The 144,179-nt window shown below is 45.2% G+C and overlaps 1 protein-coding gene across 2 annotated transcripts; it reads left to right on the forward strand.

The window, feature by feature from the left end:
* Window positions 1–14,586: 14,586 nt before the first annotated feature.
* Window positions 14,587–114,832, forward strand: MAP2K6 (mitogen-activated protein kinase kinase 6). Of its 2 annotated transcripts, XM_066586232.1 has the most exons (13): window positions 14,587–14,946; window positions 47,929–47,970; window positions 53,747–53,813; window positions 72,345–72,393; window positions 74,124–74,237; window positions 75,013–75,132; window positions 92,215–92,331; window positions 92,722–92,773; window positions 97,502–97,629; window positions 103,033–103,110; window positions 105,428–105,567; window positions 110,120–110,165; window positions 112,784–114,832. In XM_066586232.1, the coding sequence occupies exons 1-13, from the start codon at window positions 14,928–14,930 to the stop codon at window positions 112,859–112,861; spliced, it is 1,050 nt and encodes a 349-aa protein (XP_066442329.1). In that variant the 5' UTR covers window positions 14,587–14,927; the 3' UTR covers window positions 112,862–114,832. The 2 variants fall into 2 exon arrangements, with proteins under 2 accessions (XP_066442329.1, XP_066442330.1); XM_066586233.1 differs by lacking the exon at window positions 47,929–47,970.
* The last annotated feature ends 29,347 nt before the right edge of the window (window positions 114,833–144,179 follow it).

The following is a 144,179-nucleotide window of genomic DNA, read 5'->3' on the forward strand; positions in this document are numbered from 1 at the left end:
TGTTCGTTACTACTTTGGTGAGAGCTGGCAGTTTCAATCATCTTAATAACTAATAACGAGACAAGGGAGCTGCCTTAGTTATTAGGAGGATCGGAACAGCTAGCTCCCTTCAATGATGTGATGGGCACATGCAGTCCCATTGTTGAGACCAGGCCAGAAGTGAAGATTTCCACACCACAAGTCAGGATGAGAATTCTGCCTCTCTGCATAACTCTTTTAACACATGCCAGAGGCAGGACTTAAAGAGGGCGTTCAAGTTGTATTCTTTCAGTAAAACAGTGTTCCCCATGCTGTAACATTACTAACCAGCCTATACTCACTTCTCCCCACTGTGTCCCACGCTGCTGCTCTGGGCCGTACCTCTGAAGTCACGGTTAAATGTTTCCCCAACCTCTTTACAGGATGTCAGAGGGCTGTGATTGGTTCATCGAGCGATGCAATGATTGGCTGAGTCATGGCGCTCGAGAACCAATCAGAGCCAGCACTTCCCGGAAGTGGGATTTATGAACCTCCTGACCAGGAAGCAGGGGCTGAAGACTACAAACAAGTACAGCGGAACTGCCAGAGGAGAAGTGCGGCGGAGCGGACTGCGCCTGTTAGCTAATGTATTGTTTTTTGTTTTTTTTTAATGCAGCTAGGACCTATTTTAGGGGAAAACAGTAAGACTTCCTACTGTAAAAGTTGCATAGCACCACACAAAAAACTGCAATTTCGTGTGATGCGATGCAACTCCATAGGGAAACATGGACTACAAAACATTGCAAATCGTGGCTGTACAGAGCATGTTGTGATTTTGTATTCTCACAATGTAGCAGCCTACAAAGCATCACTAATGTGATGGAAACCATGGGCTTCATATACATGCAATTTGTAGCGCTGTCGCATGGCGAGAAGATCGTGAGATATTGCTGCCAATGTGAATGCGGCCTTACAAATTGTTGTAAAAATAGAAGAGCGCACGCTAGGCAATGGTGGACATGGTCCTGGCCTACATGTTTAGAGATGTGTTGCAGCCAATTTGTAAATCAGTTAATTTTTTAAAACAAAATAGAAAAATGTCTCTCTTTCACCGCCTGATACGTGTTCTAAGTTGTATTCTGAAAAAAATATGGTGATTTGACATTTCAAAATTATTCCTTTTTTTTTTTCTTTACATTTTACACCGTCCCAACTTTTTTGGAATTAGGGTTGTAAATCTGTCAATTTATGCTACGCATTTAGGCCTTAGTCAGACGGGCGTTTTTTTTGCACGATTTGCGCATGCGCATGCGTCCGGCGATTTTTAAAAACCATTGCTTTGCAATGGTATCAGACACATGAGCGCTTTTTATGCGCTCGTCCGATAAATTATAGAACAGAAATCGCAGATCGCACCTATCTGCGATCTGCGATTCCTGTTCTCTTCTCTATATGCGCTCAATCGGGCCGGCGGCAGCAGCGCCGACCCCATTGAGAACATATAGAAGACAAATCATTCTTCTCTGCCACAGCTGTAACAGCTGTGGCAGAGAAGAACGATGTTTGCCCATTGAATTCAATGGAGCCAGCAATACAGCCGGCTCCATTGAAAGCAATGGGCTGCCGGCGTGCGCGGGATGAATTGTCGGGAAGGGCTTAAATATATAAGCCCTTCCCTGCAATTCATCCAGAAAAGTGTTAAAATAAAAAAAATATACATACTCACCTGCTCCCGGCAGCCAGAGTTCCGCGCGGCCGGCCTGCAGTGGGTGTGAAGGGGGTGTAAGTCAGACCTGCCCACTGATTGGCTCAGCGCTGAGCCAATCAGGGGGCAGGTCTGACTCACACCCCCTTCACTCCCACTGCAGGCCGCGGGGAACTCTGAGCAGGTGAGTATGTATATATTTTAACACTTTTCTGGATGAATTGCAGGGAAGGGCTTATATATTTAAGCCCTTCCCGACAATTCATCCCACACTCGCCCGCAGCGCATTGCTTTCAATGGAGCCGCTGTATTGCCGGCTGCATTGAATGCAATGCGCTGGACAGCTCTGGCCTGTTTCTAATGAAACGCAGCTAGGTGCAGATTTTCGGGCACCGGTCACGCGATTTGCGGATGCGCATCCGTCATGCGATCCGCAAATCGCGCGAAAAACGCCCGTCTGACTAAGGCCTTACACCACGGATTTCATGCTTGCAAATGAGTGCGAAAAATCCATAGTGAATACAACCAAACTGGATTTTGCTGTGTAAAATTTGCAGTGGATCTGACCTACAAGAACACACCCTTAGGGCTCCCACCCACTGGCGATATTTTCTCCACTGCAATGCGAGACTAAAGTTAAAGTCTCGCATTGCAGTGCGAGAAAGACGCCGGGATATCGGCATCATGCCGACATATCGCCAGTCTTTTCAATGGGGCCAGCGGCAGCAGCGCTAGCCCCATTAAAAAGAGATGGTGAATGCCGGGGACTTCTGTCACAGCTGTGGCAAAAGTCCCCGGCATTCTAGCCCATTGCTTTCTGCCAAGCCCCGTGGAATGATTATCGGGGAAGGGCTTGAAATATAAGCCCTTCCCCAATAATCTGCCAAAAGTGTTTAAAAAATTTAAAAAAATTATTACTCACCTCTCCTGCGATCAGCCGCGTCCTCCTGCTGGCTCCCCGGCACTGCTATTAAGCTCTTTCAGCAGTCGGGGATTTAAAAATCCCCGCCTCTTGAAAGGGCTGTGCAGATTGGCTGAGGGCTCAGCCAATAGCAGCTACTGCTTAGCTATTGGCTGAGCCGTCAGCCAATCACACATATCCCTTAGCTATTCATTCATGTCCCTGCGGGGATGAAGGAAACTCCTGCCACAGCTGTGGCAGAAGTCCGCAACATTCTCCCTATGCTTTCAATGGGGCTAGCGCTGCTGTCGCTGGCCCCACTGAAACCACTTGCGATATGCCGGTTCTATACCGGCCTCTTTCTTGTGCTGCGATGCGAGAGTTTTCTCGTGCTCTCGCAGTGCAAGAAAGAAAATATCGCCAGTGGGTGGGAGCCCTTAGGCTATGTCCACATGATGGCCATTACGGAATTTTTGGTGTAAATTCCACCTGTAAAACCGCGGCAGAAATCCACGACTACTCCGATGCCATTTTCGCCATGGAACTATATGCAGATTTAGCCTTATGAATGGGCAAAATCTGCATGTGGAATTCCGCCATGTTTTATCACAGATTGCCAGCAAGAAGTGACGTATTACTTCTTCACAAGGATCTGTCTAAAAAAGGCGTCAGAATTCGGCACGTGGATTTTGTACACTGACAAGGCTAAGTCCGTATGCAAATCTGCTTCAAAATATATGCTGCAGAATTACGCAGTTTAGACGCAGATTTCTGCCATGGTTTTAGAGGTGGAATCAGTGCAGAAAATCCCATGTGACATTCCGCCATGTGAGAATACCCATACAATGCCAGGCTTCTAACAGGCTTGCGTAGCTGGCATACCTGAAGGCATTTCTAAGGGCTCATTCACGCCACCGTGTTGTTGCAGCATATTCTGTGTGCGGGTTTCGCACGAGGAATATGCTGTAGCAATCTGCCATAGGCTCCCATGCTGTTAATCACACATACTGTGCGAAGTACGCGTTGTCATGTCTGCTGAGCGCACCTCGCAACAGCGCGGACTCAGGGTGATGTTTACACTGAACGCAAGTAAAAATCACCACGCAATGTGGGACAGTGAGCACCACTCCAGGTAGATGGAAAGAGCTTGTCCCTACAAAACAGGGAAGTGAGGAGTCTCTGCCTGCAAGCAGAGTTATTGTCCTGATAAGGACAGCCCCGCCCTGACTATCCTTATAGGAACCCCTGGAGAGATGGACTGACACCGCATCACAAACAATCAAGGTAACCAAACAACAGAAAGGAATAAAGCAGCACTTATCTGAATGTGAGCTATCATCCAGGCTAGAGGATCTTACCAGCTCCAACCTCTCCTCCAGTGAACTGAAATCAACTGCAAGGGGAAGAGGGTATGGTAGGAATATAAAGCTCTCCACACCAGCTGATAGGTAGAGCAGCTAGCTATCTCTGCACAACGTGCATTAACCCTTGCCCTGCATAGTATCAAGATGGCGGGTCAGGCCCTGTATCGTGGTCACCATGCCATGACGCAGTCACGACTGGCAAGCTGCACACGTGTGCAATAAAGATTGCAGCATGTACTATCTTGGTTGTATTACACACACATACATTCCAAGATAGTACATGGCAATCGGTGGCCCGCAGCAAGTACGCAATGTCATTGCGTAATTGCTACGTGCCATGCGACTGTCATATATTGGCAGCATGCACCGAATTATGCCAGTGTGCAGCCGGTCTCAGGCTATTTTCTATGGGGTGGATTTGCAGTAGCAGCAAAGTGGATGAGATTTTAAAATGTTGTCCATGCGCTGTTGACAAGAAACACACAAAATCTGTGCGGAAACTGACATGCGGTGCAGATTTTAAATCTGCAGCATATCAATTAGCTACAGGGGTTTTGCAGTGCAGATTCCTCTTCTTCAAATGAGGGGTGACTTCTGCACCAAAACCAGTTTTGAAATCTGCACCAAATGGATTTGGTGCCATGGATCTGCTGTGGAATGTCCGCTGCAGACACTTCACAGCAAATTCCACCCCATGTGGACATAGACATCAGGCTGCCAAAGCAACACACTGGAACCGCCAACGTGGTGCCTGGGGGAGGTGCTGATGGGCTGATAGAGGGAGACCCCTGCCTCTGTTAACTTCTGTTAACTTCTTAAATGCTTTGGTCACTACTGACCGTGGCAACTAAGTGGTGAAATGGCTGGGATCTGAGTTACCTGGGATATCACCCCTGGGAGACCACCATGTCATATATATCTGTCACAGAGTAGAAAGTAATGCTCAAAAAAGACATTCGAAATCCAACACTGGAGTCAAGATCGGTGGATAGACGCATTACGGAGCAGTACGAGTCTGGTCAGGAGTCTTGTTTTAGGGGGAGTCTGGACTTGGGTCTATATTAATTCAGGAGCTATGCAGGGTCTGTATACATTTATTGGGTCTGTATTCATACAACCCAACTTTTTGGATGGCCAAAAAGGGACAGCTATGATTTCCTGTGTGAGAAATCAATTTTCTTCAAGCACAGCTATACACTTTATTATTTTCAGTTACACATCACCCCCAAAATGATCAGAATATAAAAAATGTAAAGGGGTTATCCGTGGACACATTTTTTTCCAAAAACCGTCTCCGTACCAACCTAATAGAAGATATATTCACTTTCACTGGTTGCTGGTTCCTGCTGGTCTTCTCCTTCAGGTGCAGGGAGCTAGTGATGCAGTCACTGACACCAGGCCATGTGACGACAGCAGCCAATCATTGGCTCACTTCAGTCGGTGATTGCCTGCAGTTTTCACATGACCTGGTGTCGGAACATCATCATTGTGTATCTGGAAATGAAGGCTAGCGGGGACCAGGTGCCAGCAACACGCTAGAAGATGAGTAGATCCTCTTCTATGTTAGTACTGCAGGCTGAAAAAAAATGCCCCCAGGTAAGGCTGGTTTTACACGGAGCGATTTATCCTTCGCTTATGCAGCCTATTTATAAATGTTTGCTCGCAAATCGTTCAGTCATTCACATTCAATGTACCAGTGAATGAGAACGACTGAACGATTGGTATTTAAACGAATGATTTGCGAATGAGCCAACGATGATTTTCACGCCTGCATGAAAGGAATGATAAGCGAACGAATTATCGTTCATCGTGTTTACACTGAACAATTGTCTTTGAAGTTTGGCTGATCTGGCTATTACTCCTGTGAGATCTGATGGGGATCAAATCATGATATTATATGGAATTTTGAGTCTAATATATAATTTAGGCTGCTTTCACATCTGCGTCGGGGGTTCCGTTTTTTCCCTGTGATGGGGGCATGAAAGGGAAATCCCATAGCCGAACGGATTAGTCTTATGACGGAACCGAACAGCGCCAAACATTCAGCAATGACTATAATAGGGCTTCTTTTGGTTTCTGCTCAGCTGTCTGGCATTTTACCAGGCTCTTTATTGGGTTATTTTGTACCGGATCGGAGGTTCGAGCGCGGATATCAAAGCAGCCTAAAGGCTTTTACCCACTGGCGATTTTTTTTAACGCTGCAATATTGCTGCATTTTTTTCAATGGGACTTTCTAATGTTAAAATCGCATTGCACGAAAATCGGAAAAAGCACAAACTTGCGATTTTTGTGCGATGCGATTTTAACATTTGAAAGTCCCATTGAAAAAAAACGCTGCGATATTGCAGCGTTAAACAAAAACGCTAGCTGGTAAAAGCCCTTATAGAGAAATTTTTGAGTAATTTAACAGTAAATTAATTTAAACATTTTTTTTCTCAGAACCAAAAGAGAGGACATTAAGACCACCTGCACACGGGGCGGGTCAGATTCCGCATGCGGAATACCGCAGCAGAATCTGGCCCTGGCAGTAGCGGCGTCCGCACGTACCTGCTTTTTTTTCTTCATCTGTACTGCGGATGGTCCACATGGCTCGCGTCAGACATGTGCAGTACAGATTTTTCTTGGAACTCCTGCTTTTCCCACGTAATCGCCTAGCAATGTCGCGGAAAGCTGGATCAGACGGCTTCCATCGATTTCAATGGAAGCTGTCCGTGCAAAAAATACGCCCGTTCCGAATTCAGCAATGTTAATCTCCCCGTGTGCAGCCGGCCTTAGGCTGCCTGTCCATGGGCGGGTTTGAATTGCATTCCTTGCGGCGATATTCTGGCCACGGGGAACGCAGTGAAAGCTCTCCAAAGCGTTGCTATGGAAAGCGTTTCCCTCCCTGTCCACGAGCGGAGAACCATAGCGATTCTCTGCTTGCGGCCGGCCATTCGCAGAATGCTGTGATTTGCCGCGATTCTCCTCTTAAGGCCCCCATGGACAGGGGGCCTTAGGCTATCAAAAATCCACAAGATATAAATGTATGCTGCAGATTGTCACCACAGATTTCTCGCTTTCAAATGAAGTGGTGAAATCCGCAACATGTGAACATACCCTTAAAAAGACAAAGGGATTTGGATCAAAAGCAGGGGCTCTTCCTCCAAATGAGGAAGGGGACGGGATTGGTTTATTGCAATGTTTCCTAAACTTTTTCAGCTCACAGCACGTCATCCATGAAATTGTCACAGCGCCCTAGCGGAAAAACCAAACAACTCTCTCACTGTCTCCCACTGCGGCACCTCTGGTAACGGCCGCAGCACCCTGGTTGGGACTCACTGGTTTACGGAGTCTATACTATCTTTGATTCAAAGCTAGGAAAGGCGCCGCCAAGGCTGCATGTTATCCGCAGTTCAAACTGTATGCAGAGGCGATCTGGGGGCAATGCAATTTAGACCAATCCAACATCGGAGTCCAGATCGGTGGAAGAAACATCAACAATCAGATCAGCGGATGATACAACCTTGCTGGCAGAAAGTCAGGAAGATTTTGAACAACTGATGCTAAGGCCGCTCTCACACAGCTGCTTGTAAAAGCGCAGCATTTTCGTGAGCATTTGCAAGCTTCCCCTCCTGGCGGCATAGTAAGCAGCGTTTTTAATGCATTCCATTCATGTTAATAGGCGCTGCACGAAGTTAAATACGCGCTGCAACCCCGAAAACAGAACATACAGTGTCCGCTTTAGCGAGCGTTACAAACGCTCGTCTGATAAGCCCCATTGAAATGAATGGAGGCTTAGTGCAGCGCTTTTAGCGGACATTTTAAACACTCGCTAAACGCTGTACAAAAACGCTTGTGCGAGTAGCCTAAAGGTTAAAGAAGTGAATGAGGAGGCCTATACTTGAAGATTAAGCCGTTGGTGACTACCCATATGTGTTTTCACGTCATGGGTGTTGGGCTTTATTCTATAGGGATGTAAAAACACGCTGGCCCTGTAGAATAAAGCCCCAGGGTCGGGTGGTGAGTCATGGGAGGGCCGTGGTGTGCAGTCACACAGTCCAATGGATAACGGCGATTGCATAAAAGTTTAAATAAAGTTAAAGTTTCATCTCACCTCATGGATCCGACCCGTGAGGGGAGATGAAGCTACTCACCTCTGGTCTCCACGATGTCCTGCGATGATCTGTCACCGGCTTGTGCGCATCTGTGCCATAGGCAAAATGTTGGGCACTTGCGCAGAAACTGGGAGAGCAGTCACGTGATCGCCATTATCCAATGATATAAAAAGGTAGCGATCTACCTTAGGCCGGTCTCACATGACTGGATAGGAATTGCGTATTCCGCATGTATCTGATCTGCGGTAAGTTGCAGATCAATCAAATGCTTTGGATTACACAATTCCGCTCACATTAGCGGGTCGCAATTACGTAATTCACTTGCTGAAAATAGAACGCAGCAGGTTCTATTTTACTGCGGATATCCGCAACATAGAGCTAATTGTGCTCCATGGTCACGGATCTACCTGCAGTCCATACACAATTACATTGTACAGTATATGGGCTGCTGGTTCTCGTATCATTGTTAAGTGACGTCGGACATATAAACAAACAAAAAGAGATGTACTGCGCATGACCGCCTGCACGAGTATGCAGTTATGTGCAGTACATTACATGGCAATATGCACGATCCGCAAGCCGATTACACGAATGGCCGTGTGAGCCCGGCATTATTCAGACCGCTACCTGTAGTACGTGATTTACAAGAAGTCCCGGGAACGCTTGCCTTCCAGCAGTCCCAGGAGCAGCTTGTTGAGCGCCTTCTGTGTGAGACCGCCGCACCGCAGCGAGATTACAAAGCCTCACAGAGCACCACTTTTTACACCCCATCCCTGCCACTAAGGTCACGAAATACCCCCCAAAAACTGTTGAGTTTGCAACAAGCATGGGAGGAGAAGGAATATTATGTGCCCATCTCAACCAGACCTCTGTAATTACCTCTGTTTTGAGACATACCACACAGTTTTACATCATTGCTTTAATCTAAGGCCTCATGTCCACGGGGAAAATCAGGCCCACTACGAATTCTCCATGGGGAATCCGTAGCGGGTCCCTCCTGCCCCGCAGACATGAGGCATTAAATCAGAATAAACTTACCCGCAGCGGACCGTGTAGGTCTTCTCTTCTTCGCGGCCAGGTCTTCTTTCTTCGGCCAGGCGGTTGTGCTCAGCACGCCGGCAGCGTGCCGCGCGCATGCGCCGGGCACATCCGCCGGGCCGAAGAAAGAAGATCCTGCCGCGAAGGGAGGAAGATCTGCATTGCTCGGAGCAGGTGAGTTTAATTCAGGTGCGGGTCTCCTGCGGATCCGGATGGCTTCCATAGGCTTCAATAGAAGCCTGCGGGAGACCCGCACCTAAATGGAGCATGTCCATTTTTTTTCATGCTCCAGGATTTTTGTAATTCACTTTTATTGACCATCCGCGGGTATTTATCTACCCGCGGGTGGTCAATGCATCCCTATGGGGTGCGGATCCACGTGCGGGGATCCGCTGCGGATTTAAAATCTTCTTTTCCCTGTGGACATGAGGCCTAAGAGTATGGGAATGCCAAAAGTTGGGCGGGAGGGGGATTATTTTTAGGGACTCAATTATTTTTATGCACAAGTGTGCAATGGGCCCTTGAATTTATTCAGTTGTAACCTGAAAGCCAATGGCTGTTCCCTTCATTATAAGCCAAGCCATGTGTCCTGTAAGTAAATTGGGGCCACAATGGGGGTATTGCTGAACACGGAAGAGCCCGCGCTATAATATTTGGGGTGCGTTCCCCCAGTTTCCCTGCTTGAAACAAAGAAAACTGTCATGAAAGTGACATTTATGAGAAAAATTTAATTTAATTTATTTTTCACTTGCTTCATAATAATTTTTGCAAAAACTGTGGGGTCTGAACGCTCAGTACAACCTAGATAAATGGGCTAATGGGTCTAGATTTCAAAATGGGGTCACTTGTGGGGCGTTTTTGCAGCTTGATGACTCTACAAGTGAGCATTTGGGCCTGGAATTTATTCAATTGTGCCCTGAAATCCAGTGGGTGTTCCCTCCATTATAGGCTGAGCCATGTGTCCTGTTAGCTGATTGGGGCTACAACGGGTATTTGTGAACACAGGACAAACAGGGGTATCCATTTTGGGGTGAAAGTCTTCATTCATATGTGTGCTGTGCAAAAAAAACCTGTTTTAAAATGACACAATTGCCAAAAAAATGAAAATCATATTTTTGTCTATCTGCTTTGCTGAGATTTATTCAAAAACTGTGGGGTCAAAATACGCCGTACACCCCTAGGTGAATTTCTTAAGGGGTCTAGTTTTCAAAATAAGGTCACTTGTGGGAGTTTTCTGTTGTTTTGGCAGCTCAAGAGCTCTACAAGTGGGCAATGGGGCCTAAACCACCTTCAAGCAAAATATCTGTTCTGAAAGCCACCGGCTGCTCCTTTCGGTTTGGGCCCCATTGTGCATACAGACATAAGATTAGGGCCACAAGGGGTATATTTCTGAACACAGGACAAACAAAGGTGTGCATTTTGGGGTGCAAATCCTCATTTTCATGTGCACTATAGAAAAATGAACCTGTCTTTAAATACAGAATTTTATTTTCTTCCTCTAAATTGCATTAAGTCCTGAAAAAAACTGTGAGGTCAAAATACTCATGACACCCCTCAGTGAATACATTAGGGGGTGTAGTTTTTTCAAAATAGGGTCATTTGTTGGGGTATCTGTCATTCAGACACCTTTGAGCCTTTGCAATCTTGGCTTGGTGCAGAAAATCAAAATTTTCCTCAAAATGTTAATGTTAAATTTGTACGTCTCGTAATTGTTTTTTTTAAAAAAAGCTAAAGTTTTTCAAAAGTGCTTCCAGAATAAAGTAAACATCAGGATAGGTCATCCATAGTTGATCGGCTGAGGTCTGCCGCTCAGGACCCCAACTGATAAGCTGTGCAGGCACAAGCTTTGGATATGGAAAAACAAAAACATACGCATTGCAACAAAATGCTGGATAATTAAAGGGGTTGTCTCGCGAAAGCAAGTGGGGTTATACACTTCTGTATGGCCATATTAATGCACTTTGTAATATACATTGTGCATTAATTATGAGCCATACAGAAGTTATTCACTTACCTGCTCCGTTGCTAGCGTCCTCGTCTCCATGGTTCCGTCTAAATTCGCTGGCAGCTTGCTTTTTTAGACGCGCTTGCGCAGTCCGTTCTTCTCCTTTCAGCACGAGCCGCTTCAGTGTGCTCCCCGCTACAGCTCTTCTGCGCATGCGCAGACGAGCTGTCACTGCTCGGGAGCGCGCTGGAGCGGCCATTCTGTACCATCCTCTGTTAGAGGAAGGTGCAGAGCCGCCCAGCTGTCCCAAGAAGCCGCCCAGCTGTCCCGCCGTCCTGCCGCCCAGGTAAGTGATGGGCCGGGGGGGGGGCTGCCGCTGCGCCGGGGGGGGGGCTGCCGCTGTGATGGGGGGGCTGTCGCTGCGATGGGGGGGCTGTCGCTGTGCCGGGGGGGCTGTCGCTGCGATGGGGGGGCTGTCGCTGTGATGGGGGGGCTGTCGCTGTGCCGGGGGGGCTGTCGCTGTGATGGGGGGGGGCTGTCGCTGCAATGGGGGGGCTGTCGCTGTGATGGGGGGGCTGTCGCTGTGATGGGGGGGCTGTCACTGTGATGGGGGGGCTGTCGCTGCGATGGGGGGGCTGTCGCTGCGATGGGGGGGCTGTCGCTGTGCCGGGGGGGGGGGGCTGTCGCTGCGATGGGGGGACTGTCGCTGCGATGGGGGGGCTGTCGCTGCGCCGGGGGGGGGCTGTCGCTGCGATGGGGGGACTGTCGCTGCGATGGGGGGGCTGTCGCTGTGATGGGGGGGCTGTCGCTGCGATGGGGGGCTGCCGCTGCGATGGGGGGGGCTGTCGCTGCGATGGGGGGCTGCCGCTGCGATGGGGGGGCTGTTGCTGTGCCAGGGGGGCTGCCGCTGTGCCGGGGGGGGGGGGGGGGCTGCGCCGGTTACCTGCTGCCTGGCGGTGGGTGACTGTGTGCCGTGGTCGGCCGTGTTCAATCCAGGGGTCCGGTCGGCGGCTGCGGGGCGTCTGGTTGTCAGGGAGACACAGCTGGTAGCGTCTCGGGAGCGCGCACGTCGGGCTACAGCAAGCGATGGGAAAAGAGCTGGCGGCCATCTTGGGAAAATTTTTATAAGTTGCTGAAACGCTGGAACTGTAAGTACAAACCAGCTAGAAAAGTCATTTACAGGGGGGCTTAGTAATGTATGCTTAATAAGGGGGACTGGGCAAAAAAAAAATTCACTGCTTCCTCGAGACAACCCCTTTAACACAATCATCTTCACAGTCATGACTTATGGTTGCGAAAGTTGAACACTGGAGATGACAGAACGGAGGAAGATTGATGCCTTCTAAATCTGGTGCTGGAGAAAACTACTACGAATTCCTTGGACCGCCAAGATCATGAACAAAACAGTACTAGATTGCATCAAACCAAGGTTTTCATTGGAGGGAAAAATTAGGAAACAAGACTCTCATACTTCGGCCACATTATGCGAGCTAATTCATTAGAAACATTGGTAATGCTTGGAGCGGGCAGCGGCAAAAGAAGACCCGGCCGCCAAACGCTTGATTGATACAATCAAAGCCGACACCAACATGTAAATGATCAAACTGAAAGAAGCCATAGAGAACAGAACCGCGTGGTGTAGGCTGATCCATAAAGTGTCCGAGAGTCGGTCCCGACTAAAGAGATAAATATAGATAGAATCACTTTGGGGTGGGATGAAGGGGGCCATGCACTATTTGGAATTCTTAGGTTATAGTTTGAGCATGTGTCCTATATGAACATACGCACGGTTTCAGGTCAAACATTTTGCAAGACGCAGGAAGTCTTTGGATTTATACATCCCCTTTCAGAATCTCCGTGATGTCCATTATTAAAGGTTGCCAAGAAGGTATCTCCTCCAGCTGTCATTCTAGACCGGCTTCATAGTGATTCTCCGCTTGCGGCACTCAAATCGTAACATGCCGCGATTCTCCGCGGTGAGCCTATCTGGCAGATAGGCTCACCACAGAGAACTGTCAGTTCTCTCCCCTGCTCCCGGGCGGCGGAATATCGCTAGCGATATCCCGCCGCGCCCGTGGACAGGGGGCCTAAGGCCAGTCTCACCCGACCGAATTCCAGGAGCGTATAATCTGTGGTAATACGCGGATCATTAAAATCCATTGAATTACTCAGTTCTGCTCACATTAGCGGGTCGGAATTGTGTAATTCGCTCGTGGAAAATAGAATGTAGCATGCTCTAATTTACCGCAGCTATCCGCGACATAGAGCCAATTGTTCTCTATGGTCGCGGATATACCCGTAGTCCATACGCAATTGTGTTGCTTTTGAGTTGTGGGTATCCGCTTCATCGCCCAGCTGGAAATATAATCAAAACAAAAAGGCGTACTGCGCATAACCGCCGCTGCAGGCCACTGCAAGGGAATTCTTCTTTCGGCCGTGTGCCCCAGCCTAAGAAATAGTTGGGGTTTTTTACGCAAATGTATTGGTGAAACAGTTGTGAAATTTATTTAAAAAGCGGTGACAGATAACCCACCGCCAATTCAATTGGGGCATTTATTTGCCGCGTGCGAATGAATATGCCCTGCGGGCAGGAAATGTAGAGTGAAATACGCCGATACACACGTATAATTGCACAAATGTTCACGTGACGCCGGCCTTAGGCCGGGTCGGACCCCGCATCGGAGTCCCACTGCTCCCCTGCGTAACTGCCTGGAATCTTTTCTGTACTGCCAATGTGTGGCCGGCGCAGTACAGAAAATGCCGCACCGTCGCTAGGCGATGATGCAGATCCCGCAGCCCTTCTGCAATGTTGATTGCAGAGGGGCCGCAGGCCAGACAGCTTCCATTGACTTCAATGGAATCCATCTACACAGAATCTGCCTTCAGATAGAGCATGCTGCGCTCTTCCCCCGTGAACGGAAAATCGCAATTGATTTCTGCTTGTGGGCAGGAAAAAACGCTTTTCCGTAGCATGTTACGGTAGGTATTCGCCATGCAGAATCCAGAGGCAGGCGCCGGTCCGTATTCCGCAATGTAGGCGGCCTAAGTCCACAAGAGAGGAGCAAGGAAAGGTACGGCACCGTTCTGGACACCAGGAAAGCTGGGTCAGCCCTGCAGCAGCCGTTAAGAGGTATGGTCAGGATCATCCAGCTTTCCCAGACATGACTAGGGACCGCTTCCAGATCTTTATTGAGACTGTGACATTTATGGGGGGAATTTTTAAGCTCCATTAGTGTACAGACATGAGGCACAAGCAGGAGTCACTGTGACTGACGAGGCAGCCTTATTTCCAGTCAGAAATTTTCCACAACCGCTGAGGCGCGTCATTGAAAACTTTATTGCACAGCGCCACGCCTGACAAAGTGTAATCCGGGCGCCTATCTGAGGGGAAATTCTCAAATTCTGGGTGAATTCCCACAGAAACCTCCTGTACGTTCAGTAAAATAACCGTCAGTGTGAGGTGAGCGACCACCCGACTCAGGAACCAGCATGTGGCAGCGGGCTCGGAGAAAGGGCGGCGCTCCTGCGCCTCACTCTGAACTACATGTCCCGTCATGCCCTGCGAACAAGAAACCGCGCATGCGCTTTGCTTCCCCGATTCCAAGTTTGGAGCTTTTCAGCTGGCAGCCCTTGGCCCATCATGTAGGTGCAGAGCCCGGGATCTCGGCTGCAAGTGCTGGAAATATATTTTGCGGAGTGGAGAGGACGGCGATCACAGTGCATTAGCCAAAGGAAGTTTTGCTGTGCAATCCAGGAACAGCCTGCGCAAGCACCTCCTGCAACCCCAGCAGCTCTGCAGGAAGATTGGAGCCTGCAGTTTGCATCATTGTTGTAAAACTAGAGAGAGAGAGAGAGAAGAGAGGAGAGGAGAGGCAAAGTCTTTTGTGCACCCCTCCCCCTCCCATCAAAGCAAAAGGGGAGAATGTCTCAGCCTGGTAAAGGTAAGGGATCAGCATTGTGGAGTTTGCACAATGCAAATGCAAAATCTCCTGTGTGCATATGAGGCTGCATGAGTGCAGGGAGCTGGGTGCAAGTGCATTAGCAAGTTTGAGCCTTTCCTGGTGCAGTTGCATTTCCTGTTTGCTAGCTGCCCTTTTGCAGAGTTCCTGCAAGGCAGGGCTTCCATGCAACATGTCTGTAGATCACCACTCCTAGTGCAATCTGCAGCTCGGCCATCTACATGCATGCAGATTTCAGTTCTCCAAGTGGAATGTAGTGCCTGCAGCACAAATCTGCAGCGTCCATCCATGCAGGGACTGTGAACTGGTTACAACTGCATGCACTTTTTTTTGTATTTTGCATGGCTACATTGTATCACTAGCTTGTGACTTATTTTGCATGATTGTAAATGATCCCATGTATCCTTTCAAGAATGCATTTTTTTTTTTTTTTGCAGTTTATTTTGAATGAAGAGTGTCTAATTAGTTTACTTTTATGTTGCATTATAGTTACTATCCTGCAGGATTATTGCAGTGTGTGATCTATTACAGCCGTGCGTGTAGACAGCATTAAAAATGCATATTGTTTTGCATTCTTTTTTTCCATGTTTGTTATTTAAATGGGATTAATTGGTGTATTTTTTTATGTTTTAAGACTTGCATTTTAGTAGTTTTTTTTTTTTGCATTTTTTTAACATATATAGATTTTTTTTTAAGTAACCAGTTTTATTTGACGTTTCACTTTATGTATAGTTGTATTGATTTTTGAATTGCTCCAGTTTGCCTGCTGAGTTCTAGCACTTGCAGCAAGAACAAGGATTGCAGTTCAGCTGTGCCCTGACTCTAACCCCCTCCCATATACCTTCTTCAGCCTGGAATTACTGACTGCCCTCTTTTCTTTTCGCCTTTTGCAGAGTCAGGCTTGGTATTGATTGGCACAGCGCTGATTATATACACTGAGCTATTTAAAACGTCCTTTATGAAAGACTATTTTAGCAGTCCAGCCCCTTAAGGCTGAGTGGCTGTGGAGGCCAATGAAATTACACACTGGAAAAAAAAAGGGGGACTCTTTACTGCGGGTTTATAGGAGGATTAAATGTGAAATCTGTATGTGGATTCTTTAGTCTTGGCTTGCTGCTGATGGGATCCGTCAAGTGTTTTTCTAGGTTTATTTCTGGATGAATGGTTGGGGTGGGTTAGAAATAGGAGGTGTTGACTTGTATCGAAATGAATCAAGAAGGGGACGGTTAAAAATAAATATATATATATCTAGTTTGTGCTGTTGGACCGCTGAAGTCAAATTGATGTTTCCAGTATCTTACAGACTGCAGGGGCTCATATGTATAAAGACACTGAGCCTCTACGGCGCCATAGTTTGGCGCTGCAGGACTTCTGTGTGCTGCCCCAACTTCTGTGTGCTAACCCGAGCAGCAATGCCTCTAGGGGTGAATACTTTCATATCTATGGCATCTGATAAAACACGCTACATATTTTTTCAGATGTGTCTAATATTTTTCCCAATTTCTTTTTCTTCCTGTTTTTTTTTTTCTTACTTTTTTCCTGAAGTATACCAAAATATTTATTTTGCTTTCACATAAAGCACCTGTATGTGCAGCAATTCCTTACTGACTACAATAATTGTATAGGACAGTTCTAATAATAGGTACATATTAACCAATAGCTGTGTATGCATGTCACTTATGGAAAAGAGTAGGGTATGGATTTTAGTTATATAGCGCCTCCTGTCACCCTAGCCATGTATTGGGAGAACTGATGGTTCCCGTGGAAAGGATTACAGCATACCCTATTCTGTCCCTTACCACAGACAAGGACAGCGCACAGATTGCATGCATGTGCCCGCCAATGTTTTTTGTGCCGGAAGTTTCTTTTGGTGCAACACGGGCACACCTGTGTGAATAAGCCAAATTCTCAGCTGCCTTTGAGCTGGTGAGCGGAGACTATCGGCTATGATGTCTTCGTACACTGCACCCATAGGAGAGCAAGATGTATTCTGCTCTGTAGTACACCCTCATAAGTATCAGCGGCATGGATTTTGTTATACAGCAGTACTGAGCAGTGTAGTTGTGATTTCACTAGCTGTGAGATAGTAAAACACTTAAGCTGTCTGGCCATGGCCGTTACAGAATATCGCTAGCGAAATTCCGCCGAGGGGGAGGAGTGAGGGGCACTGACAAGTCTCCGCGTGAGTCTATCTAATAGGCTCACCGTGGAGAATCGTGGCAAATTGCAGCATGCCACGATTTCAATCCCGTGAGCGTAGAATCACTATGATTCTCCGCTCGTGGACGTCGGGCTGCTCTTTCCATAGTTAGTCTATGGAAAGTGTTCACTGCGTTACCCGCGGATGGATTATCGCTGCAGGTAACGCAGTGACATATTGCCCGTGGACAGGCACCCTACTGTTGGCTGCAGCAGCATCTTTTTGTGCATATGTATCTGCACATTACGTATGTAAAAGATTATGTTCAAACCTCAAAGTTATAATCCCATGAAGGATGGGGTTCCGCTTCCCCCAGTCATCACAGCCCCCATGTACTATCCACCCCCAAGTCACCATGCAGTATACAAGCCTAGCACTGATTGGCTGAGGCTCATCCAGGTAGCACTATGTTTGATTTCTGCATCACTTCCCAGGTCATAAGCGTGCGGCACGTTCTGCGCAGCTACCCATTGGCTCGATATTGGCCTTGCCTACAGGTGTAAGGCTAATGTTGATTTACCGATTCCCATAGGAAACAGAAAAGTGCTTTTGTTAAAAGGCCAAATTAATCAAACTAATTAGATTAATCCCCTGCCCTACTGTGAGGTGCTGTATGTTTTAAATATAGGGGAAAAACTTCTATATACAGTCCTATAAAGGAACAATAAGGCCTTTTGGGCCTTTTTGCTGCTCTTTACAAATTTCCAGAAGTAAAGACCTTTCCGGAAATGTTAGTGTCGCCTGACTTTTGGCCCGCAGGTACTTTTGGACGCTGCGCCAGAGCCATAGGTTCCCATGGTCAGTTTGATAAGTAGAGGTCAGATACCCTACAATGTAAAAAGAAAAAGTAGACTTAGGCCGCCTGCACATGAACGGGTCGGATTCCGCATGTGGGAGTGCGCAGCGGAATCTAACCGTGCCTGGCCAGCGTCCACACGTACCTAATATTAGAGTCTCTTCTTCTGTACTGCGGATGGTCTGGACATGTGCAGTACAGATGTTTTTCCGTGTCATCACCTAGCGATGTCAATTGTGGAAAGGCCGTGGGTTCAATGGAAGTCATCCAGGCAAAAATAGAGCATGCTGCCATTTTTTATTTATTTAATTTTTTAAAATTTTTTTGGCTCCATCAAACTCCCATCTTCCCCGTAGAAGTGATTAGCCTGTTCCTGCTAAGCAGCCGCCAGCAGAGCCCTGTGTAGGGTGTTACATACCGCCGCCTCCTATAGGCTTGCCAATATATCCTCCTGCTAGCAGAAGACGCATTGTGGGAGGTCATTAGCCCGTCACGTTTACATGGTGAAATCCCCATGACTACAACTATAAACCGAGGATGCCTTCACACGGGACGGAATATTCTGCTGTCAAAATCCGCACATCTAGATGTGGATTTTGATGCGAAATTGTTGGCAGAATTCTGCCATTTTCAATTCCGCATCAAAAACTGCATGTTGGACTCAATTTTGGCACACGTTTTTTCCCCACGGCAGAATTTTCTGCAGCGTTCCCTGGGATATTCCACCCCGGGTGAATTTCCAGGCCCATCTAGTTCCTGTCATTGTGTCAAAAGTGACCCTAATCCTCCTTTTTGACAAGCCAATTTGCGTTTTGAATGCGCAAATGACGTCACCGCTACCTCATCCGCACTCACACAATCTGCTGAGACAGTCATCTTTGACTCGTTCAAACGAGAATTGTTCAGTCCTTGTATAAGCGAATACAGGGACTAAACGAGCGCTGGTTAAATCGAACGAGAAGGGAACGAGCCAACAATGATTTTCATGCCTGCGAAATGTTAACGCTTCTCGTTCGTTACTGGCTCGCATTTAGACCGGGTGATTATCATTCACCTTCACTCGTCTGAATTACTTTTTTTGAACGATAATCGTTACATCTAAATCGCTTCTATCTCGGCTCTTCTGCACCATTATGTAGATATGATACACTTAAAGGGGTTGTCCAGTTACTGTACAACATGTGCCCTTTAGTGCCCCCTGTACTAGAATAAGAAAAGGAGACGTACTTACCTGTTCCCTGCTGCAGCCCCAATGTTGACCTGGCGTGTGTTACGACAGATGATGTCATCAGAAGTCAGGTGGCCTCTTCAGCCAATCAGAGGCTACAGCATCACATTCCTGAACTTTTGGCATCATGGCGCGCAGGATGTGAGTGCTGATGCCAGGAGAATGATTGGTGATAGGGTAACTGTCACTTGACTTCCAGTGATGTAATCTGTCACAACAAACGTCGCGACCACAGCGGGGCTGCAGCATTGGATCCGGTGGCAGGGAACAGGTAAGTACAGCTCCTCTTCTTATTTTAGCACAGGGGGCATAATATGTGGTAACTGGAAAACCCCTTTAAGGCAGTTACCTACCATGTCTTCCCAAAAATAAGACCTACCCCAAAAATAAACCCTACCCCGATTTTTGTGAGAACCTGAAATATAAGCCCCACCCCGAAAATAAGCCCTAGCTACACTACATGAAAAAAAATGTAAACAATACTTACCTAGCAGTTGCCGTTCGGGTCCCTTTCACTGGGCTGCGGCACTCTGGCAGGCTTCCGCGCAGTCCTCAATTCCAACGGAGCATGTCTTGTTGGCGACGGGACTTTAATACCCTGCCTCTAGCAAGCGATTGGCTCAGACGGCGCTCCTGAACCAATCAGAGCAATCACAGCCATTCATTGAATGACCTCAAGCATTTTTAGTATTCCTGCGTCCGTAAAAGCCTGATCTCTCAAAACAATGCATTATTTACCCCACACCGTGGACATCATCAGAAAAAAAACTGCCGAATTGCGCTTTTATTTTTTTTTGGTCTCCCCATCTCCAAGAAAAAAAATAACTAAAAAAAAAAAATCATATGTACTCTAAAATGGTACGAATAGAAACTACAGGACGTCCCACAAAAAACGAGACCTTGCGCTACCCTGTCTACCAAAAAGTAAAAAAGTTATGGCTGTCAGAAGATGACGGCAGAAAATAACTTTTTTAGTTTTTCTGAAGAGATTTTATTTTCTTAAAGGGGTTGTCCCGCGGCAGCAAGTGGGGTTCAGCACTTCTGTATGGCCATATTAATGCACTTTGTAATGTACATCGTGCATTAATTATGAGCCATACAGAAGTTATTCACTTACCTGTTCCATTGCTAGCGTCCTCGTCTCCATGGTGCCGTCTAATTTTAGCGTCTAATCGCCCGATTAGACGCGGTTGCGCAGATGGGTCTTTTCCCTTTGGCTCGGCAGCAGCGGCGTTCTGGCTCCGCCCCCTTGTACGTGTCATCGCGTAGCTCCGCCCCATGACTTGTGCCGATGCCAGCCTCCTGATTGGCTGGAATCGGCACATGTGACGGGGCGGAGCTACGAGGACCAGCTCTCCGGCACGAGCGGCCCCATTCACCAGGGAGAAGACCGGACTGCGCAAGCGCGTCTAATCGGGCGATTAGACGCTGAAATTAGACAGCATCATGGAGACGAGGACGCTAGCAATGGAACAGGTAAGTGAATAACTTCTGTATGGCTCATAATTAATGCACGATGTACATTACAAAGTGCATTAATATGGCCATACAGAAGTGTATAACCCCACTTGCTTTCGCGGGACAACCCCTTTAAGTCATACGGAAAAAAGCTATATGAGTTTGGTAATCGTACCGACACATAGAATAAAGTTGCCATTTTTGCTGCAGTGTGTAGACTGTAGAAATAAGACCCCTCCTCCCAAAGATGGCAGGATTTTTTTTTCCACTCCACTCCACTTAGAGTTCTTCAAATGTTTTTCAGTAGGTTAAATAGCACCATTTGAAAAATACAACTGGTCCCGCAAAAAACGCGCCCTCAGACATCTGCGTTGCTGGATAAATAAGAATTATAATTTTTTTAAAATGTGGCCAAAAACAACAAAAAAAGGGCTGCGTCCTTACAGGGGTTAACGGCAAAAAATAAAAGGAGTAAATAAAGTGAATTCTAGAATAACTCAGGCCTACTGAGAACCAGTAATATTCTTCGAGAGTCTCGAGCTGTATTGTTACTAAGGAGACCCAGTTCATAGCGTATGCAGACCTGATAAATGTCGCCGTGTACCAGATGCAGAGCTGCTATTATTGCTGGAGGAGATTGCAAGGTGCTGGTGACCTCCCGGTGAGGCTACATCCACTCGAATATGAAACGCGCGCCCCAGGATCGGAATTTCACAGAAGTAATGCGAGGCGTTCTTGAATGAAACGCACATTGCCAAGACTTTACCACCGCTGCTTTGTGGCCTCATGCAAGGTCCGTGAAAAATGCAGTGTTTTCACCGCTTATGTTTGTTTACATTTTTTTACGTTCGTGTTGTATCTCTATTCACTGCATTTTTCACATGTAGGCAAAAAAAAGGCAAATTGATATCACCCTCCTCCCCTTCCCCTGTCTTCTGGCAACATGCTTAAAAAATACAGTAATTACACATACAGCTGCTATAGACTTTAACCCCTTAACGACCGCCTCATCGGGAAACTACGTCCTCAGTAAGTGGGCTTTAATCCTAGAGGACGTAGTTTTATGCATTCTCTTTGGATTGATGCCCACTTGCCTGAGGACGTGACAGCTCCATGCTGTCGGTGCCCGCAGGTAGCCGACAGCATGGAGCTGTCATCCCAGGATGCGGGCAGTCCCCCCCCCCCCCCCCCCCCCCGGTATTGCGATCGGCGCTATAAAATGAATAGCGCCGATCGCAAAAAAGTTAAGAAAACAGTGTAAAATGACAGATATTCATCAGAGCAGCTGAAAATTCTTACCTGGCTTGTCGGCGGTTTCCCCCGGAGTTCGGGTCCTCCCGGACCCGACGGCGGTTTTCTGCGCATGCGCGCCAGACAATGACGTCAGGCGCATGCGCAGAAGCCCGGGAGCCGGGAACCAGGAGGTGTTACCGGGGACCGCTGTGAGCAGTCCCCGGGCCCGCGATCGCTGCTATCCATTGGATAGCAGCGATCGCGAAAAAGTAAAAAAAAAGTTAAAAAAAAAGTCAGTTTCACCTCCCCTCATGGATCGGATCCATGAGGGGAGGTGAAAATACTCACCTAAGTCCTCCCCGATGTCCCGGGACACGAATCCCCGTCTGCGCATGCGCGCCCGATGATTGACATCGGGCGCATGCACAGACGGGCTCGAGCCCCGGGAAATTTAAAATCCCTCTGCTCTTGGCTGCCATGTGTAGCCAAGAGCAGAGGGATGTCACTGGGGACATGATCACTGTCATCCAATGGATGACAGTGATCATGTAAAGTAAAAAAAAAAGTGCAAAAGGTGAAAAAAAAAGTGTAAAAGTAAAAAAAAAAAAGTTTTAAAAAAGTTAAAAAAGCTTGCGTTTCATCTCCCCCCACGGATCATATCCGTGAGGGAGGATGAAATGACGTACCTAAGGCCCGCGGATTTATCCGCGGACCTTACCCCAGCTTCTGCGCACGCGCCCGTCGCCAAAATGGCGGACGCATGCGCAAAAGCTGTGGATTGCCAGAATAATTTAAAATCTCCCTGCTCCTGGCTACAAAACTTAGCTGAGAGCCTGGAGATTTCACGGGGGGCCGCGGTGAGCGGTTCCTCGTCACGTGTTCGCCGTTATCCAATGGATAATGGTGATCACGTAAAAGTAAAAAAAAGGTGAAGCTTCATCTCCCCTCACCGATGCGATCGGTGAGAGGAGATGAAACTTTTTACCGGAGGCCTCCGTATTTGCACCCCGACGCGATCCTCATCCGTGAACTTTCCCAGATTCTGCGCATTCGACCGCCGGCAAAATACTGGACACATGCGCAGGAGTCAGGGAGCACAGGAAACTTAAAGGGGTTGTCCCGCGCCGAAACGGGTTTTTTTTTTTTTTTTTTTTAACCCCCCCCCCCCCCCCCCCCCGTTCGGCGCGAGACAACCCCGATGCAGGGGTTAAAAAAACAAAATGGGTAGTACTTACCCGAATCCCGGCGGTCCGGCGTCTTCATACTCACCTGCTGAAGATGGCCGCCGGGATCCTCTCTCTCTGTGGACCGCAGGGCTTCTGTGCGGTCCATTGCCGATTCCAGCCTCCTGATTGGCTGGAATCGGCACGTGACGGGGCGGAGCTACACGGAGCCGGCATTCTGCACGAGCGGCCCCATTGAAGACAGCAGAAGACCCGGACTGCGCAAGCGCGGCTAATTTGGCCATTAGAGGCCGAAAATTAGTCGGCACCATGGAGACGAGGACGCCAGCAACGGAGCAGGTAAGTATAAAACTTTTGATAACTTCTGTATGGCTCATAATTAATGCACAATGTACATTACAAAGTGCATTAATATGGCCATACAGAAGTGTATAGACCCACTTGCTGCCGCGGGACAACCCCTTTAATATCTCCTTGCTCCCAGCGACCAATGGTCACCGTGAGCCTGGAGCAGTGACCGGAGGCCTCGTTGAGCGGTCCCGGTCACATGAAAAAAAAGGTAGCGATCTACCTTAGGCCGGTCTCACATGACCGGATAGGAATTACAGATTCCGCATGCGTCTGATCCTTGGGAATACGCAGATCAATCGCATTGGATTACACAATTCCGCTCACATTAGTGGGTTGGAATTATGTAATCCACTCGCAGAAAAGAGAACGCAGCAGGTTCTATTTTACCGCGGCTATCCGCAGCATAGAGCCCATTGTGCTCCATGGTCGTGGATATACCCGCAGCCCATACGCAACTACGTTGTATACGGGCTGCGGGTACCCCTGTCATCGCTAAGCGACTGTGCGGGAAATACAAATTTTAAAAAAGTGTACTGCGAATGACCGCCCGTGTGAGTAGGCAGTTATACGCAGTACAATAGGCGGCCGTACGCAGGGTCGCGGCTGGGCTCACAGATGGGATCCGCTGCGGGCCTCCACAAGCGGATTCCACCTACGGCTGCGTGAGTCCGGCGTTATTCAGACCGCTACCAGTAATACGCAATTTACAAGAAGCCCCGGGAACGCTCGCCTTCATGCAGTTCCAGGAGCAGCTTGTTGAGCGTCTTCTGTGCGAGACCGCCGCACCTCAGCAAGATTACGGAGACTCACAGAGCGCCACTTTTTACACCCTATACCCACCACTGAGTTCAAGAAATGACCCCCAAAAAGCATGAGAGATGGGGGATACCGGTTTTATTGCCCCATGTACCCATCCCAACCAGCCTCTGTAATTACCCCTGTCTTCGGAAATACCACACAGTTCACATTATTACTTTTATCTAAGATTTGGGGAACGCCGAAAAGGGCGCGGAGTGTATGTGTGGGGGAGGGGCGGGGGATTTTTAGGGAGTCAATTTTTATACCGTACAAATGAACAATGGGGCCTTGAATTTATTCAGTTATGCCCTGAAATCCAACGGGTGTTCCCTCCATTATAGGCCTAGCCATGTTTCCTGTAAGTAGATTAGGGCCACAATGGGTATGTTTTTGAACACGGGACAAACGGGGGGATCCATTTTGGGGTGAAGGTCTTCATTCCTATGTAAACTGTCAAAAAAAACAGTTTTTAAATTGCCAAAAAAATGAAAAACGTATTTTTTTCCTTCTGCTTTGCTTAGATTTATTCAAAAACTGTGGGGTCAAAATACGCAGTACACCCCTAGATGACCGCTCAAGAGGTCTACAAGTGGGCAATGGGGCCTAAATCACCTTCATGCTAAATTTCTGTTCTGAAAGCCACCGACTACTTCTTTCATTTTGGGCCCCGTTGTGCATCCAGACAAAAGATTAGGGCCACAATGGGTATGTCTCTGAACACAGGACAAACAGGGGTATCCATTTTGGGGTGCAAGGCTTCATTCATGTGTGTGCTGTACCAAAAAAGCAGTTTTTAAAACGACAGAATTGCCAAAAAAACAAATCACATTTTTTTTCGTTTTGCTTTGCTTGAATTCATTCAAAAACTGTGGGGTCAAAATGGGCAGTACACCCCTAGATAAATTTGTTAAGGGGTCTAGTTTTCAAAATGGGGTCACTTGTGGGGGTTCTCTTTGGTTTTGGCCGCTCAAGAGCTCTACAAAAGTGCTATGGGTCTAAAACGCCTTCAAGGAAAATTTATGTTCTGAAAGACACCGACTACTCCTTTCATTTTGGGTCCCGTTGTGCATCCAGACATACGATTAGGGCCACAATGGGTATGTTTCTGAACACGGGAGAAACGGGGGTATCCATTTTGGGGTGTAAATCCTCATTTTCATGGACAATATAGGAAAAAAATATGTCTTTAAAATGACATATTTGCAAAACTATGAAATTTTATTTTTTCTCCTCTAAATTGAATTAATTCCTGAAAAAAACTGGTAGGGTCAAAATACTCATGACCCCCCTCAGTGGATACATTAAGGGGTGTAGTTTTTTAAATGGGGTAATTTGGGGGGGTATCTATTATTCTGACACTCATGAGCCTTTGCAAACTTGGCTTGGTGCAGGAAAACAAAGTGTTCCTCAAAATGCTGAAAAGTAATGTTAAATTTGTACGTCCTATAAATGGTTAAAAAAAACACACAAGTTTTTCAAGTGTGCATTCAGAATAAAGTAAACAGATGGAAATATATATCTTTTAAAAAATGTGTACAGTATGTTTGGACATATTTGAGATATTACAGTTGAAATTTAGAAAAAATGACAATTTTTTCAAAAATTTTCCAATATTGGTACTTTTACTAAATATACACAAATTATATCGGTCTCTTTTTACAACCAAAATGATGTACAACATGTGGCGAAAAAACAATGTCAGAATCACTTGGATATGTAAAGCCTTTACGGAGTTATGCTACGTTGAACGACGCATGTCAGATTTCCAAAATTTGGCTCCGTCACTAAGGCGCAAACAGGCTTTGTCACTAAGGGGTTACTGGTGATTTTTTTTTTTCCATGATACGGACTTAAAGGGGTTGTCCCGCGAAAGCAAGTGGGGTTATACACTTCTGTATGGCCATATTAATGCACTTTGTAATGTACATCGTGCATTAAATATGAGCCATACAGAAGTTATTCACTTACCTGCTCCGTTGCTAGCGTCCTCGTCTCCATGGTGCCGTCTAATTTCGCTGTCTGCTTGCTTTTTTAGACGCGCTTGCGCAGAAGGGTCTTCTTCTGGTTCGTCCGGGCACGAGCGGCGTTCTGGCTCCGCCCCGTTCTACGCGTCATCGCGTAGCTCCGCCCCATCACGTGTGCCGATTCCAGCCAATCAGGAGGCTGGAATCAGCAATGGAACGCACAAAGTCCATGGTGCACCATGGGAGAAGACCCGTCTAACTTCAGCGTCTAATCGCCCGGCGGCGGCGTGTGAGCGGCGGCGGCGTGTGAGCGGCGGCGGCGTGTGAGCGGCGGCGGCGTGTGAGCGGCGGCGGCGGTGTGTGAGCGGCGGCGTGTGAGCGGCGGCGTGTGAGCGGTTGAGGGGAGGCGGCGGCGTGTGAGCGGAGTGTGAACAAGTCTATCTTCACTACTTCCACAAGTAAATTGTAGATCCCCATTAGGATGAGCTCCATGTCTGGCAATGCCATCCAGTGTGCTACTTGTGCAATATATGCGGTCCTTGATCAGCCGATTACACTCGCTGGGGTAGAGGTTGGGGCGGATGGTGCTACGGAAGAGCAGGGGGAGCAGGCAAGAAGCTGGGTGACAGATAGAAGGAGGCGTAGAGGGAATAGATCCAGGGAGGCTGGTCCTGAACTGGCACAACCCAACATGAAACGTTGGCAGATGAGGGCAATGCCATTACAGAGCCAGCACCGCTGCAGCACGGCAGGCCCTCTGAACGCCAGGGGGATGACTGCTCCAGTGAGACAGGGACGGGGAGTGCAGGGCAGGCTAGACAGGTTCTAGTGGTGGGGGACTCAATTATAAGGGGGATAGATAGGGCAGAAATCTCGTCCACATGGGACAGCAAATCCACGCAGCAGCGGCGGCTTCTGCCGGCTTAGCCGCAGTGGATTTGCCGTCCCATGTGGACAAGATTTCTGAGAAATCTCGTCCACATGGCTGGCTAATCCCGGGATTAGCGGCCGCATGCAGATTTGCCGCGGCAAAATTCTGCACAGAATTTCCGCGGCAAATCCGCCCCGTGTGAACCCAGCCTTAAAAAACTGATCATATCAAGCAAACATGGAGTGGGAATAGAAGTGAAATAAGATGAGAGAGTAGGAGAAAAGGAAAGAAATTAAATGAAACCATGTGGTTAGGTCCGGAGAAAATCAAAACTGGTTCCAGATCATCCAGATAGAGGCACATTTCTCATGTCCTAGTTCGTCTCTGGCACTGAGCTCTTCCATATCTTTCAGGTGATCTAAAGCTTCCAACCACATTATTCTAGAGGGAGGTGTCATAGATTTCCATATTCTGGGGATTATCTGTCGCATGGCCAGTATAAAAAATCTGAGTAGGGAGCTTTTCAAATGTGCCACTGATCCTGGGAACATAGACAGTAATACTATTTCTGGCGTAAAGTGGATCTGAGTTCTGCATACCGTGGAGTAAAGAGTGTTGATCTCCTGCCAGAGGGGGCGCATCAGAGGACATGACCACCAGAGGTGAACAAATGACCCTCTTTCCTAGTGGCATCTCCAACAGGTATCCGGATACTGGGGGAATATCCTGGCTAGTTTCACTGGGGTCTGGTACCATCTTGTTAGTATTTTGTAGTTTAACTCCTGCATCTTGCTAGAAACCGACATTTTATGTGACAGGATGTATGATTTTTTTTTTCCAAGACTCCTCTGGGGGCGCCACCTAGTTCTCGCTTCCAATTCCTTTCTATGTCTTTCCCGCAATTGCGCGTGTCCTCCTCAACCAACATCTGATATAAAGTCGATATTGTTTGTTGTTCAAATCCCGCGATTTTATAAGCGTTCTGGGTAGCACCTCAAGAGTTCAGAGGAAATCTCTTAATGCCCGAAGCTCTAGAACCAATATTTACAATGTTCTCGCTGATTTTTAAATGCCGGATCCAAAAATTTCAGTTATTATGTGTAAATAATTTTTTGGGAAATCCCGCGATTTTATAAGAGTTCTGAGTTGCAGCACCTCAAGAGTTCTGAAGAAACCTCTTAATGCTCGAAGCTCTAGAATCAATATTTACAAAGTTCTCGCTGATTTTTAGAAGCCGTATCAAAAAATTTTAGTTATTAGGTGTAAATAATTTTTCTGGAAATCACGCGATTTTATAAGAGTTCTGGGTAGCACCTCAAGAGTTCTGAAAAACACTCTTCTTGCTCAAAGCTCTAATACCCATATTTACAAAGTTCTCGCTGATTTAGTAATATCATTTTTGGAAGTTAGCACCGCAGAGATACATTTGTTGATTTTTTTGCCTAATTCGCTAGAACTATTTTTAAAATTAATTGGGAACTCTAGAACTCTTTGGGGTGCATCCAGAACTTATAAAAAATTAACTTTTTTGAAAGATGGGGTGCCGACTTCACAGAGGTATAGATCAGCCATTAGTACGAATAGCAACAAAACAAAAAAAACGATATAAATTGTATGACCACGAATGCAAGAAGTCTGATTGGTAAAGTGGGTGAGCTTGAAGCGAGAATGACTGATGAAAATTATGATATAGTCGGAATTACGGAAACATGGCTGGATGATAAGTGCGATTGGGCGGTGAATTTGCAGGGGTACAATCTCTTCAGAAGGGACCTAAGGAACCAGAAAGGGGGAGGGGTATGTCTGTACGTCAAATCGAACTTGAAGCCGAGGCTACAGGAGGATATAGGGGTAGGAGAAGAACAGGTGGAATCTCTGTGGGTAGAAATACAGAGAGGAAAAAATAACAAAATCCTGATAGGGGTCTTCTATAGACCACCAAAAGCAACAGAAGAAACTGATAACTTACTATTAAGGCAGATAGAAGAGGTGTCAAACCGCAATGAAGTAATTATTATGGGGGACTTTAATTATCCAGATATAACATGGGAGAACGAAACCTGCAAATCTCACAGGTGTGATAAGTTCTTGAGAGTAATTAAAGATAATTACCTGAACCAACTTGTGCAGGAACTAACAAGAGGGAGGGCCATTCTGGACCTAGTACTAACCAATAAACTGGAACGTATAAAGGGGGTACAGGTTGAGGGGCACTTGGGGAACAGTGACCACAATATAATCAACTTCCAGCTGTCATTCAATAGGAAGCCTTATCAGGGAGCGACAAAGAAACTAAACTTTAGTAAAGCAAAATTTGATGAGCTTAGAACTACTATCGGTAACATTAATTGGGACAATATCCTCAAAAATGTCAGTACAGAGGAAAAATGGGAAAAGTTCAAAAGGATCCTAATCACCTCATGTGAGCAGTTCATTCCCTTTAAAAATAAAAGAATCTCAACTAAAAGGAAACCAATGTGGCTCGACAAGACGGTAAGGGGGGCAATAAATGAAAAAAAGAAAGCGTTCAAACTACTAAAGCAACAAGGCAGCGAAGAAGCTAAAATCATACAGGGAAAAAAACAAAATATGCAAAGATAAGATCAAAACTGCCAAGGAGGAAGCAGAAAGACGGATCGCCAAAGAGAGCAAAAACAACCCGAAGCTATTTTTCAACTATATTAACAGCAAAAGGATTTGCAGGGAGAGCACTGGCCCTTTAAAAAATAATGCAGGAGAGATCATTGATGATGACGGAGGGAAAGCAAATCTACTAAACAGTTTCTTCTCAAGTGTATTCACAAATGAAAAGGAAATGCCACACGAGATGCAGGGGAATAAATTGAACCCCTCACAAAATATCTCATACCTAACGCAGGAGGAGGTGCGGAAGCGACTAAAGAAAACTAAAATTGATAAATTGCCGGGCCCAGATGGATTACACCCAAGGATACTAAGGGAACTAAGTGACGAGATAGCTAGGCTGCTATATCTAATATTTCTAGACACTATCAAGACCGGTGTAGTACCATTGGATTGGCGCATTGCCAACGTGGTTCCAATTTACAAAAGAGGGAGCAAAAGTGAGCCTGGTAACTACAGGCCAGTAAGTCTCACTTCAGTAACGGGAAAAATTTACGAGGGGATTCTGAGAGACACCATCGATGAGCACCTCAAGGAGAACAAGGGAATAACTCCTCACCAGCATGGATTCATGAAGGGTCGCTCATGTCAGACAAATCTGATCAGTTTCTACAATGAAGTAAGCTCTAGGCTGTACCTGGGAGAGTCTATTGATCTCGTATATCTGGACTTCTCTAAAGCATTTGACACCGTGCCACATAATAGGCTAATATACAAAATGAGGCAGCTCGGACTGGGCGAAAACGTGTGTAAGTGGGTAAAAAATTGGCTCAATGATAGAAAGCAGAGGGTGGTAATAAATGGTTCGTACTCTGATTGGACCACAGTCGCTAGCGGGGTGCCACAGGGTTCAGTACTAGGCCCCACTCTTTTCAACATTTATCAATGACCTGATAGAGAGGCTGCACAGCAAAATATCAATATTTGCAGATGACAAAATTATACAATATAATTAATGCAACGGAGGACAATGTGCGGCTACAAACGGACCTGGATAAGCTGGGGGCTTGGGCAGGAAAATGGCAAATGAAGTTCAATGTTGAAAAATGTAAGACTATGCACATGGGCAGGAGAAACGGATGTCACTAATATTCACTTAATGGGGTACCACTAGGAAAAAGTGATATGGAAAAGGATCTGGGGGTATTAGTGGATAATAGACTAAACTGGAGTAACCAATGCCAGTCAGCTGCTGCAAAGGCAAATAAAGTCTTGGGGTGCATTAAAAGAGGTATAGGGGCGAGGGACGAGAACATTATCCTCCCAGTATATAAGGCACTTGTCAGGCCTCACATGGAATACTGCGTACAATTCTGGTCACCGGTGCTCAGGAAAGATGTCACAGTGCTTGAGGGGATTCAAAGAAGGGCAACTAAACTAATACATGGAATGACGGGACTGGAATACCCAGAGAGGCTATCCAAATTGGGATTATTTACTCTAGAAAAAAAACGGCTAAGAGGTGATCAAATAACTATGTATAAATACATGAGGGGACAATACAAGGATCTCTCCCGCGATCTGTTTACACCCAGGACCATGACGGTAACAAGAGGACATCCGCTACGCTTAGAGGAAAGTAGGTTTCATCACCAACATAGAAGGGGATTCTTTACGGTTAGAGTAGCTAAGACTGTGGAACTCTCTGCCGGAGGAAGTGGTGATGGCAAAATCCATAGAGGAGTTTAAAAGGGGACTTGATGTCTTTCTGGAGAAGATGGACATTATAGGATATAAATCTTAGGTTAATTGTCAATCCGGGTATACAGGCAGGCAGGAACTATTAGGGGTTGATCCAGGGAACAGTCTGATTGCCATTAGGGAGTCCGGAAGGATTTTTTTCCCCAAAAAGGCTATCTGGCTTCTGCCCTTGGGGTTTTTTGCCTTCCTCTGGATCAACACAGGAGGATAGACAGGCTGGACTAGATGGACAATTCTCTTCATGCAGCCTTACATACTATGTAAATAAATCTTGTTATTTGTATAGCACCAACTTATTCCGCAGTGCTTTCAGGTAATTTGTTTATTACCCCCACCCAAGCTGGGTGCTTATTTTACCGACCTCTGAAGGATGGAAGGCTGAGTCAACCTTGAGCCGGCTAGCTGAACTACATGGGGATTGAACTTGCAACCCTCAGGTCATGAGCGAGCGCTTAGGACTGCATTTCTGCTGCTTTAACACTGTGCCAAACGAAGCCACTTCTCACCACTACTAGCATGGCCCCTTATGTCTCCAGTCAGTGCCCACCCCAGAACAGGAATTGAAAGTCCTGCTCCTCTTGTCTTTTACAAACCTGCCCGCCCTCCATGCACATAACCTAGTCATGGCAAGGACTGAGCATTGCCGCTGGAACCAACCCTGTAGATGGGAGGACAGCAGCCAAAAAGGTTAGCACCGAAGAAGGACTTATAGTGGAAGTATTGTGTGCCCGAGAGTTGGTTCTTCAGGACATTTAAGATAGGCAGTTAATGTTTTTGATGAGCCTCACGTACAAAAACAGCTGCTATGCCTGTGTAAACAATAAGGAGGCTCCACATCGGAGTCCCAAAGGTCGGTTGCCACGGATGAAGCATTGATGGCTTCTCCTGACCGTCGGCCATCAAAGTTAAGATCTCGAAGAACCCGTTTATGTTTTCTAAGAGATACATCTCTTATTCTTACCAATAATTCAGACTAGGAGGTACAGAAGAGCCCCAACTGTAAGCTGCATATCCCTGAGCTTCGTATCTGCCCTATATCCTATGCTGCCCTTAGGGGTAAGGGTGGTTTCACATCTGCGTCGGGTTCCGTTTTCTTGCTGTGTTCGGGGAGAAGGAAAGTGGGGTCCCCATGGCCAAACGGCTTCGTCTTAGGATGGAAGCGAAAAGCGCCAAACGGACCCCATTGCCTATATTGGGATCCAGTCGCTTTCTTCTCAGCTGGCCAGCTTTTAGCTAGAAGAGAGAGCGCTGCATCTTTGACACACTCTAGAACTTAGTTTATAGCCTTGGCAGTGAATGGGTTAACCGTTGCATCTCTGACCATTGATTTCTCAACTGTAGATAGATGCAGTTACGGATTACAGTCTGCATGTTTAATGCCAGAGTCTGCTTGTGACGTCTTTAGAGTTCTCTCGGCATCTGAAGGACTTGTAGATGTTGGGCGACCATGACTGATGGCTGCCATTACCATATCCATGATGATTGTCGCACAGCTTCCCAGAGTCCGTGACTAGTGAATCATTGCTCCAGAATGTTACTTTTATTACTGGAGGAAGGCCCTATAGCATAACATTACTTGGTGAATCTACTTTTTTGTGTATCGTGGTTTTTTTTTTTTTTGGGACCCCTTTTTCTCTATTGAGGTACATCAAAATTCTGTTGGATGAGAAGTCTTCCTCCATGTCGCTTTATACCCCATTTATTATCACACCTCTATGTTGTGTAGCACTGTACAGCTCCTTTACATCTCTCCCTATTGCCACTGGGGCTTGCAATCTAACTAATTTTATGGATAATGAACCCCTTCCTGCCGTAGCAAGTTTGGCCTTACGACCCTATTTTTCCAGATGCGGAGATAACCTCCGCAGTGTTTTTACTTCTCCAAGTGATTGAGACTTGATTTTTAAAAACTTTTCATCATTTAATTTTTTTGGGTTTGTAAAACAGATACTTTATACAATAGTTAATAATTTATTTAACCCCTTACTGACCACCCCATTGCCTTTTTACATCCTAGCCTGCTGGGCTTTTATCCCCAGGGATGTAAAAACATGCTCCGTCTGGAGATTAAATCCCAGCAGGCTCTGGACGTAAAAGCTCCATGCTGCCGGCTCCCAGAGGTAGCCGACAACCTGGAGCTGTAATCCCTTCCCCCCGCTCCCGGTCATTGGAGTCATAAAAGTAAATAGAGTTAAAAAAGTTAGAATTTCAGCTCCCCTCACAGATCACATCCTTGAGGGGGGGCTGAAACTACTTGTCCTCATCCTCCACGATGTCCCACATCTGGTCTCACCGTCTTCTGCGCTTGCGCGCCAAAGGAAAAATGCCAACGCATGTGCAAAAGCCCAGATTGGCGCAGGACATTTAAAATCTGCTTGCGACCGGTGGCCTCATTGAGCGGTCCCCGGTCACATGATAAAAAGGTAGCGATCTACCTTAGGCCATTCTCATATGACCGGATAGGAATTGCGGATTCCTCATGCATCTGATCCGTGGTAATATGCGGATCAGTCAAATGCCCTGGATTACACAATTCCGTTCAATTAACAGATTGAAATTACGTAATCACTCGTAGAAAACAGAACGCAGAAGGTTCTGTTTTATTATGGATATCCGTGACGTAGAGCCCATTGTGCTGTATGGTTGCGGATATACCCGCAGCCCATACACAAATACATCGTATCATCGCTAAGTGACGGTGCGCGAATATCAACTAAAAAAGGTGTTCTGCGCATGAACTCATGTGTGAGTGTGCAGTTATACGCAGTACATGCCACGGCCGGGCTCCACTGCAGGCCTCCACAAGCAGATTCCACATTTGGCCGTGTGAGCCCGGCGTTATTCAGATCGCTACCTGTAATACATAATTTACAAGAAGCCCCGGGAACGCTCGCCTTCCTGCAGTTCCAGGAGCAGCTTATTGAGCGCCTTCTGTGTGAGACCGCCGCACCTCAGCAAGCTAACAAAAGATCAGAGCGCCACTTTTTAGACCCTGTCCCTTCCACTGGGGTCAAGAAATACCCCCCCAAAAAAGCATGGGAGAAGAGATTCCCGGTTTTATTTCCCCATGTGCCCATCCCAACCAGGTCCCTGTAATTACCCCTGTCTTCGGACATACCACGCAGTTTACATGACTACTTTTATCGAAGATTTCGGGAACTCCACAAAGGGCGCGGAGTTGGGGGGGGGGGGGATTATTTTTAGGGAGTCAATATTTTTTCTGCACAAGTGCGCAATGGGGCCTGGAATTTATTCAGGTGTTCCGTTCGTTATAGGCTGAGCCATGTGTGCAGTAGGTAGATTAGGGCCACAATGGATATAATACAATTGCCGAAAACATGAAAATCGTAATTTTTTTCCTTCTGCTTTGCTTAGATTCATTCAAAAACTGTGGGATCAAAATATGAAGGTATCGAACGAGTAGTGCCTTAGCGAGTATACTCGCTCATCCCTAATCGTGAACCAATCCTGCTCCACACAAGGTATCGACTGTCTTTGACAGCTGATACACGCCTAAAACAGCCGTGACCCGTGCTGAGGCAGATCACGGCTGTTAATCCTTTAAATGCCACTAGCCATTCTGACAGCGGCATTTAAATACCATGATTCGAGTCATGGCAGCCAAGAGCCTTCTGAAGGCTGCCATGTATGTCTGCCTACTAGGACAGGCCTAAGGCTCGTCCTAATAGAATGCCAGTAGAAACAGCATATATCGCAATATTGAAGCATTGCTATATGGTAGAAGTGATAATGTGATCTGTGATCGCAAGTTCAAGACTAAAAAAAAAAGAAATAAAAATAAGTGTAAAATTATTTTTTATTATTATTATAAAAAATAAAGGATACTAAAAGTAAAAAAAAAAATTATATACCCCCCTCCCCCATTTCAAACGGTTCTATCTAACTAATGTAATATTTATCCTGCACAGAGAATAAATACACAATGCCGGTTTTTTTTTTTAGTTCTGTCTCCAAGAAAAAAATTAATAAAAAGCAATCAAAAAGTCATACTTACTCTAAAATAATGCCAATATAAACCACAGATTACCCCACAAAAATCAAGCCCCCATACAGCCCTATTGACACAAACAAAAAATGTTTCGCTGTTGGTAGATGGTGACAGAAAAATATATAGCTATTTTTTCAAAGATATTTAAAACTAGTACAGCAAAACCTCTAACTTTATACATTTTTTACCTTTTTAGTACGATTTATGGTAATCATATAGCGCCATTTGAGAAATACAAATTTTCCCAAAGAACAACAGCCCTCAAACCGCTGTATAGGCTGAAAAATAACAGTTATGATTCTTTGAAAGTGAGGAAAAATAACTGAATATAGGAAATAAAAAGTGCCACGTCCTTAAGGGGTTAATAAAAACCAAAAGGTTTCCGTTCCTTTCCGGCATGTTGTGCCGGATAGAATAACATGGTGGACTGAACTATTCTTTGTGGCATAAAATGCCCAAAATGAATATAAACCTGCCAAAATGGCGATCTGTTTGTTGGTCTCCGTTTCAGCTCTTGTCATTAATGGCCAAGATGGGTCCCATTCAGGGGTGCGGTTTTCTGGTTCTTAAACGGAGACCATGGGGATCCGTAACTTTTATTTCTCCATTTGCGCAGCAGTGCGGGAGATTCCCTTTTGCAGGATATTTTCACTGTTACTCTTTTGGGTACTGACGGCTTTTTGATTGCTTTTATTGCAATTTTGGATGTAAAGATGTACAAAACGCAGCTCTAAGGTTGTGTTTTATTTATTTTTTTACCCGTATGCGGTTGAACGTATGGTATAAATGACATATTAACCTTATTCTGCAGGCCAATAAGATTACATAAATGCCTGCTTTATATAGTTTATTTTATAATTTACTGTTTTTGCACAATTTTGTGCAGTGTAAATGCATGCAGTAAAAGATGAATCGCTGATTTGGATCTTTCATGCAGACCATAACATCATTGTTGGTCTATGGAAACAGGCAGTTGTTTATCTATGAACCACCTGTTTACTGTGAATGGAGGCAGGCGGGCCGGAAAGATCCCCGGCTCCATTCACTGAGCGTTGATCGTTTTGTGTGGAAGCGTAGCAGCTATAGGACATCTGTTGGGCCCCCGTAATAGGGCTTAAGAGTCTGTGTACAATGTCAAACACAGGGCCCGTGGCCCAATTCCGACCCGCCGCCTCATTTCTACTTGCCCAGCCTGCCCGGTTCAGTCTGGTGGCAGCAGTGCATTCTGGCCGCGCCCCCCCTCCTCTTCCCCCAGGTCTGTGTGCGCCGTCCTGTACGCAGCGCAGACGCCGAGGGAGAGTTCAGCAGTCACAGACGGTTACTGTTACTAGTAGGAGCACTATGGGTGTCACTTAATGCTACTGGCGCGAATATAGGGGACAGTATTATTACTGGGGCCACGATAGGTGTCATTATTAGTACTGGGGCCACTATGGGGGGGGTCACTATTATGGCTCGTTCACACGGGCGTAAGTGCATTTCAGTCACTGAAATACGCAGCGTATTTGCGCAACGGGAAATCACTTACGCCCACGTTTTTCGGGTGCTCTGGCATATTTTTGGGTGCCCAAATACACTACGTATTTGCGCATGGAAAAGGAGAACGCAGACGGGCCCACTGAAATGGTGCACACATATGCAGTTTACGGCAGCCCATTGCAGTGCGTAACTCGCACCAAAATAGGTCATGCCGTGTACTTTTGTTATGCGCTCGTACATCACGTGAAAATATACGCTCATGTGACCTCAATGGGTTATATTCACTGCGTATTACATGTGCAAAAATTGCGCGCATAGTATACTGCGTAAATACGCTTGTGTGAAGAAGTCCTTGCTATAGAATCGGCCCTCTGAAGGCAGCCATAAGGCCAACATGGGAATGAGTTGGTCACCACTGGTCTACATAGTGTTGTGTGCGTAGGCCCGTCAGTGTGTGCTTATGTATAGATGTAAAGTTTGGGGATATGGCTGGATGATGGGATCGGGCTCCGGGGGAAGAAAACCAAGAGAGAGCCAATGCCTGCAATACATTTATTAAAGAAGACCTCCTAGGTCAGTGATGGCGAACCTTTTAGAGACCGAGTGCCCAAACTGCAACCCAAAACCCACTTATTTATAGCAAAGTGTCAACATGTCGGGGCGGGGCTTATCAAGGCATATGATTTTTACATCCGTCGTTCTAAAAAGGGCAGAGCCTCCAAAAAAGACAGCGTGCAAATTTTGACTGCTTTTTGAATGCGGAATGAGGACATTCTGCAGCATTTCCGCCACATGTAAACACACCACAGCGGTAACGGTGACCTCTTCTCCCCACGGCGGCCCCAGCAGTAACAGTGACTCCCCAAAGGTGGCCCCAGCGGTAACAGTGACTTCATTGCTCAAGTGGAGATCAATAACGGCTGCATTTGAGCAGCTTTCCGTTCATTTCCAACATTTGTGCAGGGGAGAATAATGTGGTTGAGCATGATATTTCCCTCAGTCTTCCAACAGCCTTTTGAGTTTTCTAAGATTGGGATGGTAGGGGAGTACTTGGCCATGTAGAGAGACGCATAGGAGTTTCTAAGCTTGGCCCCCCAGTAATCAAGGTGAGCTGTGACCAGGTACAAGGAGATGGACATAGAGGTAGATAAAATGCTTGGGGTTTGGATTGGTTAACAATTAAACTGGAGATTGACTTTAAATATTGACACAGCGTCCAAAGGATCTGTGAAATCCTTATCTGTGAAAAGCCATAGAGATTGCCTTAAGGTCCTTTTTACACGGGATGATGAGATGCCTGACAGTCATCCCATGTAAAAGGACCTTTAGTTTTTCAGAAACCTATCCCCTGATTAGATTGATATAACCAGGAGTTCTTTTAATGTAACAAAGAAGCAACAAGGGGATATAGAAGGAAGGGGATTAAAAAGGCCCAGTAACAGGGATGGAGGACATCATCCGCTGGGAAAAAGATCTTCTTGAAGGCTACTGACTCCTTAAAAGTAGCCAGAGAATCCAGACAGTATAAAATTTTCATCTTGACCAGTTTCATTAGTCAATAGTTCCTCCACTCTCTGTATGTTGGAAAATGTGGTAAGCCGTTCTGAGAATGAAGGAATCATCAATGACTTGCTGACTTCCATTGTCTCGGGATTAGCAATCTAGCAACCTGCAGGAAGCGGCTTACATGCCATTCTTTTGGGAAGCTATGGTACCTGGTGACAGGGAGAGAAGACCCATAACCTGAGTCCAAGAGGTCTGATCCCCGGTAACCTGGGCGTAGAACTGTTTCAGCATTCTCCAAACTGTATATATGTGGGTACTCACTATGTCTCCACATCTCTAGCAAATCCCAGAATTTTGCATATTTCTTACTCCCGAGCTGGTGCTCTATAACACTAGGATAACAGTTTTTGGAATGGAGAAACTGTAGTTAAACGGAAATAAATAGATTTGTTTTTCTTTTCCCCATTTGATTTCAATGGGTTTAAAAAAACAGAAAACTTTCAGTTTACTTTCGGTTCCATTTGGTTTCCGTTTTTAAACTTAACTAATATGTGAATGGGGCCTAAATGGGACAGGCGAAGAAGTTGTAGAATAAAGACAGATGAGAGAGGGAGCTTTGCTGGAGGCAAAGAGACTCAAATTGTGAAAGGAAGCTCCAATCCTGCAATGCGTAATCGCTAAGACATAGAGCCAAAGCCCTTTCTAATGTCTAGTAACAGCAACGTAGTCTCAATGCCTCGCAACCTGTTTACATACAACGAGAATCAGACGAGTAAATGATCTGATGACGTCATCACCAACTAGTTCGCACTCGGGCAGCCTGTTTAGACTCATGATTCTCGTTGAGAATCGCGCAGTTTTCGTTCAGCTGTTGTTCAGCAGTTTCACATCAGTGTTTAAACTGCTGACAAGTGAACGAGCCAGAACTGATTTTTTTACGCCGGCTGAAACTCAACGATGAAGTAGAAGCGCACGATTCTCGTTCCTTGTTCAGTCATTGGCTCACGTTTTAACAGAACGCTTATTGTTTAGTTTAAATGCAGCACTTTAAGGCTGCACACGGACGGATATGATTTGCGGCATGCAGGGCCGGCGACCCCCTGGATTCTGCAGCAAGTACTGCCCATAGCCTCCTATGGAGAACCGCTGCTTCCTGCACTCGAGCGGCTCCTCTCAGCCTTCTATTCTACAAGCTAAACATTCCCAGATCCTTTAACCGTTCCTCATAGAACATGGTTTGCAGATCGTTCACCATCCTGGTAACTCTTCTCTGAACTTGCTCCAGTTTGTCAATGTCTTTTTTTAAAGTGGGGTGCCCAGAACTGGACACAGTATTCCAGATGAGGTCTGACTAAGGAAGAGTAGAGGGGGATAATCACCTCACATGACCTAGTCTCTATGCTTCTCTTAATACATCCCAGAATTGTGTTTGCCTTTTTGGCTGCTGCATCACATTGTTGACTCATGTTCAGTCTATGATCTATTAATATACCCAAGTCTTTTTCACATGAGCTGCTACTTAGCCCAATTCCTCCCATACTGTATGTGCTTTTTTCATATTTCTTGCCCAGATGTAGGGGATCCGCGTCATCGCCTAGCAACGGCGCGGCATTATCTGTACTGCATGTGCACCGGCGGGCGCTTCTGCACTACAGATAAAGAAGAATCCGGACAGGTAATCGGGGTCACCGGCCGGCCGCGTGCTGGAGGCCTTATTTTTAGCCTTTGGTATTGTTGGAGGCCTCTGTCCAGTCCTGATTCAGACATAAGGCCAGTACTTTGACTAGTAATATTCAGGCAAGTGCCATCAACCATTTTAAAAATAGGGGGAAAAAAGGCAAAGATGAGGCTAAAACCGGCTGCACACAACTGAATTTCAATTGCGGAATCCACGATCGTCACCCGCACGGACTATCCGTGGTATTCCGCATCCATTGAAAAAATAGAACATTCACATGTCCGTTCAAATGAACGAATTGCAATTTCCTCGAGCGACTATAAAGTCACAGCATGTTTTGTGCGGATTCCGAACTGACGGCTTCATTGAAGTCAATAAAAGCTGTCCGACCTGCAGCCCATCCACAATTGACATTGCAGATAGACCGCGGGCACCCGTGTCATCGCATAGTGAACAGATATTAAAGAAAGTCTGTACTGCGCATGACTGACGGCAATTGTCTGCGGTCATCCACAATACGCGCGGTCGCCGGCCACGGTCAGAGCCGGATTCTGCTGCAGGCTCCCGCACGGACGCGTAATCCAACCCGGTCGCGGTCAGGCTGCCTTATATATGTTAGCAATGTTTAATAGTAAGAAATAGTAATCTCGTTTGGGCCTGGTCTGGCCTTGTTTTTGGGTATGTTTACGCGGGTTGGAAATGCTGCAAATTTTCTGCGCATACTCTTTTAAAAAAAAAAAAAAAAAATTAGGACCGAACATTCAGAAAAACTGTTTCACCTAAAAAAAATTTGGATTTATACATTACGCCATTTTCTGATGACACATAACCTTTGAAGTGATGTCACAATTAAAAAAAAAACAAAACAAAAAAAAACTAAATCTTGCCGTTTTTTAACCCCGACCACTAAACCTAATAATAATCTTAAAGGGGTTGTCCCGTGAAAGCAAGTGGGGTTATACACTTCTGTATGGCCATATTAATGCACTTTGTAATGTACATCGTGCATTAAATATGAGCCATACAAAAGTTGTATACTCACCTTCCCTGCGCTGGCGTCCCCGTCTCCATGGTGTCGTCTAATTTCACTTGCTCAGAAGGGTCTTCTCCCTTCTGGTCGGTCAGGGCACGAGCGGCGTTCTGGCCCCACCCCCTTCTACGCATCATCGCGTAGCTCCGCCCCGTCACGTGTGCCGATTCCAGCCAATCAGAAAATTTGCAGCATTTCCAACCCGTGTAAACATACCCAAAAACAAGGCCAGACCTGGCCCAAACGGGATTACTACTACTTATTATTAAACACGCCGCTCGTGCCCGGACTGACCAGAAGGGAGAAGACCCTTCTGCGCAAGTGCGTCTAATCGGGCGATTAGACGCTGAAATTAGACGGCACCATTGAGACGGGGACGGCAGCACCGGAGGGGGTAAGTGAATAACTGCTGTATGGCTCATATTTAATGCACGATGTATATTACAAAGTGCATTAATATGGCCATACAGAAGTGTATAACCCCACTTGCTGCCGCGGGACAACCCCTTTAAGGTCATATTCACACAAATGATATTTTCGCGTGAGTTTTATGATGCGCACAAATATGAAATCCATTCTCTTGCATGGATGTATTCGCAGGAGCATGTTCTACCGTTGGGTGATCCTCCGGAATGCTTTGCCCGTTGTTTTCATTGCAGCCTTGAAGGATATCACATGGCAGTTGCGTGCCGTGCGATGTGCATGTGAGTGCTGCATTTCCCATTGAAGTCAATAGCAAACACTTGCCATCCTATCGCATGCGTCAGGATCGCAGTTTCATAGAAGTGACGCGATTTTTAATAAAAACCGCTTTGCATCGCGGTGAAATTTCCCATTTCTTGGCCCAATACCATGCTCTCCCCGCAGGTGAATGTAGCTTTAACCCTTTTTGTTCTGTACAGAATATTTTTCAGCAGTCCTCTCTTTATTGGAAGCAGGGTTTTAGAATGAGAGCCGACTCTTAATTATGTGTCTTGAGAACTCCGGAACCGTGATAGGTGATGGCCACGGCTGACAGTGACACCGCCATCCTTGTAGTTACAGGCCGGGATTCTTTTGGATTAATGTGAGACTTTGGCGCTCGTGAGGCTTTTTTCTGGGACCCTCAGCGTGCTAGCATGACCCCAAGGCTCTTGTTTTCTATTGATCACGCTGGCAATTAATTTCAGTTGAAATCACTCAAAGCTTCAGAAGGAGGGCGCTGTTGCATTGGTGTTTTTGCATTTTTGGCACTGACAGTAATACAGTGTTTCTCCAAAAATAATACCCTGACTTATAGTAATTTTTGCCCCAAAAGAGGCACTAGGTCTTATTTTTGGGGAATGTCTTATTTTACTTATCTAGCAGACTCGGTCCAGGTCCCTCCCGGAGCTCCAACATGCTTCTTGCCAGCCCCCGGTCACAAACAGAAGATCACTTGCTGGTTACGGAATTCATAGGGATGGCTCTGGTTCTCGAGCGGCATTTATGAATTGGTTGAGCTGCAGCATTGATTGGCCAATTCATAAATCCCACCGCCATAACACGATGGCTGTGATTGGTTCTTCCACCTTTGCCCAGCTAATCAATACAGCGCTCGCTGCACCAATACGATGGATGTGATTAGTTCTTCAACTGCTGCATTGATTGGCTGAGCAGCAATCGAAGAACCAATCACAGCCATAACTTCCTAGAGGCAAGATGTATGAATCCTGTAACCAGGAACTGATCTTCTGTCAGCGACTGAGGACTACATGAAGCACAGCGAAGCTCCGGAACTCTGGAAAGCAGTGGGAGGGACATGGACCAAGCCTGTTGGGTAATGCATTCCTTTTTTCCTAAATGTAATGCAGCTAGGGATTATTTTCAGGTTGGGCTTATTTCAAGCCTCCTGAAAATCTGGTTAGGCCTTATTTTCAGGGTAGGTCTTATTTTTGGGGAAACTTGGTAGAAAGTAGTACAGCGTGTTGAAAATAGCTGTTTTGAAAGGAGAGATATGGGACGTCATAGCGTTACCAGCAATTCCATACTGTAGGTACAGCGTTTCAATGGCATTCATTTTGAAAGAAGTATCCTCCCGTAATGAAGTTGGACAAGTATTATTTTTAAAGGCATACTTTTAAAGCCTGCTCACTTCTTTGTGGCACTGTTGTATACTTGCGCCGCACATGAAAACTGGGCAGTCCTCCTGTTACCAATAACTCTTGGTTCTCCGTTCCTGAAATCTACCCTCACCCCAACCCCCCAGATCCTACAGGATTGGCCACATGATCTGTGACATTTCTTTTAGGGGGGAAGGAGGACTGATCACATGATATGTGACACTTCGTACTTCAGGGAGTTTAATGAGATCATTACAGAACCTCAACGATCAAGGAGGTCAACGGCAGCAGCGCCCCCTGCAACCTGTTCTCGAAGCGCTGGAGCTCTATTAGTAAATGACTTGTGTGAACCTATTGGAGTAGACTATTGAATAGTAGGTATTTTTAAAATAATATAGAACGCCTTTAATTGTGTCTAGAAGGTGATCACAGCATCATTGGAACATTTTGCTGTTGATTTATACGTGTATATCCTTAAAACCGGGCATTTTGGCAGAAAAAAAATATTCCTTTCCAATAAAAGAGAAGGCCTACCGTAACTTGTTGGACAATCATCCTCCCAATTTCATCTAAAAGGATTTAAAGGGGTTGTTAATATATTAATGTCCTGTCTGCCACCATGGACCCCCACTGATAAGCTGTTTGCCAGGTCAATGCGCTTGGGCACTGAGCTGATTTCTGCAGGAAGTGGACTGCTCCATTCTAGCTGCAGTGGCCAGACTTGGTATTACATGCAAGTCTTTCACTTCAATTGGGACTTTGCCAGGCGCATATGTTCATGCACTAAGCTTATTTTTGCAGGAAGCCGAAAGCACCGGTCTCATTGTAGTGACCCACCCATATATTACACACAAACATCTGGTCAGTGGGAATCCCAGGCGGCGGATCACTGCTTATTTGCTATTGATATCCTGTCCTAAGGGTCCGTTTACACCAAACTATTATTTTTTCGAGGAATGAAAAATAAAAGGGCCTTAAGGGTTCCCCCTCTGTGACTTACATGTGGATATGGAGCGATCTTAGGAGCCAAGCTCGCTGCAGACCTAGCGGGTGCTGGCTATTTCTGACAGCTGACAACCGCCGCAGTTACAGAGGGCTCCAGTTGCGACTGTTTAACAGTTTACATGTTCGTTCAATCCAGACCATGGTATGTAAACTGTCAGCCACAGTCGGGGTCCTCCTCCAACTCCCCATCAGCTCCCCTGTAATGTAATAGCTGGTTGCCATGGCAGCACCGGCCTGTGAAGGCTCCCAGCACTGCCACGTATTTAACCATATTAAGCCCTGCCTAAGTCAGGGCTTAGTATGTGAAAGTGAAAAATATAATATACTGTAATATTTCAATATTGCAGTACATTGTAAAAGCCATAACCCCCCCCCCCCCCTCGAAAATTATTACAATCAAATACCCCTGCCCGTTTTGCCTCATAACAATCAAAAAGATTGTCGTTGACCATGTACGAAAAAGCTTTAAGGGTGAATGCCCCTGAACAGAATTGTACAGCGGTTGCCGCAGCCTAAATCCGCACGTGAATTCCACAGCTATTCGGTTCTATTGATCTTAATAGCTTTTTGGCAGCTGATGCCGACATGCTGAATTCCGTCTTAGATTTCCGCGAGGAGTAAAATAAAGTGGCATGTTCTATTTTGCGCGGATTTACGTCGTAGGAGGTCTGCTTTTTAGTATAGCATTAATGGAGACCACAGAAAAACGCATGTTTTTCCGCGATCAAAAGCCGGCACGGTTTCTTTTGTATCGTGGTACTTCCACGCTGTAAATCATCAGGCGTAGCTCGCGATGAGCCCTAACTATCAAAATATCACAGTATTTCTCTCACACAAAGGCTTTATTCCCACGAGCATATATTGGCCGCCGTTTTCACGGCCGACCTATATACGCCATAATCTGATGCATTAGATTCCATTAAATTACTTTTTTTTTTTCTAAGTAGTAAAATATAGAATCTATACATATCTTATCGCAATGCTACTGCCGCATAGAATGCAGGTAACGTGTCCCTTTTACCGTAGCACGACCGCCACCAAAGCTTTTTGCCCACTGCACCCCACTTAAAGTTTTGTAAATGTTTTGCAATTCCGTATACGGTATAGTAAAAAAAACCTCATTTAAAAAACACCCTGCTTGAAACAACAAACAGTCATGCAGCTACGCCAATTGGAAAAGTTACAAGTCTTGGAACGTGGGGAATAAAACACGAAAACCTGGAAAATGGCTAGTTGTTAAAGGCTTAATACTTTATAAGTGGACGACTCCATTAAAGCCCCCGTTAACTTGGGGCGTGTTTGGAAATAGGATAAAAGCACTTGTGCCACATCAGGACTGTAAGGTTACTGACAGCCGGCGTCGCAGCGTGCTTGTAATGCCCGTCATCTCCTTCTGTTTTCTTGCGCTTCACGCTTTTCTTCTATCTACAAGCCCAGAACATGTTGACGGGGGGCATTAAAGGTTACGTACGCCTCAGCACTTCATTTCCAAAGACACATTGATTAAGGCCGCTTTAACACGGGCTACAAAATTGAATGATGATATGTTGCGAGAAAGAAAATTGCGTCACGCTCTATCTTTCTGCGATGTGCTATTTTCTGTAGCGCGTGTTTTCCTATGGAGCCTCCTTGTTTATCGTATCGCACGAACTTGCGAATTTCGTGCAATGCGGTTTTAACATTAGAAACTCCTATTGACTTTCACAATTTAAAAAACGGTGCGATTACATCGTAAGCGGCCCGAATTAAGATCATTCTCTCTAAAAGGCAGCAATATTGCTTGAAAACCGGGGGAACAAGGATGTGATTTGCGTGTGGTACAATGGCTGTCGCCCGTGTAAAAGAGGCCTAAAAAAAATACTTTGCTTCTCATTAAGAATGTCTGATCATTTGGTTGCTATGCTTGTAGTGCAGATTAACGCAGGCTTCACGCTGGCGAGAAAATCGTGCAATGCGAGAGTGAGTGAGAAGGCGTGATTATGGAACCAATAATTTTCAATGGTTTCATTCTTATTTGTGAACGCAGTGAACGCTTTCCATATTGTTGCTGTGGGAAGTACAACCCCCCTGTCCACAAGCAAAGAATCATAGTGATTCTCCGCTCGCGGCCGGCACATCGCAGCATGCTGCAAATTGCCGCGATTCTCTGCGGTGAGCCTATCTGTCAGATAGGCTCACTGCTGAGATCTGTCAGCTGGCTCCTCCTCCCCGGCGGGGGCGGCTCCCGCGGCAGAGGTCCAATGTGGGATATCGCGACGCCTGTGGACAGGTAGCCTAAGGCCTCCTTCCCACGAACGGATTTACGCCGCGTAAATTCGCGGCAAAAGTCCGCTGTGTGGCCCCCTGCTATTAGGTTCTATTGAACCTAATAGCACAATGCTCACGATGCGTAATTCCACTGCGGAATTACGCACCGCGATTTCTCCCGTCCTCACCCGCAGCATGCTCTATTTGCTGCGGGTGATGACGGGCTGTACGCGCTGACGGCTTCCATTGCAGTCAATGGAAGCCGTCCATTCACGCTATCTCCCGCTGTAACCAGCGGGAGATAGCGTGAAAAAACGCTTCCCCACCTACTGCCGCAGCGTCATTTGACGCGGGCGGCGCGTCACGTGACACTGCCGGCCGCGTCACGTGACGCGGTGGGCGTGTCACACGACGCGACGGCGGTGGGCGGGGAAGCGTTTTCACGCTATCTCCCGCAGGTAAGTATAGGGGCTCTGGGGGGCGCCGTGACGGGCTTCACTGCGTAATATTACGCGGCGGAGCCCGTCACGCTCGTGGGAAGGAGGCCTAACACTCTGCGTCACACGAGGCTCTCCCAGTAGTAAATAGTAAATTGAGAGATAGCTTTGTGTAGTATTGAGTAAGTGTGTGAATTCCCCTCAGCTACAAATCTCAATGGAGGACTTTTAGGCATTGCAAGTATGAGGTTGTTATAAGTGCATAAGAAGGTAGACTCAATGCGAAATAACAGATAAGTGCATCATTATGTTTCTGCAGGAACTTGGGAGAATGATTATCCAATAGGTTATGGCATATGAACAAGTAGGGAGGAGTATTTATATGTGCACTTTACACACTGATATGCTTGAGAGTCAGGATTATCTGCCAATAGGTTGTATCGGTTTAGGCCAGATTCATACGAGTGTATTTGCGCATGCTTGCAGTAGTTGCATGCGCAGAACACCGTGACTAGAACCCATTGATTTCAATGGGATCATTCACATGTGCATATTATCCTGCGTATTTCAGTTCCGCTAAAAAATGCTCTTTTTTCCTTTACATTTGCGCTCCAAAAGTCCCGTTAGAGGTCAATGGTGATGCGCGAATGCATACGCAATATGCTGGGAGATGCTTGAAACACTGAATTGCACAGAAAAAAAAACATCTTACACCGTCTTGTATGTGCAAAAAGTACTGTAAAATGCGCCGATGCACGCGTGCAGAAAAAGAAAAAGTTTGTTCCATGCTCGTGTGAATGTGGCCTTATAGCTACGCAAATCAACAAAATTTCCCCAAAATGTCCCTGTGGCGATATGAACTGCTTCCATAATTTTTTTTTAAAGGTTTTGGCACAGTGATTAGCACAGCGGGGCTGGACTACAGTGCTGGCCTCTGTTCTTTCCCTTTAATCGTGCCCTTCCCTTTAATTGGCATTAATGCTGGTTTGGTGTACAGCAATTTCTTTTCTTTAAATGGAGTTGAACGCTTTTCATTTGTAGGTGTTCCTTTAATTTGTCACGCAGCTCCTGGGTACGTGAAGAAGGCCCCCACAAGCAAAGGAGTTGGTGAGTCTGTCGGGTGCATTGTTGTGAGCATGAGCACGTTTATCATACGAAAGCCTCTCCTCATATCCATCATGGTCATCCGTAAAGTCTATCTCCACATTTTTGCTTCATATTCTTCATTAATCTACATAGGAAAGTCGCTTTGAGTAACTTTGTACATGTTTTCCTGATCTTCTACTGATCCCGAGTTACACCCTGTATTGTACTCCAGAGCTGCACTCGCTGTTCTGCTGGTGAAGTCATAAGTGTACATGATTCAGGATCAGTACAAGATAAATAATTGGGGCCTGTATAATTCCCCAGAGCTACATTCTCTATTCTGTAGGCTTCACAGTTGAAACCTCAAAGCCTTCTCTCCACATACCCTCTTTACAGACCTCGCTCGGTAATCTATAAAGCAAACTCTCCCACCGCCTTATAGGTAATCTGCTTGGCAACAAGTTTGCTGTTTCCAATGATGACCGGTAGACTTTTAGATGCAGTTTTGGACCATAATGCAGTCTCTTACTCGGGATCCGTATAAAACCATGTTCGCATCATGTTTGGAGCCTTCTGTTGGAGTTATACAGGCAGACAGTTGGGTACATTGCCATATGCCCACCCACCGGCTAGATATGAACCCGTCTGTGCAATGTCTTCCATCTTTATCCTGTTGCCTCATTGATATTGTTTGCCTGAAGACTATGGCAGGGCTTATTATGTGAACATAAAAAAATACAATATACTGTAATTGCAGTATTGCAGTACATTGTAGAAGCAATCAATCGCAGGTTCAAGTCCTCTGGACAAAGTCTAATAACGCAACTGTCCCAGTGATGCTCACTCCTGTGCTCTTACACAGGAGCGAGTCTCGCCGGCATCACTCAGAGCACTGCCAGCATGGAGGCAGAGAGGGCCGGGGTGCGTTCTCCTCCCACCTGCCTCCATTCATTGTAAGGAGACAGTCAATCATTCAGAAGCGAATGACTGTTTACATTGAACAGTGCGCCATTCAGTTTTCTGCATGCAGAAACTGAAAAACACTCTCATTCAGTCATAGCATGCATTTACATGAGACGATTCATTGAAATTCCCCCAAGAGGGGTGGGGTGAAGTAGAGAATCTGCAGGTAATGGATCTTGTAGGAGGAGAGATTAGAAGGGAGTCTCTTGGGATGGGGGAGTGTGATGTGAACAGATAAGCTGAGTAATGTGCTGCAAAATATTGTCCGTAGGTGGGCATATAATACACTGTCCATGAAGGGTTAAAGTAGTAGGTGCAGGCCGTCTGCTCCACCAGATCATCAGGTAGATGGGAGAAATAGGTGTCAGACCCGGAGCTCCGTGTTAGAAGGCTGTTTAGTATTTGCATTGATTGCCCGCTAACCTAATTTTAGTGATAAATTGGCATGATCGTCTTGCTGGTTGTATATATGGATGGGTTGAGTTTTGAGCTTCTATTCTTTGCACACCATTTTCAAGATCTCTGCTTGCTGTATACAAGTACTCTGCACAGAGCATCCAGTCTGGGCTGATACGTTTTACCTATGATTGTAGCAAACCAGCGCTGCTTATGTACCCTGAGGATTGTCTAACATTGATACAATTGTAGCAAACCCTCAGCCGTGACTAGTTTTAGGTCTGTACAGGTCTTCAGCCGGATGTAAGAGTGCCTACCTACTAGTGGGTTTTTTTCCGCTGCAAATTTGCTGCGTCCCCCCCCCCCCCCCCAATTGTCAGTGGAACTTTTTAATGTTAAAAATGCAACGCACCAAAAATGCAACGCTAGTGGGTGGGCACCCTAAACAGGAAAATTCAGTTGTTTTTCTTAAAGGCAGACATTTTGAAAATGGCTGGAAATGGAATCAATACATTGGAAAGTTGTAGAAGTGTGACTATATAGGAAGACATCGCTTTACCACATGCCCTCTTAGGACATGGACTTCAGAGTTCCTCTATTATAACAAGAGTGTAAGGGGCTACCGTTTTGCTGGGCATGGCCATATACTAAATGGCGACCTGCTCCTTTTGATATTGAAAAATTGCCTGTTACTAGTGATGAGCGAGCATACTCGCTAAGGGCAATTGCTTGAGTGAGCATTGCCCTTAGCGAGTACCTGCCCACTCGAGACAAAAGGTTTGGGTGCCGGCGGCGGGCAGGGAGCTGCGGGGGAGAGCGGGGAGGAACGGAGGGGAGATCTCTCTCTTCCCCTCCCCCCCTGCTGATTGCCACTACTCACCGCTCCCCCGCGACGACACTCGAACCTTGTCTCTCGAGCGGGTAGGTACTCGCTAATGGCAATGCTCGCTCGTGCAATTGCCCTTAGCGAGTATGCTCGCTCATCTCTACCCGTTACTATTCGCTAAGTATTCAGAGGCGAGAACTAGGTCAATCAGCCGTCACCATATAGCTTTTTTCCCCATTAACAGGGATTTGCAGCTGTCCCTATCCCGCTGGGTTCAAGCGGTGGGCGGGCTTGAGCTGCTCAGTGCGCACATGACAGCTCAGCCAATCACAGGCTACAGTGGCCATAGAAGAACACAGCTGAAGCACAATGAGCAGCACATGCCCTCCCAGCGCTCCCTCCAGGTTCCGTGTGGCTGGCAGCAGGGCAGTCCTAGACTATCGGGGGTTGGTGAATGTTCCATTTCTTTTCATTCTAAACCATTTTTTCCCCCAGAAATCCTCTTCAAGGGGTGTCCTATTAAGGGATTCTCATTATGGAAGGTTACTGGGATACAATGTGAAGCCTTTAATGCATCCCGACACGTTATCTTCTCGTAGGCCAACATCACTTCTAAAATGCGTTTTGTTTGTTTCTTTTTTTAAATAAATAGTTTCAGGTTTGCAACTTTTATTTGGTTGTTTTTGTTTTGATTTGTTCCTTTAGGGCTCATGTCCACGGGGAAAATAGGATTTAGGATCCGCAGCGGATTTCCTGCATGCGGATCCGCACCCCATAGGGATGCATTGACCACCCACGGGTACATAAATACCCGCGGATCGTCAATAAAAGTGATTTTAAAAAAAATGGAGCATGAAAAAATCTGGACCATGCTCCATTTTCATGCGGGTCTCCCGCGGGGACGGCTCCCGCGGGCTTCTATTGAAGCCTATGGAAGCCGTCCGGATCCGCGGGAGACCTAAAATAGGAATTTAAAGCATTTACTCACCCGCAGCGGACCGCGAAGCTCTTCTCTTCCTCACGGCCGCATCTCCCTTGCTTCGGCTCGGCGGATGTGCCCGGCGCATGCGCGCGGCACGTCGACGACGTGCCGGCGACGTGCCGCCGGCGTCAGGAATTCATCCGCCGGCTGAAAATGAAGATCCGGCCGTGAGGAACAGCTGACCTTCGTCGCCCGCGCTGGATAGGTAAATGCTTTTAAATTGCTATTTTCGGCGCTCATGTCCGCGGGGCAGGAGGGACCCGCTGCAGATTCTCCATGGAGAATCTGCAGCGGATCTGATTTTCCCCGTGGACATGAGGCCTTAGGCTGGGTTCACACGGGGCGTATTCCCGCCGGAAATCCCGTGGTTTGGCCGCAGCAAAAAACGCGAGATTTCCGCCGGGAGAACCGTCGCGTAAAAACCCGCGGCGGCTCTGAAACAGCCCGGCCGCTCGTTTTTCCGTTGCGGCCGGCGCTCCCATAGAGGAGAGTGCGGCCGCGATGGAAGTAAGCAATAAATAGACATGCTGCATCTATCTATATCCAGTTTCAGCCGGATTTACCGCAGCGGATTGGCCGTCCCGTGTGGACGAGATTTCTGAGAAACCTCGTCCACATGGCTGGCTAATCCCGAGATTATCAGCTACGGGCGGATTTGCCGCAGCGAAATTCCGCACGGCAAATCCGCCCTGTGTGAACCCAGGCTTGCACTTCTCACGCTCAAAATCTCATGTGGTCACACATGTCAAACACAAGCCCCGCCGGCCAAAGCCAGTCCGCAACCTGAAGCTGTAGGCTGGGTGAGTGGAATGCCTGTAAGGATGCTGCCTGGCCGAAGGCCAATAGGGGGGTCGCTGATACTACTGGGGCCAATATATGGCGCACTATTTACTGCTGTACCGATATGGGGGCATTATTATTACTGAGGCCACCAAGATAGGACACAATTACTACTGGGGCCACTATGGGGGTCACTGTTACTACTGGGGTCACTATGGGGGGGGTCAGTATTACTACTGGGGTTATTACATGGTCACTATTACTCCTGGGACCACTATGGGCGTAACTATTACTCCTGGGGCCACTATTATTATACAGTCTTACTCTTATGGTTGCCTTGAAAGGGCCGATTGTAAGGCTGATGTGGCCTTCGGTGAAAATGAGTTTGCCACCCCTGCTGTATGTTTAGTCAGTGAACTAGAAGACCCTGTTGCACCTACTAGATAAACTCTGGATGTGCCAATAGGGGAAGAAAATCTCCTTCTGCTCCGTGGGATGATCCTAATATTCACGTCTGATACTGTTCTAGGATATCTGTGATGCCGTAAATGCCTGAATGGTGTGAGATCTGGCCGTGCATGGGTGGAGTGTGCTGACCGATGAGGCATCGTAGTCGCCCCTCTGACCAGCCACACTTGTTCTCAGTAGTAGAGTGCTTCTAGCAATTGGACCATGAGATGGGATAATCCCTATTCAGTTAATCCGCTTCACGAAAATGCAGTGCCATATTACGCACTCGCCATACTTAGATTGGATTTATCATCACCAGCTTGTTGGCTGTTTCCTGCGCGGAAAAAAAACTGGTAATGGAACTTTCTAAGGGATATACTAGAGAAATTATAGGGGAGAGTCAGAATAACATGTGGCAGATGTGTTTTTTGGAATGTTAGTCGCCTCGTTCGCTCGTGCAGCCCGTTTATACAGCAGACACATCGTTGGCTCGGTCACACGAGAATCATTGAGTTTTTCACATTTGCTGTATAAGTGACGGAGGCCGACTGAACAAACGCTGGTTAACCCGAACGATTAGTGAACGAGCCAACAATAGTTTTTATGCCTGCAGAAAATGAACAAAAAGCAAACTACTCATCATTTCCTGCATTTACACTTAACGATTATCGTTTGATTTCACTGGTTTGAACGATTTTTTTTGAACTAATATAGTTCCTTGTGAAAAGGGCCTTTAGAAGAATATGATTGCTTTTTTTCCTGCTGGGGAAAAAAGTGTGCCACACCCGTTCACAGGTTGGTTGTGGTATTGCATCTCTGTTTTGTGGAGCTCAGCTGCAATACCTGACACAACCTGCGGGCAAGTGTGGTGCTTTTCCTGCAAGAAATCGGTCATGTTTTTATAATACTGCAGAACCTCTCTAAAAAGACTCGTATCATCTCCTAAAACCCCCCAAAACTACAGAGATCAGTAAATGGCTTAAAAGACATAAGAGGGAAAATCCAAGTGAGTACAAAGATGAAAAGTACTGGTTTGGAATCAGCATCTTCAGAGCCGTTTACTGATGGTGGTAGTTTAGGACATTTTCGGACGTGACCAAGTTGAACTAGGCCTTGTTCCCGGGCCGCGCCGCCTTCATCCCTCTATATGTGGAATGAGGTCGGGTCACGCCAGGAGTGTCATGTAGGTGTTGTAATGCACTCGTTGCTCATCTAGTCATCTTTTTTTAGTTGGACCTCTCCCACACATAATTACCCATTGGTATAAGGCTGCGCCCGTCCTATACCGAGTGAGGGGTGACCGTGTCCTTCCATTCTCATGTTGCTGTATGTTTACCTGCAGACACATCTATGTTTTACCTATTCACATTGTAACCTACTGCATTTTTTTCACATTTAAGGAAAGAAGAAAAACCCAAAGTTGCCCAAGCTACCGATCTTTAAGGAACCGGATCCCACGCCACCCACGTAAGGCTGAAAATCTATTGAAGATGGTGTTTTTCTCTTTACTTACTTTTCTGACGATGTTCACCGTGCAGGATAAAGAATTCGTTACGTTGCTAGAATGGACAGGCACAGCGATATCAAATATGTATTTTTTTATTATAAATATGGGGAAAGGTTTTTTTAAAAAAACTTTTATTACCTTTTTTCTAATAACGAATTAAATTTTTTTTAAACTCTTTTTTGCACTCTTCTTTTAGTCCGCATAGGGGACTTGAACTTGCAGTCGTTTGATATCTCATATAGTATAATGCAGTACCATAGTACTGCATTATATCTGACAGGCAGTCTCTCTGCATAGGCTCACACCCTGATGAATGGTAGCAGACGTGAAGTTGCATGTATGTTACCATTTGTAGTTTTGGCAGCAGGGGCTTTTACACCATGAGGATACATATTTAGGATATTAGGAGATCTAGAACCATCTGAGCAAGCAAGGATTTAGGCCTCCCTCATACAGTCGTTTTTGTTCAGCGTTTGGCGCTGCCTTTTAGCGCAGCGCTAAACACTATATGACGCTCCCATGCATTTCAATGGGGCTGCTCACACAAGCGACAAAACGCTGCACTTTGACAGCGTTGCATGTTCCATCTTTGGTGGCCGCTTTCAGCGTGTGTTGCCCATTGACATGAATGGGGAGCGGTTTCAGCACTGACGAAAATGCGGCACAGCTTGGTGGCGCGTTTTGGGCAGCGCTAAACTCCCTAGCTACACTACCCGAGGGAGGAAAAAAAAGTCCATACTCGTCTGACCGGTGCCATCGGGGACTTTCCGGAACTCCGTGCAGGCTGCCGGGCACTTGTAAAGCTGGCAGAGGATCTTTTGCTAGTGACGGAGATTAGTATCCCCGCCTCCAGCAAGAGATTGCTCTGATTGGCTGAGTACCGCTGAGTGACAGCCTGCTCAGCCAATCACAGCCAGCGCTGGATGCTCCAATCACAGGCATTCATTGGAGCATTCAGCGCTGGCTGTGATTGGCTGAGCAGGCTGTCAGCGAATTAGAGCAATCTCTTGCTGGAGATGGGGATTTCTAATCTTCGTCGTTAGCAAAAGATGCTCTGCCGGCTTGTCAAGTGCCCGGCAGCCTGCATGGAGGTCCGGAGAGTACCCGACGGCACCTGCCAGGTGAATATGGACTTTTTTCTCTTTTTTAAGCAGCCTTGGCTGCGTTTTTAGCTGTGCCTGCCGAAACCAGGCTGAATCTGCAGTAAACGCAGCATTGAGAAACTCTGCAAACCCGTGTAGACTAGTAGACACACATTTGTAGCTGGAAGAAGTTTTGGGTTTATGCATTTTTTTAGGCTGGATGGTAATGGTAATGTTCCTGTTCACTGACAACAAGTAGAGTTCCTAACTAGAGATGAGCGAGCACCAAAATGCTCGAGTGCTCGTTACTCGAGTCGAACTTTCAGTGATGCTCGAGAGTTCGTATCGAGTAACGAAGCCCATTGAAGTCAATGGGCGACTCGAGCATTTTTGTATATGACTGGTGCTCCGCTAAGGTTTTCATTTGTGAAAATCTTAGCAAATCACCAAAGTCATGTAAAAAACACAGAAATGGATAGGGCAGGCGAGGAGCAACATGCTGGGCTGCATTTCGGGCTCCAAGGTTTCACTATTAAGCCACAATAGTGGCAAGAGTGAGACATCCCCCCCCCTCACTGTCAGCATAACGATCGTTCTCCTCTGCCACAGCTGTAACAGCTGTGGCAGAGAAGAACGATGTTAGCCCATTGAATTCAATGGAGCCGGCAATACAGCCCGCTCCATTGAAAGCAATGGGCTGCCGGCGAGCGCGGGATGAATTTTCGGGAAGGGCTTAAAAATATAAGCCCTTACCTGAAAATCATCCTAAAATGTGTAAAAAAAAAAAATGTCAGCATTAAGATCGTTCTCCTCTGCCACAGCTGTAACAGCTGTGGCAGAGAAGAACGATGTTAGCTCATTGAATTCAATGGAGCCGGCAATACAGCCGGCTCCATTGAACGCAATGGCCTGCCGGCGAGCGCGGGGATGAATTGTCGGGAAGGGCTTAAAAATATAAGCCCTTACCTGAAAAAAGATTTTAGTGTAAAAAAGAATAAAAATGCAGGCATTCTCTTCAATTGAGCCGCAGCTGCTGCCGGCGACTCCATTGAAGACAATGGTCCGCTGGCACACCTGAATTCTTTTTCAGGGAAGGACTTTACATATAAGCCATTCCCTGGAAATGAATTAAAAGTGATTTAAAAAAACAAAAAAAATAGATACTCACCTCCCTTCAGCTGCCAGGGCACAGCCGCATCTTCTCCTGCTGTCCCCTGCACTGTGGTGCTGAACTGCTGTCATTCAGCTGAGAGCTGCGCTGAGCCAATCAGAGGCAGCATTCACTCACCCATTCATGAATTCATGAATGGGTGTGAGTGAGATCTGCCTCTGATTGGTCAGGCTGTGACCAATCAGAGGCGGCTCATTCAGCAGGCTGGGATTTTAAATCCCCGGCTGCTGAATACTACAGAGAGCAGTTCAGGAGAACTGCCAGCTGGCTGTAGCTGAACTCCGTCTGCTGGGAGCAGGTGAGTATATATATATTTTTTTATTTTTACACATTTCTGGATGAATTGCAGGGAAGGGCTTATATATTTGAGCCCTTCCCGAAAATTCATTGTGCGATCGCTGGCAGCCCATTGCTTTCAATGGAGCCGGCTGTATTGCCGGCTCCATTGAATTCAATGGGCTAACATCGTTCTGCTGGGATAAGGTGAGTATATATATATTTTTTTTACTTTTTGCACATTTTAGGATGATTTTCAGGTAAGGGCTTATATTTTTAAGCCCTTCCCGAAAATTCATCCCGCGCTAGCCGGCAGCCCATTGCTTTCAATGGAGCCGGCAATATTGCCGGCTCCATTGAATTCAATGGTCAGTGCTCGTTTAATCGAGACGAGTACCGCGTGGTGCTCGTCTCGAGTAACGAGCATCTCGAGCACCCTAATACTCGAACGAGCATCAAGCTCGGACGAGTATGCTCGCTCATCTCTATTCCTAACCTTTTAAGTACCAGACGTTTTTTATGGGTTTGAGCTTTTAGTTTTTGATTTTTCATAAGTTAAACTGTTTTTGTGCTATTTTTATTTTATTTTTCTGTTGGGCTTGTTTTCTATGGGATTAACTGCATTTCTTTACTTCGCTCCCAGCACATTCATGTACATCTGATGTGCGCAGCTCTAATACGGCACAAGCTCAAAAGCTGAGCCCGCTCCATACACAGCCAGTGTGGCTGCAGCCACATGTCACTCTGATCGCAACTATTAACCCTTTAAATGCTACTGTCAATTCTGCCAGCAGTGTTTAACCCCTTAGTGACAAAGCCTATTTGCGCCTTAGTGACGGAGCCAAATTTTGGAAATCTGACGCGTTCAACATAGCATAACTCCGTAAAGGCTTTACATATCCAAGTGATTCTGACATTGTTTTTTCGCCACATTTTGTACATCATATAGGTGGAAAAAATAGACTGATAGTATTTATGAATATTTATTAAAAGTGCCAATATTGGGAAAATTTTGAAAAAAATTGTCATTTTTTTCACATTTTCAACTGTAATTACGCAAATATGTGCAAACATACTGTACAAATTTTTGCTAAGGTATATATTTCCATCTGTTTACTTTATTCTGAAAGCACATTTGAAAAACTTTCGTGTTTTTTTTTGTTTTTTTTTACCCATTTAGGAGACATACAAATTTAACATTACTTTTCAGCATTTTGAGAAACACTTTGTTTTCCTGCACCAAGGCAAGATTGCAAAGGCTCATAGGTGTCAGAATGATAGCTACCCCCACAAATGACCCCATTTTAAAAACTACACCCCTTAATGTATTCACTGAGGGGGGTCATGAGTATTTTGACCCCATAGTTTTTTTTTCAGTTAATGCAATTTAGAAGAGAAAAAATAAAAATTCACAGTTTTGCAAATATGTCATTTTAAAGACATATTTTTTTTTCCTATAGTGCACATGAGAATAAGGAGTGACACCCCAAAATGGATACCCCTGTTTGTCCTGTTTTCAGAAACATACCCATTGTGGCCCTAGTCTTATGTCTCAATGCACAACGGGGCCCAAAATGAAAGGAGTAGTCGGTGCCTTTCAGAGCAGAAATTTTTCTTGAAGGCTTTTCGCCCCCATAGCACACTTGCAGAGTTCTTGAGTGGCCAAACCATTGAGGACCCCCACAAATGACCCCATTTTGAAAACTAGACCCCTTAACGAATTTATCTAGGGGTGTACTGACTATTTTGACCCCACAGTTTTTGAATGAATTCAAGCAAAGCAGAAAGAAAAAATTGGGATTTTCATTTTTTTGGCAATTCTGTCATTTTAAAAGCAGATTTTTTTCTTCAGCACACATATAAAAGAAGATTTGCACCCCAAAATAGATACCCCTGTTTGTCCCATGTTCAGAAACATACCCATTGTGGCCCTAATTTTATGTCTCGATGCACAACGGGGCTCTAAATGAAAGGAGTAGTCGGTGGCTTTCAGAACAGAAATTTAGCTTGAAGGCTCTTTAGGCCCCATATCACACTTGTAGAGCTCTTGAGCGACCAAAACCATTTTGACCCCCACAAATAACCCCATTTTGAAAACTAGACCCCTTAACGGATTTATCTAGGGGTGTACTGACCATTTTGACCCCACAATTTTTGAATGAATTCAAGCAAAGCAGAAAGAAAAAATTGGGATTTTCATTTTTTTGGCAATTCTGTCATTTTAAAAGCATATTTTTTTCTTCAGCACACATATAAAAGAAGACTTGCACCCCAAAATAGATACCCCCGTTTGTCCTGTGTTCAGAAACATACCCATTGTGGCCCTAATTTTATGTCTCGATGCACAACGGGGCCCTAAATGAAAGGAGTAGTCGGTGGCTTTCAGAACACAAATTTAGCTTGAAGGCTCTTAAAGGGGTTGTCCCGCGGCAGCAAGTGGGGGTATACACTTCTGTATGGCCATAATAATGCACTTTGTAATGTACATTGTGCATTAATTATGAGCCATACAGAAGTTATAAAAAGTTTTTCACTTACCTGCTCCGCTGCTGGCGTCCTCGTCTCCATGGTGCCGACTAATTTTCGCCGTCTAAAATGGCCTAATGGCCAAATTAGACGCGCTTGCGCAGTCCAGGTCTTCTCCTGTTCTCTATGGGGCTCCGTGTAGCTCCGCCCCGTCACGTGCCGATTCCAGCCAATCAGGAGGCTGGAATCGGCAATGGACCGCACAGAAGAGCTGCGGTCCACGGAGGAAGAGGATCCCGGCGGCCATCTTCACCGGTAAGTATAGAAGTCACCGGAGCGCGGGGATTCAGGTAAGCGCTGTGCTGTTCTTTTTTTCAGTCCCTGCATCGGGGTTGTCCCGCGCCGAACGGGGGGGGGGGGTTGAAAAAAAAAAAAACTAGTTTCGGCGCGGGACAACCCCTTTAAGGCCCCATATCACACTTGTAGAGCTCTTGAGCGACCAAAACCATTGAGGACCCCCACAAATAACCCCATTTGGAAATTAGACCCCTTAACGAATTCATCTAGGGGTGTACTGTGTATTTTGACTCCGCAATTTTTGAATGAATTTGAGTAAAGCAAAAGGAACAAAATCCCAATTTTGATTTTTTTAGCTGATTGTGTCTTTTTAATAGTAAGGTTTTTTGTGCAGTGAACGTATGAATGAAGACTTGCACCCCAAAATGGATACCCCCGTTTGTTCCGTGTTCAGAAACATAGCCTAAGTGGCCCTAAACTTATGTCTGGATGCACAACGGGACCCAAAATAAAAGGAGTAGTTGGTGACTTTCAGAACAGAAATTTAGCTTAAAGGCTTTTTAGGCTCGATAACACGCTAGTAGCACCCTGGAGCGACCAAGATCATAGAGGGACCCCACAAATGACCCCATTTTAAAAACTAGACCCCTTAACGAATTCATCTAGGGGTGTACTGTGTATTTTGACTCCACAATTTTTGAATGAATTTAAGTAAAGCAGATGGAACAAAATCCCAATTTTGATTTTTTTAGCTGATTGTGTCATTTTTTTTTCCTCATAAATTTGTCATTTTCATGACAGTTTTCTTTGTTTTAAGCAGGGAAAACTGGGGACACGTACCCCAAAGTTTATAGCGGTAATTGTTCTGTGTTCAGCAATACCCCCATTATAGGTCCAATTTGCATACAGGACACATTGCTAGGCCTATAATGGAGGGATCACCTATTGGATTTCAGGGCGCAACTAAATAAAAATGACTCCCTAAAAAGAAACCCCGCCCTCCTTTTGGCATTTCAGGACAATAAATTATAGGGTGGCATAAGTGATAAAGAAATTAAAAAAGTAAAATTAATAATGTAAAACGGTGTGATAAATTTCAAAACGGGGGTAATTACAAAGGCCAGGGTGAGATGGGCACGTGGGGCAATAAAATAGTGTATCCCTCCTCCTCCCTTGCTTGGTGCAGACGCGACACCTTTTTTGAGCGTATTTTTTACCCGCAGTCTCGGGAATGGGGTGCATAAAGTGGCGCTCTGTGAGCCTTCGCACCTCCTCAGATTCCAATGCATTTCGAGGTGCGGTGGTCTCAAATAATAGATGCTCGATGAGCTCCTCCTGGAACTGGAGGAAGCTCAGCGTGCCGCCAGATAACTTATAGACGACGTGCGCGTTATAGGTAGCGATCTGTATTAGGTGGATCGCTACCTTCTTATACCACGCACGCGTCTTTCTTTTAACCAAGTACGGTTGTAGAGCTTGGTCGGATAAATCGACCCTCCCCCATAAATTTATTATAATCAGTCACACCGACCAGTTTTCTTTTCTGCGTTGCAGCCCCCCTCTCCCTTACTGCTACGCAGGCGTCTGTGTGAATGGTGGACAACATATAAACATCCTTTTTGTCGCACCACTTTATCGCAAGTAAGGGGTCCTTTGCGAGCGGGTAAGACGCTCCTTTGTCCACGCGTCTTGAAACCAGGGGTTGTGGGAACCCTACTCTATTTCTGCGCACTGTTCCGCAGGCCCCTGTGTCTGCGTCATGTAATGCCTTAAAAGGGGGATGCTGGTATAATAATTGTCCGTGTAAATGTGGTACCCTTTATTTTAAAAAGGGCCCACACGATTTTCCCACTCACGCCGATGTCTTCTGGACAATTGGGGGGATTTAGGTGGCGGTCTCTGCCCTCATAAATAAAAAAATCGGATGTATATCCGCTCGCGCTTTCACATATTTTATATAGTTTCACACCATATCTAGCGCGTTTTGATGGTATGAACTGGCGAAAAGATAGACGGCCCTTGAAGCTCATGAGCGACTCGTCTACCGCCAAATTTTTTTCTGGGGTGTAAACGTTTTTAAAATAATCTTTTAATAAAATTATAAGGGGCCTCAACTTGGACAAGCGGTCATACACGGGGTCGTTTCTGGGGGGAATTTGTGTATTATCGGCGAGGTGGAAAAATCGCATGGTGTTTTCAAACTGCTGGCGGGGCATTACTGACGCAAACACAGGTGTTGTGTGAACGGCGCTAGCAGACCAGTAGGACCGTAAAGATGTTTTTTTATGAGTCCCATAAGGAGGACAATTCCCAGGCATTTTTTAACTCCTGGGATGTCAGTGGGGGTCCACGTCCTGGAGAATAACGACGCGGGGTGCGCGGTTATGTACTGTCCGGCATAACTGTTTGTCTGCCGGACAATGAGATCCAGGACGGCATCACTTACAAATAAATTTTAAAAATTAAGTGGAGTGAAATTAGCGACCTCCGCATTGATGCAGGGCGTGGGGGTAAATGCGGGGATGCGGGGCAAAAATTCATCTGCGTTACTCCACGAAGTCGCAGGTGCCACAATGCTTGGCCCTGCTGCCCCGACAACTACCTCAGCCTCTACAGCGCTAGAGGCTGAGTTGTCGCTTAAAAAAAAACTCCGACTCGCTGGTAGCCTCGCTACCGGAGCTTGACGCAAAGAGTATCGCATATGCTTGCTCTGCGGTATAGCGTCTACGATCCATTTTATAGATTTTTTTTTTTTTTTAAATGGACGTTAAAAAAAATAATGTAACCCACAAAAAAAGACGGACGTGGGTATAGCGGGGTAATTAGGGTATGAGGGGCGGCGAAGACAGGGTGAGGAGGTAGACAAAATAAAAAATATATATTTTACCCCCCCCCCCCCCCCCAAAATTAAAAAACAAAAAACGGACGCGAGTATAGAGGGGTAATAAAGGTACGAGGGGCGGTAAATATGGGACGGCGGGGTTTTTTCTGTGTTTTTTCACTGAATATTGCACACGATTTTTCTCAGCTATCTCTCTGCTGTCACAAATCGCTCTGAGTGACAGGGGAGAGATACACAGGACTCATCGTGTGCGATATTTACTAAACAAATGACATGGATGGCTGTGATAGGTTTATCACAGCCACCCATGTCAGCAGGGACCAATCACTTTGGTCCCTGCAAGTCACTATGCCTAAGGCAACTTTTGCCTTAGGCTCTACTGCGCATACGCCGCCATTTTGGCCGCGCATGCGCAGTTTTGCCGTTATTTTCGGCAATTTTGGGAGCTTTGGGGACTATTTTCATCTTCCCTCACGGATCCGATCCGTGAGGGGAGATGAAACTTATACACTTTTTAACTTTTTACAACTTTTCCATGATCGCCGCTATCCATGGAATAGCAGCGATCACGGAAGCGGGGACCGCCAGGAGATTTCAAATCTCCCGGACGATCCGGGCTTCTGCGCATGCGCCGCCAATTTACCTTGGCATGCATGCGCAGAGTCCCGCGGCAATGGCAGATCGCCACGGAACATCTCGGAGGACAGGGGTGAGTATTTTCACCTCCCCTCATGGATCGGATCTTTTGTTCTTTACAACTTTTTGTCACTTTTTCGCGATTAAATGGCGATCGCGGGTCCGGGGACCGGTCACCGCGGTCCCCGGCGGCATCACCTGTTTATCGGCTACCTGCAGGTAGCCAGGGGACGGGAAATTTTAAATTTCCCTGGTGACTGACGCTTCTGCGCATGCACTGCCATTTTTCTTCTGGCGCGCATGCGCAGAATACACCGGAGGGCCGCCGACATCGCCGGGGACAGCAGGGGACCGCCGGGGACCTCGGTGAGTAGATTCAGCGCCCCCCCCCATGGTTGCGATCCATGAGGGGAGCTGAAACTTCATCTTTTTTTCACTTTTTGTGTACTTTTTTGCGATCGGCGCTATCCATTGGATAGCGCCGATCGCAATGCCGGGGGGGGGGACTGCCCGCATCCTGGGATGACAGCTCCATGCTGTCGGCTACCTGCGGGCACCGACAGCATGGAGCTGTCACGTCCAGAGCCTGCAGGGCTTTAATCCAAAAAGGATGCATAAAACTACGTCCTCTAGGATTAAAGCCCACTTAGGCAGGACGTAGTTTCCCGATGGGGCAGTCGTTAAGGGGTTAAGTGGCCCGATCAGAGGTCCTGAACTACCCCAGTGATGAGATGGAGGGGTGACGTCTGGGTGTCATGGCAGACGGGCCTTCTGGAGGCGCCTCTCCCCAGTGCTGCCATGTATTTCTGCCTATGAAAACATGCTTGTAGTCTATGACAGAAATACCATATACTACAATATAAGCTATTGTTTGATTGCTTATTCCATATGTTGCAAGTTCAGGTCGTCTCGGGGACTGAAAAGGAAAGTAAAAAGAAGTAACATTTTTCCTATTATTGTAAAAAATATATATATATATTAAAAGTTAAAAAGAAATCCTCTTCTCATATTTATTAATTTAAAAAAAAGTTGTATTGCTGTGTCCGTAAGGCCTCGGGTTAATCCCCCATAGCTCCGCTCTCTGTCTTTCCCGTGGGATATCCCCATAGCGCAGAGAGAGTGGGCGAAGCTATAATATAAGGCTTCTCATAGAGAATCCCCATAGCAAATATAGAGAGGGCATGGCGAGAGGGGTGGGGCTAGGGGCAGATCCCTCTAGCCCTGCCTCCTCTCACGTTCTCGGGGAAAGCCCTGTAACTCCGTCCACCTCTCTGTCCCCCCTGCTATAGGGAAATCCCTTGGGGAGGGAGTCCCTCTACTGCTCCCCGCTGCTGGGGAATTGCCCAGCAGCGAGGTACGAGGAATACCCCGCTGCTTGCAGTAGGGCTTTTAAAAGGTGCTGCCCAGAAGCGCATTTTAAATGTCACACTGTAAACTCCTGTTAGGCCCCATGGAGATTAAGGTAACCCTCGGAGTCCCCTCATCCCCGCAGGGACTAACAGGAGTTTACAGCAGGACATTTAAAATGTGCTTCTGGGCAGCCGGGTTTAAATGTCCTGCTGTAAGCAGCGGGGAATCTATTCCCTGTGCAGGAGTTTCTGTTAATTCCTGCTCCCATAGGAGTCAATGGAAACTCCTGCACAGCGCGCATCAAAGATAGCTTTGGTGCGCAGCGAAGAGCGGCATGTGACCTGCAGCATGTCCTATATTTGTTAGGTGTGCGCAGTTTCACGCACCTAATTTTCTCATGTCAGCGCTTCTACAGGAACCCATTGCTTCTTTTAGAAGCGCTCTTTTTGCACGCACGAGTCCTCAAGGTCCAATCTATGAAAATAATCCATTATTTATCCCGCACAATGAATGTTGTCCTACAAAATTATTATTTAAAAAAAACAAAAAACCTGCAATACCAGAATTTCTCTTATTTGGTCACTTTGTCTCCAAGAAAAAAAAATGTAATAAAAAGCTATCAAAATAGTAACAATAGAAACCACCGGCCTTCGTACAGCTGTATAGACTGAAACCTAAAAAGTTATGGCGGTGAGAATCTTTTTTTTTTTTTTTTTTTTTTAAAGGAATGTTATATTTTCAAAGTAGTTCTGTAAAAAAAAAACAAAAAAAAAACTCAGTTTGTTGGTGATGCAATCATACTGAACCGTAGAGTGAAGTTATAGTCATTTTTGCTGCAATGTGTAAAAACAAGACCCCAAAAATCGCACAATTGCGTTTTTCTCTATTTCGCTTAGATTAGAAATTTTTCAAAAGTTTTCTAGTACATTATATTTACACTAAATGGTACAAAGTTTAATGTAAAATATACTGATCCCTTAAACACGTTCCCAGACAGCGACGTCAACTGAAGAGTAGACGTTTTAGTTTTGGGGAAGGAGAAACCAAAAATCTAAAAAAAAGAAAATGCACAAATAGCAAGAGCCTCCAGCGTGCAGGGAGTCAGTAAAGTTCCATCTTTATTTTTGCGGTGGTCACTAATGGGCTCTATTCTGACGCAACGCCTTTTTATGGTGCGGCATCAGAATACAGACAGAAGTCTCATTTGCCGATAAGACTGGAGACCCTGCTGTCAGACAGCCAGGCTCTAGTTGTAACGACAGGGGTCTGGAGAAACTGACAGTCCCAACTGTTTAACCCTTTACATGCTGTGGTCAAAGTGACCATGGCATGCAAAAGGTTGACAGAGGAAGGGGGCTTTCTTTGTCACTCATTGGACCCCCACAGAGTGATCAAAGGGTCCAGATTGGTGGCTATGGCAGCTGGAGGCTTGAAGATAGCCTCTAGTTCTGCCATCTACAGAGGCTTGTGAGGCTCACAGGACCATATAATACACTGCAGCACTTCATTTTTATAATACACTGCAATAATTATCAACTGGCAGTGACATTCAATCTTTTTTGCAGTGTTTGAAATGCGTCAGGTGTCACTGGTTCTCTGTTGGAAAAGGGGGTGGTGTTTTTTTTAATGGCCTAAATAAAGATTGAATTTTATAGACTTCTTGCACGCTGGGTGTTCTTGCTATTTGTGGACTAACACATTGTTCAAACAGGACACCTGCGGGCTCGTCTTAGAGATACTCCTTTCCTGGGGCTGGCTTCCTCTAGTCTTCATTAAGAAACCTATATTCTTATAACGTTTTCCTGGTGGCGCGGCAGGTCATGTGCACTTTATTCTGGGGGCCAGTAAGATCACGGCTCTGCCTAATTTTATATATATTTTCTGTTTTCTGATTTTTAAAAAATAAACCTATTTTAAAGGTTTTCTGATTTTTGTTCTGATTGTTTTTTCATTAGCTGAACTGTGTGATGGCTCCTGTGTTTCTTTTTTTTTTTTTTCTTTTTTGCAGAACAAGCTGTAGTTTCTATTGATACCATTTTGGGGTAGATACAGGGGTAAAACACGGGGCAAAACTGCCACAGAAAGTCTTGGGCCGGCTCTACAAAGATGTCTTTGCATACACAGAGACTGTAACCTGTTGATTTTAATGGGTTTGTTCATATTTGCGCATTTTGCGCATGCATTTCGGTCACGCAAAAAAATAAATAGAACTGGCATTGGGGGAGGGGGGCAAATGTGCGCGCAATACGCAAGTAGATGTGTGAAACGCTGCTAATTCCGCTGGAAAAGGAACACCTCTGGAACTAAATGGCCATTTCAATTTGTGCATTCGATGGTCGTGCGCAAATAATCATGCCCAGTGCGCAGGAAACATGCCGTACAACTACAGCTGCTCCAGAGGGCCGCGGCCGGTCATCCATCCTGGGGTTATTGAGGTTCACTACCTTTATTCATACGGCCCGCTGGTTTGTTGTACGGTTCAGTGTGCGTTTTTATGGACTTTTTGTTTAAACACTTTGTTGCAGACAGATTGGTGGCAACTGTTGCATTTTTTTTAATCCCAGCGTAACATTTTTCTAATTTTTCCATTGACCTAGTTGTATTTGGGCTTTTTTTAATATGAGTTATGTTTTAATGCCATCGCTCAATGTTCCATATAATGTATTGAAAAACTCCTGCCCCTGCGTTTTTGCCCCTGCAAAAATACGCAATCGTGCTCCCATTCATTTCAATGGGCCATTTAGTTTAATATGTGCTATTTTCGTGCGCAATACGCACAAAAATAGGAAATGCTGCTTTTTTGTTTGCGCAAACAAAATATGCGGTAAAATATAATCGTATGAACGAAAACCATTGAAATCAATGGGTTGTATTCGCTGCACGTCGCGTGCGGAACGCTTGCTTGCACACTGCACAGTACAAATGCATTTGTGGAAATAAGTGATTGATGAGGTCCATAAAAAGGCGCATCGGTGGTCACTAAGGCCTCATGTCCACGGGGAAAATCAGGCCCGCTACGGATTCTACATGGAGAATCTGCAGCGGGTCCCTCCTGCCCCGCGGACATGAGCGCTGAAAATAGGAATTTAAAAGAATTTACTCATCCGGAGCGGGCGGGGAAAGTCTTCTCTTCCTCACGGCCGGACCTTCCTTTTCGGCCGGCGGATGAACTCGTCACGCCGGCGGCACGTCGCCGACGTGCCGCGCGCATGCGCCGGGCACATCCGCCGAGCCGAAGCAAGAAAGATCCGGCCGTGAGGAAGAGAAGACCTTCACCGCCCGCTCCGGATGAGTAAATTCTTTTAAATTCCTATTTTAGGTCTCCCGCGGATCCGGACGGCTTCCATAGGCTTCAATAGAAGCCCGGGGGAGCCGTCCCCGCGGGAGACCCGCACGAAAATGGAGCATGGTCCAGATTTTTTCATGCTCCATTTTTAAAAAAATCACTTTTATTGACCATCCGCGGGTATTTATCTACCCCGCGGGTGGTCAATGCATCCCTATGGGGTGCGGATCCGCGGGCAGGAGAAGAGTTAAAATCTGCTGCGGATTTTAATTCTTCTTTTGCCCATGGACATGAGCCCTAAGGGGTTAATGTACATTGTATGCAGAGGATGTGCACAATGCAAGAACTGATATCTAGTGGGGATTTGGTGATGCCATAGTGAGGTCCTGAGCCTGTGGGGTTTGTTTGTCGCAGCAGTCAGGACTTCCTAGGGGGTTTCGGAGGGGCCACAGAGCTGACATCACAGAAAGAATTCCCAGCTGTTGCATTCCTAAGATTTCAGCTGCTGATTGAACTGCGTTGAGCGACACTGATTGAATAGGCTTCTCTCTGTATTCTCCATGTCTCACTGTTGCCCCCTGCTGGGATATGCTTGCCAGTTCTGACTAATCTCTTGTGGGGTCGCGGACATGACATCTCAGACTGCTTTTTAAGGGTGGGTACACGTGCTGCTGATCGGCAGCAGATTTCACCCCTTTAATTTGGATTCAATTGAAAAGGTGAAATAAGCTGAAGATCTGCAACAAAAATCCACAGCAAATAAGCGCCGTGTGCACGCACCCTGAGGCCTCGCGGAGTACGCAGCTCTGACACGCTAATGTGCACGCACCCTGAGGCCTCGCGGAGTACGCAATCCTGACACGCTAATGTGCACGCACCCTGAGGCCTCGCGGAGTACGCAGCTCTGACACGCTAATGTGCACGCACCCTGAGGCCTCGCGGAGTACGCAACTCTGACACGCTAATGTGCACGCACCCTGAGGCCTCGCGGAGTACGCAACTCTGACACGCTAATGTGCACGCACCCTGAGGCCTCGCGGAGTACGCAACTCTGACACGCTAATGTGCACGCACCCTGAGGCCTCGCGGAGTACGCAACTCTGACACGCTAATGTGCACGCACCCTGAGGCCTCGCGGAGTACGCAACTCTGACACGCTAATGTGCACGCACCCTGAGGCCTCGCGGAGTACGCAACTCTGACACGCTAATGTGCACGCACCCTGAGGCCTCGCGGAGTACGCAACTCTGACACGCTAATCTGCACGCACCCTGAGGCCTCGCGGAGTACGCAACTCTGACACGCTAATGTGCACGCACCCTGAGGCCTCGCGGAGTACGCAACTCTGACACGCTAATGTGCACGCACCCTGAGGCCTCGCGGAGTACGCAACTCTGACACGCTAATGTGCACGCACCCTGAGGCCTCGCGGAGTACGCAACTCTGACACGCTAATGTGCACGCACCCTGAGGCCTCGCGGAGTACGCAACTCTGACACGCTAATGTGCACGCACCCTGAGGCCTCGCGGAGTACGCAATCCTGACACGCTAATGTGCACGCACCCTGAGGCCTCGCGGAGTACGCAATCCTGACACGCTAATGTGCACGCACCCTGAGGCCTCGCGGAGTACGCAACCCTGACACGCTAATGTGCACGCACCCTGAGGCCTCGCGGAGTACGCAACCCTGACACGCTAATGTGCACGCACCCTGAGGCCTCGCGGAGTACGCAACCCTGACACGCTAATGTGCACGCACCCTGAGGCCTCGCGGAGTACGCAACTCTGACACGCTAATGTGCACGCACCCTGAGGCCCCGCAGAGTACGCAACTCTGACACGCTAATGTGCACGCACCCCGAGGCCTCGCGGAGTACGCAATCCTGACACGCTAATGTGCACGCACCCTGAGGCCTCGCGGAGTACGCAATCCTGACACGCTAATGTGAGCGGAACTGTGTAATTCGATGCATTTGAATAATTTGCAAATTACCACAGATCATGCGCTCGTGGAATCCGCAATCCAAATCCGGTCGTGTCAGACTGGCCTTTGTGAAAGTCTATTTTGGATGTGTCCAGCGGCCATCTTCCTTTTTTCTCTCTGCCCCCCCCCCCCCGCCCCAATTGAAATTTACAAATAAAATTTAAGGAAAAGTGAATCCTCTTTACAGAATATGTCCTATTATATATGTGATTGGTGGGGGTCCCACATGTTGGTTGAATGAGAACTAGAGTCCCAATATGAAGAAAAGCGGTAGCATCAAGGTTGCCAAAGTTGAAAGTCAAACTTTATTCTCCCATGACATAAAGCCATGACAGCAACGTTTCGACCGGATGGTCTTTGTCAAGCTCTTATATCTCACCGGTTTAATGGGAAGTAGTCAGTTGAGGTAGTTGCCAGGCTGCTTCTATGACTGCCATAGTGTTGGTTGCTTGGGGTTTAGAGGGTCCTTTACATGGGACAATATGTAAGGCAGCAGATGCCCAAAAGGCCATCCAAGGCTTTTACTCAGAAACGAGCATCGCCAGTGAATGGAGGCGGTGCGGCTTTGGAATCGTTCCGCCCGCCTCCATTCCCAGTAAGCAGGCAGTCGTTCATGAATGGTGCTGCCTGTTTACACGGAACAATACGTTGTTCGGTCGCTGCATGCATTTACACGGAACGATGAACGCTCAGATTCTTGGATCGCGGGAGTCCAAATGACAATCGTTCTGTGTAAAAACGCCCTAAAGGTGCGTAAACCCCGCAAAGCTGCGGCGGTGTCCAGCGCCCCTCTGAAGGAATGTAGGCATCCACGGAGAACAGTGATGCCCACTGACTGCTGTGCAGCCGGTCGTATTTCCATAGTGTGGTTCCGCCACTAATTACGGCTGTTTGCCAGGATCTTGCAGCTATAAGCCCACTTGGAGCCAAAGGTGACTACATTTTACCAGCGCTTTTGAAAATGTTGCCTGGTTTAAAAATTGCATTTCAGATTGTTGGTCTGCTCCATAGAAATGAATAAGTAGTAGTTGCGTCCCAGCGTCATCGTGAAAGAGATGGGTAGAAGGCTAATTAATAACCAACAGCCATCTCTGAGGGACCTCACCCAGTCAGAGCCAAGGAGCGCTAGACCCCCACCACACACTATCCGATAAAAAGGGGAGGTGGGCCATCCTCACCCCAACTCCCCCCCCCCCCCCCCCTCCCCTTTTCTCCTTATCCCTGTTAACCCGTACCGTCCCACTCCTCCCTGTTACGCCCGTCATGTAGGCCTTCACTCACACCCCATAGGTCTCTGTTACGGCCTTTACTTATTGCTGGTCTGGAACATGTGATTCTCCGGCAGCGGCACACTGTTAGAACATGCTAGGAGTGCTAATTTCGGGGGTTGATACAAAACTTTGTAAAGTAATTAAAACACGAGAGGACACAAGGTGGTTGCAGAAGGATCTAAATAAATTGGGGGCAAAAAAGTGGCAAATGAGGTGTAACACCTCATAAATTTAAAGTTCTGCACATGAGTGGATTCAAATTCGGGTGACTACAATACTCAAGAGTTATGAAAATTGGGGTTAATTCCAAAAGAAGTTAATGCAACCACAGCACTCACCAGAGTTGGCAGACTAAAACTCCGGATTCCACCAGAGGATCATCTGTTGTGGATATGAGGAGAAATGTGCAAGAGCCTGGTGTGGTCCGGATCCAAAAACCAAACACGACTGAATTTGTAAAGTGACCAGGCAGCAGCTGATGATTTTTTATAAAGATAGAAAAACTTTTATTCCTCCATAAAAGTCAGACTGGCGACGTTTCGGTCTCCACTGAAACCTTTCTCAAGCCCAGTCAAACATACAATGAGACACATATAAATACCCACATACCTAATTACAAACCACATAACACATGAACATACAAGGTATATCCAACTAAATCAATAATGTTATCTACATTAATGACCACATAATTTTTTTATTTTATTTCAATAAATTCTGATAAGCAAAGTGTATTCTTTAATTTATTGGGGCATAGCAGAGTAAATCAAAAGGGGCATAGCAGAGTAAATCAAAAGGGAGCCGGTCCATATGAGGTATGTATAGGGGAAGTAATGGTTAATGTTCTTTAATTACTTATGCATGTGTTATGTGGTTTGTAATTAGGTATGTGGGTATTTATATGTGTCTCATTGTATGTTTGACTGGGCTTGAGAAAGGTTTCAGTGGAGACCGAAACGTCGCCAGTCTGACTTTTATGGAGGAATAAAAGTTTTTCTATCTTTATAAAAAATCATCAGCTGCTGCCTGGTCACTTTACAAATACGAAAATTGGGGTTATTCACTTTAGAAAAAAGACGACTGAGGGGCGACCTAATAACTGTGTATAGATATATCAGGGGTCAGTACAGAGATCTCTCCCATCATCTGTTTATACCCAGGACTGTAACAAGGGGGCGCTCTAATAACTATGTACAGGTATATCAGGGGACAATACAGAGCTCTCTCCCATCATCTATTTATACCCAGGACTGTAACAAGGGGGCGCTCCGGCTGGAGAGAAGTCTTTTTTTCTTTTTTTGTCCTAACATACTATGTAATTTCACATCAGCTTGAGCCACAGGTCGCAGACCACTGAGCTATATTATTAATGGTGCATTCTCATGGGCAAGAATATCATGCGTGTTCTGTGTTGCAAGAAACATGACAATGCAGCCATTATTTATAATGGGTGTATCTTCATGGCAGATTTATTTTCCTCTTGCAGAGATGTTGTGAGATGTAAAAATCGTAGCATGATCTATTTTAGTGCCAGGCTCACACTAGAATAGAACATGCAGATGCACGGTCTCCGACACATCCCCGGCCACACGGAGGGAGTACCCATCTGCTGTGCCATGTGAGTTGTGCCTGGGAACGTCAGGTGCGATGCACTCTTGCTCGTGTGAACGCACGCTAATATCAGTCAGAGTGATAATTGGCTCAGCCATGTTGGATTTCTTACCCTATTGTTTCTTTCTTGTTTTTTCCATACAAACGAACTGTAGCGCCTGCTCTGCCGCACCGCGTACCAATATGTAATGCTGCCATCTTTTGTTTCATCCTGTTAGGCCACCACGTGACTTGGACTCAAAAGCATGCATCCTGATTGGAGAAAAGGTAGATGGTTTTTATATGTAATTTTCCCTTCTCCCAGTTTTTATAAAGGGATGAAATTTACATAAAACGTGATTCACTTTGTAGGCGCCAAAGTTGGCCGCTTTTACATCTGCGCTGGAGGCTCCGTTCTTAGGCCGGGCACAAAATGCCAGTCGAAAAACCTCTGAATGCAGCACTTTTTCGGCTAGTAAAATGCTGGAGAGCTGAGCCCAAACCAAACTGACCCCATTATATTCAATATAGGACATGCCATCACTTTATGATCGTTAGGGGTCTGTCCTCTAGTGCTGTTGCAGTCCCTTTGCTGTTTTTCTCCTGAGTGGCTGGCCATGGGGTAAAATAGTGATGGGGACGCAACTGTACAGCAACCCTGCGGTTCCTCATTCTCGGATTGGAGTGCGTCTCAGAGGTCGTAAAGTCTTGGCATATTCCAACGATATGCCTTTTAAAAGGAATAGCCTACTAGTTGATCTAGGGATTATTCTGACTGCCATTATGGAGTCGGGAAGGATTTTTTTTTCCCCCTCCCAAATGGGTTAAATTGGCTTCTGCCTCATTGGCTTTTTTTCCCTTCCGCTGGATCAACAATGTGCAGTGGGGGACAATGGCTGACCCTCTGCTGTGGTGGCCTCTTCTCACCCCATGTGAGAAGGACATTGCCGTTTGGCTTTTGGTGTCTTCACCCCCCTCGTTGCTGGTGAGGATTCAGTATGTGGCTCAGATAGGTGAAGGGAGATATTGCAGATGGCAGTCCGCTGCTGAATGCTGCAGAAGGGGCATTTTAAATTCTGGTCAGAATTGACTGCGGCATTTAAAGGGTCAACAGCTGCGTTCAGCGGGAGTGCTAATCGCAGCTGTTACCGGCGGGAGTCGGCTGTAAGAAACAGCCGGCACCCGCATTGTATGGAGTAGGATGGACCGCTGATTCTCCTCCACACGAATCTTGAACCTCCATGATGTAACTACGTCATGGAGCATTAAGGGGTTAATGTTACATGGGACCGATAACCAGGCTTGTACGCTGTTCGCTCTTAATCCCGTTCGCTCTTAATCCCGTCTGTCGACTAAAGGAAACCTGCTGAGTTTACAGGAGCTTGGCAGCGGAGCGTGGTAGAAACTTTTCAAAGTTTGTAGCGAATGAAGTGTTCTTTATTTTAAGTCTGATTCCAGGTACCGGTCACTTCAGATATGCTCATGACCTAAGAATGGAACATTGTGTTCCTGGTAGAGCAGTTATCCCAGGAGCTGCCAAAACACATGCAATCCCCCTAATGGGCAGAACTTTGTGACGGAAGAGAGTGCTCTGACGTAAAGTACAGCGTTCTCCATTGGGCCATAAGAAGCCAAAGTAGAAGTGGCTGCAGTAAAGTTTTATGGGCTGCCAGAGACAGGTGTCCGAAGAAACATTTGCCCTGGCGAGGCTGAGACATGCACAGCTCAAGTCCCCTTCCTTCTGGCTCTGCTAGAAGTAGGTAATTAAGGCCATTCCAGGAGCTGCGTGCGATGACGCCGTGTGCCAGGAGCTTTCTAATTACGCAGCACATTCTCAGCTGGCCTGAAAGGGAAGGAGGTGCCATCCGAATGGGAATGACCCTTTTGGCAACTCTCCAGGCCATATAATCACATCAGCACTGCTGTTTGTGCACATACGGCACTTTTATTATAGTCGCAGTAATTGTATAATGGCCAGTTAGTGATTGAGAATGTTTTCCTTTCTGTTCTGTGCTTAGAACTTTGAAGTAAAAGCGGATGACTTATTACCAATAGAAGAACTGGGTCGAGGAGCCTATGGAGTGGTGGAGAAGATGCGCCATGTGCCGAGTGAGCAGATAATGGCAGTGAAGGTAAGGGGCACATCTGATTTGTTTGCATTCCATTTGTGAACCCCAAGCTATTTTTACATGTAACAGGTTTCTATGTATCGTCTCCGATGGCATTATGCTCTCCGATGAATCAAGAATTTACACTCACAGGGAACTGAAATAGTCAATTTCTCATTGCCAAAAAATACCCGAGCTTCTGGATTTGGGGAAGCCCTTGATATAAATAATGACATCACAGGGATTCCCTGAAGGCCAATAAACTCACCCGGCCATGAGAGGTCTAAGCCGATTGCCTCTGCTGTACCTTCTCACTATTGGCTGCTGCCCTTCTGCACCCCTCCATGCCTCTGGCTTCATAACTAATTACATAACTTTCTGATGTGGCCCGTTCCATCCAGTGTCGTATCTCCATAGTAATGCAACATAGCTGCCGTTTCTGGCACAGGATGCCGCGTCACTGTTGTTGGACTGTCACCGAGACCTTGTGTACAGAGCACAGGGCGCTAAATGTACTACCAATTGTGCATTCATCAAGGGTGCGGTCTCATGGGACGATCTGCCGGGCATAGGTGCCCGACGGGTTGTCCTAGGTATAATTGTCCGTGTGCATCCGGCCCGCCCGCTTCCATTTACAGTAAGCAGGCAGTCATTCATAAGTGACCACTGCGGGATCCCGCATGTGGAATCCGACCCATCCGTGGACATGAGGCCTTCGCCAACTACTTTATCTCTTGCCACTTAACAGTTTTGGTGCGCCAAACTTTTTTTGACTTTAAATTTGTTCTCTTCTTTTCAGCGCATCAGGGCTACCGTGAACAGCCAGGAACAAAAGCGACTTCTGATGGACCTCGATATATCTATGCGCACTGTCGACTGTGACTTCACTGTCACGTTTTATGGAGCCTTATTTAGAGAGGTATTTCTCTGCATTTGAGCATTTAGAGGGGTTGTCCATTAGTTACAATATGCTGCCGTTCATGCAGATGAAAGGTGGAAGAGGGCGGGGCCACTGGCAGAAGGTGGAGCCTAACTGTGCACTGTTCAGAACTGTGTAGCATTATGCTACATCCCCTGCTTGTTTCCCAGCCCCCTTGCTGTATTCACCCATCATAATGGTGCTTGTAGACGGAATGGTTATCGTTCAAACAAGCGAAAGGGAACATTAATCGTTCTGCGAGTCAATGACTAAGGGTTGAACGAAAATAGTTTGCTTTTCGTCCATTTTAGGCAGGCTTAAAAATCATTGTTGGCTCGTTAGTGTATTGTTCAGTTTACAAAGTGCTCGTTCCGTCCCTCTCAGTTATACAGCGAAGGTGAACGATTCTTGTTTGAACGAGCCCACAATGTGTCTGCCTGTAGAAACAAATGAGAATCATCTTGATTCGGGTGGAATAACCCTAAGGCTGGGTTCACACTGGGCGGATTCCTGGCGGAAATCTCGCGGTTTGGCCGCAGCGAAAAACCGCGAGATTTCTGCCGGCAGAAGCGCTGCTTCAAAACCCGTGGCACTTAGCCGCGGGTTTTAAAGCGGCCTGGCCGCTCGCTCTTCCACTGCGGACGACGCTCCCATAGAGGAGAGCGCTGCCGCCGCAGAAGGAGAAAAAAAAATGAACATGCTGTGCCCGGCAAATCCGCGCCGCAGCATCGGCTTCTGCCAGCTTTGCTGCTGCGGATTCACTGTCCCGTGTGGACGAGATTTCTGGGAAATCTCGTTCACATGGCTGGCTAATCCCGGGATTAGCGTCCGCAGGCGGATTTGCCGCGGCGAAATTCCGGACGGAATTTCCGCAGCAAATCCGCCCCATGTGAACCCAGCCTAAGACTGGCCGATACATGGATGGCAAACATTTTGTGACATTCCTGGACAAGCCCTTTAAGGACCTACATTTCTCTGCGGCATTTTTTTTAACCTGAGCAGTTCTAGCCATGACTGTTAATTTAATACTGGTAATTAATTGAAAGTCATATGATAAAAAAAAAAATTTGAATTCTTTTGGGAGGAGCTTTTTCCTGCAGATATGTAATGTCCTGTATTTTACACCAGCTGCCTCCAGGAGTGGGGAAGGAAGCTGATATGTGCTCTTAACCATTTTTCTACCTAACAGCAAAATTTGCTGTCAATTTTTAAGCTATTTCTACTGTTGGTTTGAAAAAAAAAACCTGAATATCTACTATACAACTGCTCTTATGTAAAAGAGTATAACTACTGTAATACTGCCTCCTATGTACAAGAATATAACTACTATAATACTGCTCCCTATGTACAAGAATATAACTACTATAATACTGCCCCCTATGTACAAGAATATAACTACTATAATACTGCCCCCTATGTACAAGAATATAACGACTATAATACTGCCCCCTATGTACAAGAACATAACTACTATAATACTACCTCCTATGTACCAGAATATAAGTACTGTAATACCGCCCCCTATGTACAAGAATATAAGTACTATAATACTGCCCCCTATGTACAAGAATATAACGACTATAATACTGCCCCCTATGTACAAGAATATAACGACTATAATACTGCCTCCTATGTACAAGAATATAACGACTATAATACTGCCCCCTATGTACAAGAATATAACGACTATAATACTGCCCCCTATGTACAAGAATATAACTACTATAATACTGTCCCCTATGTACAAGAATATAACTACTATAATACTGCCTCCTATGTACAAGAATATAACTACTATAATACTGCCCCCTATGTACAAGTATATAACTACTATAATACTGCCCCCTATGTACAAGAATATAACTTCAATAATACTGCCTCCTATTTACTACAATACAACTACTATAATACTGCTCCCATGTACAAGAATATAACTACTATAATACTGCCCCTATGTACAAGAATATAACTACTATAATACTGCCCCCTATGTACAAGAATATAACTACTATAATACTGCCCCCTATGTACAAGAATATAACTTCAATAATACTGCCTCCTATTTACTACAATACAACTACTATAATACTGCTCCCATGTACAAGAATATAACTACTATAATACTGCCCCTATGTACAAGAATATAACTACTATAATACTGCCTCCTATGTACTAGAATATAACTACTATAATACTGCCCCCTATGTACAAGAATATAACTACTATAATACTGCCCTCTATGTACAAGAATATAACTACTATAATACTGCCCTCTATGTACAAGAATATAACTACTATAATACTGCCCTCTATGTACAAGAATATACTATAATACTGCCCTCTATGTACAAGAATATACTATAATACTGCCCCCCCTATGTACAAGAATATAACTACTATAATACTGCCCTCTATGTACAAGAATATAACTACTATAATACTGCCCTCTATGTACAAGAATATAACTACTATAATACTGCCCTCTATGTACAAGAATATACTATAATACTGCCCCCCCTATGTACAAGAATATAACTACTATAATACTGCCCTCTATGTACAAGAATATAACTACTATAATACTGCCCCCTATGTACAAGAATATAACTACTATAATACTGCCCCCTATGTACAAGAATATAACTACTATAATACTGCCCCCTATGTACAAGAATATAACTACTATAATACTGCCCTCTATGTACAAGAATATAACTACTATAATACTGCCCTCTATGTACAAGAATATACTATAATACTGCCCCCCCTATACAAGAATATACTATAATACTGCCCTCTATGTACAAGAATATAACTACTATAATACTGCCCTCTATGTACAAGAGTATAACTACTATAATACTGCCCTCTATGTACAAGAATATACTATAATACTGCCCCCCCTATGTACAAGAATATAACTACTATAATACTGCCCTCTATGTACAAGAATATAACTACTATAATACTGCCCCCTATGTACAAGAATATAACTACTATAATACTGCCCCCTATGTACAAGAATATAACTACTATAATACTGCCCCCTATGTACAAGAATATAACTACTATAATACTGCCCCCTATGTACAAGAATATAACTACTATAATACTGCCCCCTATGTACAAGAATATAACTACTATAATACTGCCCCCTATGAACAAGAATATAACTACTATAATACTGCCCCCTATGAACAAGAATATAACTACTATAATACTGCCCCCTATGTACAAGAATATAAATACTATAATACTGCCCCCTATGTACAAGAATATGTTTGCAAGAATATTAATCTGAATTAGCTTGACCATGTTTATATTTGGTTGTACCGCATGAATAACCCATGTGCGCATATTGACATGTAAAGTTGCTGGTTGGTAATTATTCTTTAAGGCCCATTTACACTTAAAGACACTCTTTCAAATGATTGAAAGATTGACAGTTTTAGTGATCGTTTTGCATAAAGTGTTAATGGACACTAATGTCCATTAGCACTTTATTCGCTTCATTTGCGCGTAAAGGGGCCTCCTGAAGCTATTTACAGAGAACAGCATGTGGTCTGAGCTCTGCACACAGCTCTATTGTTCTTGCAGGGGCAGCAGATAACAATGTAATCTCCGACTGCCGTGCAGAACACAGCGTGCGGTCCCTGTTGGCTGTCTCCGGGTGAACGATGGATTTTAAGCTCCTTAGAAGAGTGAACAATAGCAGAGTCTACACGCAACGATAATCGCTCACATGCCATCGTTTGAACAAATTTTGAGTAATAATCGTTGCGAGTAAATGGGCCTTTACCTTTGTGTAATGTGTCATCTTGGTAGTTTTTTTAATTACAAAAACGATTTCCAACATAACTTAAAAAACGGAAAATTCCACCTGAAGCCTGAACTATGCTTTTATGGGGCAAAGTGTTACAGTGCACACTACCGTACAGTCACTAACTTGGGACCTGAGAAATTGGAGAGTGACATTAACCCTTTCACAGTTCAGAATAATCTAATATATGTCCTAATAATTCTGGAATAGTGTGGACAACAGTTCTTTAAAGGGGTACTAGTAATTATTAGGAAATTACAGTACCAGTGTTTTCTGGTAGTGCAATGTGCCACGTAGCTGTGCTACATGCACGTCTCACACACACACACACACAGCTCTGCTACATGCACGTCACACACACACAGCTCTGCTACATGCACGTCACACACACACAGCTCTGCTACATGCACGTCACACACACACAGCTCTGCTACATGCACGTCACACACAGCTCTGCTACATGCACGTCACACACACACAGCTCTGCTGCATGCACGTCACACACACACACAGCTCTGCTGCATGCACGTCACACACACACAGCTCTGCTGCATGCACGTCACACACACACAGCTCTGCTGCATGCACGTCACACACACACAGCTCTGCTGCATGCACGTCACACACACACAGCTCTGCTGCATATATTTCATCTCATATAGCAAGGATCACAACCTGCACAGCAGAGTCTTGCACACACCGATCACATGAAGATGACATCATCACAGGTCCTGTAAGCACACATCTGGTGTCAGGCTCTGTAAGTTTTTAATAAAGTGAAGGACCTGTGGTGACGTTGTTGTCATGTGATCAGGGACGGAGCTCAGAGTCCCAGTGACTGATCCCATGAGGGTGGTATCATGTAACCCACACAGTTACTCACTTACAGTCAGGTGCTTGTTAGTATTCCATAGCAACTGAGGCTGTGGGAGTTTGTAGGGGATGTAGTCCGCCTTTAACCTGCACAGGGATGAAGGACTTGTGGTGATTTCAGCGACGTGATCAGGGGCAGAGCATGTAATTCACTCATGACACAGATCCCATGTGAATGATCACATGACACTGACATCACAGGTCCTTTAAGCTCTGCATGTTTTACGTTTTATGACCTTTGATGTCACTGTTATGTGATCAGGGGCGGGACATGTAACTGACTCACGGACGGACAGGTCGTCGTTAGTATTTTGATTCTTATTTTAGCTCGTTATGCCCAAGATGGGGATTCTGACCAACAGTTGAAAGCTCAGAGCGCTTTGCTCAGTGTTGTTTCTGTATCTCTTATTAAGGGGAACGGAAGTTATGGAAACTGCTTAGCACTTCTTCGCTTCAAAGAGGGCTACAGAAACAGCGCTGTGCCAAATGCTCACCTCTTTCCATGGGCATTGACTGGGTGGCCGGTAGCCATGGCTGCAGTTTCCCATCTCGGTTATGAAAAGCTAAGATACGAATACCCCTTTAACCTTGTCGAGGGTTAATTTGTTCAAACAGACTGGTCAGTTATGTTGTCGGTTCCAAATTGACCTAAGCAGGAGGAGCGCTCCTTTGAGAGTCAAAGTACTGACCATACACGGTATATGGTGAAGTAATGAACTCTAAGTCTTTATTGGCATAGTCTCAGTCTTTATAGAAGATCGCCCACGCAGGGATGCGACCTCTGGTAATACAGGGAATAACCTTGTGATTTCCATACATCTTACAAAAACCTTGTGACTTAATCATTCAATAAACTTTGACATTTAGGCTTGATATATGACTTTTAAGAAATAGCTGATTTCACATGACTTTTAGACAACATATTAATTTTAGACAGAAAGAGCCGACAACTTCTTTTGCGGTTAGGCCCTGTCTTGCTACATCCCGAGACATCTGTCCTTAGAACTTCCTGATTCCAATAGGTCAGACGTAGACCTTCAGTGTAGGCAGAAACCCACAAAAACAGTCATGACTTCTGTTACACATACAATATATTGCAATACATACATTTTGCTAAAATGGATTGATAAGCATATATTCTCATTTTTGATTAGCGACATATATTAATTTCTTTACAGCCCCTCTTGGCCCTTATCATTCCCCCATTTTGGACATCAGGAAGACACACGCAGGGTCCAGTTCTATTTTGAAAAGTCATAGTCGAGGTAGGTCCTATTGGTCGACTAGCCCATATAAGGCGTCTCTAGTATGATGTTACAATACTAGTAGCGTGCATAGGTACGCACGGCAGGGGATTCCCTAATCTTCACCCACACCAATGTCCCTCCTGGAGTTAGTTCTAGTGGTGAACACGTCCAGGTCGCGTTACCCTGACCCTACACTACCTAGTGACAAGACTGGAAGGAATCGCCGTATGTTCTGCCTTCATCCAGCAGGGGTCGGCCTACACAGGGGCTGTAAAGGCTTTTGCCGTACATTTGTTCACACAAGAGATTATGACTTTGATTACTATATATATACACAACAGCATGACAATTATCTGTAATATACTTTGTAGGATTCCCATGAACCATCCTCCCAGACCAGAAAACCCATTTGCAGGGTTAAGAAAATTAAACCATCCCTGGTCTTTATCCTGTTTTATGCTAGTAGCTATTTTACCCAAGGTATTGATCTTTTGGTGAATGGATTCTGAGTGATCAGAGAGGTTGAAATAACACATCCCCTCAAATTCCTCACATCCGTGGTTTACTGCGAGCAACAGGTAATCTATGGCGGCTCTATTTTGTAAAGCTGCTTTCCTGACTCCTTGTATGTCTAGTAGGAGGAGGTCCAAGGCCTGTGATGTAGCATTCAGGCCCTTTACCATATCGCATGCTAATCCATTGATTACTCTTGTGTTATATTGTGCCAACCCGGGAACACCCACAATACTGACTGCCAGTGCCGTATGTTCTGAGTAGCTAAGTAGAGTGGGTGGTCCTTCACAGTTGCTATCCAGTCCTTCTACCTCCCTCTTTTGTCTGTTGGTGAGTTGTGGGATGCTAGGTTTTTGGTACATTAGTATACTTAATCTAGCTAGGGAGCAGGGACCTCCGGTCAGGTTAGCTGGAATATATGTGTAAGTCAGGTTACCGCAGGACAGGACCCAGCCTAATGGTAATTTGACGTGCCTAAAATGGCTGGGGCTTCGGACTGTGTGGTTGCAAAGCATAGGAGTATGTACCTTTCTACATTGCTCGACTGTGCGATTACAGAGTCTCTGGGAATCACTAGTCACCCTGGTTCTCTGCGCACAGCCTCCCATATGTTCTTTATTACACGTGAAGTTATAGCATACCTCAGCCGGAGCGACATTTCTGACCCGGAAACGAGTCATATTAGACCAAAGTGTATGTTCGACCGCATCACAGTGGGGACAATATTCATATACATTAAGAAAGGTATTTTCCTGAATAACATTGCTTTCCTCCACATCACTATCGTTATGCACTATTGAATATATATCGCGAAGTGTCTTTATTGGAGTGGGGATAGACAGTAAGCAAGTCCGTAAAATATCTTCCCCACTCCGAAGGTTGGGCATGCACATGTGGGAAATATTCAGTACGTCTTTTGCAAAGTATTCCCACATGTTGGGGTGTCCTTCCGCCCAAACAGTCCATCTTCTTCTTACATCGACAGTTGATGAAGAATTGTCCCGAAAAGAGAGTAGTCCAAGAAAACAAAGGGTAAATAATACACCTATCCAGACTATCAATGCTGGTGTCCAGATTGCCATCCTCCTCCCCCACCCTGGGTTGGGCTTACTCTCCACCCCCCTCGTGGTGCTGAGGCGTTGGAACTTTCTTGCAGTGTGAGGCATGGATCCAAGTGGGTCTGCCTTCTAGCTTGACCGAGGTGGGAGTGGTTAACAGCACTTGGTATGGTCCGTCAAAGCGAGGTTCCAAAGTCTTTCTGACGTGTCTCTTTACCACCACCCAATCTCCGGGATTCAGAGAGTGGGATCCTTCCAAACTATCAGGGTCTGAAATAGAAGAGAAGACTAGGTCGTGCGTTATTTTTAGCTTTTGGCATAAATCCTGCACAAAGGAAGTAACTTTATCATGACCCAGGGATAGAGCTTGGGGGTGATACAGTCCTAACCTGGGCACGGAGCCAAAGAGAATCTCATAAGGAGACAGTCCTGTTTTCCTATTTGGCGTGGTTCGTACTGAGTAGAGGGCCAGAGGTAGGCACTCGGGCCAAGGTTTTCCTGTTTCAACCATGGCTTTCTGTATCTTAAGTTTGAGGGTGCCATTGAGCCTTTCTACTTTTCCGGAGCTCTGCGGATGATAGGGGGTGTGAAAGGCCTGCTCTACTCCTAAGGCGGACATGACTTCCTTCATTACCTCACCAGTGAAGTGAGTACCACGGTCGCTCTCAATGGTCTCTGGTACCCCAAATCTGCACACTAACTCTGACACAAGTTTCTTTGCAGTGGCCTGGGCAGTGGCCTTCGTGACCGGGTAGGCCTCAGCCCACCCAGAAAAGAGGTCAATGCATACCAGGACATACTCATACCTTCCTGATCTGGGCAGCTGGATGTAATCTATCTGTAGTCTCTGGAAGGGGTACAAAGGTCGCGGAGTGCACTTCCGAGGGGTCTTTACTACTTGACCGGGGTTGTGTAGTGCACAGATTTCACAAGCCTTGACGTATGCCTTTGCCATCCTGTCAAATCCCGGAGCGTACCACATTTTCTCCACCAGGGCTACCATGGCATTACGAGAAGCATGCACCTTTCCATGAGCCAAAAGGGCCATACTAGGATAGGCAGCCGCAGGTAAACACATACGGAAACCCATCATCCAACCTTCATTTCCTTTTACTGCCCCTGCACTTGCCCAGCGCTCCTGCTCTTGCCCTGAGGGGAGTAGGTCCACCTCCTTCTGTGGTGGGACAGAGAGGGTCTGGTCCTTGGCAGGGGGATCAGGATCCTCCTCCGCTGGGCAGGACCTGGTCTGAACTCTGCACACGGGTGCCCTCCAGTCCAGCAGGGCTGCAGCCTTAGCTGCTCCGTCTGCCTTCTCGTTGCCTCTGCTTTCCAAGGAGTCCCCTTGGGTGTGTGCCTTTACCTTTATTATGGCTACCTGCTTCGGGAGCATGATAGCTGACATTAAACTACTTACTGCCTCACCATTCTTTATCGGTCTGCCTTGAGCTGTTAGGAAGCTCCGCGCGCGCCAAATCGGCCCATAGTCATGCGCAACGCCAAACGCGTACCTGGAGTCCGTGTAGATATTAGCAGTGACTCCCCGGGCTAACTTGCAGGCCTCGGTCAGAGCGCACAGCTCCGCTTCCTGTGCTGACATATGTGGGGGCATGGCGCGGCCTATCAGTACTTCATTCATTGATACTACAGCAAACCCTGTCACAAATCTGCCCATCTCATTCTGGTATCGTGATCCATCCACAAACATTTCAAGGTGGGGGTTCAGGAGAGGCTTATCTGTGACATGAGCAAATCCAGCTGTCTCCTGCTCCATCAGAGCAGCACAGTCATGCTGGTGCTCGGTGTCAAAAGCTTCCTCTTCGCCTAGGGAATTGACAAAAAGTTGATCCCCTGTGCTTACTCCCCCTTTTGAATCAGTGTCACCTAATGGCAGTAAGGTGGCCGGATTCAAAGTTGTGCAACGTTGAAATGAGACATTGGATGAAGAGTGTACTGCAAGTTCCATTTTAACCTGTCTAGCAAGAGACAGATGTTTACGGCTCACCTGTGTCAGAATTCCATGTACGTCATGGGGCGTGAGGACCACAAGAGGGTAGTCTAGGACCACCTCAGAAGCTTTCTCAAGTAGTGCTTGTACAGCCAGAACTGCTCTTACACAGGAGGGTGAACCCCTGGCTACTGCATCAAGATGTGCACTGTAGTATGCTACAGGGCGCTTTTTGTCACCATGCTCTTGTGTGAGGACGGCAGTAGCATGTCCCGCCATCTCAGTCACGAACATCTGGAAGGGTTTATCATAGTCTGGCAGACCCAGTGCTGGAGCACTGGTAATCTGTATTTTCAGCTGATGGAAAGCTGACTCGGCTTCCGGAGACAAAGCAAATGGCTTGGAACTCAGGCAGTCGTACAGAGGCTGCATGGTCATGGAGGCAGAGCGAATCCATGGCCGACAATATGAAACTAACCCCAGAAATGTCCGCAACTGAGCATGGGAGGTAGGGAGTGGCATGTCCTCCACCACCTTGGTACGTTCTGGCGTGAGGTGTTTTGTACCAGGACCTAGGCAGTGACCAAGAAACACAACATGAGATTTGCAAAACTGTAATTTGTCTTTACTGGCTTTACACCCGCTGTCTGCAAGAAAACAAAGGAGGCTGAGTGAAGCCGCAACACAGGTGGGTCTGTCCGGTGCACAGAGTAGGAGATCATCAACATACTGAAGCAGGGCCACACCTGGTGGGACCGTCCATGCATCAAGTACAAGCCTCATACATCGGGTGAATTGATTTGGGCTGTTTTGTGCCCCTTGTGGTAGAACAGTCCAACAGTACTGTTTTCCTCGGAATGTGAAGGCAAACAGGTACTGGCAATCGGGGTGGATCGGGACGGACATAAATGCATTGGCTAAATCGATCAGAGTGTACCAACAGGTTCCGGATGGTATGGTGGACAACAGAGTGTAAGGGTTGGGGACCAAAGGTGTCTCTAGGATGGTCACCTTATTGATTTCTCTTAGATCGTGAACCATCCGGTAGGTATCAGGTTCGCCTTTCTTCCCTTTCTTTTTAACTGGGAAGAGTGGCGTGTTAGCGGGTGAGACGCAAGGTTTTAAAGCATTCAAGGCACATAACTCTGTAATAGTGGAGGCTATTGCGTCTTCCTGTGCTATGGCTAGGGGATACTGGCGAATCATGGGGGCTTTTTCCCCATCTTTGAGATATACCATGACTGGGGGTACGTGGAGATGGCCCAAGTCTGTCTTCCCTTTTGCCCATAGGGTCTCTGGCACTGCTGAGAGAACCTGTGTATCTTCTGGGGTCAACACATATACAGTACAAGAAGGAGGCGGAGTGACCAAGTCTGCTGCCATGAGACAGAATTCTTGGTGGTCGGCCGCAGAGGTACTGACATGAGCCTCACCGGAAGGATGGAGCTGAATACAGCACCCCAGGGGTCCCATCACATCGGTTCCCATGATGCAATCCCCAGCGGGTGACACCAGGAAGCGAGTGAGGACTCGTGACCCTTGAAAAGAGACTTCTATGGGCTCGGTCTCACGCATGGGTGTTGGTTCACCGGACACTCCAACGGCTATGGCTATGGAGTCTGAGAGGGGAATACTAAGGTCATTGACTTGTGAGGTACTGACACATGATTTAGTGGCCCCTGTGTCAATTAAAAAGGGCACCTCCTTCCCCTGGATTTTTAGAGGCTGAAAAATTTGTGGCCCACGTGCGTCAGTAACTATAAGGGACACGGGGGAAGGAGTGCCAGACCTTCATTGGTAATTGGTATACCCGTTATTTCCCTGTGGGCGGGATGATGTGGTATTGGCCGTACTTCCCTGTTGCCCCCTTTCGTCTGACGTGTTCTGTCTAGGGCGTTTAGGGGCTCTACAATTACGGGCCAAGTGTCCAGTCTTCCCGCAGTTATAACACTTACGGGTCTCCCGCCTGGGGTCGTTAAGTCGGACTGTGTCCCCCTCCATGGTGTAATGTTTAACCATAACACCCTTTGCGTGGTCTTCTGTATCCATGACAAATCCTACAGCTTTCTTATATAGATCACGCGGTCTGGCCTGTCGCCAATCGGGGGTACATGCTTTAACGCGTTCAGACAGGCGCTTATCTATTCCTTGCATAAAGGCTTCACAAAAAGCAGCATTACGTATTGCTTTTGGACAGTCATATAAACCCAGATCTCTGCCAACTTCCTCTAAACGGCCAAAGTAACATTCAATAGACTCGCCCTTGTTCTGTCTACACTGGGTTAGGGCTGTACGTCTCTCTTGGGCTTTGTCCTTAAACCAGGCTTTAACCTTGTCAACATATTGAGTACCACTAAGTAATGTCTGGGGGTCATCTGGGCGATCTTCAAGACCACAAAATTGAGCAATACTATTGTAAAGGCCCAGAGGACATTTTACATTCATAAGACATTCCATATCTGTCCAAGTGGAAGAGTAGTTTTTCTGTATGACTTCCAACTTTCTATGGAAAGCTGCTGGCTCTGTCTGGGGATCGGGCAGTTGCTGACACAGTGCCATCTGGTCTGTGGCGCTCCAGGGTCGCCATGTAGTGACTGTAGACCCGGGAGTTGGTCTATGTGCGTCCGTAGGTCTGTCATTAGAAGACGATGGTCTGTCAGTGTCCTCTTGTCTGACCGTGCCCAATGGTGGACTCGGTCTGTTTGTTTCTCTATAATGGGTAGTGGAGGTTGTAACTGGGAACAAGGGAATCGGTTGTCTATACTGATCCCTGCGACGTGGAGTCCCACATACTGTACAGAGTTCTTTAAAACAGGCATTCTGTTGACCACAACGTGGACAATCCCAAGCCGGACCTCTATTTACTTCAGGGCCCGGGGATCCTGATTGAGGGCTGTAGGGAGGTGTATCCATCTGGGCAGTAGCCTGTGGATACGTAGGAGGCAAGGGTGGCAAATTGGGATACAGAGAATTAAAGGGATTATTTGGAGACATTGGTGGAACGGCCGGGACGACAGGAGAGACTAATGGAACCGTAGGGGTTTCCATGGGAACGTCTATTGGTGGCCGGGGCATAGGACAATAAACTAAAATGCCCTCGCCTTGGGACTCGGAGTCCCAGTGTTCGTCTTTTGCTGTTTTAGAGCAGTCCAGAATAGCCTTCATGCCTTTTTCCAAACCCTTTTTTCTTATTTCCTTTCTATGCTTATCCTCATATTGTGACCAAAATTCATAATTGAATGTTCCCGCCTTCTTAAGGCCTATACGTTTGTAAACTTTATAGGCTTGTCTGCAAATGTCCTCCCCTTCTCTATCTTTAATTATCTCAATAGGAGTCTGATATATCTTAGATTGTTCAGACCCCATCTTGACCACTTCCAACTATTCTTCACTAAGTATACAGGACGTATATTTCACACAGTAAACTAAGATAATCACTGAGACTATCTGGGAACACACAGTTCCCTGTCCCGGAATAGATTTACAGAACTAAAACGTGGTCAACTTCAAACACTAGGATTCAGGGGAGACCAGACTTCGCCTCTTAGGGAACTTTTAGTAATATTATAACAGATCCAGAGTAACAATATGACTGCCAGAAATGAGACTATAACAATAACAATTATTTCAATCTCCAATACAGACAACATGACTCTTTAAGTCCCAATGAGTGAGTTCTTCCGTCTAGGACAGTTAAATGAACTTATTCACTCTAAAATATGGACGGGGCAGAAAATATAGGAAACAGGCAACAACATACCTCTAGTCCGTTAGAGACACAGATCAAAAGAATCCAGACTGTATAATAGTAAGATAAGCTCTTACCTGTACACCGGTGTTTTAGTCTGGGGTCTCCGAATCCAGTATCCACGTCAACGGGCCAGGAGTTTGTTTCAGTCTACTGGTTGCGATGTCCCGTAAAGGTAAGCCCCGCCCCCTAGTTGGACGCCAAGAACTGTCGAGGGTTAATTTGTTCAAACAGACTGGTCAGTTATGTTGTCGGTTCCAAATTGACCTAAGCAGGAGGAGCGCTCCTTTGAGAGTCAAAGTACTGACCATACACGGTATATGGTGAAGTAATGAACTCTAAGTCTTTATTGGCATAGTCTCAGTCTTTATAGAAGATCGCCCACGCAGGGATGCGACCTCTGGTAATACAGGGAATAACCTTGTGATTTCCATACATCTTACAAAAACCTTGTGACTTAATCATTCAATAAACTTTGACATTTAGGCTTGATATATGACTTTTAAGAAATAGCTGATTTCACATGACTTTTAGACAACATATTAATTTTAGACAGAAAGAGCCGACAACTTCTTTTGCGGTTAGGCCCTGTCTTGCTACATCCCGAGACATCTGTCCTTAGAACTTCCTGATTCCAATAGGTCAGACGTAGACCTTCAGTGTAGGCAGAAACCCACAAAAACAGTCATGACTTCTGTTACACATACAATATATTGCAATACATACATTTTGCTAAAATGGATTGATAAGCATATATTCTCATTTTTGATTAGCGACATATATTAATTTCTTTACAGCCCCTCTTGGCCCTTATCAACCTCTTAAAGACCAGACATTTTTTCAATTCTCATTTTCTTTCTTCTTCTCATCACTGCTTCCTGACAGAAGGCCTTGTTTTTGCGGCACGAGTTGTATTTTTAATGGTATTATTTAATGTACTATGCAATACATGAAAAAACTTTTATCTACTGATTTTGCAGGGTTGAAATTGTAAACAGAAAACTGCCATTTGGGGGGGGGGGGGGGGATCTTGGGTTTACGGCATTGTCAGTGCAGTAAAAGGGCATGTTAATGTTATTCTGCAGGTCAGTAGTATTACGGTGATGCCCAGTTTCTCTAGTTTTTATTTCGGCAATGAGGTGGTGCCGAACGGATCCCGTTGACTATAATGGGCTACATCCGGTTTCCACAATGCTTGATGCACTATTTGGTCTCGGATTATATGTTGTGTCTCTGCTGGAGGCTCCGAACAGACATGATTGTGGCCTGAGGCTGCTTTGCCATAATCTGTACCCCCCCTGTTTGTACCAAACTTCAATCTCATACAGCAGGATTCTGTTGTGATCCAAGTCCAGTTAATTAAAACAAGAGGAAATCCGGCCATCGTGGCTGTAATATGGGTGTTTAAACCCCCTTACAATCGCATTAAAATTGGAAAAACCCCGATGTGGCCCGACGCGCTGGAGAGTGGACTATATATTGGTTATTTTTTTAACTAAGCTTTTTTTAAACTTAAAGGTAATAAAGGTTTAAAAAAAACAACCTTTTGCCATATTTATAATCTAAATAATAAAACCTCAAAACATATTTTGTGTCGCTGCGTCTATGAAAGTCTGATCTATCAAAGTAATGCATTATTTACCCGGCACGGTGAACGTTGTAAAAAGAGAAAATGCCAGAATTGCATTTTTTTTTCTTTTGGGTCAACCCATTTCTAAGAAAAAATGCAATAAAAAGCAATTAAAAAGTTGTATGTACTCCTAAATGACACCAATAGAATCTACCGGACGTCCCGCAAACCATGAACTCTCGCACAACTGTGTCAACGGAAAAATAAAGTTTTGGCTGTCAGAAAATTTTATATCTTTGGAAAAAATAAAAGTAGTACAGCAAAAAAAAAAAAAAAAAACCCCAAAACTATGTAACTATGGTATCGTACTAGTCGTACAGACCCATAGGATAGTCATCGGGTCTTTTTTGTTGCAGTGTGTGCGCCGTAGAAACAAGATGCCCCGAAAGATCGCTGATTTTAGTTTTCTTTCCATTTCACTCCACTTAGAATTTTTTAAAAGGTTTTTCAGTGCATTATAAGGTTTTTTAAATGCCACTGGGCATAAGTGTACGTCTTGGCTGCGGAGTACTTGACGCAACAGGATGTACACTTACGCCCTGTGGATAGCGTGGGATCTCGCACTATCTGGCAGCGAGAGTCGGCTGTCACCCACCTCTGCTGTTAACCCCTTACACGCAGAGATCCACGTAGAGCGTGCTCCCTCTGGGACGTCATCGGTGCCCCGCGATGCAATTGTGGAGGGCTGACTGGTTGCCATGGCAACGGGAGGCCAGCTACAGGCGTCCTGGTTTGCCATTGCCTATCATTAGAGATGAGCGAACCTACTCGGACACGCCCCTTTTTCGCCCGAGCGCCGCGATTTTCGAGTACTTCCGTACTTGGGTGAAAAGATTCGGGGGGCGCCGTGGGTGAGTGGGGGGGTTGCAGCGGGGAGTGGGGGGGAGAGGGAGAGAGCTCCCCCCTGTTCCCCGCTGCTACCCCCCACTCTGCCACGCCCCCTCCCCCCCGGCGCCCCCCGAAATCTTTTCACCCGAGTACGGAAGTACTCGAAAATCGCGGTGCTCGATCGAGTATATTCGCTCATCTCTACCTATGATCGCTATTACTAGCGATAAGGCATTGCAGCTCAAAAGTCCTGCAATGCATTATCTTAGCGATCATAGCTGTTATGGTACAAATCCCCTACAGGAGCCCCCGGGTGGGAGAGCAGCCACCTATATGCCTTCCATTACACCTCCAGCAGGAGATCACACCCTTCCAACAAATGAGATCCTTTCCTCTGTCCTTGACTCTCACACCTCATTGTATGATCTCCCGGCTCGACTTTCGTCAATCTGTAAATTCCGTATTGCTGACCCCAATGAAAGGACTCGAACTCTGTTTCTATCAGTGATGCCAACGTGGATATCACTAGTAGAACTACAGCCATTGGAAGTAGAATAACTCCATGAGGTACAGTTCCGTCCTGGAGGTTTGGGGTTTGTATGGAGGGGAATCGAGAGTTTGATGCTGCTCCATACAATGCAGCTGCTGGCTGTTTCTTAGATCTGACCGTGGCTGTTAACCCTTTAGATGCCACAGATTAAAATTTGCGGGTTACGATGGGCCCCATGCGGTGAGATCATAGGGTGCCGTATGGTTGCCACAGCAGCTGGGAGCCTTCTGTAATCCCCAAGGGCTTCCATTGCAGATTGTCTATTAAATCATGCCCGTGGCGTGGCTTGTCAGATTGCGGTATAATGTAGTTCTATGGTATTGCATCATACTGCAGGACTGATCAAAGCATCGCAAGTTCTTGTCTCCCATAAGGGCTAAAAAAAAAAATTTGAAAAATATGTAGAAATCGGTTTAAAAAAAGTTTTATTAATTTTTTTTTTTTAAATCCTTTTGCCATATATACACTAAAAAAAATCTAAATACCCCCCCGAAAACATATTTGGTATCACTACATCCATTAAAGTCCGATCTGTCAAAATAACACATAACAGATTTTCAGTACGTTATATATCACCATTGAAAAATACAACTCGTCCCGCAAAAAACAACAAGCCCTCATGCAGCGACGTCTATGGATAAATAAGAATTATGATTTTTTTTTTTTTTAAGTTGGGAAGAAAAATCGGAAATTAAAAAAAAAAAAGAGGACCTTTTCCTTAAAGGGTTAATGTTATGGTTGATTGGTGAATTGCAACATATTCATAAGCACAATACTCGAAGAAACATTCAGCTATCTCCCATATATGCAGAGGCCAGCTGACCTCCCAGTATGTCTTGTGTTTCTCATACGCTCTCTTCTTGCCGGCAGGGCGATGTTTGGATCTGCATGGAACTTATGGACACATCACTGGACAAATTCTACAAGAATGTGATAGACAAAGGCTTGACAATCCCAGAAGATATCCTGGGCAAAATAGCAGTTTCTGTAAGTAGCCCGATGCACTTGTCACAAAGTAATCCATCTGTTTTTGTGGTTCCCCATGGGCAAGCAGCAAGAGGGTCAGCGGGGTATCGGCATAAGTCCTATTCATGAGTTTCAAAATTGGGGCCCAAAAACTTAGTAAAAAGTCAATTTGTAACCCCAAATCTCCCATGCCTTGTGGCGACACATGCCGTCTCACTGCCTCCATGGCTACAGCACTGACATGAGCCACCCATCTTGGTGCTTCTGATTGGCCAGGAGTAATGCATGCCATTTTACATATGATAGCCCTCTAGGTGCCATTGTTTAGCTTTGCTAGTGACTCCGTTACGCCCCGTTATTTAAAGCGGTCTGCACTTTATTTATTCTTACGTTTTTTGTTTCTCTGTACAGATTGTTAGAGCATTAGAACATCTACATAGTAAACTCTCTGTAATCCATAGAGGTAAGTCACTTCCCAGGTATGTCATGTTTACTGCATTGACTGGAAATGTCCACTTGCTTGATGTCATCGCGGAGGGCCGACGGGTTGCCACGGCCAGTGGTTATTGTGAGTGACGATGCATTGCAGTACAGAAGTACTGCATGCATTATCAATCAGTCAGTGTAGATCGCGGCGTGGTAAGGGTTCATAGAAGGAGCACGCTCCCTTTGTGACCTCATCGGACTCCCGCCGGACGGCTGACTGGTTGCCATGGCAACAGGACGCCAGCTACAGGCGTCCTGCTTTGCCATTGCCTATGATCGCTTTTACAAGTGATAAGGCATTGCTTTATCATAGCGTTTATAGTACAAGTTCCCTACAGGGATAAAAAAAAAAAAAAAAAAAAGTGTAAACAAAAACTGCTAAAAAATGTAAACCCTACCCCCACCCTTTTTTGTGCTTTTCCCCATATTAGTATAAAAAAATTTAAAATCCCACATATTTGGTATCGTCGTATTTATAACAACTCGCACAATAAATGAAACACACTTTTTATCCTGCATGGCAAAAGCGTAAAAAAAAACAAAAACATAAAAAGTGAGGCAAGTTGCGTATTTTTTTCATTTTGCTCCCAAAAAATGCAATGGAAGTGATCAGAAAAGCTGTATGTACCCCCAAAATTATACCCATAAAAACTGCAGCTTATTGTGCAAAAAAGCAGCCCTCACAAAGCTCCGTCCATGGAAAACCCAAAAAAAAGTTATAGGACTTTGAATGCAGCGATTTAGGACAAAAAAAATTATTTCCAAAAAGGGGTTTTATTGTGGAAAAGTAGAAAAACAAAAAAAAAAAAATATTTTGGTATAGTAGTAATCGTACCCACCTGCAGAAAAAATATGTGGTTTAGGCCGCCTGCAGACGAGGATTCTCGCTGCGGGACCCAACCCGAGCGCCTGCAGAGAGCGGCACGTACTCGTCCGCAGCTCCGGCTGTTTGATATGCCGGCTTGCTGGGCAGCTGGCGCATGCGCAGACCGGAGCCGGCGGCCGGGCAGTGAGCCCCGCACAGAAATAGAACATGCCGCGGTTTGATTGCCGCACGAGATTTTGCGCGGCCAAAACGCGGCCGCGTGCATAGGATTGCGTTTGTCAACGCAGTCCTATGCAGGCTTCCAGCGGCGGAAATCCTGCCGTGGAATTTCCGCCCGTCGGCAGGCGGCCTTAAAAACAAAAAAAAAACAATGGCTGAATTGATGCGTTTTTTCTCCCTGCCATCATAAAAAAAAAAAATAACAGTTTTACCATATAGTCTAAACCAAGGGTCCCCAACTCCAGTCCTCAAGGACCACCAACAGGTCATGTTCAGGATATCCTATGGTAAGAACACCTGTGGCAATGTCTGAGGCAGTGACAATAATTACATCACCTGTGCAACACTGAGGACATCCTGAAAACATGACCTGTTGGTGGTCCCTGAGGACTGTAATTGGGGAACACTGGTCTAGGCACCCAGAAATGGCACCAATAAAAACAACAGTTCGCCACGCAAAAAAACAAGCCCTTATACGGCCGCGTCGACAGAAAAAAAAACCAAAAAAACTAGCTTTTGAAAAGAGGAGATGAAAATCCCTCAAAAATCGTTGCGTCCTTATGGCCAAAATAGGCCGTGGCCTTAAGGGGTTAAAGGAGTATCCTGCTGAATGGATCATGCAGTCCACTGTGGACACGCTCAGTATATTGTGGACGTGGGCTAGTAAGTCCATCCCAATCTTCCTTCTACATGGTCAATATAATTGTGGTTGTTTTCTGTCCTCCATCTGTACGCTCACTTCCCTGGGTATGGGGGGGGGGGGCACAAGAACATAAACTTTGCAAACTTGAATGGTTTTTACCATGAGTAGCCACAATTTATTGTCCTCTATCTTTGCATCAGAGCCGTGCCGCTGCTATGTCTGTATACTGTATGTTGAGCGAGAAAACAAGTATTACGAGTGTTCTGCCAAGATTAGTTTATCCCTTATCCACTGGGATGAAGATAACTAGCTGATTGCAGCAAGAGAAGGATCCGGCTAAAATCACAGCTTTATTGAGACATATTAACCCTTTCCAATCCAATTTGTATCGTGGTTTTCCTAGGGGGCTTACTCTTTTTCTGCCATTATACAACGGCGCTATCTGCTGGCTAAAGCCAGTACTGCATGAGGTGACACGTTGGATAGGCTCCGACAGTGGAGAGGCTGGTAATATACAGTAAGAGAACCCCAACGGATGTCTTCCAACATCAGAGCTGTACAGCCTTAACCCCTTAAGTGGCACGCCCGGAAACTTTCCGGGACGAGCTCCACTGCTCATAGCGATACAGCCCGGAAGATTTCCGGGCTAAGTATCACTATGGGAGCTGCAGAGCACAATGCCACAAGCTGTGATAGTGTGCTCTGCCTGCACAGTCCCACACAGAGCAGTGCAAGGGCTTTGAAAAACCAGCAGAAGATATTGCCGATATGCCGGCAACCTCCTGCTTTGTTTACAGGTTGCCATAGAGACCATCGGCTTGTCAGAAGCAAGCCGATGGTCTCTGTGGCAGGGAGAGCTGGTTGTTAGCTGTCAGAGGACAGCTAGGTACCAGCTCTTACAGCAGAGATCAGAGAAAACCTCCGATCTCTGCTGTGTTAACTCTTTACATGCTGCAGTCTATGTGACTGCAGCATGTAAAGGGCTGTCACTGCAGCATGTAAAGGGCTGTCACCATCAGACCCCCGGAATGTGATCAGGGGTCCTGATGGGTCCCTGTGGAAGTCCCCTAAAGGGACAAAAAAAAATTTTTTTAAAAAAAGGAAAAAAATTATAAAAAAAAATAATAAAAACACTTGTCTCCCTTTACTTTGTAAAAAAATCAAAAATATAATCACACGTGGTATCCATGCGTCGTAATGACCCAGAAAAGGAAGTTAATACATTATTTAACCCCTTAATGACATGGCCCCTTTTTTTCTTTTTTACCCATTTCTTTTTTTCCTCCCCCCTGTTTAAAAAAATCACAACTTGTCCCACAAAAAGCAAAGCCCTTATATGGCCGTGTCAATGGAAAAATGAAAAAGTTATGGCTCTTGAGACGCAACTGCAAAATTAGTTGAAATTCAATGATTAGACCATTTTAAAAAAACCTGCCCTGGTGGGCACGACAGGGTGGTAGGAAACCCGCCACTCAAGGGGTTAAATCATAATGTCTTCAATGGTCAGACAGTGGATTGGAAAGGGTTAAAAGGACATACAATGGTGCAACTGTCCGGCGTGTTTCAAGCCTTTACAGCAGTTCTTAGATGCTGGATGCCTTTTCTGCTGTCTTCTGCTATTGGTCCCGCTCACTTCTGTGCGTCCTGCTGGTGCCCTGGTCCATCTTCCCTGTATAACTAGCTGATTGGTGCAGATCCAAACATTGGGGTCCCCGCTGATCCTTTCTAAGCATAAAAATGGGAATCCCCCTAATTTGTAGATAACCATTTTCGGGTGGTTTTTACACCTGCACCCAGGGTTCCGCTTTCCTACTCCGTTCGGAACTGAATAGCAGAGAACCCTGGTCATGAACTATAATGGGGTCCGTTCGGTTTCCGCTCAGCTGCAGCACTTTTTCTTCCGGTATTTTGTGACGGAACCTCCGACCGGAAGTTGCAATGCCGATGTGAAACAGTCCTTAGGGTTAATGCACAAGGGCGGATTTGGATTGCGGAAGGAATTCGGAGTGAAAGACTGCCTCCAGATTCTGGAGCCAATACCGCCCATAGCATGCTATGGTAAAAAGATTCTTCATGCACACGAGCGGAAAACCAATTGCGGTTTCTGCTCGCAGATGAAAAATCGCAGCATGCTCCATTTTCCTGTGATGTCCGCATGGACGGCTTCCATTAAAGTCAACGGAAGCTGTTCGACTCTCGGGCCAGTCCACAATTGACTTTGCTGTCGGGCTGCGGATTCCGCGGGAAAAGCAGAGGGCTAAAAAAAAAATCTGTACTGTGCATGACTAATGGTGAGCCGTGCGAACCATCGGCAGTACAGAGGAACATTCAAGAATGCAGGTATGCGCGGACGCCGCTGCTGCCGGGGACGGCTCTGCCATGTGCAGGCGGCCCAACTTATAGAAGTTTCTGTTTTGGGGCATGGGAACATCCCATCGTAGCAAAAATCTGTGCATCTATGTTGTTTAAGGCGTCCTTCACAAGTAAATAATCTCCTATGAAGGAAAGTCCATAACTACGTAGGGAATAGATTAGCGATGCGGACGCATGCAGTACAGGCCCAGGGTGCAGCGCTACAGCTGTGTAGTAGTAGGAGAAGCTTTTAGAGGCGAGCTGCCAGATACATAGAGGATTGGAAAGATCACATTTTTTTCTTATAACTTATTTTCTATAAGTGGTGTTAGCGCCTGGCGCTTGCATCGGCCATACTATGTCCCCATGACAGTGTTCGCCGCCTGAGATGCCCTTGCTCAGCCTTCTTATAAGGATTTACTGTGGATCCAGATCGTTGTGGATACATACATATTTGCTTCTATGCCAGCCAGTTGGAGCTTGAACATTGAGAGAGCTTTGGATCCACATTATGTCCTTATGGCAAGCCTGAATGAGGCTGGAGCCTAACCAGGAAGCGTTGTCATGAGGACATTGGGGTACAGCAGCTTTTAGGGCTATAACCCTGATCCATACATGAACACTGCTCTCATTTTGCAGAAATAATATATATATTTTTTTTGCAGATGTGAAACCCTCCAATGTTCTCATCAACAAGCAGGGCCAGGTGAAGATGTGCGATTTTGGAATCAGTGGATATTTGGTGGACTCTGTAGCCAAAACAATGGATGCTGGTTGCAAACCCTATATGGCGGTAAGTGTGGCGAGCATGTAAAGATGTTAAGGGGACATTAACTTTTCAGACAACGTATGTTGTATACTTTTTTGTTGTTGTTTTACTGCTGTAAATGAAGTTTGAAGTGCAGCCGCTCTGCAATCCACTGCTTGTCATTAGGCATTAAGCTTCTCTAGCAACTAGGACAGAAGGATGTTTCTTAGCTGTGGCGGAGGGACTGTTTTCACAAGCTCAGCTCCCCTGCAGTCAGTGTGTACACAGTCTCTGCCTTTTCTGATGTTTTATTTACCTAACCTGTTATGCTCTTTTTTTTTTTCTTTCTGCTGTATGAAAAGCAGCACAATTCTTATTGGATTGATATCATCACGCTCAAGATAATTCTTAATGACATTGGCTGTATGTTTGGGGTTGTTATCCTACTGCAGAATAAATTTCTAGTTTTGAATAAAATTCTTAGACCGGCTGCACATGAGCGTATTTTTGCTGTGGATGTCTGCACCGCGGATCCGTTAATACTGTCCATAGCATGCTATGGGAAATTGATTCTTCCTGCAGACGAGCGGGATTCAATGGCGTTTTTTGCTCACGGAGGTAAAATCGCAGCATGCCCCATTTTTGTGTGGATGGCTTCCATTAAAGTTAATAGACGTCGTTGAACTCGCGGCCCTTCCGCAATCGGGCGTGCGTACCCGCGTCCTTGCCTAGCAACTGCATGGAAAAAACAAACATTTGGAAAAGAAGAACGCAATGCGGCTCTGCCGTGTGCAGGCGGCCTTAGTTTGTAGAAGTGTTAGGCAGGTGTGAAAAAAAATCTTGCAAAGTACTGTAAATAAAACATTAGGAGAGGCGGAGATTGCTTACACACTGGCTGCAGATCTGAGAGCGGTCTGAGTGCAGGGAAGATGTAATATAAATTTCATTAAATCATTCAAGACTAATGAGACCTACAGAGGCTGTTAGATGAGCATAGCTGTCTGAAAAGTGTCCTTTTTAAAGGGGGTTACAAAAAAGTCATGGTCAGTCTTACTGTATTAAATGAAGCACATCCGCCATGAGAGATAATAAAATAGACCTCTTCATGAAGACTTTGCACCCCTGGCCAACAAATTCCCAGATTATTACTTACCTGATGATATCTTCTAAGTTGGTGGTCCCAAGAGAGTCGGCTTGTCAACTTTGATCCTGACTATTTATTCCCTAGTCTGACTCTAACAGCCCCTCTTGATAATATCTGTAGGTTGTTATGTAGTCAGTTGTTGTTTCCTGTCAACCTTTTTTACTGGTTACCCCTGGGGGGGATTCTGCTGGCTATTCTGCCTTTTTGCTATTGTATAAAACCTTCAATAAGAAGTTTGAAATAAAAAATACAGACAAAAGGAGACGGATTCTGTATGATACTAAATTTGAGATTGCTGCAACCGTACAAAGACTTCTGCAGTATATAGTCCCTTCTGTCAATCTGGCTCCCCAGTTGTGCCTCATCAACAATTACGAAGTACCTCACCAGTGACCCCTGCCCTAAGGTACCTTTACACAAAGTGACTATTGCCCAAATTCTCGCTGGAAACGGTGAATTCAGGCGATAATCATCCGGTGTACAGGTGGACAAGAAATGGCTCGCCTGTCGGAGTCACTTGATTTTTAGCAGAACTAAAAACCATGCGACTGTCTGAAATATAGTATGTTAGGCTGAAAAAAGCCAAAGGCCCATCCAGTTCAGCCCCCCCACCTCCCTCATGTTGATCCAGAGGAAGGCAATAAAAAAAAAAAACAATGGGGTAGAAGGCAAGCTATCCCATTTTGGGGGGAAAAATTCCTTCCCATCTCCAGAATGTTAGTCAGAATAATCCCGAGATCAACAGCCCTGCAGGTTATTTAATGTCTATATCCTGTAATATGATAGCGCTCTAGGAAGACGTCTAGTCCCTCTTAAACTCCTCTATGGATTTTGCCATCACCACGTCCTTAGGCAGAGGACTCACTGCTCTTACATTAAGGCCGTCTGCACACGAGCGTTCCGGATTCCGCTAGCGGATTTTCACGCGCGTATGGTACCTAAATGTGCTTGCGGATAGGTGCGGATGCGTGAAAAATCACGCGCGGATGTGTTGCGGAAAAAAACGCGCAGAAAAACCAGCAGACACCCCTTATTGTAAACCCAACCCCTAGAGAACTGCCCATTCCTTGGAAAACAGCTTAAAAACCAACACCCAGACTCCGTTTTGTCCCTGTTGCTTGTGCGAGCACCGTTAAATTATTCTGGCAACATGCTTTCACCCGGTGAGCAGATGTCTTTGGCCGCCTGCACACGGGCGCAAATCCCGCGGCGGTTTTTCCCGCGGGATTTCTGCCACTGAAAGTTTGCATAGGAGTGCATTACAATACGCACTCCTATGCAGACGGCCGCGGTTTGGCCGCGCGACATTTCGCGCGGCAAACAAACCGCGGCATGTCCTATTTTTGTGCGGGGCTCGCACTCACCCGGCCGCCGGCTCCGGTCTGCGCATGCGCCGGCTGCGCGGCAGCCGGCACATGAAAGAGCCGGGGCCGCCAGGCGCGGGTGAGTACGCGCTCGTCTCTGCAGGCTCTCGGGTCGGGTCCCGCGGTGAGAATTCTCGCTGCCGGATCCGACCCGCTCGGCCTTTGTGGCCATGTAACTTTTTTCAGGCGCTTCTCCAGCGTGACTTTATTTCAGTCACTGCAAAAAAATTCACAAGAGGAATTCATTACTATAGATTTTGCATTCTTACATCCTGCATTGGCAAGAAATACTACCTATCTCCCTCTACAAATTTGCCTGTGAAGCTCTGTGCTGTGTGTTGGGACGCCTCCTACCATGCCTACTTCCTGTAGTCATAGCAACCAGTGACTCCATCTGCAGCTGCACTGCGGATGTACTGCGTGAAAAAACGCACCCATTCACTTGTATTGGAGGCTTCACGCGCAGAATCCGACCCAAATTAGAACAGGTCGCAGATTTTCTCACGCACGTGAAAAAACGCGATACAAATCCGTCCGTCTGGGGACAACTGCGGATCCTCATAGGAGTATATTGGCTGCGGTTTGGGGCAGATAATGTGCCTAAAATAACGCGCTGGAAATTCCGTTCGTGTGCAGGCACCCTTAAGAACCCCTTTCTATGTTGGTGATGAAACCTGCTTTCTTCTAGATGTAGCGGATGCCCTCTTGTTACCGTCCAGTCCTGGGTATAAACAGATCCTGGGAGAGATCCTTGTATTGTCCCCTCATGTATTCATACATTGTTATTTGATCGCCCCTTAGCCGTCTTTTTTCCAGGGTAAATAATCCCAACTTTGCCTCTCTGGGTTTCTCCTGCCCATGTGCATAACCTTACATTTATCAATATTGAACTTCATTTGCCATTTTTCTGCCCAAGCCCCCAGCTTATCTAGGTCCTTTAGTAGCCGCATATTGTCCTCCGTTGTCTTAATTATCTTGTAGAACTTCACCTCTGTGAAGTCGGCACCCCATCTTTCAAAAAAGTTAATTTTTTATAAGTTCTGGATGCACCCCAAAGAGTTCTAGAGTTCCCAATTAATTTTAAAAATAGTTCTAGCGAATTAGGCAAAAAAATCAACAAATGTATCTCTGCGGTGCTAACTTTCAAAAATGATATTACTAAATCAGCGAAAACTTTGTAAATATGGGTATTAGAGCTTTGAGCAATAAGAGTTTTTTTCAGAACTCTTATAAAATCGCGTGATTTCCAGAAAAATTATTTACACATAATAACTGAAATTTTTGGATCCGGCATCTAAAAATCAGCGAGAACTTTGTAAATATTGGTTCTAGAGTTTCCAGCATTAAGAGTTTTCCTCTGAACTCTTGAGGTGCTACCCAGAACTCTTATAAAATCGCGGGATTTGAACAACAAACAATATCGACTTTATATCAGATGTTGGTTGAGGAGGACACGCGCAATTGCGGGAAAGACATAGAAAGGAATTGGAAGCGAGAACTAGGTGGCGCCCCCAGAGGAGTCTTGGAAAAAAAAAATCATACATCCTGTCACATAAAATGTCGGTTTCTAGCAAGATGCAGGAGTTAAACTACAAAATACTAACAAGATGGTACCAGACCCCAGTGAAACTAGCCAGGATATTCCCCCAGTATCCGGATACCTGTTGGAGATGCCAATAGGAAAGAGGGTCATTTGTTCACCTCTGGTGGTCATGTCCTCTGATGCGCCCCCTCTGGCAGGAGATCAACACTCTTTACTCCACGGTATGCAGAACTCAGATCCACTTTACGCCAGAAATAGTATTACTGTCTATGTTCCCAGGATCAGTGGCACATTTGAAAAGCTCCCTACTCAGATTTTTTATACTGGCCATGCGACAGATAATCCCCAGAATATGGAAATCTATGACACCTCACCTCCCTCTAGAATAATGTGGTTGGAAGCTTTAGATCACCTGAAAGATATGGAAGAGCTCAGTGCCAGAGACGAACTAGGACATGAGAAATGTGCCTCTATCTGGATGATCTGGAACCAGTTTTGATTTTCTCCGGACCTAACCACATGGTTTCATTTCATTTCTTTCCTTTTCTCCTTCTCTCTCATCTTATTTCACTTCTATTCCCACTCCATGTTTGCTTGATATGATCAGTTTTTTAAGGCTGGGTTCTCACATGGGACGGACTTGCCGCAGAAATTCTGTGCAGAATTTCGCCGCGGCAAATCCGCATGCGGCCGCTAATCCCGGGATTAGCCAGCCATGTGGACGAGATTTCTCAGAAATCTTGTCCACATGGGACGGCAAATCCACTGCATCTAAGCCGGCAGAAGCCGCCGCTGTGGCGCGGATTTGCCGTCCCGTGTGGACGAGATTGTCCACATGGCTGGCTAATCCTGTGATTAGCGGCCGCATGCGGATTTGTGTAAATAATTTTTTTTTTTAAATCCTACGATTTTATAAGCGTTCTGGGTAGCACCTCAAGAGTTCTGAAGAAAACTCTCAATGCTCGAAGCTCTAGAACCAATATTTACAAAGTTCTCGCTGATTTTCAAATGCCGGATCAAAAAAATTTCAGTTATGTGTAAAAAAAATTTGGGGGAAATCCCGCGATTTTATTAGAGTTCTGGGTAGTACCTCAAGAGTTCTGAATAAGAGAGAACCCCCCCCCCCCCTTCAATGTTTGAGCGACTCCTGTTTACTGTGAATGGAGGCGGGCGGTCCGTCCGTAACAAGCCAGATAGGAAGTCAGGTGGCAAACTCTCTGGTAGCCTATTGACCGCCGTATCATCAACCAACTTTCTCAAAAGTAAATAACTATTTTGTTCAGTCCCTTTCTAGTTTTAGTGAACCGACAGAAGAGGGACTCCTTATGCTGATGATTTTCGTGGTCGATTTTCGTGGTCTTGTCTTATTGTGACCCTTTCTCTACCTTTTTATGTAGCCTGAAAGAATAAACCCGGAGCTGAATCAGAAAGGGTACAGTGTCAAATCTGACATTTGGAGCTTGGGAATTACTATGGTAAGTTTAGCTGAAACTAAGGGCCATGTTGTAGTCGGCAAACCTCAGTAGTGCAGCCTCGGGCTTCGGGTCTGTGTCTTCCACTTATCATAAATTAGCATATATGGTTTGAACTAATTTAATGTAACTCGTTAAAGCTGCTCACATCTGCATCGGCAATTGTTTTTCTGCTCCATTCGGGGAGCCATAAGGGGGATTCTCCTGGCCCGAATGAATCTGTCTTATGATGGAACTGAACAGCGCTGAACGCACCCCATTGACTATAATGGCGTCCGTTCGGCTTCCACTCAGCTGACCGGCATTTTACCAGAAGAATGAGCGCTGCATACAGGACGATTGCTTCCGGTATTTTGTGTCGGAACTTCCGACGGGAGGTTCCCATGCAGATGTGAAGGCAGCCTAACTCCTTTGTAATATGAATACATGCTTTTGTTTTGCTATCCCCAAGTCTTGGGGGTTAACTATTTGGAGGCACAGGCAGTCAGTTTGCCCTAAGAAATATTGCCCTTCTTCCCCTCTTAAAAAAAAAAACAACCCTGCTGACTATTGACTGTAACCTGCAGATCAGGAGTTTACCACCACAATCTGCTTAGGGATTCCCCACCGAATGGAAGTAGGAAGACTGCTGACTTTAGCCTCCTTGACCCTCCTGAGCCGCCAGGCATCACTGAGACTTGTTCAGGAGTAGTAAGGTTGGGAATTGCTGCGATAAATGTCCGGAACAGACTTGGTACATAATCGATTGAAAGGGACAAAGCATTTGCCTGACCACCTACTTGTAAAGGGAATCTGTTACCTTTAGCCCTATGAGCTAAGCTTATGGGATGAAAGTAGGGGATGTAAGTTCTTACTACGCATTCCCCCGCTGTCAGTCCTGGAAGCTGTTGCTCAATGCATTGAGTGGTGCTGCTATGTAGCCTGTCCATTGTAATTTTATAATCGGTGGACTACTTAGCACTCGGCTCAATGCACTGAGCGGTAGCTTCCAGCACTGACAGCGGGGGAATGACAGGAGAGGTAACTAGAACACAAACATTCCCGGACTCAGCGGGTCACGTACTTTTAGCCCATAAGCTTGGGTCATAAAAGTAGGTGGCAGAGTTTCTTTGTTAGTGCAACATGGCTCTGCTCATTTAGCATTGTGGCCCCTTCAATCTAAAAAAATTGTTGGAGGACATGCCATCCCCTTCTTTAATCCTACAGTGATGACATTTGCTAGCCATCACCTTAGAGCATCACATTAGTTATCATTCCCTGTTAGTTACTTTTATGCTATATTATGTTAGCCGGTTGCATTTTTGTTTTATAAAGAAATCTTGTCCTCCCATCCTTGGTGCTTGGGGATTTGGAATAAATAGGAAATGCCCTTCAGTGAGCATGAGGTGACAGACTTTCACCACACGGTGGCAGCAGAGTCCCACACTTGTGTATTTTCCTGCCTCCCCTTTTCAGTCTGTCTTTTCGTTATGATACTTTTACCTCTTGATTCTTTGTACAAATACGTCTTTTACAACAATATGGCAACGGCTGCAGTAAAATCCATACGTAAGGCTGAATGCACACAGAAGGAAATTCCGTGGAGAGATTTCAAGTGGAATTTCAGCCGTTGCGCCCTTTTCTATAGGATTGCATTGGTTTATATAACAAAATCGCGGCATATCCTATTTCAGTGCGAGGCGTCATCGCTGACGCGCCAGCTCTGCACTGCGCATGTGTGGCTGTGCGCCAGCCGGCACATCCACAGAGCGAAGACGCTGGACAGGTAAGCCGGAGGTCAATGCAGGGGCACAGGGTTGCATCCCGCTGCGAGAATCTCAGTCGGAATCAGACCCGGCCGTCTGCATTCACCCTAAGAGCGCTTTCATATCTGTGTTTGGGTCAGTTCTGGATTTTCGTCTGTCTGCTCCATTTTTGAGTTGTTTTTTTTCTCTCCCCCCCCCCCCCCCCCCCCCCCCAATTGATGTAAATAGGGGTTTCACAAAATCGCGAAGACTTCTGTTTGCTTCTTTTTTGTCAGGTTTTATTCTTTTTTTATGGAAAAGTAACGCAGCAGATTTGCACTTTTTACCTGTTGGAAAAAAAAAAAAAGGTAACCCAACAGAAGCCTTTCCCTTTGCTTTCCGATCTTCTGAACTCAATGGGGGGAAAAGCAAATTTTAGTTTTTTTTCCTGTTTTATTTCTGTTTCTCTCCTCCAGAAACGGAGCTGCCTGACCCTAACGCAGGTCTGCATCCACCCTAGTGGCAGCTGGTGGTATTCTGTTCCGTCATCACTTTTTTCCCTGACCCCTGCCCTATGATGTCATTATTTTCTTTAGATTGAGCTGGCCATTCTGCGGTTTCCTTATGACTCCTGGGGAACTCCTTTCCAGCAACTCAAACAAGTAGTGGAGGAGCCATCGCCACAGTTAACTGCGGACAAGTTTTCTGCAGATTTTGTTGACTTTACCTCAAAGTGGTGAGTAGAAGAAAAGAACAATTATTCTTATAATTAAAGACCCTTTTACACGCAAAGATAATCACTGAAACGACTGAACAAATTGACAAAATTTTTGCATAAAATTACACGTACAGATAATGGCGCTATTATCCTCATTAGCTAAAGTAAACTTTGTAGAAGGAGAACTAGTTGTTAGCTCAGGTGGGCTTGTGTTCATGTGAGGGATTATCTGGCTGGCAGGATTCCATTGTCTAAACATTGCAAACACAATGAGTACATTGTTTAGTTGTCAAGCCGCTCAAAATACCGAATGTTTTCCATTCAAATGGAGCAAATTTTGAACGGCTTGGCGACTATTTTTATCCCGGCTAAACGAATATTGCACAACTTCCCACGTTTACATGTAAAGATTATCGCTCACTTTCGGCCGTTTAAACAAATTTTCAGTGATGTTGCATGTAAAAGGGCCTTACGACTGCAGTGTAAATCCAAGATGTTAGGCTTTTATATTGTCTTTGTTGCTATATGTACTGAGAATCTGTTGCCACATTTTTGAATATAGGTTCCCCATACAATGCAAGCAGCTCTCCGGCATGTACTTTAAGGAAGAGTTGAAGACGTTCAAAGTGAAACATGCTTGTAGATTGGCCCTCTACTGGCCATGTGCAGCTTTGTATGCATTTACGTGATATCATTTGTCATTTGGCTGAAATAGATAGTGTTATCCGAGCAATTGGGGGCTTCAACTTGTCAGACACATTAAACTTTGTGAAATGTTTGGGGGCTGCATTGGTGGAAGATGTCCCACATGCTTCCCCAGGGGAAGAGGCATGGATGACTGAGGGGCAAGTGGTGCCATGATTACTGATGACCATTTAGAAGCTGCAGCAGTGATGTTGAACGCCCCTTCTCCCCTCTCATGTTGCTGTGCTAGTTCAGATGACAGCCTAACGTAACGATGCTGGCCAGTTTATCCCTAGAAAACCGAATGTATGAAAGTCTTCAGCCATTCATTTCTGTACTGATGGCAGAGAGCGGCTGCTGCAGACAGATTGCAGACCTCTTTAACCCCTTAATGCCACAGGACGTAAGTTGACATCCTAGCTTAGGGGACACTTAACGCAACTGAATCATAAGCTTACGTCCAGCGGATCATGAGCACTCACCACCCCCGCCCCCACCCCCCGTAGCAGGAGCTGGCTGTAACTAATAGCTGACCACCCGCTACAACTGTAGGGATCACTGAGAACATTGATCCCTGCTATTAACCTCTTACATGCCATGATCAATATACATTGCATCATGTAAAGGGTCCACAGAGGGAGTGCACTCTCTCTGTGATGTAATCGCGGAGGGACAATAGATTGTCTTGGCAACAGGGCGCCATACACTGGTGTGTCAGGCTGTTATGGCCTGTGATCACTTATTAGGAGCGATAATGCATTGCAGTACAGAAGTACTGCAATGCATTATCATAGCGATTGTAGCTTTTATGGTTCAAGCCATACAGGGACACAAAAAATATAAAATAAATAACTAAAAACCTTTTTTTTTGCATACTTTTCCCCATTTGTATAAAATAACAATTTTTAAAAATCCACATATTTGGTATCATCGTATCCATAACAACCTATACAATAAATTGAACACACGATTTGTCCTCTATAGCAAAAAATGTAAAAACTAACAAATGAAGGCATAATTTTGGGGAGGCGTACTTTTGTTCATTTTGCCTCTCAAAAAAAGGCAATAAAAGTGATCCAAAAATCTGTATGTATGCTAAAACGGTACCAATAAAATCTACAGCTTGTAACGCAAAAAAACAAGCCCTCACAGAGCTCCGTCCATTAAAAAATAAGTTAGAATGTCCCAAAAAGGGGTTTTATTGTGCAAACGTGGAAAAACATAAAAAAAAAAAGTTCTTGGTATCATTGTTACTGTACCAAACCGCAGGAAAAAAAATATCATTTATGCTGCTGGATTTAACCCTTTAAAAATTGGCTGGATCAATGTATTTTCTTTCTCCATCCTCCAAAAAAAGGATTATAAATTGAGATGAGCGAACCTACTCGGCCACGCCCCTTTTTCGCCCGAGCGCCGCGATTTTCGAGTACTTCCGTACTCGGGCGAAAAGATTCGGGGGGGGTGCCGTGAGTGAGTGGGGGATTGCAGCGGGGAGTGGGGGGGGGGGGGAGAGAGAGAGGGCTCCCCCCTGTTCCCCGCTGCTACCCCCTGCTCCGCCACGCCTCCCCCCGCCCCTCGGCGCCCCCCGAATCTTTTCACCCAAGTATGGAAGTACTCGAAAATAGCGGTGCTCGATCGAGTAATTACTCGAAACGAGTAGGTTCGGTCATCTCTAGTTATAAACAATACATTATATGTGCCCAAAAATGGTACCTATAAAAACTACAGTTCTCTACGCAAAAAACAAACTCTCTTACGGCCTTGTCAATGGAAAAATAAAGTTATGGCTTTTGAAAATAGCGTTGCGTCCTTATGGCCGAAATAGGCCATGTCCTTAAGGGGTTAATAGTGGACATGCTGAAGTGCGGTTGCAGTACTGTCTATTCATTGGGCACTACTAGGTGATCTGTAATCTAAATGTATTCTTAACACTGCATGCACGTACAAATTAATGCCGTAAACATGAGCAATGTATTTACCACTCGGCAGGAGCAGGAAGACTATCAGGAAGCTTCCCCTTAGATTGCAGGAATCCCTTAGGCCTTGCTTGTATTAATGGAAAAGCTCATGTTTTACTGGTTGTGCTTGATGCAACCTGTCTTGTTATTGTCTGTCTGGAAAGTTTCCCTAAGATCACTAGGCCGGAAGCAATCGCAGTAAACATCCGGACTTCGGATGGATAACTTCTGTTCTCGCAGTGAGAAGTGATGAGCCGGCGCTGGAGCGGATGCGACTCTGACCCCGCTTGATGCTGTGTCTTGTCTTGGGGTGTGGACACTTCAGGGAGAAATAGTCTACTTTTGCATTTGTTTTCAAACTCCTTTACAATCAGCCATTGACATGTTCATCCCTCCCGGCGTCTAACTTTCCAACGCAGTAAGACTAAGGCCGTGTTCACTGCGGGATTGACTCTGAATCCATGCCGATTCTGCATCAAATCCCCAGCGCGATCGGCACAAATAAGGCCCCATTAATGGGGATTTTACTATCCACAGACTTTAAACTCGTGTCACAGGAAAATAAAAAATGACATGTCGGGGTGCGTTCACGCGGGGGACAGTGAGTTGCGCTTGACATTCTTGAGCGCACCTCGCACAGCACAGGTCCAGGAGACCGCACATCTGGATGCGCTAGTCTCTTGCAAAACTCGCATGAAAATGGAACATGCTGCGACTTTCGTGTCTCCCAGCATGGCTGCGAGAGAAAAATCACCCATGTAAATGCACGAAAATACAACCCATTATTTGCAATGGGTGTGTCTCACAACACACAAAACTCGCACGATTTCGTCACCCGTGTGAATGCACCCTCGCTTCTGTGACTCCATGTGAGTAAATCCACACAGAGATTTCCCGATGTTGAACTGAGTTTAGTCCATGTGCAGATCCGGAGCGGTTACAAATGTAAATCTTCGTTAAATACACAGCTTTCTGACATCGTTTTCATTGGCATCCATCCGCATGAATGTAGCCTAAGAGTCTTATCCCAGTCTGTCTCTATATTCGGATTGGTGGGGATTGGCGGCCATCTTTGTAAGAGAAATTCTGGTGACCAGTTTAAAGAGAGATTCCCATGTTGTAAAGTGATAACCTAATACTAAGACATGTCATTAATTTATGATCAGCGATGTCCCCTCCACCTGCTGTAAACTGCAGCACGACTTCATTTAAAGGGAACCTGTTAAGTTCTAAACTAAGTTTACAGTCTCCCAGGACAAGGGCCGCTGAGTTCTTGGGTGCGCTCTTTATACTCGCCTCCCTCCCCATTCCCTCGCTGTCCACCTGAAAAGGTGCTTGCATCGGACGCATCTCTTCATTCCATGTACTCATGCATGCTGGCCTCAATATTTATGTATACACATGGAATGAAGAGATTATTCATTAAGTGGCAGTGGCCAGACACCTATGGGATGGGGAGGCAGATAAGTCCAAAAAGTATACCCCAGGCTTGGAAGCTTCTATCTTTTGAGCCCATAATCTTAGCTTATGGTGATCATGGGACCTCGCAGTGATAAGCTATCATTTTGAGATGTGAATACCCCTTTAAGGTTACCCAAAAAGTGGGAGGGGCTTCCCGTTCCATCTCCAGCCCCCGGATGGCACCTGGCCCAGGCCTATTCAGAGCTCCACATTGCACCAGTCTATACGGAGAGAGGACAGCTAGTAGGCCGGTGGGGCAGGGAGACCAAAGCCTTACATAAACTGGCTAAGGGGTTGTCCCAATAAATGTTTTTTTTTTAACAATGGGGTCAGAAGAGCCTGCCTAATTAAGGAAGATGTGTAGTGGAGGGAGCCCAGTGTCATGGCGGCCAAGGACCGTATCTACTATGTGTATGTGCTGCATGGAACTTTTCCTGATCTTTATAGAAACTTTGTTCTCTTCACAGCTTGAAGAAGAATTCCAAAGAGCGTCCAACTTACGCAGAGCTTATGGTGAGTATGCATGAGAACCGCTCCCATTCTTAAAGGGATTGTCCTGCAATGAAGTTCTCTAACAGATATCATCGTGCGGGGAACAAGTACGCGGGTGAGTGCAACCCTGGACTCGGCACCCCCTATTCTAAGAGCCCATAAGTTTAGTTTATGAGGCTCACAGGAGCTGACAGGTTCCCTTTTAAAGGGAGCCAGTCACCAAGTCCCTGCTGCTTGAACAATTGTCAGCATGTGCCCGATATAGATGTGCCCATTCGGCCCATGTATGTTTTATTGTGAAACACTGCTGCGTTAGAAGTTCGATGCCAAGATGGAATGGAGTTCCTAGTCAGAGGCGGGCCGCATCGGGCTCTCCTCACCCGTGTCATCAAGACTGATGGCTCCTCTCTCTGCTTGTGTATAGAGCGAGAGCTGTCAGTCAACAAGGGGGCGGGGGCGTGTGCCGCCCACCACTTTGACTCAAAGCTCCATTCAAGCGCAGCGTCAAACGTCTTGAGTATTATTTTGAACCCAGACCGGGCAGTGAGGTATTACAGGTGGAATAAAGAGCAGTAGTACCGCCTCGGAATGTGCGAATGACATGCGATCCTTATCAGGGGAGAGGAGCCGCCCGTATGAGCAGCTGATTACTAAGTGCCGGAGGGAACTGCTCCCCCACCCCACCAATCAGCTCTTTGTACGGGCTCCCCTGCTATGTACGCAGTCTCGGCCAGTAGCTGTGTGAGAAGGACAAGTGATTCTCCTCATACAGCTGCCAGCCAGTCCAAATTTCGTCATGTTCACTTTATTGGATGCACTGACTCCTCCGACCAACCACTTTGGGGAAGGGGGGCATGTCTTATGAAGCGAAAAATACAGTACTTCCATTTACCATAAAATACTTGTACTGTGCAATCTTTTCTTAGAACTTTTTTATCGTACAGTTCCTCTGTTATTTCTCCCAGAAATATATGAATAAATTGACATCTGGACATTACTATTCTCCTTGTCAATAGGACCAGCACTTTTGGACAGTGCAACTGAGATGGGGAATGGTAACGCCTACTTGTCAGTTTATTTGTACCTTTTCAGAAGGAATAACAGAGTAGCAACACAACCCAGAGTCCTAAGAAAACATACTCTTAACCCCTTAGTGACGGAGCTTTTTTGCTTTTTTCCATTTTAGTTTTTTCCTACTCCCTTTTAAAAAATCGTAGCTCCTTAATTTATCCATCGACGTCGCTGTATGTGGGCTTGTTTTTTGCGGGACGAGTTGTATTTTTCAATGGCACTATTTATTGTACCATATAATTTACTGAAAAACTTTTTAAAAATTCTTAGCGGAGAGAAATGGAAAAAAAACGACATTCCACCATCTTTCGGTGCGTCCTGTTTCTACAGCACACAAACTGCAACAAAAATGACCTGATATTTTTATTCTATGGGTCAGTACGATTGCTACGATACCAAACTTGTATAGTATTTTTTTGGCTGTAGTACTTATATTTTTTTTTTTTTAAGATATTTAATTTTTTCAATTATTTTCTGCGGTCATTTTGTGCGCGCAATACCTTTTTTATTTTTTCGTCGACGTAGTTGAGCAAGGGCTCATTTTTGGCTGGATGTCCCGAAGTTTCCGATAGTATCAATTTGGAATACATACGACTTTTTGATCGCTTTTTATTGCGTTTTTTCTGGGAGACAGGGTAACTAAAAAAGTGTATTTCTGGCGTTCCTTATTTTTTTTTTTTCAGACGACGTTCACCGTGCGGGAAAAATAATGCACTACTTTAATAGATCGGAGTTTTACGGACGCGGCGATATCAAATACATATTTTTATTTTATGATTTTGATTTTTTAATAATGGATATGGCAAAAGGGGGGTGATTTAAACTTTTATAACTTTTTTTTTTTTAACAATTAAAAAAACTTTATTGATTATTTTTTTTACATTACTTTGAAGTCCCCCTGGGGGACTTTAACATGCGATGCTTTGATCGCTCCTGCAGTATGACGTAATGCTATAGCATTACGTCATACTGCTTTTTTACAGGCAGTCTTTCAAGCCACCCTGTGTGGATGGCTTGATAGGCAGTCTGCTAAGGCAGCCCTGGGACCATTCGTTAGGCCCCCGGCTGCCATGACACCTGCACGGCTCCCCTGATCTCACCGCGGGGGGGCCGTGCGAGCCCCCCAAACAGCGTTCAGGGGATTTAAATGCCGCTGTCAGAATTGACAGCGGCATTTAAAGGGTCAATAGCCGCGAACGGCCGAGCGCAGCTATTGCCCGCGGGTGTCAGCTGTAATAAACAGCTGATGCCCGCGCTGTATGGAGGGAGATAGCGGCGCTACCTCCCTCCATACACGTCCTGCAATAGCAGGACGTAGTTTTACGATAGGGCTGTCACTAAGGGGTTAAAGGGATTATCCAGGCAGCGCCCCAAAGGGGTCAGCGCAGCGTCTTCCACTCTGATCCTCGTGTATCCCAGCAGGCGCTGCCTGCACGACCCCTTTTAATTAAAACAATCCTAACGGGAGAGCTTACAGGTGCAATTTAGATCATAGCCCATAACTTTTTTTTAAAATCATTTTCATGTGTTTTTGTTGTAAATGTTAAGTTTTACCTATCTTTCCTCAGCAACACCCGTTCTTTCTGCTGCATGCATCCAAGAACACGGACGTGGCATCCTTCGTCAAACTGGTTCTTGGAGAATAAACGGATGCAAGTGACCCCCCTCTCTCATCCTACGCATGGACTTCTCTTCCTACAGGACGTGGGGCGGCTGAATGTGGCTGCTTAAATAACCCATAGAAACGCATCATGGGACTGGGAAAACTGGACTCCATATTGGTTGTGTTGGCCTTTTAAATGCAAATGTTTAACTCCTGCGCTGCCACAGCCGTCTTTCTCTGTCAGCGCAGGAGTTTCACCGATGCGTCTTACAGGAATGGGATAACTTTTTTTTTTTTCCGTCACCCATTTGCTGCCGTATGGGTTCATAGCAATTTAGGTTTCCTATTCTAGACATTTTTGTTTTGGTTCTAGGTGCTACTAGATATTTTTCTGTGTAGGTTTTGTCACTTTTTTTTTTCTTTTTGGAAAACTATTTATGTTCTGTATTCTGATTTCGGTCTGTGTTTGAGAGGAAGCGTGTGTGATCTGGGTAAAGTACGGTGGCAAATATTTATAGGGCTTTGCTGGTGAAAGGGTGAACATTTTTATTTAATTTTTCCCCCCCCCCCATTTATTTTTTAAGCAATGATTTTGGAGTGGCTGTGTGAAAAATGTCATCCTCCTATATAATATATATGTTACTTTTTTATCTAATGTTTTTCATTTTAAAGCCAAGTAGTTAGATTGACAGAAGAATGATTTTATGCAGGCCGGACCGAGGAAAGACTCTGGTCTCGGTAAGGCCTGATTCCCACGAGCGTAAGCGCATTTTCACGGGTTTTTGCGCAATCGGCATATTTTACTGTACTTTTTACGCGTGCAAAAAAAATGCACCAATGCTCTCAGCCGTTGAAATGGCCAATGGTTTCATGAGTTCAAAGTGTTCTCTTTCCCCGTGTAGGAAAATAGAGGATGCTGCGTATTTTTTTCGTGCGACTGAATTGCGCATGCCAAATACGCACATTTGAATGAACTTGTTGGGTTGCATTTTTTTTGCATATTGCGAGTGCGAATACGCTCGTGTGAATCCGGCCGAAGGGCTGCATGCTATACAAATACACTAGGATGATGCAGTTGGAGGGGATCGTAACCCGGTTCATGGAGGACAGTTTGGGGACGTAATTTAAGGATACATTTTTGCATATATATTACTACTTCAGAGGGTATTCTGACCTGTGGAATTGAATTGAGGCAGGTGTATTTTTTGTATTGGCATGAGATTGGTACTAAATCCAAACCCTTTCTGTACAATGTACTCCTCAGGATGTATAGAAGTAGTCCATGTAGCGCTGACGGAGCCCTCGTGTGGACCGAGGGGCTTTGCAATGCATTGGGTCTCCCATAAAGCCACTGTTCCATTCATTTGAATGGTGTTTGTAGACTTCCGTGTACTCGATGTCCAAACCACCAGATTCAGATGGATGGGACTGATTTTCAGTTACAGAAACCTCTGCAATAAATCTGCCGTGAGTGAATTTACCCCAAGAGCTCCATTAATTTCAGCTTTTTTTGTTTTCACCTTTTTTTTTTTAATTCTGACCCCATAATAGCAAAATAGTATGTTACTTTTTTTTAAAAATTGAGTTACTTGTATTTCCCCATTAGCACAATTCGTCCTAATGCAATCAAATTTTTTTCTTAAATTTTCTACAGAAACACAATTTTTATGCCCCCACTCCCCCCCCCCCCCCCCAAAAAAAAAAACCTGCCGTTACCCGTTCCAGTTAACCTTTTCTTTAGTTGTTTTCCTATCGGAGCGCCATATAATGCATTGCGAGGGGTAACTGGGGTCATGGTATCCATGACAAATAGTAATGTTTTCTATTACTGAAGGGCTTGTTTAATAGGTCATAATCATTCTGGCCATGAAATGTTGTATGGATCTTAGAGTGGTGAATACTGCGGCTTGTGCCATGTCAGAGAAACCAATGTACACAACAGGAAATAATGACCTTTATTTCCAATCCAATGAAATGTCTTGCATATCAATTATATTTTTTAATGTCAAACCAAGACTGTGTGTGTTTTGTTTTTATTGTTTGTACGGAATTATTTGGTGATTGGGTAAAATTAATTCCATTTTTGTGCAGCACAAGTGCCATGATGAGAGCACTCTCTTTGTACGGAGCAGACTAAAGTGACCCTCTAGACCTGGACAAACAAAGATGGCCGCACCAGCTTCTGACGACTGTTGGTAGTCTAAGACACTACATGCTGATCTGACCGGCCATCACTGCTCGTGTGGGCAGCACGAGTCAATCATTAGACTAATGATGCGGTGCGGTCATCTTTGTCCAGGACTGCAGGGTCACTTTAATTACAAAGTGAGCTTTAATAGCACTGGTATGAAATCTATAGGAAGCAAAGTTAGCGCTCATCAATCATCATCTGCACATCTGAAAAACGTATAAAATATTAAATGTGTTTTCCAGGCTGTCATTGGGTTCGGAGTAGAAGCCGCTGTTCCAACCCCGGTGTAGTGGCCAGTGCTTGTAATTGCAGGCTGGGTCCCATTGATTTCCATGTCACTACACTGGGGTCGGAACAGCGGCTTCTACACAAACTCCATTGTATCCCGGCACCGACAGCCAGCACTGTCTGGAAAACCCCTTTAGGGTTACCTGCATACAGGGTGGTTTTGGGGTTAATTTTCCTCCTGTGCATTTACCATACAGGAAGCACAGAAGGAGACTTTCAAAACTGTACCTCAAGACAAAATTAAGCACATGGAGGAGAACATTTAAATTTTTAGTTATATTTGGTCAAATAATTTTTCTTTCTCAGTTATTGAACATGTTTTTCAGTTAGAAATGATGCATTGCATTGATATGGGTGTTCAGGCCCTTTTACACGCAATAACTTTTATTCAGTTTATCGCTGGATTATGGGAAAATGGGAACGACATTCATCGTTCCATTTGAGCAGGCATACAAATCAAACGGCGATCCACCTGCGTAAGCGGGCAGCAGTTTGTCGGACTGACTGCTTGTTTACCGTGAATGGAAGTGGGTGGCTGAAAGATTTCTAGTGCAGCGCACCTCCATTCACTCGACGGACACAACAAGAGGAGTGGTCGTTGGGACGACTGTCAGGCACTTAAGCGCCTGACAATTGTCCCATGTAAAAGGACCCTTACCCTTCATACACAGTACAGTGCAAAGGAAGTCATTAAACTTATTGTGATTTTCACAAACTTAAGGGGAGGGAAGAAAAATTTCAGTTTTGAGAAGTCTGCACTTCTTCTGTTTTAATTTATATTAACCCTTTGCAATCCAATTTTGGATTCAGGGTTTCCTAGGGGGTTTTCTCTTTCTGCCATTATACAATGGTACCACCTGCTGGCTAGAGCTAGTACTGCGGTATTGGACATGCTGGACAGGCCTCCGACAACAGAGCGGCCAGTAATATACAGTAAGAATACCCTGCTGGACGTTTTCCGACATTGGAAGCTGTACAGCCTTCAATCAGAATGTCTTCAGACGTCAGACAGTGGATTGGAAAAGGTTAAATGCCACTTTGACATTATTTGGTTTCTTTGGAGAAGCAATGGCCAGCAACAAGCAATATGACTCATTTTTTCCAAACAAAGCCAGAGTCATTGTTTGGGAAAAAGTTTGCAATTGCAAATTTAGTGAAAGAAAAGCGGAATCAGAATTGTATCATAATCTGTTGTTAAATTAAGATCCTTTTAGACGGAACGATTCCCGGTCAAATGAGCGAAAGTTACCGATCCTCGTTCAGTCTAGATCACTTATACAGCGAATGTGAACAACTGAACGATTTCTCGTTTGAACGAGCCAACGATGTATCTCCTATATTAACAGACTGCCCGAGCGCCAACTCATTCACTTGTTCCAATGGTAATCGTTTGGTGTAAAGGGACCCTCATTAGGCTTTGAACAGACAGGATAGATGTTTCTTCAAGGGTATCGTACCTGATGACACTATTGAAATAAATGCAGTAAATCATTTTACGTCTTTTATGGAAAGTGTCTATTATTCTGTTTACAGTTAAATCTCCAAAAACATAAGAGTTAAACACATTTGCAGCTTCTTCGAGTAGTCTGTTGACAATCGGGTCGTATTTTAGATGTTCTTTGGGGATTGAGCAGCTTCAGGACCGTACCGACTATATGGTTACCCTGCCTTATCCAAACATTTTTAATAGGCTTTCTAAGACGTAAGATGGCTGACCGGTAAGAGATCAAAATACGAGGACCTGGAATGCCGACTCTGAGCCAACTGAATTAGTAAAAGATCTTACTCTTTACTTTTAGAGAACTGTCCGTCTTTTCCGTGCTCAGTCTCCTTAATCCAAAAAATCTTCACAAATAGAAGACCGAGCCTGTACAATTACTCAAGCTAATTACGGTAGTTCAGGAATCTGTTCTTGGACTACTCATGACGAAACTTGAACGTAAAATTCCCAATGTTGAGCCAAAGATGGAGTTTACAAGAGTTACAACGCTCCACATCTTCAGGATGGTGAACCCCTATAGGTTACAGTTCCTGACTAATCTTGCCAATAATTTGGAAGTTTCGGTACTTTTGCATCCGAGCATCAAAATGTTCAGCTTGCTTTGACAATTCCAAGATAATAAAATACAAAGTTTTCTTGGCGATTTGTGAAATTCTTATTTTAGAAATATGGCTAGAAGATACAGAAATGAAACTACTGATTATTAACAGCACAACACTTATCTTTTCAGTAATTTGGCAACTCTAGACTTATGTATTTTGGATGTGCTGCTCTCGGAAATGGTGCCCAGGACTCATGGGTTGGGTAATTAGGTGAAATATGGAAGAGGACTGTGAGACATTGTGATATGCTTGTGTCAAGCCACCATTGATTAGGCAGACGTCGGTCACAAAAACGACAACCTTGTGGTTTGGCAAGTTGGCAGCCCACCGGTATCAAAAACAAATTCAATGTCACAAAGACCTTATGTGATCTTATATAATAAATCTATTCCCAGAGAACGCCAAAGTAGGGTCACCAAATGCAGCCAGCAGGTTTTCTGGAAGCAGACATTCGGTTGCCACTGGATAAAAGGGTTTTTTTTTTTTAAGCAAATTTCACTACATTTTACTTCGGCTTATTGCACATTTTTTTGGACTTTCCAGAACCTTACGTGGTTTTATCACCCATTTTAAAAAAAGAAGGTTAATACATCTGGATGTCCATTTCCAATGGGATTTCAGACTTGTCCATGAGTAAGCAGAGCCCCCGCCCGCCTCCCCTTTTAGCATTTTTTTTTAGAGATTCCGCTCTTTCAAAAATGTGTTTATTACCTTTTTCAAGTGTTATCAACAATAAATGTCAGCAACAACTCTGTACAGATAAAATAAATGCATGTTTGCACATTTCTTGCTGATGACTACAAAGACTTATTTAAATGAGTAAATATTTAATTTTCTAGTCTGGATTTAGGTTTTTCCTGTCAGACGTCTGTAGTTTATCAGGATCTTTTTGGCAAAGTTGCATTTTTTGATATCTTTAGTCCTAGTTTGCCAAGCAAGGCTACTTTGACGCTGCATTTTGTAGTGTCCATTAGAGGTATTAGCAGTATATGTCCTCCGGATGCCGCTCGTAGACGTACGGTGGCATCTGTTGTCCATTGTTTCCTCTGTAAAATAGAGTACCGCACAATGCTGAATGCATATAATAAGGTATATTGATTTATACTGTCCCGACAGAGGTCAATAGCACACTTTTAGCCACTTAATCAGGGCCTATAGAGATATTTGATAAATGTGCTTGAAGCATTTCTGTTGCGTATGGTTGCGGTCTAAACTGCTGTTAACCAGTCTTCTGTACATGGCGGAATATTAGCAAAGTCCGTAAAAAAAATAAAAATCCCAGTGCTCGAAAGGTTCAGTAAAGAACATTAGACCAGGATGTATATATCTACTAATAAAACTGTTGACCCGGATACTGTGATCTCGGACTCCATTCTCATACCACTAATTGGTTCAAGGCACATCTGGATTATAGGGGTTTCTGTCTCAGGACTCCCCCAAAATGTAAGTGTGACCATCACTGGGTATTTATATACTGATCTAATGTTCTTTTCTGGAGCGCTGGCATTTTTAAAGTTGACTTTGCTTATATTGCACTTAACTGGGGTGATTTCTCACCTACGGAGCTCCACCGAGGCTTTCCACGTTTGGATGTTCTGGATAAGACAACTGGTTCCTGCCAAAGAGAAGCAATATAATTTCAACGTGAAACTGGACCGAGGTGTGCCGGCCATCCTTGCATCGGATAGGCTGTTCACACCAGGTGAGTCGTCTCCTGTTAGGAGCCTTTTTCTTTGCTTGTCACCTTTTGGACCCTGGGAGTGCTGTCTTTGTTTGAATTATACTGTACATAGTGGAGATTGTCTTTATTGGATTGGGGGTGGGGTGGGGGGAATCATTAAAAAGGATCTCCTCAAATGCATCCTTTTCATATATTTTAAAGGCGTTCTCAGGAACTCCAGAAATGCGAAATATTTTCAATTTACAGTCCTTGGTTACAATTTTTGTCTTTTTATGGCTGCAATGCAGTTGTACAGGAGGTGGATGAGGACTGTCGGGGGGAAAATAGACAAAACCGACAATTCAATTGATTGTACAGGATCTTCAATTTTAAAATGTCTTGTCTTAAGAAGTCCAGCCACCATGACAACTCTGTTGCAACTTTTCAGAGAGGGCACTGAAGTATTAAAACACTTAAGAAAAATCACCGCCTGGAGATCTGCGTTCTTGATTTGCTATCAAGATGAAGCAGCTAGCCAGTAGAACATCCTTTCATGGCCATAGATGGCTGACTGTCAGCATGTTGACTCTTAAAAATGGAGTATTTTTTCAATTACAGTAGTATAATTATTTGTATCCAATTCACTTCAAAATAATTAGTGACAAACTTATACATTGTTTTTCTCCAAACTGAATAGTAGTACACACAATCAACCGGAACCCATTGCAATTAATTTTTATGTTGTTGGCCTAAGAAATCTATAAATGTAGCAGGAACTGTTTTTTGTTTTTTTTCTTTTTAATTTTCAATAAAAACTTGCAACATATTGTGACTTCATTGTTTTCCGATTTCTATGTGTTCCATTGTCTTTTTTAGCTCACAATTGGCTTTAGAAGGAAGGCATCATCAATCACCCTGACAGTGTCCCAAAAACAGAAATAACCTGGAAAATCTCTTCTAGCCTCATCACAGTGATATAACTGATAACGGGAAATATGAACCATTTTCCAGAGCATCCAGAAATACGGTGTAAGAACCTGTTGTCATCTTGTGACGCATACGCTTTAATGCATTGAGCCTTCCTGTGTCACCATTGTATGGCATTTCTGAAGAACTTCCTCAGAGCATGACTTATCCCTTAAATGTCATGAGGTTTCATAAGCAAAGATGTCTCAAAAGAATCCTACGCTCCTTGTTTGATTACACTTGGAACGCAGTCATACTATATGCTTTAACTGCTCGAACACAGATGTCATGACACAAAGAATAGTTCACATTTTTGATACTATTTCAATCGTCTGAATATTAAGATGCTATTTAGTTGTAACCAGTTTTTTTTTGTATAAATTCAACCAGTTTTTATGTATATTCCCATCTGTTTACGAGGAATTCGAAACATGTTGGACCTGCCCTAAGTTGCATTGAGCTTGAATTAGGTCATATACCATGATCTGCCAAAGTTGATATTAATTCTCATAGAAGATTATCTCCATGCTACATAAATTGTGGCATGCAAAATGTGTTATGATAAGGTCATGATGCCACCTCACATAACTGATGCCAAGACATCCAAGTGGTGCAGGAAAAAACTTTTAGCGTGTTGACTGTGGGATTCTCATATTGACCAACATTTGCATCTTTGACCAATCTTATACTAGATGCTTAAATCTCCAGATTAAATTTGTATCTTATTTTGAAAACCTTTTGAGTAGACCCAGCTCATAGGTCTTCCAGTTATCGGTTCCAAACGGTAAAGAGAACAGCTGGGATCATGAATAACTCATTGAGAAGCCCGAAGAACAAAAAAAAATTCTAAAGAAAGTCTTTCTATGGTCACCAGAAGTAAAAATACTTTAATGAGACTTAAGACTTGATTATTATCGTTAAACAATGCTGCATGCATCCATAGTTGCAAATCGTGTAGCCTCTGAAGGTAGAGTTCTCATGAGAAAGATGAACTTTGTTCAGATGTAGGACAAGAAGTGCTTATCGCTCTCTTGAGCTATATTTTTGGGTAAGTACAGTAAGGGCCTTTAATGCCAACTACCTCGAGGCCATCTTACAATGAGCCCTATTGGGAAAGTCTTGCCTTGGGAAAGTATGCTGTCCTCCAATTGACACCTCTTAGAGCACTCTCTGCAATGCTGATATAACCCCTTAGTGACGAAGCCAAATTTTGGAAATGTAACATGTCACTTGAACATAGAATAGCTCCGTACAGGTTTTTCATATCCAAGTGATTCTGACATTGTTTTTTCGCCACATGTTGTACCTCATTTAGGTGGTAAAAATAGACCAATAGAATATTTATTAAAAGTGCCAAAATTGGGAAAATTTAGGAAAAAATCTTTTCACATTTTCAACTGTGATATCTCAAATATGTGCAAACGTACTGTACAAATTTTTTATGAGATATATATTTCCATCTGTTTACTTTATTTTGGACGCACATTTAAAAAGCTTTGGTGTTTTTTGTTTTTTTTTAACCATTTAGGAGACGTACAAATTTAACATTACTTAACCTTATGAGGAACACTTTTTTGTTTTTTTTTACTTTTATGTGATCGCTGTTACCCATTGGATAGCGCCGATCAAGTGACCAGGCACCGCATATTGTCACACATGTTGCCAAAGAACAGAAGGATTGTAAATTTCCTAGGGCGCAAGCCCTTCTGTGCATGTGCTCAATGTTTTTGTCGGGCGCACATGTGCAGAAGATGACGTGAGATCCTGGAAGGACCATATCTCCGTGGGACATCGCGGAGGATGGAGGGAGTATTTTCACCTTCCCTCATGGATCCTATCCATGAGGGGAGGTGAAACTTTAACTTTATCTACTTTTAAAAAAAACTTTTCCATGATCACTGTCCCCGTCACCGCGGTCCCCAGTGACCTCTTTTGCATCCCGGCTACCTTCGGTAGCTGGAAGTCAGGACATTTCAAATGTCCCGCGACGATCCGGTGTTCTGCACGTGTCACCACTTTTCCTTTAGCGTGTATGCGTAGAAGACAGCTGAAAGTCCTTTTCAGACCAGATCGCCGCAGGACATTGCAGAGGACGGCGTTGAGTAGTTTCAGCGCCCCTGATGGATGTCATCCGTGAGAGGAGCTGAAACTAACTTTTCTTCACTTTTTATTTCCTTTAATACAATCAGAGATATCTATTGGATAGCACTGATCGCATGAACGGGTTGGGGGGCTTCCCGCACCTCCCCATGCCAGCTCCAGGTTGTTGGCTACCTCTGTCAGCATGGAACTGGCACGTCTTCGGCCCACGTGGCTTTAATCCTCAGAGAAAGCATGTTTTTACGTCCCTGAGGGTTAAAGGCCACTTAGCTAGGACGTAAAAAAGGCAATGGGGCCGTCACTAAGGGGTCAAACAGAAATCTTGCTGTACCACTCATCCAATTCTCGGTTTGATGCAACAGGGGCATCGGGCAAATGTCTCACAATGGGTGCTCTGAGATTCTGAGTATCGGTGTTCAGTGTCTTTTTTCTTTTTTAATGAACTATTACATAATATATTCCCTAATAGTCATCTGTATAGAATAGTCAGTAGCTTAAAATCGACTGTTTTGTAGTCCTATTTCTTTCGGTTCTCTAACAAAGTGCTGCTGATTTATTCTCGTTAAAGATTAGATAATCATGAGTCTCTGACAACTGGTATTGTTGTGTCTTTCTAAAACCTGTGAATATTGAGCAGCAGGGTTGATGTGATGCTGCCGGTTGCATCGTTTCAGACTAACTTTAAGCTGGCTGTTTGTATTTGTCATATCAAGGTTAAAGTCATGCTTGTCACTGACCACAAAACTATATTAGGAGAGCCGTCAACCCCCCGGTCTTGGGTAATGCCAAAAGAAACATTGCAAGTCAAATCGCTCAATGCAGTATTCACTAAATCATCCCAGACAGATGTCTGTCCAGTCTCTGAAGACTTCCATTGAAGGAGAACTCACCACCTCCCATGGTAACCTGTTCCATTCATTGATCACCCTATTTTTAGAAATATGTACAGGAAAATATTCAAAAAGTTGCCTATTCTTACCGGATACTTAACTTATATCCATAATTTCTGATGGTTGGAGGATGAAAATCAAAGAGATTGGTTTGCCCAAGAACACATCTCCATGGAGATAAGAGATTGCTGCCATTCAAATATATGTGGAAGGAGGAAAGAAGGTCATTTGGTTTTGTTATGGGTTCTTCCCTTTTTACTATATGCCTGCAAGGAGCAGCAAGGTATTTAAGGATTAATGTTGTGCCTTTGTTTTATGCATATTTGCATGCTTGCTTATCATGTAGAGGGTCCCAGCTCTCTCTGTCTGTTCGGGGAAGCAATAAAGCCTATATATCTATCACCCCAGTACAAGATGCCCAGACCACAGAAACCTTACAGAATAGTCAGGCCTGCATTGAGATAGAGCAGGGGTCCCAAACTCCAGTCCTCATGGACCCCCCCATGTCATGTTTTCAGGATATCTTATAGTAAGAACACCTGTGGCAATCTCTGAGGCACCGACAATAATTACATCACCTGGGCAATACTGAGGAAATCCTGAAAACATGACCTGTTGGCGGTTCCTGAGGACTGGAGTTGGGGAACACTAAGATAGAGTACCTCTGATATTTGCTCAGCCTAGTAATTGACTTTCAGCAAAGTAGCCTGAACATAGAACTACCACTGCTTGTCTGAAGGACAGGGGAGAACAGGACCAATGAAGCCAACTGTATGACATCGGAACTACGGGGGCTCAACCTGACTGTACATAGGAGTGGTGCTCCAAAAAGTTCAAAAAGGAAAAAAGTCTCATTGAAATGCAGGGACCAGCTGACCAGGGCTCCTGTCTGTGGAGATAGGAGTGGTGTGGAAGTAACAGCCATAACTGTGGTCCAGTATCATTGGCTGAGAGCGTTGCAGCCAGCATGGGGAGTAACTGTTAGTGTGCAGCCTTCATAATGCAGCTGAACAGCCATTAAGAATAAGTAAGTAAGCATGGAGTTAATCTGCTCCCTTCTCTCTGTGCCTTATTTTGGGTACAATTACACGACATCACAGCCGTGGACTGTACAACTGGAGGTACCCCAGATATCACTGTAACACGGCAGGAAAACAACCCAAGTGTTTGCAGCTTGTATAAGAGACTGCTTCTCCGTGAGTGGAATGTCTGTAGGAATAAAGCCTGGCTAAAGGCCAATAGGGGGGTGGCGGGTCATTATTACTACTGGGACTACTGTGGGGGTCATTATTACTACTGGAGCCACTAGATGGCGCTATTACTACTGGGTCTACTACGTTGGGCACTATTTAAAGGGGTTGTCCCGCGAAAGCAAGTGGGGTTATACACTTCTGTATGGCCATATTAATGCACTTTGTAATGTACATTGTGCATTAATTATGAGCCATACAGAAGTTATAAGAAATTTTTCACTTACCTGTTCCGTTGCTAGCGTCCTCGTTTCCATGGAGCCGTCTAATTTTCAGCGTCTAATCGCAAGATTAGACGCGCTTGCGCAGTCCGGGTCTTCTTCTTTTATGAATGGGATCGCTCGTGCCGGAGAGCGGCTCCGTGTAGCTCCGCCCCGTCACGTGCCGATTCCAGCCAATCAGGAGGCTGGAATCGGCAATGGACCGCACAGAAGCCCTGCGGTCCACCGAGGGAGAAGATCCCGGCGGCCATCTTCAGCAGGTAAGTAAGAAGTCACCGGAGCGCGGGGATTCAGGTAAGCACTCTCCGGTTTTCTTTTTTAACCCCTGCATCGGGGTTGTCTCGCGCCGAACGGGGGGGTTGAAAAAAAACAACCCGTTTCGGCGCGGGACAACCCCTTTAATACTATAACCCTTATAGGGGTCACTATTACCACTGGGGCCACTTTAGGCATCACTATTAGAGATGAGCGAGCGTACTCGGATAAGCACTACTCGCTCGAGTAATTGGCTTTATCCGAGTATCGCTGTGCTCGGGGCTAAAGATTCGGGTGCCGGCACGGAGCGGGGAGCTGCAGGGGAGAGCGGGGAGGAACGGAGGTAAGATCTTTCTCTCCTCTCCCGCCCGCTCTCCCATGCTCCCCGCTGCGACTCACCTGTCAGCCGCAGCGGCACCCGAATCTTTAGCCCCGAGCACAGCGATACTCGGATAAAGCCAATTACTCGAGCGAGTAGTGCTTATCAGAGTACGCTCGCTCATCTCTAATCACTATTACTACTGGGGCCACTATGGAAGTCACTATTACTGGGCTCACAACTGTGGTCACTATTACTACTGTTGCCGCTATGAGGGTCACTATTACTATACAGGCTTACTATTACTATACAGGCTTGCAATTACAATCAGCCCTTTGACGGCAACCATAAGGCTAATGTGGCCCTCAGTGAAAATGAGTTTGACACCCCTGCTCTACAACATCCTACATACAGTAGTAGTTGAGGGCTTTCAGCATGTATATCCAGTCTAGTGTACTATAAATTGTCCACACGGTAAATGGTTTCTTGTGCCGTATAACATATGAAGATGAGTGGCAGTCTGGGTGCGGGTCACCATAAAATGACATTTTGCAATCTGTTCGGTGGCTGACCTCGAAGTTCACCTCTCTGGTCAGAGTAATTAAAATCATCCATCAAAGCTGCAGCAAATGTTAAACCTGTATGGAATTTATCTTGAGACCTTTTGTGGGTTCTGTCCGAAGTTCTGGTTGCCGGCCTCACACTCAGTAATAAACGAATAGTTATTACCTGCAAGGCATTTTTTTGTAGATAGACAAGTAGACCAGGAGGAATTTGGGCAGAACTGCTTTTTTTTTTTTCAGCACAGTTAAAATAAAAAAAAATCTATTGAAACTAAACAAGATTATAGATGAAAGCTGTCGTCCAGCCAGGCTGTTGTAGGATTTGCGCAATGATGATTATAGAGTAGAAAAACATGAAATAAGAACATCTTACATGTAGAGGCTTTTATATTATGCAAAGTGATTAGAAGTTATCCAAAATAATAATAATGCTCTTGTGGCTGTCCAGTTTCACAATCCAAGTAATGTTAAAGTCTAACATCACTCAATACTAGAAATCAGGAGAGGAGGACATGCAGATGTCTAGGAAGCTGAGATATGGGGTGCTGACTACGGAAGTCTTCATACTGTAGAGCTGCATTAGCTGTAAGAAGTACGAAAAAGAGTTGTTCCATCTCGACCCCAAATATGACTAAACCAGCAGAGTTGAGGTTATCATGTAACAACGCACAATAGTAAAGTGTATGACCATTGCCAGATTGAGACTGGCATTTGGCCCTGGCATTGGAAAGCACATGGGCCCACTTGTATGGTGATTGGCCTTGTAGGTTATAAGGTGAGGTTAGTGGCCCTCATGGCGATGATGAGAATGCAGGATGTTGGGATTCGAGGAGGGATGATGTAGTGCAGGGAGTGCGCCATTCTAGCATTTCCCAGATGGGCAGTTTGGCCCGAAGTATGACAGGAACAAGATAGGAGGTCAGAACTAAAACAAGAAAGACATTAAATTTCAACCCCATGAGTTGTCGACCTGAGATGCAGTCAGAAGACTTGGCATAGGAACTGTGGCTACTATAATTGTACCCGAGTCGTTTAAAATGCGTTCACAAATCAGAGTTTTTATAAACTTTTGCAGAATTCAATTTAGCAGCCAAATACTTGACTGGGGTTTTAATAAATTGCATTGGATTCAAATGCATCCGTTCAGATGGGTGATTTCCCGACACTTTTACGCACGGCCAGAAAAGATAGGAGTTGTCCTATCTTTTTGCCGGAATACGTAGCAGATTCCCATAGATGCCTATAGGAGCCTATAAGAGCCATCAGAAAAGGGGAGAAGGGGAAAGAAGGAGGGAGGGAGTTTAGCAGCAACTCACGTTGCAAAAGTCCCTCTCCCTCCCCTTCCCGCAGCTCCCATAAGTTTTCCAATGCCGTGATCAGCTGGCAAGGGGAGGGGGAGAGAGTTTAGCAGCACTTATGTCTCTCCTCCCGGCTGACGGACTTCGGGGCTGCGGCATATATACGTTAAAGCCCGGACGTCTGAATGGCTGAGAAAACGGGATTTAGCTGCAACTTTACGGCTTTCTCTCGTTCATGCGATTTTTTTTTTTTTTTTTTTTTTTTTTTTTGATTTTTTTTTTTGCCCACAATGCAGGCAACTGATAATCGCAGCACCCGCGTGAAAAAGCCCTGACAGTTGAAGAGATCTACAACTTGCTGTAGCTGTCAAGGAAAAGTGACAACCTTTCACCACATATGTCATTCATTGAAATGCAATTACTGAAATTTAGGGTGAAAATCTGCACGAAAAGCATGAAGCCATGTGTGGAGTTCATGGGCAAAATGCACGTCAGTGGAATTCTGATACGGAAAATTCCATGTTTAGGTCCGTGACAAAAAAACCACAGATTGTGACTTACTTTTTGAAGCGGAATTAGCTGCGGAAGACATTGTGATGAATTCCACCGTGTGAACATAGTTGGGCTGACAAGACAGTTGTTCACATGTAACGTCTATAACTAAGTAGCAACGTTTTGAGCTGCCACCCCTAACTCTCCATTCATCTACTTGGCCAGTGAGCAGCAATGAGAGGATTAACATATATTAAAACAGCATTTCATGAAGGCGTAATATTCCGCCTGCACGTCATGCTCATGTTGTAACTTGTTCATCCCAGTATCCCCTGTAGTTTAATGACCGAGTACGGCCCCTTTATGGGGTTTCTTCACACATTTTAAAGTGGTCAGCGGTCTCCTACAACGGCCCGGTGGCCGTAATCAGTAGCTCATCAGTAAACAGCAACATTTCTGTAATCTGCAAAAAATCTCCAATGTGTTTTCAATTTCAACCCCTTATTACGTTCCGATGGAGCGTATATTATGAGTCATCTCTACTGTCTGCATCCATAGTATTACTCAGATATCATCTCCTTGCAAGTTCTTCTATTCTCCCAAATTACAAGGCCTTTACATCCCGTGTGAATGTCCTAGTAGGACAGATTAGTTAAAGGCTATGGACACCTTTTGGGGGCAATTTTTTTCCCTGAGGCCGCTGTCATACGGGCGACATAATTGCGCAATTTTCTTGCGATGCGACAGTGCTACACATTGCATGTATGTGAAGCCCATGGCTTCCACATAAGCGATGTTTTACAGGCTGTTACATGGTGAGTATACAAAATCACAACATGCTCTATACAGCCGCGATTTGCGATGTTTTGTAGCCCATGTTTCCCTATGGAGTCTTTCTTTGTGTTGCATCGTATGAAAACACGGTTTTTGTGCGGTGCAATGCAACTTTTTACAGTAGGAATTCCTACTATTTGTCCCTAAAATAACTCCTAGCTACATTTAAAAAAAAAAAAAAAAAGCATATACATTACCTATCGGGCGCTGTCCGCTCCACTGCACTTCTGCTCCTGAAACTTAAGCACTTGTTTGTAGTCTTCAACCACAGCTTCTTGGTCAGGAGGTTCAAAAATCCCGCCTCCAGGAAGCGCTGCCTCTGATTAGCCCTCGAGCGCCACGGCAGCTGATAGTTAATGTATAAGCTTTTTCTTTTTTTTATACAGCCTTATATTTAATACAGGCTTATATTTCAGGTCCCCCGCCCCCCCCCCCCTCCCACACGTGACTGTGTAGTGACATCAAATCGCGATATCGCCACGAGAAAACACAGCGATATCACACAGAACACAGTTGTGTGTAAGAGCTCTTAAATGTATGATTTTTAGGTGGATAATAATCTTTTTAATAGGGTTCAATTTAAAAGTTTTGCACCATTTGTCTTTTGTAGCTTCTGCATATCTCTGTATAAAGAAACTGTAGGCTGAGTCTCATTAGGGGATCCGTAAGTGGGCTGGACGTGTGTTAGTCTTCAGCACTTAGGGTGTTTTCACACCTGCAGCAGGGGTTTCCCTGGCCGAACGGGTCAATCTTATGATGGAACTGAACAGCGCTGAATGGACCCCATGGGGTCCATTCGGTTTCCGCTCGGCTGCCCCGCATTATACTGGAAAAAAAACGTTGCATGCGGCGCTATCTCTTCCGGTATTTTGTGCCAGACCTGTGACAGAACCTTCGAACTGGAGGTTCCAGTGCAGATGTGAAAGATAAACTGCATGGAAGTGTTTGTAATATACATAGGGGACCTCCAGAGTGTGAGAGACACTCAGATGATGGCAGGAGGGGAGTTCTCCTTCAATGGAAGTGTTCAAACAAAGGCTGGACAGACATCTGTCTGGGATGATTTAGTGATCCTGCACTGAGCAGGGGGTCGGACCCAATGACCCCGGAGGTCCCTTCCAACTCTACTAGTCTAGGATTATATGATTCTATGGGAAACAGTGCTGGAAAAGTGTGCTGTTGCTGAAGTGGCACTTTAAGTCAATAAGTAGATTTTAGTGCAGATGGGCAGTAAGGGATTCTTGACTATTTAAAGGGGTTGTCCCGCGGCAGCAAGTGGGTCTATACACTTCTGTATGGCCATAATAATGCACTTTGTAATGTACATTGTGCATTAATTATGAGCCATACAGAAGTTATCAAAAGTTATTCACTTACCTGTTCCGTTGCTGGCGTCCTCGTCTCCATGGTTGCCGTCTAATTTTCGCCGTCTAATGGCCAAATTAGACGCGCTTGCGCAGTCCGGGTCTTCTGCTTTTCTCAATGGGGCTCCGTGTAGCTCCGCCCCGTCACGTGCCGATTCCAGCCAATCAGGAGGCTGGAATCGGCAATGGACCGCACAGAAGCCCTGCGGTCCACCGAGGGAGAAGATGCCGGCGGCCATCTTCACCGGGTAAGTAAGAAGTCACCGGAGCGCGGGGATTCAGGTAAGCGCTGTCCGGTGTTCTTTTTTAACCCCTGCATCGGGGTTGTCTCGCGCCGAACGGGGGGGGGGGGGGGGGGGTTGGGGGGGGGGGGTTGAGAAAAAAAAAACCGTTTCGGCGCGGGACAACCCCTTTAAGTCTGCCCTAGTTTACATGTACATTAGATATAATCGTATATTTTTTCAGACCAGCCTTTCATGTGCCAGCGACTTTATAGATCTGTACAGACGGGTAAGGTACCTTTAATATGGGGCTATTATCGCCCTAATTATTGCTGGAAACAGTAAATTCAGGCTATGAGTTGCCATAGGTTTCAGTTTAGTAAGTCTGTCAGGCCACATATGGTCACAGCTCCTCTCATGCTAGGACTCACTCATTGTTTGAAAAAGGGGCAGGTGTTGGCATAAATACATAAAACGTCACAATTTTAGCGCTTACACCAAAATTACAACTTTTTGATGCCACAAGTCTGGTGGAAGCCAAGTAATGTGTGTCCCAAAATGCTTAATTTACCTTGGATGCTAGTATGTTTCTTAGTAAATTCTCCACCTTAAACATGGATGTTACAGAGATATTTGATGCTGATAGAAGATTCAGGGCATTTACAGGAGGAGGGCCACCGAGACGTGCTTTTAGTGCTGATCACCAGGTGAGCAGCCCACAAGTTAGACACAGGGCCAAGGCGGTGAACTGAACCTCTATTTTTACTTCTGGAAAAGCCTTGATTGGCCAAGAAAACAAGACTGCTTAGCAAGTCACATGCCCAGGTGTGCCATTGGCTGGTAGATGCCGTTATTTACCATTCACCACGGACTAATGAACACAGTCAGGGATATTTACAAAGCTTTATATGCCAGTTTTTGGTGTAAAAAGTCACAAACTTTGTCGCAGTGCTTACTCGAACTAAAATTTTGTGACTTTTGCTCCTCTAAGCCACTTTTACGAAAGAGGGGTGTGGTCACACTGGGCAAACACATTTATGTATAATTTACTCCAGAAATTGGTGTAAATTATACCAGAAATATATTCCAGGTAGGACCTGATGTACATTTTTCCAAGGCACTTGAATCGAGATGCGCCTAAATACATGAAGAGACACGCACTTCAGAAATGTGCCAGCAGAAATGATACTAAGACCAGCTTTTAACTTGTTGGCCTGAATAAATTTCTCCATGTGCCTAGAAGTAAAATTCACCAAATATCTGGTGACTCCGCTGATCATGACCAAACAATCCTCCCGAGAAGGGAACTAGTAGAAAGGACTGGTTGACTTCTGTATTAGGCTTCCCGCTATGCCCTTACTCCTTAGTAGTGGAGTAACCTGCTTATATAATGGGTATGCTATTTGTGCCATGTTATAACATGGATTGATTGTCAATATGGCAGTAGAAATGTTTGACGGGTGCTTCAGAATTTCTTGGCACAAGGGTGGTGAAGCTCTATAAGTCGAGTCACGAGTCTCATTGTGCAGACGCTATTGAGTGAGACAACATCCCAAACAGAAAAATATCCTTGCACCAAGGCCAAAACCTAAGCAAATGGTGTCTAGCATTAAGACAGACTCTTCCGACCAGACAGAAGCAGATTAAATGTATTATACCAATTTACAATCGGTAAAGCCCACTCAGTGTGGTGATGCTCCATCCACCTCTGCCTTCCGGTCCCTGGAGGCGAACTGTCTATCTGACCGTCTCCACTGCACACCTGTTATTGCCATAGTGCTCGAGATGGCAGATATTAGGAGTGGGCTCAAGAGGTGTTAAGTCTCTCAGAAATGAAATGCATTGTTCCCTCATATGGAATAGAGGTCATATCAAACGGGGGTGTTTGGCTAAAGGCCGAGGCTGGATATCCTGTGAGGAAGACACTCTAAGCTTCTACATCCCAAGTTTTCCTGCTGCTTAAAGGAAGAATATTCTCATCCTTAACTATTTCTATGCCCTAACACATCTAGCTAATTATATAATAACTTTATAAAACTTTGTAGATAAAGTAACCTGTATTAATTAGCCTTTCAGATAATAGCATGGCTTACTACTGTGCAGTATACGTTCTCCTCCGGATCCTAAGCCTTGCCTGTATAGGGTATAGAGCCTCATTTTTGCATTTTCATCCCATTCGCTATACCCATAGGGATGTAGTTATTTAGAATGCATCCTAGGGAGAAATATTCTTCATATTCGCTATGGGACTGGAAGCTGAAGAATATATAGCCGTATTCAAAGTCCTTTGTTAAAGGGGTTTTATGTGATTAGAAAAGATAGCAACTCTTGGCCATGGGTTGTGTCTCATATTGCAGTTCAGCCCCATTCAAGTGATTAGAGAAGCCAATACTAGATATAGACTGTAGGCAAGAAATGAATGTAAAAGGATCAATATACAGTATATAAAATGTAAGTCAACTCACTCAACGTGATGGTGATGGGCACACCAAAGAAAACCTGAAACAAGCACTCTGTAGATATAGAATCGCCCTCCCCTCTCTAACCTGGACTATACACACTGGAGACGTCCCAAACAACCAGGAGGTGTCAGTGTCATGAGATTATGGAGGAAAAATATAAACCAGCACTCAGGGGTGCAATTTGGTGAAAGATAGGAGCGTCAGATAGTAATAAGAAAGGTACTTTTAAGAGGGGTTAGTAGAACCTTCGACAAACCCTCTTCCACATTTGCACATGGATGGGCTCACTGCCACACCTAATATCAAAGGAAGCCTTGAACAATCACATTGTAAATATAGAATTGCTCTCCCCCCATCTAACTCAGACATTACACTATAGAGAGCACTGGAGTTGTCCCAAACAACCAGGAGCTCTTGGTCTCATGATATTATAGCGTGAAAGAGGAAAAATAGAAACCAGCGCTCAAAGGTGCAATTTAGTGAAGCGTAGGAGTGCCAGAAAGTAATATGAATGGCACTTACTTCTAAATGGGGTTGGTAGAATCTCTTACAAACCTACTATCAGGTTACTTTGTCAATATATTGAATTAAAGGACCACAAGCAATATCCTAGATAGGCATCCACCATCACCAGTCCATGAGCCAAAAGAGACTGTTTTGCGGTCAAAGAAAAAGATCTACCACGCGTTTCAGAGGTCCCTGGAGCGAATGCCTCACTTTTCAAGTATAGCCACTACAGCTATGTTACAGAATAACTATATATGTACACATACAATGATTGGTGTCAGCAGAGTTGTGTGTAGCACCTAGCGGATCATAGTGATGTGTGCCCCAAATATCTGAAGTGCATACACCGGAAGTAGCGTGTGTTCCACAGACCAGAAGTGGCTACAGAATATCAGCTGACACGAAGGAACTGCATTCTAAGACCTGGAAATAAGTGTATTTTAGTGCTCCCAGCGACCAACAAATATACTGTACAATAAATGGAAGAATGGATAAAATATCATTCATAAATATAAAAGCTGTGGGAGATAAAACCATTTAAAGAATAAAAATCATTGGACACATAAGTATCAGGTCTCTAAAACAGCAGCACCTAGACAGGTAGTAGTATACAAAAATAATGCTGTATATACAATAACAGCAGCTCGTACAGCAGCGGGGAACAAGGGGGAGCCCTCTCTCTCTCTCCCTCTCCCCCCCCCCCCCCCCCCCACTCCCCGATGCAACCCCCCACTCACCCACGGCGCCCCCCGAATCTTTTTGCCCGAGTACGGAAGTACTCGAAAATCGCGGCGCTTGGGTGAAAAAGGGGCGTGGCCGAGTACGCTTGCTCATATCTATTTATTAACCTTCACACTAAGTTATTGCTTACTGTATAATGGCCACTGGAGTCACATCTACACTGATCAGTAGTTCTCTAGTGTCCTCCCTGATGTTATGTCTGTCTGTGTGTGCCATGTGCTATCTGTGTGGGTTTCAGTAGAATCTGCAGTTTTCTCTGTGCAGTGTATAGAAGACAGCACAACAGCCAGGCTCCTCCCACCAGTTCAGGGAGAAATGAAATTCACAGATACAGTTTACAGAGGGAAAAATGGTGAAAAATACAGGACACAACTCACATAATGTCCAGAGATCATGCTAGTCTTCATGTACACACAGGGCAGCCTTTTCTGAACGGTTAGACGTGTTTAAGGGCTTAAAGGAGATGTCTCGAGGAAGCAGTGATTTTTTTTTTTTTGCCCAATCCCCCTAATTAAACATACATTACTAATTACCCCTGTAAATGACTTTCCTAGCTGGTTTGTACTTACCGTTCCAGCGTTTCAGCAACTTATAAAAGTTTCCCCAAGATGGCCGCCGGCTCTTTCCCCGTCGCTCGCTGCAGCCCGACGTGCGCGCTCCCGAGACGCTGCCAGCTGTGTCTCCATGGCAACCGGACGCCCTGCAGCCGCCGACCAGACGCCGCGCAGCCGCCGACCAGACGCCCCGCAGCCGCCGACCAGTCACCCACCACCAGGCAGCAGGTAACCGGCGCTAGCCCCCGGCTCCCCAGCGCTACGCTCCCGGCTCCCCAGCGCTAGACCCTCAGCCCAGGTGAAGGCCCCGGAGCCCAGCGCTGGGCTCCGGGGCCTTCACCTGTCAGTGAACATCACCCCCGACCCATCACTTACCCCCCTGGCCCAGCGCTAGTTCCCCCCGGCCTAGCGACAGCCCCCCCATCGCAGCGACAGCCCCCCCGGCCTAGCGACAGACCCCCCCGGCCTAGCGACAGACCCCCCATCGCAGCGGCAGCCCCCCCCCCGGTGCATCACAGCGACGACAGCCCCCCCCCCCGGCCCATCACTTACCTGGACGGCAGGACAGCTGGGCGGCTTCTCCGGACGGCAGCTCCAGTTTCTGCACCTTCCTCTAACAGAGGAAGGTACAGAATGGCCGCTCCAGCGCGCTCCCGAGCAGTGACAGCTCGTCTGCGCATGCGCAGAAGAGCTGTAGCGGGGAGCACACTGAAGCGGCTCGTGCTGAAAGGAGAAGACCGGACTGCGCAAGCGCGTCTAAAAAAGCAAGCTGCCAGCGAATTTAGACGGAACCATGGAGACGAGGACGCTAGCAACGGAGCAGGTAAGTGAATAACTTCTGTATGGCTCATATTTAATGCACGATGTATATTACAAAGTGCATTAATATGGCCATACGGAAGTGTATAACCCCACTTGGTTTCGCGAGACCACCCCTTTAAATACATAACATGATGAAAGCAATTTCACTGAATGTGGTTACATGGTTACAATGTGGAACCCCAAATGGGAATTTGGGTTGCCATTCAGACACATTTTACATTAATGGGTCTGTAATACTGTCAGTTTTCCTTTTAATTGGCTTTTTAAGTCTTAGGGCGCCCACCCACCCACTGGCGATTTTTTTTCCTTTGCATTTTGCGTTTTTTATCAAGAGCAATTAGTTTTGAATGTACTCCTGTCCACTGGCGTTTTTTTTTGCAATTTTTAACATAGGAACTGTCAGTTGCATATGTGTCCTTATTTTTCTCTTAATGCACCCATGAATGTCAATGTAAATTAACGGAAAAAGCCGCGAAAATGCCGCGGAAAACGCGCCGAAAACGCTGCGTTTTTCTCGCACGAAAATCGCAAACGCCAGTGGGTGGACGCCCTAATAAGGTTTGATAATTTATATAATGAACTATTCTGCTGATTAGCATGCTTCTAAGGGGTTTCCTTTTTTATTTCCTCACAATTTCAAAGATCTCTGCTTACGGTCAGAAAATGGAAGTAAACTAATGTCCATTTACAGATTATTGTCCCAATTCATTATTATGTTGACCAGCACTCCGTTTCTTCAATGCAGAGCTCCAAATCCTCTGTATGTGCATAAAGTTAAATGATAGAATGCATTTTTCTTGCAGGCACCACTAGAGAGAGAGTAGGGTATTACTGTATATTCTTTACATACAGAACTCAACAATAACATAGTATGTACTAGGATTTTTACCTCCATCTAGTGGACGCTATAGGAAGCCTAAAATTTATCATTTGACTGCCTCTCTACAGCAAATTTTCAGTATATGCAAGTATGACTGCAGCAGGTATTCATCTATGTGCCCGATTCAAGACTGGAAATTCTTTATCTTAGTCAGAAGTGCCCATCCCAGGTGTGAATTGAACTTTTTTTTTGCAATATGTCTCGTATACAAAACATGCAAAGGGCCTGTGGACAAGTCTATAGTCTCCATGTCCACCCATTCAAATCTTGTATCAAAGCTAGAGGCGGTACAACAGGGTACTAGAGCCTCCGTGCCTGCCCGTATTTCATCTTGTATCCAAGCTAGCGGTGGTACAACAGGATACTAGAGCCTCCATGCCTGCCCGTATCACATCTTGTATCCAAGCTAGAGGTAGTACAACAGGGTACTAGAGCCTCCACGCCAGCCCATATCACATCTTGTATCCAAGCTAGAGGCAGTACAACAGAGTACTAGAACCTCCATGCCCGTATCACCTCGTGTATACAAGCTAGAGGTGGTACAACAGGGTACTAGGAGCCTCAATGCCTGCCCGTACTGCATCTTGTATTCAAGCTGGGGGTGGTATACCAGGGTACTAGAGCCTCCATGCCTGCCCATATTGCATCTTGTATTCAAGCTGGAGTTGGTACAACGGGGTACTAGAGCCTCCATGCCAGCCCGTATCACATCTTGTATCCAAGCTAGAGGCAGTACAACAGGGTACTAGAACTTCCATGCCCGTATTACCTCATGTTTACAAGCTAGAGGTGGTACAACTGAGTACTAGAGCCTCCATGCCTGCCCGTATTGCATCTTGTATCCAAGCTAGAGGTGGTACAATAGGGTACTAGAGCCTCCGTGCCCACCCGTATCACATCTTGTGTCCAAGCTAGAGGTGGTACAATAGGGTACTAGAGCCTCCATGCCCACCCATATCACATCTTGTATCTAAGCTAGAGGCGGTACAACAGGGTACTAGAGCCTCCATGCCCACCTGTATCATATCTTGTATCGAAGCTAGAGGGGGTACAACAGGGTGCTAGAGCCTCCCTTCGAAGGGATCAGTTTTCTACAATACATTCTCTTTTTGCTGTGATATTGTAATCACTGACTGATATCGACATGACAATCACACAGAGTAAGTTTTCATTTGATTCGGATAACTTCTAGGGGCGGTTTTTTTTTACAATGAGTGTACTTTGGCTGCAGTACACGCCTGGAATCTATTTCATCTATATATATAAAGCTGAAAGCCCTCACTGACTCACTGACTGACTGACTGACTCGCCAAAAGTTCTCCAACTTCCCGATGTCGTAGAAACGTGAATTTTGGCACGAGCATAGATTATCTCCAAAATAGGAAAAGTAATTAGGTCCCAACTCGATTATTCAATTCTAGCGCAAAAGAATTGGCGTCGAAATTTAACGTACATAATCTAAATCTCTCAATTTCCAATGCCATAGAAACTTAAAACTTGGCACGGGCATTGAATATGTCATAAATAGGAAAAGTTAATGGGTCCCAACTTGATTATTCAATTCTATGCGCAAAAGAATTAGCGTCCAAATTTTACGTACGGAATCTAATTCTTTCACTTCCCGGGGTGACATAGAAATGTGACATTTGGCACGAGCATTGATTATGTCATAAATAGGAAAAGCTAATGAGTCCCAACTCGATTATTCAATTCTAAGCGCAAAAGAATTAGCGTCAAAGTTTTACGTACGGAATCCAATTTTCTCACATAGTAACTTAAAATTTGGCACGGGCATTGAATATGTCATAAATAGGAAAAACAAACGGGTCCCAACTCGATTATTCAATTCTAGGCGCAAAATAATTAGCGTCAAAATTTTACGTACGGAATCCAATTTTCTCACATAGAAACTTAAAATTTGGCACTGGCATTGAATATGTCATAAATAGGAAAAACTAACAGGTCCCAACTCGATTATTCAATTCTATGCGCAAAAGAATTAGCGTCCAAATTTATATACGGAATGTAATTTTCTCACTTTCCGGTGTCATAGAAATGTGAAATTTGGCACGAGCATTGATTATGTCATAAATAGGAAAAGCTAATGGGTCCCACCTCGATTGTTCAATTCTAAGCGCAAAAGAATTAGCGACCACATTTTACGTATGGAATCTAATTCTCTCACTTCCTGATGTCACTTTATATAAAGGAAACATTGCATGGTTACCTCCCTGCGGTGTTTCCTGGGTAACACAGAGAACTACGCAAAATGGTGAACATATGTTTTTCCGGTATCTCTAAAGTAACCACGACTTCATAAGATTTCCGTGTGAACACCAGATAAACACAAGTACCAAATTAACTCGGGCGAAGCCGGGTATATCAGCTAGTATATCCATATAACTTGGCTGGTCATGAATTATCACTACCAACTCTTTTAATCCAACTAAGAGACACACATAATTGGGAAATAAGTGGCATGGATTTACACTGACTGGTAAGTTGCACACAAGGACCAGCTCTGGCCAACTGGCAAGACTGAGCCTGCAGCTCCAATGCCTGTGCCTTATATCGCACCAAGTCCCTGGGCCTCCCACACTGTCTCTTCTGTGTGACACATGATTCATATTTCCACAGGTTTACAAAAAGGAAACAGACACTGGGAGAGTTTAGTTGATCATTATGGAGTACGGGCTGACACTGAACACAAGAGTACTTACAGAAGCGGATGTGGGAAGCATAAATGGAGGACCTTGTACGTGTTGTCCATTTCTTCACTCCTCATCTTTCACTACTCAAACCAGTCTGTAAAGAAACATCATGTAGATTAAAGGGAAGCTTCAATAAAATATAATTTCTTTCTCTATGAGATTGGGAGACTGCAGGGAGATTTCTGCTCTGATGAATGCAGAATTGTCAAAGCAGTTCTGGACTATAATACAGCCTGCAATTCACAATTCGTATAGGATAAGTAATATATGGGCACAGAGAGGCCTATGTATTAAGTCCTGGATGCCAGAATTCTGGAATCTAAAATAGCAATTTTGACGTACCGCACCAACACTTTTTCAAAAAGTGTATAGGGCTCAGTTTTAGTGGATGAGTCCATGCGTGGCTTGTCACATTTACTGTAATCTATGCCAGAAGCTGGGGTAAATTAGAGGTAAAACCCAGAGGCCACTTCACTGGAGGATAGCCTGTGTGGCGGATCCTCTTCAATTGGAAATTGATAACCTATCCTAAGGATAGGAGGATACCAGAGGGTATGGCGCTGGAGCTGTGGAGATTCGGGAGAGGTGAGTATAGGATATGTTACTATTTTCAGACCAGGGGAGCACTAATTTAAAAAAAATAACTTTTAGGACCCCTTTAATACTATTATTGTCTCACAGTATGGAGGCATTATTTAGTCATAGTGTGGTGGTGGTATCTAGTCATGATATGGCAATATTATATGTTATCCAATCATGGTACGAAGGTGTTATATAGTCCCAGTATGTGTTTTTTAGTCATGATGTGTTGGTGATAAACAGTCACGGTATGGTAGTAGTATTGAGCATTGGGGGAGCATGCGGAGCCAGGCTGAATTTTTACACTTAGGGCCCATGAGCCTGCAGTTATGCCCCTGAAGACTTTTTTGTTATGTGGCTTTTTAAAAAGTTTCAAAATTTGTTGCAGTCTCGCTCCAGCAGCTGAGTGATGTACAAAGTGACTTCAGATTTCTAGACATATTTAAAGTGCAAGAAATGTATCAACATCGTGCAACATTTAATACAGGACCTAAGGAGGAGGTACTGGATGAGGAGGTCCTGGAGGATCCATAAAGAGGAAGCCATGGATGTTGCCAGCATGTATGTTTTATTCTGAAACGCTGCGGCATTTCAGAAAACACATACTTTGAAAATCTGCTCTGAACGGGGTTTGGATTCATATGAGCGTGCCTCTGCCAGCCTCTTACCGCCAAGATCAGCTAGCCTAACCGATCACTATACAAACATACATGTCTGCAATGTATTTGCCTGTCCCAAATTTATGCTGCCCATAGTTCAGACAGCGTGAACCTAGTGACTGACTCTCTTCGACTCCTTACTTTCCCTCTTGACTGAGGTACAAAATTGCGTGTCTTTCCTCAGACATGCTGCCTCAGCCAAAGTCAATAAGGAGATCTGCCTTGATCATCCTATCAAAAGGTAACAAGCCGTCTTGTATTGAGAACTGGTGTCTCATAGTGCTACTCAATGTGGACAGAAATATTTTGGATGAGGCAAAAGTGTTTTGGTTACTTATGAGTACCTCTGGCCTGTCCACCTGAGATATGGCCTACTGGGTGGGTTATTGTTTGGTTTATTGTACGAAGGGGCAGAGAGTTTCCTGCTTGTGAATGGTTAGATATGCTGCTTATTTGATGTTGGGTCTGGTGTTTACCAAGGTTGTCCTTTTGAGCCTGCTGTTGTATGTTTGCGACTGATCCTTTCCATAGGAGGCAAGATCACCGACTATTTTCAGCAGTCAGATTGCATCAGGCAGTACCGCCAGCGACTCTGTGGTGGTAGTGTACACCGATGATGTCACCGTCTTTGTGTTCTCGGGAGGGTAGACAGTGAGTGATATCAGAGGCAGACCAGTACTCTGAGGCATCTGGGTTCAAAACCAACAGGTATAAGTGTGAGGTTCTCTGGCTGGGTAGAGGAGATCCTAGTTTTTGTCTCATGGACACTCCTCCAGTGCCCTGGGAGTCTGCAAACGTCATCAGCATTGAATTTGGCCAGGAGGATTATCCCAGGCAAAACTGGGACAGCAGGCTAAACATCGCTGCTCACAAGATGGACCCATAGAAGTGTTGACACTAAGGGAAAGGCTAAACCTGCTCAAAACATACCCACTTCCTTTGCTGATATAACTAGCAGTGTCTGGATCTAACCCAAACCTCTCTGCATTTGGGTCTACAATTTGTTCTGTCATGGGAGAAATAGACTGAATCCAGTCAACAGCAAGGTTAATTATCATACAAGCAGATCAAGAGGGTTGCATATGGGCAACCCTGTGATATTCCTCGTGAATATCTAGATCAACCTCTCGAACCTCTAGGAAAGTAAGGGTTTCACCATTGGCGGTGTGCTGCAGGGGAATGGTTTTGGTCTGTCTTCCAGGATCTGGAGAGAGGAGAACAAGTGATGGATCTCTGCAAGCCGCAACGGCATCTTTCAGCTTATAACAATAACTCACAAGAGACCATGATACCCATTGCTGCTACAGACCTCAACCACCAAAGATGAACATCCGCGCTACACTAATTATGACTTCAATACACCCAATAAACCAACCACTAAAAATACAACATCCTAATTACTGACCAAGATACTAGCGTCATAACTATGATTACTACTAGCAACATAATGATTCCCCGATCAGCTGCAGTGGGTGCTGTTCTTTTATTCTGTATTGGTATAGTGATAAAATGGAAGATATTGTCCAAGTAATGCAGCCAGGTAATCCCAATATCTGCAAAGCAATAACTCAGCAGATGCTAAATACTAAGGGAACGCTGCAGCTGGTAGGGTCTCCTGTTCCCATGTGGACAGTTACAAGAAGTTCTGTTTGATGTCACATCAAGCTGGGTATGGTGGCTTGAATGGACTACATCTACTACGCGTTTCAGAAATGACTCTCTTTCATCAGGCATTGATCATCTTTTATTGAGCACCATTCAATAGCTGAGAGCTGCCTCTGATTGGTCACAGTGCTCAGCCAATCAGAGGCAGCCCTTTCAGCAGGCGGGGATTTTAAATCCCCGTCTGCTGAAAGCATTTCAGAGCAGTGCAGAGAGAAGACCCGGCTGAATGCGCCTGAGCCCTAGCAGCTGCGGAGAGGTGAGTATATATATATATTTTACACATTTTAGGGATGATTTTCAGGGAAGGGCTTACATTTAAAGCCGTTCCCTGAAAATCACTGCAAGGCTTGCCGGCAGTCCATTGCTTTCAATGGAGTCAGCTGTAGTGCCGGCTCCATTGAATTCAATAAGAGTAGATTGCGCTCCTGTACCACAGCTGTGCCAGAGGATCGTGATCTTCACTGTATGTTCTTAATGGGGTTGGCACTGCTGCCGCTGGCCCCATGGAGCACAAGGTGAAACTGCTGGATGTGACAGTATCCATGGATTTCACATCCAAGAAAGACGGATGCCACAGTTACTTGAAGTTTAAAATCCGCTGCCCTATATTTACCGCTGTGCATTTTTGCGCGCAGGTAAATATCGGGCGTATGACCGCTGCCATTGAAAAGCATTGATTTTTAATAGATGCGGATCGCAAACGTATCTAATACGCGCACATAAAAATGCTCGTGTGACTGAGCCCTGAAGAACAATCAGAAAGCCGTATGCACCACAAAATGGTACTAAAGAAAACATAAATTCATCCTACAAACAACAAGACTTTATGCAGGTCCGTAGATAAATATACATGTCCCTCTATATATGCTGAAGCAAAAATTAATATAGTATTTTCTATAAAAAATGCTTTTATAGTGCAAAAATAAAAAACAATAAAAATTTGGTATCATTATGATCATACCGACCCACCGTAGAAAGTGAACATCATTTACTCTGTATGATGAATACCGTAAAAGCAAAATCCAAAAGACCAAACCCCCTCAAAATTGCAGCCTCTCAAAGCTGCAGCCCTGTAGCCGGCCACATGGAACCCGAAGGAAGCGGAGAGTGGCCACGTGCCATTAATTGTTCACGTGACCGCTGAGCCACTCATAGGCTTCAGCAGTGATTCTTCTAGTGTTGCTGAAGCCCATGAATGGCTACAGTACATGACTGCCTTATAGTGGGCACCAGGGCTGCAGCGTTGGATGGGTATCGGCTGGTATGGAGCCTCAGCGGTTACCTTGCAGTGCTGGGGTCCTGGGTTCAAATCCCACCAAGGACAGTACCTGCAGGGTATTTGTATGTTCTCCCCATGTTTGTATTGGTTTCCTTCAGGTACCACAGTTTCCCCCCATACTCCAAAAACACATGTATAGGATGACTGTACATTATTACAAGGCTGAGCCTTGTAATAGGATAACTTGGACCTTGAGCCCAAATGGGAACATCAAGTGATGTACAGCACTGCAGAAGTAATATGCACTATATTGATGTGTTAAATAAATAATGCCCAGCTGTTTCTTTTAGAGTGGGACATCTCCTTTAAGGTGTGTAGTTTCTAAAATGTGGTCTTTTGGGGGTGTTTCTTATGTTTCAGCACCTTAAGGCTCAGCAAACCTGAACTGGTACCTAAAAAACGTCGTAAAAAGGGAGGTCCTAAAATCTATAAGGTGTTCCTTCAATTCTGAAGCCTATGTGTAAGTCACTTTGAACACGAATGGCATATATAGGTTACTTGTTAACCCCTTAAGGACCAGGCTGTTTTGTACCTAAAGGACCAGGCGCTTTTTAGAGATTTTACCCATGTAACGTGGTCGTTTTACTGCCCTATTTTTTTTCCTTCAGCTACCAAAATTAGTTTTGTTGGTTTTTTTCCTGTGACATATGACTTTTTTTCCCCCCATTTTTTAGTTTTATTGAGGGCAAAAAGCTAAAAAAAATATGATTTTTTTAAAAAACATTTATAGTATTTTCATAATTAGTATATTTACGCTAAAATAAAGTATGGGAATGGGTTCCTCATCTCGTTTCGGATGTTTTGATATTTAATATATATAGTTTTGGATGACAGATGGCATCGGCAGTGGGCCATTTTCTTTTTTATATATATATATATATATATATATATTTATTTTATTCTGTAATGTTTTTAAACTTATTTTTGTAACTATTGTTTTTACCATCTATGACAGCATGAAGTCATATAACATCTTTGCGGGTCATTCACATTGTCTTTTTTTTTAAATTATTATTATTTTTACACACTTTTCCACTGTAGCTGGGACATCAATAGGAGCAACATCCATAATAGCCCCAGTTTCAGGGGAAAACATCCCTTTATAGTGACAATATTCCCGGGCAGAGCAGATAAGGGTCTGAAAGGACCTTGCAACTCTGCTGTGGCAGGTGGCTCCGGGCGGTCACGTGATCACCGGTAGCCTCCTGACACAGCAGAAAGAAAACTTCCACTTTCACTTTTTAGTACATGGCGCTTATTGAGCGCTATGTACCTAGAATAGAAGGCAGAAGCGGTTAAAAAACACTTCCCCCATCTCCTCCAAGTTCTAAGCTGTAACTAACAGCTGTGCACCCGACCTGCTCCTGCTTCATTGCAGGAGCAGAAGCTTAAGGCCTGTTTCACATGGGCAACATGATATCACCGCGAGAAAAATCGCAGTCATATCACATAGGTGGGTCCATGCGATATTGCTGCATTTTCTTGCG

This window comes from Eleutherodactylus coqui, chromosome 13 (genome assembly GCF_035609145.1).
Source record: "Eleutherodactylus coqui strain aEleCoq1 chromosome 13, aEleCoq1.hap1, whole genome shotgun sequence".
Classification (NCBI taxonomy): domain Eukaryota; kingdom Metazoa; phylum Chordata; class Amphibia; order Anura; family Eleutherodactylidae; genus Eleutherodactylus; species Eleutherodactylus coqui.

What these genes read in the sequence shown, in the direction of transcription:
- MAP2K6 (XM_066586232.1), top strand. An exon ending in AGCAGATAATGGCAGTGAAG is followed by an intron (nt 74,238 to 75,012) that starts GTAAGGGGCACA and finishes TCTTCTTTTCAG; the next exon opens with CGCATCAGGGCTACCGTGAA. An exon ending in TGGGCAAAATAGCAGTTTCT is followed by an intron (nt 92,332 to 92,721) that starts GTAAGTAGCCCG and finishes TTCTCTGTACAG; the next exon opens with ATTGTTAGAGCATTAGAACA.